Source organism: Patiria miniata, unplaced genomic scaffold (genome assembly GCF_015706575.1).
Source record: "Patiria miniata isolate m_02_andy unplaced genomic scaffold, ASM1570657v1 HiC_scaffold_22, whole genome shotgun sequence".
Lineage (NCBI taxonomy): Eukaryota > Metazoa > Echinodermata > Asteroidea > Valvatida > Asterinidae > Patiria > Patiria miniata.
The window spans coordinates 17425138-17569316 of NW_024037061.1; the positions used below are offsets into that span (position 1 = coordinate 17425138).

General features: G+C 41.0%; 6 protein-coding genes and 11 non-coding genes across 18 annotated transcripts; 2 read left to right on the plus strand and 15 right to left on the minus strand.

Moving 5' to 3' along the window:
* Positions 1-15381: 15381 nt before the first annotated feature.
* Positions 15382-20978, minus strand: LOC119730385 (putative GPI-anchored protein pfl2). The gene has a single exon (XM_038203251.1). It carries the CDS (start codon positions 20074-20076, stop codon positions 16168-16170), a length of 3909 nt encoding a protein of 1302 aa, XP_038059179.1. The 5' UTR covers positions 20077-20978; the 3' UTR covers positions 15382-16167.
* A 3181-nt stretch (positions 20979-24159) lies between these two features.
* LOC119730768 (tubulin delta chain-like) lies at positions 24160-28585 on the plus strand. The gene is made up of 3 exons (XM_038203795.1): positions 24160-24348; positions 25347-26371; positions 27032-28585. Exons 2-3 carry the CDS (start codon positions 25414-25416, stop codon positions 27430-27432), a joined length of 1359 nt encoding a protein of 452 aa, XP_038059723.1. The 5' UTR covers positions 24160-24348; positions 25347-25413; the 3' UTR covers positions 27433-28585.
* Positions 28586-33268: 4683 nt separating this feature from the next.
* On the minus strand, positions 33269-44977 carry LOC119730389 (A-kinase anchor protein 10, mitochondrial-like). Its single transcript, XM_038203260.1, has 12 exons — positions 44746-44977; positions 43574-43843; positions 42001-42570; positions 41152-41250; positions 40239-40323; positions 38605-38728; positions 36659-36795; positions 36225-36369; positions 35241-35509; positions 34547-34635; positions 34325-34371; positions 33269-34105 (listed from the first exon to the last, which is right to left on the minus strand). The coding sequence occupies exons 1-12, from the start codon at positions 44768-44770 to the stop codon at positions 33896-33898; spliced, it is 2070 nt and encodes a 689-aa protein (XP_038059188.1). The 5' UTR covers positions 44771-44977; the 3' UTR covers positions 33269-33895.
* A 233-nt stretch (positions 44978-45210) lies between these two features.
* Positions 45211-58248, plus strand: LOC119730391 (glycosyltransferase 1 domain-containing protein 1-like). Of its 2 annotated transcripts, none has more exons than XM_038203261.1 (11): positions 45211-45320; positions 47110-47271; positions 48095-48243; positions 48963-49068; positions 49702-49753; positions 50978-51014; positions 51246-51392; positions 52333-52426; positions 53312-53432; positions 54988-55086; positions 55837-58248. In XM_038203261.1, the coding sequence occupies exons 2-11, from the start codon at positions 47204-47206 to the stop codon at positions 55993-55995; spliced, it is 1032 nt and encodes a 343-aa protein (XP_038059189.1). In that variant the 5' UTR covers positions 45211-45320; positions 47110-47203; the 3' UTR covers positions 55996-58248. The 2 variants fall into 2 exon arrangements, with proteins under 2 accessions (XP_038059189.1, XP_038059190.1); XM_038203262.1 differs by having other exon boundaries at positions 45218-45320; positions 47113-47271.
* Positions 58249-62906: 4658 nt separating this feature from the next.
* Positions 62907-62979, minus strand: Trnar-acg. Its single transcript has one exon. It is a non-coding gene; the product is annotated as a tRNA-Arg (tRNA).
* Positions 62980-63014: 35 nt separating this feature from the next.
* LOC119730134 (neuronal acetylcholine receptor subunit alpha-3-like) lies at positions 63015-75981 on the minus strand. The gene is made up of 8 exons (XM_038202907.1): positions 75909-75981; positions 74270-74409; positions 71027-71071; positions 69999-70108; positions 68478-69367; positions 67861-68010; positions 65115-65260; positions 63015-64775 (listed from the first exon to the last, which is right to left on the minus strand). The coding sequence occupies exons 1-8, from the start codon at positions 75979-75981 to the stop codon at positions 64605-64607; spliced, it is 1725 nt and encodes a 574-aa protein (XP_038058835.1). The 3' UTR covers positions 63015-64604.
* Positions 63069-63141, minus strand: Trnar-acg. The gene has a single exon. It is a non-coding gene; the product is annotated as a tRNA-Arg (tRNA).
* Trnar-acg lies at positions 63233-63305 on the minus strand. Its single transcript has one exon. It is a non-coding gene; the product is annotated as a tRNA-Arg (tRNA).
* Positions 63395-63467, minus strand: Trnar-acg. Its single transcript has one exon. It is a non-coding gene; the product is annotated as a tRNA-Arg (tRNA).
* Trnar-acg lies at positions 63557-63629 on the minus strand. The gene has a single exon. It is a non-coding gene; the product is annotated as a tRNA-Arg (tRNA).
* Trnar-acg lies at positions 63721-63793 on the minus strand. Its single transcript has one exon. It is a non-coding gene; the product is annotated as a tRNA-Arg (tRNA).
* Positions 63886-63958, minus strand: Trnar-acg. The gene has a single exon. It is a non-coding gene; the product is annotated as a tRNA-Arg (tRNA).
* Positions 74700-74772, minus strand: Trnar-acg. Its single transcript has one exon. It is a non-coding gene; the product is annotated as a tRNA-Arg (tRNA).
* On the minus strand, positions 74861-74933 carry Trnar-acg. Its single transcript has one exon. It is a non-coding gene; the product is annotated as a tRNA-Arg (tRNA).
* Positions 75031-75103, minus strand: Trnar-acg. Its single transcript has one exon. It is a non-coding gene; the product is annotated as a tRNA-Arg (tRNA).
* Positions 75307-75379, minus strand: Trnar-acg. Its single transcript has one exon. It is a non-coding gene; the product is annotated as a tRNA-Arg (tRNA).
* Positions 75982-107873: 31892 nt separating the features above from the next.
* Positions 107874-114131, minus strand: LOC119730135 (neuronal acetylcholine receptor subunit alpha-4-like; the record flags this gene model as incomplete). The annotated part of the gene is made up of 6 exons (XM_038202908.1): positions 107874-110786; positions 111275-111411; positions 111545-112425; positions 113039-113148; positions 113347-113391; positions 113973-114131. Coding segments are annotated over 6 exons (1470 nt in total), but the record flags the coding sequence as incomplete, so codon positions are not given.
* Positions 114132-144179: the final 30048 nt, after the last annotated feature.

The following is a 144179-nucleotide window of genomic DNA, read 5'->3' on the forward strand; positions in this document are numbered from 1 at the left end:
ATTTTCTACATGACTGCTTTTGTGTTTTCTCTTTGATTGCACACATGTATGCTAGGAGGAGTGTGCCAACATAAATGAACATTTGTGTAAACATTGAGTTATTGAGACCTCAAACACATGGGCTGCCTTTATTAATGTTCAACCTAACTCCGTCCCAAACTGCACATCTGCGTGGTAAAAAAAAAAACATATCTGAAAATTGTCAGGACTTTCCTCAATTGTAATTTAACACTCTGAATAAGTCTGAACTATGCCAAGTTATCATTCCACACAGTCCGTGGTTAAAGTTACAGTTTGCAAGAAGTTAAAGTTGCATTCCCTATCCTCTTTTTTTCTATTAATATATCTTTAACTTGTAGTGTTTTATTCCAACACAATACTCCTTTTCCCTTTTTTGGACATCTGCATCACTCTGGAAAAAAGTTTTGTTGGGGGTGCAAACAGATCGACCTTGTGACCTAATGTGAGCAGACTGGCTGCCGGTCCGAACATTATCGATACTGATTGTGGGGTGGGAACCAGACTACCCCACGAGAACGGAATAATAGTCTGGCAGCCAATAATTGGAAATTGTAAAGTAACAGTTCAACAATAATACCTAAACATGGACGTGTTTTTCTGTCGATGTCTCATTCAAAACTGAATAACTTCTGTACTGCTAGAAAAAAAAGCCAATTAGAAAAGAATCTATTTTTTTGGCTGAAACTTGAAAATAGCATGGGGAATACATCTTTAAAGGGAATGTACAACATTTGTTTTTGCTTCAATTTTCAGAAATAAATGGATTTGGAGGATTAGTATGTTATAGCAAATATTGTTACACTGACTTGTTTCACGTTTTGGTTTCGTAGATGCTGGAAAAACCAAGAAAACCAATCATGTTCTCGTAGTCTGGTTCCCTGACCCCACTTAAAGGGAATATACAACATTTGCAAACATCGAAAAATAAAACTACCAAGTTTTTGCGAAATACCTTAATAGGACGTTGGTAAATGACAGTCTTAAGCATCCTGTAAAATTATGGCACCTGGTATACTGTCATTTTCAAGAAAAGTGGTATTTTTGTATCAATTTCCAACGCTGATCGGCCGATCAGCGTTGGAAACAACTGGCTTTTTTTCAAATACTGGCCCCAATTGACTATTGCACTTGTTTGCAATCGATTACAAACCTATGAACGGGTACGAGCCGGCAAGACTGGTTCCCTGACCTTACAATTCCCCAATGTATGTAAACTGCTCTGTTTCTTCTTATATGGAGTCAGGGAACCAGACTACAGGTAAATGATCGTTTTTCTTGGTTTTTATAGCATTTTCGAACCCAAAACCTCCAAAAAGTCAGTGTAACTATATTTGCTTTATATTTCCAATCCCCCAATTCCATCCATTTCTGAAAATTACAGCAAAAGCAAATGATGTATATTCCCTTTAAGATGAAATGGAGCAATTTACAGACTTTAGGGAAATGTAAGATCAGAGCATCACTCTAGCAGCCTTGTAGTCTTCAAAGCTGTGTAATCAATTGCAAAGAAAATGCAGACGAACTAAATATGAAAAAGTAGGAACACTTTTTGAAAAAAGCCAGTTTTCTCCAACGCTGGTCGGCCGAGCAGCGCTGGAAAAATACAGTTTTTCTTGAAAATGTCAGCACACCAGGAGCCACAACTTTACTGGATGCTTTAGACTGTCATTTCCTAACAATCCAGTAAGACATTTCATGATAATTTGATCATTTAGTTTTTTGATGTTTGCAAATGTTGTATCTTCCCTTTAATTGAAAGCTTGTGAATATATGATAATGGCATCCCAAATCCTGCTGGCAATAAAGCCAAGGGGCCATGCCATGCTCAGACCACAAGGAAGGGATAAGAATGGCAGTCAAGGGGGCAGACATGCCAACTGCATGACTCTGCCAACCCAGCGATTAACATAAACTGCATGATTGCACAATTGATCAGGCTGCTTGCAAAGTATGCATGGTTCTCTTGTAGTACAAATGTACACACGTACATTTATGTATACATATTGTACAACGACCATTGAGCAACAGAAGATTGGAAAAAAAGTACCCACAGGTACATGTACAGTGTATAAGACCATGGATGAAGGAAGACTACACCTTACAGTTACATCTGTATCAAACAATTTATAAGACTGGATGTCCTTGATTTGCTGAAAACACCCAAAGTGGTCAGCAGTCATTGCGCCCTCATTTCACAATGATCAGAAACATGAAAATGCTTCGGGTCATACTGGAAATCTGTGAATTTTATCAACTTAATAATGAACAAGGCAAAACACAAAACAAAATGCAGTGACGTGCAATTATCTAGCATAGCAAATGTCACACTGTCACATCATCATGACAAATTCAGTTCTAGAGACAGAAAAAAGAAAATTGTAAAGTTCTGCAATATGTACACCATTTTGCATTTTTCAGATTTTTCATAACCAACTTTTTGGTTTTACTTTATAAATATTCCACAATCACATTGCAATTGGTAAAGTTTGCATGGAAATGCTGTATAACGCTAGGTTTACATAAGGGCCAACTGGGCTCACAAAATAGGTTTTCATTCCATGTAGTGTAATCCTGTAGAAGTAACTGAGGAGGATTTAAATTCACATTTATTTACTAATTTAGGAAAGTAAATTTATGACCCCCTTAGCAGTTACACTGTAGTACATGTACCCGAAACTTATTCCATCATCTGCATACATTTGTATGTGTACCCGTATCATGTTACTTGGCATTTCAAACATCCCACTCATTATTGATAATTCCACAGACATTTTCCTTTTGGTAATAACATTAACTCCTGAAAAAACAAGGCAGGAAAAAATTCACAGCAACTGAAATATTTTGTGTGCATTTTGAAACACGCAGCGTCGTCGTCGGGGAGAGTTCGCCCGAGCCCCGGCCGGGGCTTGGCAGCCCGAGCCCTGGCTTCAAACTGACCCTGTGCAAACAGACTGTAGATTGTCTCCGCAGGTATTCGGTAGCTAATACAAGCAAGCCCCGCCGGCCACGCTTCCTCTCGCAAAACCAATATAATACACGCACACAAACGACCGGTCTTTGCTTGCTTAGGACTACAGGCACAGCTGTGCTGGGGAATATCGGTTTGTAAATGTTTTCACAGTGATGCTGGTTCTTTTTCTTCTTCTTCTTCTTTTTTTTTTTTTTAACTCTTGGCGAGTCGCAGTGAGCGAGTGATCCAAGTGATCTGACCGGCGGGGCTAGAGAGACGTCTGGGGAGTTTTGTTTGTCGACTGCTGGGTGAGGGGTGTTGAGGGGGGCTCAAGGGTGTTAATGAACCGTTTGGCAGGGGATGGTGGGATGGTGTTATAGAAATGTGAAAGGGACTTGTGATCTGTTGACAAGATGAAAACAATGTCTGGGTATGGTCTGGAGAGTAAAATGCCCCATTTTACTGCATCAACTCAACTTAGTTTCTGTTGAATTGTATTGCACACTTCAAAAATGTTTTGTTGCCTTTTTTCATGTTAAGAATTTTTATAAAATCTTAACTCGTTCAGTATCCATTAAAATAATTCGGCTCGCTTAGAGTATGTTACAATGTGTTCCAATGGAATTTCAAAGACAATCTTAAAATCACCAATGCTTATCTGAGTACACTTTAAAGTAAATTACATGCGTGAATTCAAACTTAATAGACATTCTTCTGCAAATCCTCTTACAGAAAATCAATAGATCAGACAATGCGCATGATTGAACATCATCACTCTCAACTTCCTGGCTGCTGTATCTTTAAGTACACATGAACTGAATACAGACCAACAACTCCCTATTCATGCTTTCTTGGTAATGGATGTTTACCCACAAAACCTGAAGTGGACTTAAGGAAAGTGGGCAGGCAAGTAAGACTAATGAATGGTATGTGTGATCACTTCGCTTCAATCATGGAGGAAGGAAAACTCCATGCTTCAATGAAATGAAAGTTTATAATTCTCTACATTAAACACCCAGTAAATAGTGTTCCTTTGAGTGTTTCATCACTTCTGAAAATGATGACAGACCGACGTTAGGCCCTACAGTTGCTGCACTTGCTTGCTAAACTTTCTATATGTGAGAGTTAAAATTACAATTTGGCTTTATGTTTGAAAAGGTTGACCAGCCTTGCATTAACAAGAAATGGTGTTGACACGCTTGTCAAGTAAGGCCAAATAAAAAAAAAAACACGTTTAGCGTCCCCGCCTGCTTCCTTTTTGGAGGCCGCCTACTTTTTTTTTTTTTTTTAAACCCCCCCAAAATGATAAATTTTAAACAGTGACATCATTTTGGCCTCTTTGTCTGTTGCATCTAGCCCATATAAAGCTGGTATGTCATTTCCTGAGTCCAAGTGGCGGCCAATTAAAAAAAAAAGATGTCGGCCATTCTGAAAAATAGCCCGGACGGTCGTTTAAAAAAAAAAAAAAAAGGGCCTCCTCCTTCCTTTTTTTCCAGAAGGCAAACATGTTTGTTTTTTTTATTTAGCCTACATGTACATGTAAGTTGACGAATATTTATCATTTCTGACCAATTAAAAAATTTACTAAATAAAACACAGCTCTTCCCCCCCCCCCCCCCCCCTTTACAGAAACAGACTTCTGGCAAACTTTGTCTAAACTTCTACAAGTTGAAGAATTTTGGTTTGTCATAATTTCTGTCAAATTCAAGGATTTACTAAATAATACTGATTTTTTGGGGTGTTTTTTGGGGGTGTTTTTTTTGACGAATGGACTTCTAGCAAACGTCTACAACTTTTAATATCATTCACAATTAACGTGAATATCAAAAGTCAGCTATCGCGGAAAATCTCGTAATCCAATAAAAAAAAAAAACCTGGGGGCGTTTATCTGGATTGTATCTCGTTACACATCCGTGCTAAACTGCAATAAATGTCATTCAACTCTTTAATTTTTTTCTCCCCCAACTTCATCACATCCTATTGATGAAACTAACAAATTACAGAGAGTGTCAAAAAAAAAAGGGTGAACGTCCTACCGTACGCTCTCAGCAGCTCCGCGTGTTCAACATTCATCTGTGTACCGATCCCGGTCTGGTGAGCCAGGCAGGAAATATTCCTGCATTAATTTGTATCCTGATTTCTCCCACTCAAGTGTTATTAGATGTGTAAATTATACAGATAAGTTCCTGTGCACTTTACATTTTACCGGCCTTGTCAGGGTCGGTGGTGTGAAATTTACACAGCGCTGTCACATTCGGGAGAGAGTGTGATGGACAATATCACATGAAGCCAGTGGATTACATTAAAGGCAAAGTTGGGGATCCAGGCATTTAACAAGTTTAAACTGATGACTTTTGGTGTATCTTTTGCTGTGTTGCTGTGTAAATTGGGTATTGAGTTTTATACAATGTGTACAAGAGGGTCTTACACTGTTACAAATTTGATACATCGTTAATGAAATGACATGCGGTGTTTGGGACTGGTGATGATGCTCTGTGAAGTGAGCTCAGGTGGAAATCGGAGATTTAAATTACTGTCTGGGTTTAACCATGTCTTCTTTTGTAATTTGTATGTGATTAATTTCTTTAAATTCAAATTGCCTTTGAAAATAAAAAACTAAAATTATACTTGGATCTATACTGTCATGTCAGCAGTATTAATTTAAGGTAACAGACACCATTTGCAAAAAAAGAGCTTTGGCAACAACAATACAGTAAAATCTGAAGCAGCCTAAGCAGGTTATTAGGCCTAATATCGTAGATATGTTTTTTTGAGAAAACTGCAAAAATGTTCCTTCATAGTATTTCTCGACACAAAGCATCCAGGTTTCTGTTGAGAGCGCGATGGATCGGTCCTCACCACTGCAAAGAAATGATGGTTATTCCTCTTTTCTCGAGAATGAAAGCAAGGTAGGCACAACAATTTCACATGATGCTTGATCCTATTAAATACTTACAATCTAGTAGGATATTTCATGATGTTTTGAGAGTTTCATATTTGAATGTTCTTAAATGGTGTCCATACATGTACATGTACGCACAGTCGTGTTTTACTATACGCCTGAGGACAACCTATTGTGTTTCCCTTTGTCCCTGTACTTTCCCATAGACTAAGCACGTAAACGTACGATCGAGGACAGTTTCGAACAAAAGCACCGTCGTTCGAGGACTGAAAGGATCTGTTGTTATCCTTTTGTAATACAAGACAGAAACACGCATACCGGTACTTGTTCGGTAGTTGTGGGGACTACACACGAGTGGTCCCATGGTAGTATGGGGACCGAAGATGCTGTGGGGACAGGAGAAAGTCTGCATAACTCGGTCCTAATGTGCCTAACAATACAAAACTTCCCCATAACACGATACAGCCCGCTCATCACATCGCAGGCTTATGCACATCATTTCCCATAGGCTTTGATTTTTTTTAAATCTCTGACATTCAATATATCACACAGCATTTCCGTTTTTTCCCTCCACTCTGCAATCCGATAAACCAATTAAAATTCGCAAAAATTACTGCCCTGCTCCGCATGAAGAGATCCTGATTTACAATCTCCTAACACCTGACATTTTCTCAGCCCCTTTTGGGGGAATAAAGGCTGGTTAATTCACCTGGAAACACTCCACCATGTAAAAGGATATTGAGGTAAAATTGGGCCCGCAGGGGACCAGACAATAAATTCGCTGATGAAACTGTATCTACTGCAGTGTCTATTTGCAATTCAAAGCGCAGCATCGCGAGCTTCCACAGGGTTTGGAAAAATGATTGTGCAAAGCAACATTTTGTATCTCAACTGATAGAGGCATTACAGGCTTTTTGGCTTTTTATTCTGATCAATCCGAAAAAATGCCCAGCACTTGTATTTTAAAGCTACAGTCCATCATTTGCAGCTATTCAAAATGTAACTGACGCAATAATTGTTAGAAAGCATGCTTGATTTAAACTTTAAAGGGACTAAACTCCCTGTGAAATTATTCTTTCTGCCAAGCTGTCAATGAAAGAATGCCATTTTAAATGATGCGTCTAAAGATAAATTTTGGTTACTAGTAGTTCGTTTTTAAATCAGAGAAGCGCGCGCAAGCATTGACACAATGTACGCGTGTGCAGTTGCTCATAATTCGTCCGTCCAGTGGCTGCAATCGGCTGAATAAGAACGTGTCCCGGACGCTGAATTTGGCAGCAGCAACTTTGATTTGAAATCAAGATCCTAGAATATTGTTCAGAATATAGAGCATTCACTGAATGTAGAGCATTCACTGAGCTAAACTTTATCAGGTTAGTTGTTCAGCACCCTTTTTTAGATTTTGGGCACTTTTGTTGCTTCAAACGAACATAATGCACAAATTACAAAAAGATGTACTCTACTTTTAAACAACTTTTTATGCACGGGTCAACTGGTTACATGGATTCACCTGCTTGGTTATCTTTAATGATAGCGCTACCATTTATAGAATACTGGTGCACAACTGCACCTCTCTTCAAATAAAAAAAAAGAAATCTTGAAGTGGAGAAAAAAAATCAATGTCAAAATATCTTCTGCTTTGATTTTCATCGACGATAATTCAATCAAAGCGGGTCTGTGAGGGAGATTAATATCATCCTGACTGTCCGGCAATTTCCTGTCACTTTCACAACCCACTCCCATCAAGCAAACCGGGGAGGGAGGGAGAGCGCAGAGAGACCAGGGGGTTAATTGGCCTAGATCTGGGGCCAGTATGCACGTCCTTGTCAACCCCCCAGCCTATCCAGGTGTGCTGGGCAGGTAACGCGATCGCCTACTTCAAGACAAACTCAAGCATCTGGAGCCATTACACCAGGGCCAAAACCCGGCTTTGGATTGCCGTAAAGTGATACCCCCCTCGCCTACTCAGCCTTCCCCCTTGCTGAAAATTCATGACTAAAGGATGTCAGAGCATTTAGGCCAACTAAAGCCCAAGTGTCCCCCGGACCATTGATCTGAGACCCACTTAGGGGGTTGGTGTGATGCCCATTTACAAGTCAAAGAATGCGCAGCGGTGGTATGGATGTCCTGGGTTACCATTTCTCCGGTTTGGTGAACTGGATGGTGGTGGTTGGGGGGGGGGGGGAGGGAGGAAGGGTGACAGGGGCAAGGCAGGGATAAATGTTATAACAGGTGATTAGTGACCTTTTTCGTTGGCTTGACAGGTTTACCTGTGCAGTGGATTGGCACAAGGAGGTCAACCGGTTGGGGTTCGACTGGCAATTTATGCAGCAGGTGCTGAGACTTGGGAGTCCACTCATCACAGTGGATTCCAAATCAACCCCCTTTTTTATGGAAATGACACAAATCCAGAACTGCCAAAGTCATAATTATCAGCCGGCCTATAAAACTCCCAGTAGGACCACACTACAGTGCTATCAACTTTTGCGAAACACAAAGATCTTTCTTTAGAAGATACAACTGGATCTTTTAAAAGGTTTGACTTTAAATTTTATTTGACATAATATTGTGCAGTAACTTTTTTTTAAAATCTGATCTATGACTCAAGGATTTACAACATAATAAAAACATGGCAGTCAGGTATCCCCATAATCCTGCAATTTATAATCGAAGCAGTGGAGGAACATTGTATTCTATGAAACATGCAATAAAAACATGATACAAAAGTCACGTGTCTCCCTGAGCATTCACATTAACAACAAAAACAGGGACATACTTTCATGCCCGCAGTGTGATATTTAAGGTATGTTCCCTTGCAACATAAGTACTAAAAATAGCTGGGCTTCCGGGTGACTGATTTAAGAGAATTTTGCTCACTAAATCTATTTATAATGATGCCATTTTTCAGAAGCTGTGTAAATCTTAAAAAAGACATTCATCATTCTTGCGGGTCTGAAATTGAAATTCCAGTGTTCCTCCAGCACAGCTATTTCAACTCCTGGTATGTACACACAATCAGTGCTGCTTCAAATTGTTTACAGTGCTTCTTTTATTTAAAGCAAAATTTTAAGCAACAAGCAATACCATTCTCTAGGAATTCCCAAGTCTGTGTCCACATCCGAGCAGTTTGCAGCCAGTGCGATAACGGAATATATCTGTTACATCAAAAGTGGCTTGCGCATGATGCTACACATCCTGTAGGGACTTGTGATTGTTAAATGCATTCTCTCAAGCTTAATCAAACTAAACATTTATAGATGAACAACCTTTTTCGAAGTCCAAAATTTGCAAGCCCTGGCCATGCTTTTTTTTTTTTTTTTACCTTTCTCTCTCAATAGCTATGCTAACTAGCAATTTGTCGATCGGCCGTTATCAAGTCTCCGAGCATTCTTCAACAGCGATTACAATCGAAAACTTGAAGCAAAACTGCGTAACGCGATACCCAGCAAATGTTCTTCGCCTCCGTCTCCGGGGACCCCCAGCAATTTGGGGCTGATTTGATTTCAAATGCAGGGGGATCAGCTAAAGATCATGCATCTTTTATTCTAGAGTGTGTGTGTCCCTTCCGGATAGAAAGTGAGAGTGTTGGCAGTCAGGGTTTGGACATGTTAGAGCGCGCAGTGCCCTGGGGCACGCTGCATCTCATGAGATTGTTGTGTAGTCCCCATCTTTCTTTCTTTCTTCGGCCACACGTGTATATTTTTGTGGGGTCTTTTTTTTTTTTATTGGCTCAACAGTGTAATAATCCTTTTTATAGCTCCATGAACCGACCTAGAAGGGCAAGACATCAAAAACTGGAATTGGTGCATTTTGTGTTTCAGACCGACCACTGAGATTTTTTCCACTCTGAGAAACTGTGGACTAAGACCTACATGTATGGATTATTTATTTAGAGTCTAATTTACATTGTACACATGTACGTGTTGTTTAAATCATGTAGCAATTTGTGTGAGTGTCAAATTAGTTAATAACTCACTTACCGGTATGAACTGAAATATTTTATTCATTTTACGTATAATTAACTGTATTTCCCTGTGCATGTTTGCAAGGAAACTTCGTGATGTAAATCCTAAAAAAGAATTCCCAATACGAAGTAGTAAATCGATGGACTATTCTTTTTTATATAATACCTGAATAGATCCTTGTCATTTGATTGATGGAATTTAGTCACATGACATTGAATTATTAGCCCCATTTCATTGACAAATATTCCATTGTATGTCTTACGACATGCATCCTACAATTTGGTTCCATTTATTTACCGTGCATTTTGGTTCCATTCGTTTCGCTCCATATCATGCGCGCCTCGCTATCGATCGCGAAGCATGAAGTCTATTGCCATGAGATTGCAGCGTTACACGTTGACTATGACCAACCCTACTGATACTGTGTCGATCGCAACCTTTGACATGAACCCTGACACTTAACGGTGGATTTATTATTTGTTGTGGATGGCAATGAAAGGAACTAAACTTGAAGGTAAGCCTAGGTATTTTTCCCATAAAATATCAAATGACAAGGAAATTTACATGTACTGTAGGTGAAATATATAAAATAAATATTGAATGTTTTTTAATTAGTGCAATGGAAGGAATATTTTATATACTCGGCTACGCCTCGTTGAATGGAACGGTCAATCGTTCACCTCACGAAAATATTCCTTCCAGTGCACTCATAAACATTCATTATTTGTATACCAAGCCCCATGTGAATTGATTGTGTCTACTTACTTTGTAGTATAATCTATCGAAGTGTACACAATGCAAAACTAGGATTTGATGCATACAAACCAGCATTTTGATGCATAATCAAAATCCTGGGTTAATGTACTTCTCAGTGTTTCTTATGGGGGGGGGGGGGGGAGGCTGGGTTTGCACAGGGAAAAGTGGACTAAACTGGGTCAGTTTGCCAAGTCCAAAATGCATCTCAACCTTGACTTTTATAACAGGATGCCCTCAAGGAGTGTGTGAACTTCTGACCTCCTTTTTTATATATATATTTTTTTTAGTTTTGACCATCGCGTCCTCGTTCGTGTTGCAGCATGTGTTGATCTCCTCGCAGCCGCAGCGTACAATCTTAGTTCCTCAAGGCTATGATTCAGCATCAGAATTTTTCTCCTGCGCACATTTGCTGCAGGCACTGAGCAAGGTCAAAGTTACGCCGAACCGAATTTTACTTTTTCTCCAGCATCAACAACCCCCCTTTTAAATCCCAAAACGAAAGACAAAATTATAATACTCTGAATGGCTATTTCCCGAACGCTTAGTACAGTAAGTTATAAATGCTTTCAGACAAATACAAATGAATTGTCAGGTAGGATTAGCATTGTTTTGATATGCCTTTACAATCTGTACTGTGCCATTGGGCAAAAGAGAACTTGCCATCGCTTCAAAATCTCTGAGCTTATGAACTTGTGACCCTACACTAAACACGTATCTGTATACAAAAAGCAGTAAGTTTCTAAGCCAATTTTGAAGTATCTACGTGCGCGCTGTTCCTTTGCCCCAAAAAACACTTGACATTTTTTTGCTATGTGGACCAGTGCTGAATAGCAAACTGGAAATGCAGTACCCTGACTGCGGCAGCCAACAATTTTTAAAAATGGGACAGAATTTACAGCATTCACCAGGGTCACAATACAGCAAATCACCCGTGTCTTAATATTCATTCCGGCTGAAATAATGAGAAAATGGCAACCCCATCCCCCCCCCCCCCCCCCCCCCCCCCCCGAAAAAAAAGGGCAGTGGGCTCAGCAAAAAATGGTCCTTGCACGCTGCGCATCCTGTTCGCGTTAAATGGGCAGTTGGGCATTACGAGAAAATTTCCCTGCTTCCAGTGAGTCAGTCGTTGCCTCGGGCAAGATTACACGACCTAATTTGTATTAACAGCGAACCCCCCTTCTCTTTTCTGCATACGTGCTGGACTAGAGACTGTGCAACAGTTCGGAAAGCTGTTAAAACATCGCCAACCAAGGCAGAAAAGGCCTGTATCGTCTTGTTCTTTCTTGACTCCAATTCGTGGTGCATTTTTATTTCTGCTCCATTGAAACGTATTGATTTTTTTTTTTTACATCAAGACAAACACAAGCTGCTCAATGATAATGAACTTCAAAAGTACATCAACACGAGGGCCTGTATTTCAAGTTATGTCAAAAAAATGTGAAAATTAACAACATTTATAAAAATTAACAACATTTATAAATTTATATAATTTATGAAGGGAAAAAAGGACCTGCACCAAATATGAATGTTTGAGCATTTCAATTTTGTTTTTAAGTGAACAAGAAAAGGTTTAGCAAAGTCACTGGATAGTCATGCAAAATAATATGCAATACAAATGAACATTGCTGTTCCCTGAATCAAAAAATGACATTCAACTGACGCAAGTTTTATTTTCTTTTTAAGAATTCGGTCTAAAATGTCCAACTGATGCAGGATTTTGCTCCTTAAATCCTTTTTTTAAGTATAACCTCTTATATACTCAAACATATTTCATAATTTTATGACTAAAAGGTGATGTACATAACATTATGTCTGTGTAAAACGGGAACATAAAGTCATAATTCTGGACCGTTTAGTACCTGCATCGTGTTTCAATTTGTGTGCAGTCAAATAACCTTGAACTGTAATGACACAAGAGTTCAGGTGGGACCATACCAGTGCACAGGTTACTCAATCAGAGTAAATCCCTTGATCAAAATGGAGAGAGAAAAAGACTACCAGACAAAATTCTAGCCAGGAGAGTTTGGCTGCTGGGAAACCCTCTGTAATCCCCAAGGTCAACAGAAATAATAAGCCCAAAAATCCCCAAAAGTCGTTATACATGGGGTTCACGACAAAGTGCCTGGGACAGGGGGCAGAGGGCGCAGAATTTCCAGGGGTGATTTATGGACGGCTGCAGGCATGATTTATGCTTTGTTTCTTGACAATTTCCAATTTGACTTTAACTAGTCTGCTGGGATTCGGCTGGGTGTACCAAAAGTGTAGGAACTACCAATCATTCGTAATCAAAGGCATTAATCTGGACTTAATTGCTTGTACAATTTACACTATACTGGGCTTAAAATTGAGCAGAATTCACATAACTAAACCTGTAAGAAATAAAGCGAAATGATACGTTTCACAAATCGAAATTACAGAGCAGACCAAACTAAGTCTACATGTACATGAATATCCTCATACGAAATGTGAATTTAACAAAACAATGGAACCCGAGAAATTAACAGGGTCGCTAGATTTCATTCTTTTTTCACCTTTCTTCCTTGCATCATAGGTAATATTTGGTAACCACAGAATGGAAAATACAATGTACATACATGTACATGTATGTACCGGTATGGCCAAGACAGCAATGCAAAACAAGATAATAACTATCACTATCAGCATTTTCAAAAATACCTTCTAAGTATTCAGTATCAACAGATGCTACTAAAAGCCAAAAGATATGCCTGTCTTTTCAAAACTGAGGATGTTTAAAGCTATAGTCCATCATTTGTAATTTGTGCATTTTGTTCGTTTGAAGCAACAAAAGGGTTCAAAATCTAATGAAGGATACTGAGCAACTAACCTGATGAAGTTTCAGCTCAGCTTCAGCTGTACATATCGAGAAAAACAGCATTCTAAGATCTCAATTTCAAATCAAAAGTTACTGAATCATGTTTTGAATTGTTTTGAATTGCAGCCATACGCAACGTAGCGCACTGATCCGACGAATTATAACAACCGCGCGCGCGTGTGCGTCGTTCCAATATTTGTGCGCGCTGCGCTGAATAACAAAACGAACTACTAATTTAAATTTTCCTACGGTGCTTCTTAAGAATCACCGTTGGAAATGCCTTCTTTCGTTGATTACTTCAAAATGACAGCTTCCCAGAAGGAATAATTTCACAGGGAGTTTAGTTCCCTTACTATCTTTCAACCAAGTTTGTTTTTCAACAATAATTACGCCAGTTACTTTTCGGATGGCTGCAAATGATGGACTATAGCTTTAAGTGCCATTTGGGGCAAAATCTTGGCAACCACCGTTGAAATTTATGTTGTCGATGGCCGTCTAGACACAAACCTACACCCATTGTTGACAAAATTTGATGAGGAAATCTGAAAATGTTGTTCAGTAATAGTATACACGTGCTTTCTCATTGCATTCATCATTGAAGCTTTTATGATAAAGGCGTTTGGTACAAGAAATTTTGAAATTTTTAATCTCCAGAATTTAGTCAATATTCTACAATATTGCAATATGTGGTCACTCACAAAACTGAACAAAAAGTTGGATGTACATGTATGTACAAGAGAAATATTGTTCTTCAATGGATTGCAGATAGTATCTAGAAATATTACACAAAATACTGTGGTTTGTTACTGATGGGGGTTTCCAAATAAGCATTCAATTCCCCAGTTATTGAAAATAAATAGCATTAGCCACAGCATGATGCCTCTATGCCCACAATAACCACAAAATACCGGTACATTCAAAATGCTGTTGGGGGACATGCATGCCACTTCCTGTTTGTACTTTTTAGCTTTGACAGTAAACAATGAAAGAGTTTATATTTTATTTAAGGGAAAAATTATTTGTTTATACATTTATACGATAAAAAAATAAACATTTTTTCTGGACCAAATCCATTCTTGTTACCGATTTAAATGTAAAAAATCCAAACAGTTTGGTAATATGATTACATATTTTACAAACAAGAACAAACTTAGCTCCATGCACATGAACCTTGAAATATTTTACAAATTTTCGTGTATACCATGGTATCACGACGATTCTTTCCCTATTTTTAAATGAAGAATTACATGTAAGGTTAAAGTAGATAATCTGCACTAATTGAATTTTCTCGAGCTTTAAAGTTTGATTTTAAGGCTCACGTCACTTAAACGATTAAATTGATCTCACCCAATGTAACACCATTAACAAAGATTCTGCAATCTTATCTTGTCGATCAGACAACACACATTTGGAAAGCTGTGTGTGCAGTATTCAGATTTTAGAGGGGTCGTGTAAACTTGCGCACACATTTTGCAACATGCATACCGGTAAAGAACATTGAAATCCCGATGCTGGCATATTTTAATGTAGTGGATAAAGCACAGTTCAAGAAATCAGTTTACTTCGAAAGGGCTCATGGTTGACGAAAAAATAAAAAGTGAAATACACTTCATGGTTCAATACACATACATTGTACATAATAAAATGCCATTTTTAAACCATTAATGCCGATTTTTTTTTTAATTGGATTAGGGATTTTTTGGGTCCTCGGGTCCGGCGGCGAGCAGGAGAAAAAATAACAAAAAATCTAAACATGCGCCCATAATGGTGCACCCAGTAATCCGACAAGGTATTCTGACACGAAAGTACTCAAACGAAATTTGCCATGAACTCAACGTTAAAAATAGTGGTGGGATTGAAATCTGGATTTTTTTGAAATTCGGTTCGAATGTCACTTTTCAGTTTCGATTTTGAAAAAAGGATATATTCAAAAGCAACCTTAAAAAAAATTAAGCCTTCCATTTTTGTGTGTGACACAGGCTAAAGAAAACAGCTGGAACATCCCCCAATTTGCTCCATGGTCTCTGATTATCAGAGTTCCCACCAATTTATTTGAACATTACAGTTCTGGAGTGTTTTTGTAAAGGCCCAGTGTTCATTGTATCACGGAGAAATAAAAACAATATTCCTCTTTGATTGAATCATGCAAACCATACCCAGTCATTGGGAGGGCATTGCATGCAGCACCTCACTTGTCACTTTTTGTTGGCATGCCTGTGAGCTGAATGGAAACTTCCAGTAAAATCGGATAACTGTTATTCGGTTTGAAAAAAATTAGGATAACCGGCTTTGAAATCCCTGATTTCTCCCACCACTAGTTAAAACTCAAGTAGAAAGTTTGCAGACATTGCGGTTCAAAAGTGAATAAAAAGCGTGTGAGTACTACTCGGAAGGCAACTTTTTTGGGGGGGGGTCATCAAAAGTGGAATTTTTGGCGTCGATTTAAAAAAAAATATCCATTTCTGATTTTTTTCGGCGGCGTATCTGTAATCCAAGTAAGTTAAAAAAAAAAATGGCCTAACTGAGTAATAATTATGGTTAATCCAAAAGATCAGGAAGAACATTCCATTTGATTATAAACTGGCCTGCATCATGGTGACATACAAAGTCCACAGAAACCACTTGTGTGCATTGTTGAATTTTAATGTCACTCACAATTTGTCAGGACCTCTGAAACTTCCGCTGTGATATAGTCTGTGGTTTTGTTCCTTGATTTTGGGCTGTTCTCACCACATCAATGTCATGATGCAAACCAGTCCCAGGGAAAGACAGTAGAACTGTCCTTACCTTTGGCGTTCTTCCTGGTGTTTTCCCAAGGCACCTCTGGTTCCTTTGGTTGTTCACTTGGCATGTACCATGTGGCATCCTCCTCTGCCATCAGTACATTCACATCCACTTCGCCCTGCACAGAGGACGGACCAGTTTTCTTTGTGGGAATGACCCCCGCTGTTTTCCTGGAAGCATTTTTCAAAGGCAAGGGGCGCGAGTCATTCAAATTGAACTGCTGCCTCTGCAGCTGAATTTGGGCCTGCAGAATTTTAAGTGGGTGTACTTCTTCGGGGGCACCTTTCTCGCTGCTAGGGTCCGTGGTATCGCTGGAGGTGGACACTGGGTTGGATATAAAGTCACCCGTGGAAGACACTGTGCTGTTGGAAGTTTTACTGGCTTTCATTGCTTGGCTTACAGCTAGTTTTGATTGCTCCATGTTCTCAACTTGGAAATTCTGGTTGGTCCGTGAGATAAGTCCGCCTTGAGATGAGTAAGACCCCGTAGATGCGGTCTCATTCATGGACTGCTGGGAGGTAAGGGAGGATGCTGGCGAGTGATGCGATTGGTTAATGCAAGTTAGCTGGCTGAAAGAGTCAACAGGCTCCTGATTAGTGGTGGACATTGTGGTGTCCGGGGAAAACACGCTGTCTAAAAAATCTTGTGTCACACTATCACTGTCCACAGAAGGGGGTTGGTGGTTGGACAGAAGACCAGGCATTGACTCTGAACTATTTATTTTCGAATCATTGGTCCTCCAGCAATTTGACAGCATGTTTGGTGTTTGTGTGGCTGAGCGGTTGGGGTTTTCCTCAACCAACGGCAACTGCCCATCACTTACAGGTGTCGATGCATTAAAATTTTCCAGGGATGGGGGCTGGTCAAAAGATTCAACACTCAGTGGGTTTTGAGACGACTTTTTTCGACCGCGCCTTTTCTTGGGGCCAATAGTACTGGCTGTGAGCATGTCATTGACTTCGTCTGACTTTTTGCGTTTGCCCTTTTTCCTTGGTTTCTCCTCTGGTCTTCTTGTGTTCATCTGCATGGGTACACTCTGCTCCAGGAAATCACTAAACTGAACCTGGTAGTCCGTAGGAATATTTGCTGTATTATAGGGTGGGGATCCAAATGAGTCGCCTATTGAGACCAATGGCGGGGATATATTCTGGCCGTTAGCAGTGGATGGTGAAAACATCTGCTCAGGCATTTGAGAAGCGTATGATGTTTGATTTGATGGGATAGGTGTATATTTCTGTCCCAAAATACTGCCGGTGTTATCCATAACTGCCTTCATTCCTACCGGGCTGTGTGACGTTGGAGTAAGTTTGGGAACAGAGCTATCCATGTCAGCGATCATGTTTCGACAGGCAGCAGACAAGGCAGCAATGCAGTTCTGCCCACCAAGTGAGGAGGAACTGTCACTGCTGTGGCTCAGGTATTCCATGTGAGATCCTTTCACTCCATCATCTTTTTTGTCCTTCAAGGACTGCGTCAATCGCTGAAGCTGCTGGACAGCATTCTGGGAATCTTTTCCTTTGTCCTGTGAGGTGACAGTGGTTGGGGTCGGAGTGCTTTGATTGGTAGGGGCAGATGTTCGAACTGGCTTGGTTGGGTTAGAATCTGGGGATGTTTGCGGTGCAACTCCGGCATTGGAACTGGGTGTGGATGGGGCGGACAAGGCAGCTGCACACGACTCAGTCACTGAGGATGGAGCACTGGTCATCTTAACACTTTGGTTCGTTGTTACGGATGATGCACTGGCTGATGGGGACTGGAAATTTTTCCCCATGCCCGTACTGTTGTCAGATGAGTTTGTCCCCTGATTGTTGAATAAACCACGAGCCATGTTCCCACCAGTAGCATTCGGGTATGGAGGATTTTTCACAGGCTGGGCCAGGCTACTGACAGTATCTGGAATTTGGGGCGCACCATCGATGGGGTTGATTCCTAAGGCAAAATCGTCAGCCATTGGGTCCCTTGAAAGGCGTGCTAGTTTCTCCAACTCTGCACTGAAGATCATATTTCGCCGTATGTCTGCTTCCGACTGAGTTGCATCAGTCGGCATTTGGTATGCTGGGGGACAGTTCTCATTAGCAATGGCATTGGGGCAGTTCATTGCATTATACCTCTGCTGGCCTTCAAGATATGTCTGATTGGTGTACGTTTCTTGGCAGCCAGCATTGGTCTGCATTGTGGTTGGACTGAATGCATCTGTTTTAGTTCTGTTGTTATAGTATGCAGTATTTGTGTTACCAAATGAATGACTGGCAACACCTTGCTGATGAGTTACTGAATCAAAGGACCTTTGGTTTGGGTTTTGCACAGGGAATGTCGAGGCTGCCATTCCTGCCTGCATGGACGAAGCACCGCTTACGAATCTTCCATCAAGTGATCGCAATCTTCCGTGCCTTGTAGTTGTAGTCCCAGCACTATACTGATTGTAATGTTGATACTGTCCATCCATGTTAGGTGTAACAACAGATTGGCCATTATTCACAGATGTGTCAGCAGTATTGTACCCCCTATATGGCATATGATGTGCGTTTTGAGACTGGTTGGGCATTGGTCCAAAGTGTCTTAACTTCTGTGACTGTGAGCTAGCACTCATGTTTGACTGACCCATGGCAGTTTGCTGTGAATTTGTGACATGTTTGTATCCTGGAGCTCGTGACTGACCCACCGCCATTTGATTGTACGCTGTACCATTTCCTCCTGCAAACGTTTTAGCGGCTTTGTTGTTGTAATTCATAGAAGTAGATGTGGGTGTGTACATATCCATACTGTTTACTGAGGGGTATTGATTTGCAGTCATTTCAGGGTTTGCAGATGGATATGGTGTCTGTCTTGAATTGTTATACTGCATTCCCTGCATGGTTGTTGAATTCTGATTCCTATGTGGAAACTGGGGGTACATGCTACTGCTGTCCACAGGCACAGAGTCCAATGAGCTCAGGGCCTTTGGGTTTGACATAGAAGAATGGGATGGGAACTTTGACTGTGCTGAATAACCCGAATCTGCCCAGCCATCATTACCTGTACCTGCTGTTGGATACGACGGTTTCTTGACGGCACTTGATGAGTAAGATTGCATGTAACTGCCTCCTTGAGTCCTTCTCATATGTCCAGCTGCCACACTGGATGCATTTGAGTCCAGTTCTGGAAAAGCTGTTTGATTGTACCCAGTCATACTCGAATAGGACTGGCTGGATGGAGGAAACTGGTTGTGTGCATTTTCATATGGTGCTCCAATGGGGTACGAGTTTGAACGTGTGTAGCTTGACACGTTGCTTTCTGCAGCAGGAACAGACATCCTCCTTGTCATGTTTTCTGATGCATAATCCGAGTTCGAAGAATGTTGCTGCAGAGTAGTGTTCATGCTGTTCATCCCTCGTGTCTGCCTGCTGTACATAGAACCTGACATGTACTGGTTGTTATAGGCATTCGATCTACTCACATGCCCATATCCAAATCCTTCAGAAGTTGTGTCACCTTGTCCATATTCGCCGTAAGGCATGTTTGCTGGATTTGTGGCCATAGTTCTGTTTGGCACGGGGTACATTTGTCCATCACTGCCGCCGGTGGAATGCAACCCACCCGACCCAAGGAGAGCATTGTCCAAGTCACTGCATTCAAATCCTTTCAAGCTGTCGGCGGTGTTACTGCCGGCACCGACACCGTACGAGTTGAACCCAGCGGCCGCGTCCATGCCTCCTCCCCCGTGATAAGCCTGTGCAGCCCGGGCCGGGTAGCCTCCGGCGCCCGCCACCGCCGACCGCACACCGTAGTCGACCCCGCCAGCTGTGACTGGGTTCCCGGTCATCACCGTGCTGCTGTTGTGCTGTTCGTGCGAAGCGGACGGCGGCAGGTGACCGGGTGAAAACATCACGCACACGGACCGACCGACCGTCACGAAGCGTGCTTCACCGGTGCTAAATGTCCATGGGCCATGCTTGTCAGAATTTCGAGCGCTTTATCTGCCGTAATAAAACTGCCATTAGGCACCCATAAGCATCCATAAAGCAATCACTATAATCTGAAGTCCACACTGAGGCCTGTGCTGCATGACAATAATCAGGTGATTAAAGTTGTTATCCAGAATTCAAGATGTTTTTTCGTGTGATCATGGTGACATACAATAATGTGATCGGAACGCGACTGTGAAACGTAAACTTATGTTGGACAATTTTCCACCATGAAAATGCTGGAATACTATGAACTGTCACACGGTTTTAACATTACTATTCACTGGTTTGCTTGCGTCGACGACAGTTTAACAACTTTTTAAAAGTTTCACGAGATCCTTCCCGTCTCTTTTTTTTCCCCCGAAAGGCTTTTAGGACGGGGCTTACACCGTGCTGTACCGGTAATCCAAGCTGTCATTTACGTTCACTAAACGGTACGATCAATGGTTGAGAGTCGGTGCATGCACACAATGAATGTCACGGAATGTCGATAGTCACTCGACCAGTTTGTGAGCGCTCACGCATCAACAAGTTTCATCTCAACGAGGCACGCTTCCCTTTACTTTCCACGGATTCCATACGAAAAAGATTGCTCAAAATGTCCTCCCTGATCAAAATTCACAAGTGTGTCGAAATACGAGTGAGTGCTTTCGCATGAAGATCTCACATTCCTTCAGTCAAATTCTGGTTTATTCCAAATGAAAAGTTCACACAACTTGCACACTATAGATTTGTACACTGAGTGCATGCTGTACGGTACGTACGCGTACGCACGTTCGTATGCAAAGTCGTCGTCTGCAAGTGGATCGCCCGTCCATTGTGTGTACAAAACGCCGTGCGCATGTATGAATTTTTAATGTAGAGTCGTCCATTCTCTGACGGGTAGAAATCAGCTTGTCATCACGGTCGCCTTTAAGGACTTTTTCAGTGGAAGGACATTTCCACAAGTCACCTATTCCAAATAGGCAAATTCCAACACGATTAATTCCCTTGAATAAATACCATAATTTATTGAATGCGCTTTTACGTAAAGTGGGCATGTTAGATATACAGTTATACCTCTTTACACAATAGAACAGTCCGAGACTGAAGAAATGGGCCTATAATAAAAGTTCAACTCAGAATTTGATACGCAATATTTGGACAGGTCGATAATGCCTAATTACACTTCAATGAACCCCTGTCCAAAGTGGGAGGGACTTTTTTTGGCTCCGGGCGTCAGACCTTTGGCATCCCGTGTGAAAATCTGGTGGCTGTCGGGGTCAACGCTTCCGCACGAGTTTCCCTGTTTTTCTGACATGATATATTTTAGAGGATTTCGGGGGGAAAAAGCCCTGCTTAATGATAAATCCAGTAATGTAATAAAAAATAATAATAATAATAATAATAAATAATATAAAAAGAGGGGAAAAAAGAGGAATTCCTTTTTATCGGGAAATCAGCCACAACTGAAACTGGACTGGATTTTCACCTCAGATCACGCTCAGATCATTTTCAAATGGGATGTCAACTGTGCATGTGTACTGTCCAACCATGGAGCTATAGCTCCATGGTCCAACAAATATTTTCGAGATCGATGTGTTTCAACAAAATCATTGTGTCGTGAAAATCGGCGATATTTTACAATATAACAAGATTGATAACTGATGATAGTCATCAAAACAAGAGCATCTACAAATGATCTTTACGGAACAATCTGAACTTCGTTAACTTTGAGGAATCTTAAAAATGTCGTTACCATTACCGAAAATGTAAACAGAGCTTGCCCGAAGAATTACCAGGAAAAGCCGGTGATCTATTCTACTGCCGTGTTGTGTACGTATTGTCATGGTGGAGCCTCCCCATAGACAAACTGTCTATCACTCCGCCCATCAATTAGCACCCCCATTGAGTACGACAATAACTTGCCAATCACTTGCCGCAGTGTTCGCCCTAATTGGGCGTGTCTTTACACAGCTCGGGGGATTGAAAGTGATCATCATTAGTTTGACTCGACAATGGGGGGCTATAAACAACCGATTATTTATCTGTATGGTGCCACGGTGATTGACGGCGGAGGAGTGTTATACACATGCAGCCCACCGTGTTCAACACACGGCAGAGAACTGTTTATGCATATGGCGCTGGAGCTCCATGTACGGTCGTTGCTAGGTGATCGTCGTCAGGTCACAACATCAAGCTTTTCAAACATGTTTACCAAAAAAATATGAAACATTTGTGCACCAATCGCAACACTGAATAATCCTATCGTTAAAGAGAACATCTTAAACTTGTGCTTCTTGGTACAAGTTCAATTATGGTAATCTGTTGTTAATTTTCCTCCGTGTTTGCTAAAGAATTCTTCCCGCGGATGAAATGTTTAGTCTCAAAATTTGTTTTGTGTGTAATGCAATTTCATAATAAATTGTAATTACACGTATTCCATGCATTTTTTAAAACTAATTTGTTTTCATGGGTTGCATTTTGTTGCAAACACCAGAGAAAATATGTTACAAAATAGATTTCACACATCGATTCACATTAATTCTAACGACGAGATTAAACTGTTAGTTTCCCCCGAGCTACTTTGCGATGTTTTTTTAAGGGTTGTATAGATCGACGCCCAAACAAGAAGCAGTAAAATAGTACCTTTTCTTCGTTAAAATATAACATACAAGAAGAGAACTTTATAATCAGTGCTTGTACAAAATATTCGCGGTTTTTAGTGGGTATGATGGACACAACAGGACACTCTGGTTTGACATAATTCAGTGGCGCGAAATCAGCGGATTTCATGCTAAATGTTTATTTCAACACAAAGTTATATCTGGCTTTTTTTTTAGTGGGGGGAAGCTTTCACAGCAAACGTATTTATGATATTGTATACAATAAGCACAGGCCTTCATATAATTAAATCTAATTAAATTTAATTACTCTTCATCGCCGACGGCTTTCAATGGATGATCAGTAATGAAGGCCTGCATGTGCATAGTACCAAACATAATAATGACTGGAAAGCCAATTTCATAAGCTACTTTTAGATGAAAAAATACTGAAGTTGCTCAATCCGTACAAAGCATATCACCATTTATTATTTAAACACGATGACCCTAAAACCTCTTTCGTCCAAAAATGCGATTTCAAGATTCGTCTTCAAACATCACCAGCGATAAAACCTCAGTTTGAAAGTTAACAATTTTTCAACAAAGTCCTTTTGAAGGCCCGTCTTTTAAAAAAAAGAAGTGGATATTATAAATCATATTGTTTGCCTAACCAGGGTTGTTCCTAACAGTCAGAATACAACTGCTTTTTTGGGACGAAACATGTTTTATTGTCATTGCGTTTAAATGGTGAAGTTTGACCGGATTGAGCAATTTCAGTAATTTGTTCATCTAAACGTAGCTTATGAAATTGGCTTTCCAGTCATTATTATGTTTGGTGCTAAAAAAAAAATTCTTCAAATATGATATTTTTTTTGGGGGGGGGGGGGGTTGGATTCCGCTTTTTGGACTCGCCCTGTCTATTTGGAAGTGGGTCACGGTCTGACGTACAGATCAGATGGGACATTCTCCTATTCGAAAAACACAGGAAAATAAACAAATTACTCCTCCAAAGTTCTTATACTTTGCTGAGAAAATAGAAGTCATCAACTGACCACATTAAATGAAGGGTGGATCATACCGTTACCGTGCAGTCAGTGTCCAAATTCTTAACTCGTAAAGTTGGCCGGGAAATGTAGCGTTTGGCGGTCCCTAGCTGAAAGCTTTGACACTTTGACATTTTATGTTAATTATTTTTTACTTCTAAATCTCAATTCCCTACATGAGAATTCCTTACTTGAGAATCTCAATTCCTTACAATGTTAAGCAAGCAGTAACAAATAATCCCCAGTTGTCATGCCACTGCAAGTCTTCTGTTTTCTAACAAGACGCGGTACGCCTGTAAGTTGGCCAATAACTTAGAAAAAAGGAAACACGTCGTCTGCAGAGGGCGCCATATGACAGATACATGAGATGTACGTACGTACGTACGTGAGGTTTATGCGGAATTGGAACAGATGGCAGCGGCGCGGGAAAGTTTAATCATTCAACCATTCCTTCTTATTCCTCCATGATTCAACGATGAATAATAGCGAAAACTGTGAAATCATGCTTGAATATGCTCAGTTTACTTATAAAAGTCCGCACGCAAAAAGGTGTTTCTCAATCTCAATGGTAATAATAGTCGGTGACTTGCCCAATTCCCGGACAAATTAGCCCCAGAAATGTGGCCAATTTACTGGACTACCTCCGTAAATAAAGGCCACACTTCCACCATGTACAAAAACATGTCGAACTTTGTCAATTTTTGATTTTCACATTTAGGCTTAGTTTGTAGTTTATTTTTGCTTTAGAAGCATACTCACCCTCTTTATAGGCTAATCAGAAATTGCTGCCTTTTTGATGTCTTTTTTTCGTGAAATTTCCAGATTCGTTTGCACACGTTTGCGTATCAAAATTTCAACATGAAATTTCGCAAAAATTAGACATCTGAAAAAGGCAGCACTTTCTAATTAGCCTATACAGAGGGTGAGTATGCTTCTAAAGCAAAAATAAACTACAAACTAAGCCTGAATGTGAAAATCAAAATTTGACAAAGTTCGACATGTTTTTGTACATGGTGGAAGTGTGGCCTTTATTGACGGTGGTAGTCCAGTAAATTGGCCACATTTCTGGGGTTATAAATACTATTACTAATAATAATACTAGTAATAGTAATACTAGTACTTGATTACTAGTATTAGTAATAATATAATTTACGTACATGTAAACATGACCTGCACTCCAGATCCAGCTATAGTTTATACTTAGATAAAGCATAGCGTGCACAGGTGCAGAAGGGTGTACAATCGATACTGTCTGTTTTGAAGCTGTTGCTTGGGTAATTCCTAACATCTTCCCTTTTTTTATCTGAGGGAATTTCATCATACAATCATGACAGTGTCAAACATTTTAATACAAAAATAGTGGTAATAGTACAACTACATCTATACTGTCACTGAGTCAGTTTCCGCGTGCAGTTTATTAAAAAAAAGAAGTGTTATGTTATTTTTGTTCATCCCGATGTACAGTGTAAGCAAATTAATATCAGATTGTGATGAGTTAGATTGGCTGCATTTCCTATTGATTTGCTTGGTGTTTGTTTTCTGGTAAACTTTTTGTTTTGTTTTCAGGTACTACTACTACTAGGGCCTATTTTAAATTATTGAGTTAAACCTGACTGACTGAGCTGACACAAGGATGTCTGTTGTTACAGTGCAGCTTGGTCAGTGTGGCAACCAAGTGGGCCATCAGTTCTTCCAAACTCTCATGTCGGATCTGACAAGCCAGGATGACAAGAAGCCTTGTCTTGGATACCACTCGGAGAGCCTTCGGCGCTTCTTTCATGACCCACAAGATGGAATCTTTCATAGAACGGAGGGGTCAAGAGCTAAGGTGCCTACTGCCAGAGCGGTTTTGGTGGACATGGAAGGGAAGGTTGTACAAAATGTCGCATCACAAGCAAAGAAGTCTGGATTGTGGCAGTATGACAAAAAGCAACTAGTTTCCAGGAAGCGGGGTGCAGGTAACAACTGGGCAGATGGGTTCCACGAACAGGGGCCCCGAGTTGAAGAGGAGGTTCTAGAACGAGTACAGAGGGAGGTTGAGACTTGTGATGCCTTTGCAGGGTTCCTGACCCTTATGAGTGTCGCAGGAGGTACGGGATCTGGCGTCGGTACTCGCATCACCCAGATGCTACAGGATAACTACCCCCATGCCTTCCTGTTCAATCATCTGATCTGGCCGCATGGCACTGGGGAAGTCATCCTGCAGAACTACAATGCCATCCTGTCGCTGGCGCATCTGTACCAGTCTGCCGATGCGATTCTGATCTCCCACAACGATGCCGTGCGGACAGTCTGCAGCCAGCTTGCTACCACGGCAAAGCAGAATGTCTCCTTCCAAGACATGAACAAGCTCATCGCGCACCAGATGAGCATCGCTCTCCAGCCAGCACATTTGGCATCATCGGGCAGGAGGCCCTCATCGTTTGGATTCATGATGGAGCACCTTGTTCCTCATCCAGAATACAAACTCTTGACACTGCGGAGTGTTCCGCAAGTCTCGGAGGCTGCCTTGGCCTTTAGCACCTTCAACTATCGCAGCCTTGTCAGTAGGCTGAGACAGATGCTGATAACTGGCACTGTCATAGAAGAAGGTAAATAATACTGAGACCGTGTCTGAAACTGAAAACCAGAGCCATGGCTATGTATATCATCAGCTTGTTTCCAAGCAGTTGTTATGGTGAAGACATGGACAAAAGCTCTTGCTTAACAACTACATGTATAGTTGGTCATGACAGAAATTTCCATTTCGCTCCATAGCGCCCTCGGCATCGGTAAACATTAACGTTACTTTCATTTCAAGCAAAGTTCTGAAATGCACCCTCTTGAATACAATTGTTCTTACCTGCTGGTAGCGCCCTTGCACAGCTGAGATTATGAAGTCATGTGTATTGTGAAACAAGATTTTTAACTAGAACGCCGATGCACATTAAAATGATGCGCTCTGCATTAACTTCTATTACACTGAATGGCAATTGCCAATGCATTTGGTTGAAGCTCATAAATCCTATAGTATCATGATTTTATTTTTCAGAACAGACCAATCTGGCACTGAATCAGTATACATTCATGGAGGTCCTCAGGTATGACACAATCAGTCATGTCATCTATTGCATACAACTGCTCCGTCAGAGATTTTCTTAAAGTAGCTGGCTCAAAGCTTCCGCCATTACTGGGGGCCTCTGTGAGTGTACAGTGATCATGCACCTGTATTGATCTAGACTCTGATCAACATTTTGAACCCCTCTCTGTAGGAATCAACTGGCACATGAAGTTACCATCTAAACCCTCGCCGTCAAGCCTACACAACAAGTCCTTGGCCGCCTTCCTGACTGTCCGAGGAAAGGAATCCGACAAGGTAGACCTTGCAGAGTTTGACAACAGTGCCCTCTATGCAGACTGGGTGCCCAACTCGGCAGCCTTCGCCGCCCAGTGGCACGAGAGACCGTTTAGCGGGCATGAGAAGACGGCAAGTCTTCTAAGCAACTGCCAGACCCCGGTCTGGATGCTGGACCAGGTGCTTGGCAAGGCGTGGGGCATGTTTGCCATGCGGGCCTACGTCCACTGGTACACGCGGTACGGCGTGACGGAGGAGGAGTTCATCGACTGCTTTGCGGGACTGGAGCAGGTGGTGCAGAACTACAAGCAGCTGTGATGTGTCAGTGGTCACACTTGGTTAAAACCACCATGTTTTGGAGGGCTTTCAGCTCTGAGGGGGCACAGCCCAACCACCTTTATATTGGACTCGCAAGGTCAAGCACACAGAGTTGTGGTCGAAGTGGTTGTGATTTATCACCAGTACATCTCAAGTCTGGTCACAAGTAAATCACAAATCAATTCGCAAGTCCAGTCACAAGAACCAGAGGACAAACAAAAAAATCCCCCAAAACAAAGAATTCCCCTGCCGTATTTCCTTTAAACATCTTGGGAGTTAACTTAGTTGGGACTGGATGACTTGTGATTGACTTGAATATGGGTAGAGGCACTTTTAATGCCTTGCATGCAGTGGACTAGTTACCCATCCCAACCCTGTTCATACTGTGAAGACATTAGATTATCTTGTCTCGTCTCAGTGTGAGGGACTGGTTCTTCCACACTTTCCTCCGAAGCCCACACCTCGAGTGGCCTTCGGCCTTGTGATGGGCGATTTGCAAAAAGACTTGCGATGACAACTAATCGATGAGAAGAACAATAATGCATAAAAATATCTTATAAATACAGATGCAAGTGCGGCAGTCTTTCCCTGCAAAAGTTGATCAATTTCAAAGTCACTATAAACTGGATGCTTTCCAGAGCTTTCTATAAAAACGATGAAATAATGAAATCACATGGATTTGTTTCTTTATAGTATATAAATTTTGTGTCCAAAATTAACATCACAACAATCATGAAATCCAAACTGAAAGCAATAGAATTCATATCAATATTAATTTTATTTGGTTTTCAGGGTAAACATTCAGTTGTTCATATATATATAATCATCTGCTCTATCTGGTACTGTACATGTACAAAAACCTATTCGGATGGGATTCTTTGTAATACCATACAGATTCTTTGCAATACCATACAAACCATACATTGAACTAAAAAAAAAGCATTTTACTTTTTACGGGTGGCAAAGCGGAAGTACAATTGCATATTAATGGTCACACGACTATTGAAAATTACAAGGTTCACAATGATGTACACGTATTAGCTTTAGTATTAAGTGACATAGATACTTCTCTGGAAACAAACAATTCAAGCCCCTTTTTGTACCAAAAGATTTGGAAATTTTAGGCAGTCGAAATGTTACAGACATAAAGAGATATTTCAAAGTACAAAGAATGGGTATTAAGATTGGGTTGAATTTTGAAAATCGTGTCTGTTGGTATAAATTCCAGCATTGTGAAAGGATAAATAATGTCCGGGACAGCGCCAGTGATCCATGATTTCTAATTAATGATTCAGATACATGATCCAAAACTCTAAATCTGTAATCTCCTTGACCCATTACTAGATGATGGATGTATAACATTTGAAAAGTACATCTTCAGGTTTATTCGCTGAGCTTCTTAGCCCTAACCCCTAGGCCCTTTTGGCTAGGAACCATCCTCAATCCTGCAAAATCCTCCATTTGCCACTATGCAAAAATCAGATTCAGCTTCAATCCTCCAAAATCATCCATTATTTCTTGAATTTATTCAGTGGAGGGGTGACCATTGCCTCAATCCTTCAAAATTCTCTAAGAATCACTGTTAATGGGTTGAGGCACTGCCGATGACATTCAGAAGCAGTGCGGATGATATTGAGCATAATGCAGGGCTCAATTATGCACGGCTGAACATAAACAATGCTGGGTACAGCCTATGAACTGAACACAATGCATACTCCAAAATCAAACGACACTTTTTGCCATTCCGCCTCAATCCTCTAAAATTCTCCAAAACCGCCTGGAGGGTTTTGGAGGATTGAGGAGGGTTAGGGTTTTTAAAGGTCTGTTAAGGACATCACTTAATACTGGAATTGCCCTATATACATGTAGTTACATGTACAAATGGGTTGAATTAAACAGGGGTGTGAGTGACCACTGATAAAAATAGCTGACAACAGGTGTAATAAAGCTGAACTTTGGAAATCTCCTATACTTTGTACACAGCAAGTGAGGGGAAAAAAGCTGAAATCCAAAACAAAAAGAAATAATAATCATTTGGGAGGCTAATCATCCTTACTCGCAGCTGGTATGCTGAATTGCGAAGGACGCGGCTGCAACGTGGTCGGGCCACTGGCACGTAAAGGCGCCTATGGCTGCCGGCCACATTGACCCATAATGACCACGGAGCACAGCCTGAGATCGAAAGTGTTTGATTTTTCCGGGGAGGAAAACCGGAGGGCCCGGAGAAAAAAACTTGTGGCACAGGAGAGAACCAACGCACAAATCGGCTTTAAAGCTGAGATTTCACACCCCTGATTAAAGCAGCGTCAGTATCAGTGCATGTACAATGGAAATCATAAAAAAATGTCAGTTAAAATGAAAAAAAAAAGATAAGTACAATAAGCAGAAAACAAAGTGCAATATGGTCCCCCACAGTTGGGTTTAAGACATGACATTTAGAATACAATTATTCAGTTTATTATTTTTCAGGGACTCGTGTTAATATTTTACTAATAAATTATCACTAAAATTTACGACATTCACGACACCTTGATGTATACAAATGACACACTATAAATACGTTTGCTCATAAAGTATTTTCCGTATTAATATTGTCCTGTGTCGAAATGTGCATGTCATTGACATGCAGATCAGCTGTGTATTGTATTAAAATTTACAATATCATTTTATGTCGAATTACTTTGGCAAGTGCATGTATCATTAAAAAAATCAATCAGTAAAATAAATAATACACTCAGCTGGAATGAATTAAAAATGAGTTTTGATAACAATGAATGGGTATTGTACTCGATGTCACAAATGAGGTTTTTTTATTCTTAGAATTTGCTGGTACCCTTCATAGAATTTTGAAACGTAGTCTACAGTTGAGATGTAACTTTTGTTAATCATCATAAAATTGCAGACCAGTAAATTGGTCCGAAATTGCCTACGCCGGCCAAATCACGATTTGCATGCCCTCAAAATCTTCAGTATTTGAGCATGCTGTGGGCCATGAACTTGAGGGCTTGTAAAGAAAATGGGTGGAAGCCATGCACAGGACTGTGAGCTTGTAGTTCTGTTCAATTTGGATGAAATTGGGGCCCTTAAAGCGCTCTATTTTGCAATGGAGTGTAGACATCGTTTTTCAAAATGGCGATGGGCTTCAGGACTATTTTCAGGGGTGATCATCTTCGGATGGAAATTTCTCCTAAAAGTCATCAGTTGACCCCCCCCAAAATTGAAAAGAAAATGAAAGATGATGATATAAGCTTTAATTTGATGTGTGACTCGAACACCTCGGAGAGTTGTGAGTATTTTCCCCAAATTTCTGAAGTGGGAGCATTTACCATTGGGGTCTATGGAAGTTTATTTACTGGTCTGCAACCATAAACGACAATGCTGATTTATTCACGTCTCGAATTCCTATTGACCTTATTCAAGAGGAAGCCATTTTTTTATCGTGTTCCCTGAATTTTATTTACGCATACGCGATTTTGTCACGCGATTTCACACATTTTTTTTCTATAGACGCATAAATCCATGAGCGCATTGACATGTACATGAAAATCGTGACCAAAAATTTTTTACCGAGGTGCAGAGATATTGTGAAGTGTACGACACATCGAATAAAGACTACAAAGACCTTGAAAGAACGGACAGCATATGGGAGGAAATTGCCACGTTTCAATATCCTTGAGCGCTAATTTCAATAATCGCGCAACATACCGCGTATTGGTTAACACACGCGCATGTGCGACATTGCCGCGCGACATAGTCATTGCGACAAAAAAAAAATCACGTATGTGTAAATAGGCCTTGTAAACTGTTGAATGGGATGGTGCCAGACTATTTATGCATTCCAAGCCTCACTTCAATTGTTAAAAAAGTGTGGCTCAAAACAGCGTGTTTATTAATCACAAATTTTAAATTATTCAGCAGAACAGACTGGTAACAATTTGAAATTAACTTTATTTCATTACTTGCATTTCTATTTGCAAGTTCCAAAATTGAAGATTTTACCTCGCTTTCAATTTAATATGGCCGACTCGTGAATAAAGCCTATTGACTAGTGTTGTAGTCAAGACGTAAGGAATCGTCACAAGTCCATCACAAGTCATCCGAGTAACTTATGACCTGACTTGTGATTGACTCATTTTGTACTTGTGATCAACTTACGATGGATACAACTACACCTGTGCATCCAACTGAACCAGACTTTATTATAACCAAAACCCATGGGCAGTTTACGTCAGCCAACAGCACGGCTATCTGCCCACACAACTGGCACTGGAAAATAGGTGGGCAGCACTAGTCACTGCCAATTTCTGGTTATTGATGCCTTACATAAACCAGGTCCAGTTATTTTCTTCAAACCGGATGGGAGAAGTCTTATTACTTTACATACTGCTCCCTCGGGTTCGCCACTCATGGTAGAAACATCTGCTAACTGGTTACAGGTGATATAACCCCTACCCCTTGCAGGACATGAGATATAGACTTTACATTGGGTTCACCAGTTTTCCGGGTTACTTTTTTTTTGGCAAAGACGGGAGACGGAGTTTCCTGTGTTTGTTCCTATTGCGCAAACATTTATCGGCGCGGGACGCCAGGTTGAAACCTGATGCTTTAAAGAGGTTGTGGAATGCTCGAAGACATTTCCGTAATTTTTCGGGTATATGTAGCCTAAGGTGTGATGAAATAAAAACGACTATTGTTTCTGTCATGAAATGAGTACAAAGGGTACTTTTGAGAGCTGTTTTTCAAGTCCTGTCATGCCTGTTTCGACCCGAACGTGCAATTTGTGTAAAAGTCGTCGTTGCGGGCAGCAAACAAAACACAGTAAATCGTGACGTAATAAACAGGACTCCCGATGCAGAGTAGCATAAACGAGTCCTGTTTATTACGTCACGATTTACTGTGTTTTGTTTGCTGCCCGCAACGTCGACTTTTACACAAATTGCACGTTCGGGTCGAAACAGGACCTGAAAAAAAGCTCTCAAAAGTAACCTTTGTACTCATTTCATGACAGAAACAATAGTCGTTTTTATTTCATCACACCTTAGGCTACATATACCCAAAAATTGACGGAAATGTCTTCGAGCATTCCACAACCTCTTTAATATGATGTATTATTAAAACTGGGGGAAATGCGATTTTTAGTTTAGAAACGGCAGAAACAGCAGAGGCATGGGTTGAATTTCCTGGCAGGCGATTTGCCAGGTCCCACGTGGTCGGGGCATAAAAACTAAAATGTTTTAATTGGTGCCACACGTTGGGTGAAAATATTTTCCCTGGGAAATATTTATATGAGTTGGGTCCACAGAAGTGATGGCGTGCTGGCTTGGCTTTTTGGAACGTGATATGGCATACCAGCTCCCACGGGGGGAACCAGCCACAGACGGGTGTGTTACACGATACCCACTGATGTATAACTGACTTGGTAAATATCAGTGCTACTAAAAATAGCCTGTTTATAGACGTCCTTATTTTTAGAAATCGATGATATTATCAAAGTCCGGCTCAGAATACCACAAATATTTTTTGTTCCAACATTAAATATTTTGAGTTTTCCATAAGAGATGCAGAAAAAATATCAACTTTTGAAAATAGAATTATGATCTGAGCTTTTTCGCAGTGAATCAAGAATGGTTAATGTTGCCGTTTGGTTTTCAAAGTGGCAGTATCAAATTAATTTTAAAAAGAAATTGCTGCGATGATCGGAGGTATTGTAAACATCCTTGTTTACATTGTTCGGAAAGCGATGAATGGATGCCTCGTGGCACATTTCAATGGCTTAGCATTTTCCCCTATTTTCCTTTTTTTCACGAGTGCCCTTTTTTGTGCCTTTTTTTTGTTGTTTAACGACCCGCGAACATCAGCAATTGTGTCGCAAAGAAGACTGCCACCTATTGTCTGATAGCGCCCATGATCGTCCACTTTGAACAGTGCCCTAATTGGAAGATGGTGTCCAGCCCCATAAGCAAAAAGCAAAGCGAAGTGCATGCCAATGTAAGATGCAGAATTTACTTTAATACAAAAGGGACGCAATAACATAAACCTCAAAGCCTGTGCATGGGCTAGCAAATCTACACCAAGGAATATGCTAAGGTTCTGTAAGCACAATGTTCATTATGCCTAGCCATGAAATAAGCCCCTGTTCCTAATCACAGTGACCAAGAATTGAGATTTGCTGAAGTTGAGAAAAGCTTGCATATAAAAAAAAAGCGGCGTTTGTAGTCTGCTGCGTGACTAACACTTTCTTTTGAAGTTGAGGAAATTTATGACAATGTCTGTGTATGGCGCAATTTGGACCGTAAAAAACAGACTCAGTGGCTGTATTGCACATGCCTATTAGGACAGTGACAGGTCACGTGTGAGGGTTAGAGTCCATATAAGGTGAGAGAGACCAGATTTCATATGACACCATCACATGGGCATTGCCTTGGTGATCCATTAAAAAAACCAGGTTGTCTTCACACTATTGTCATGACGAAGACGGCTGTTGGCTGACCTCATTAAACTTGACCCTCGGACTACCGTGGGGAATACTGTGACCGCTTGACGTGCCTCTGTTGTTGGCTGGGGGTGGGTGGGGCTTGGCTGCCGGGGAAGGGGGCGGAGTGGACGAACCCGTCTGCATGTTGACGTCGTTGATGATCATCTGGGCTATCTTCAGTGCCATCTCTTCTTTACTCTATTACGGATACAGAATATAGACAAATGTCATGCTTGTTTACAATTACATATTGTTGTCACTCAACTTTTCGTTGGACAACAAAAAGCTCCATTCTATACTGCATGTTAATCACTTGAAAGATGTGTGCTTCTATGTGCACGATAGAAAGCAAGCACACAACTCTGAAACATATTCTGCCAAGCTTCAGAGAGTAAGAATCTGAAGGAATATACATACCGCATCCTGGTCGCCTTTCACAAGTTTCTTGAAGGAGAACTTTGAACCTGTATAGAAAATATGTAACATGAAATTTGTGGTTTAACAAAACTGTAGTAACATCAGCTAAGACCGGGGTCAATGTGTATGTCGGCCTGCTGTGCCTACTCATTTTGAAACTGCTGAAGTATACAGGAATATCGAGGAGATTAATAATCAGTCCAAAAATGTACTGCAACTCACCTGAAGCCTTCTTGTTCATTGCCTCTGGGTCTGGCTCGTATTCGGCTACAAACTGGCCCAAGTGATTCACTTTGCCAAACGTCATTATTCTGGAACAAAAACAAAACAAACTTTTGCTTTAAATTAAAGGGAAGCATGGCCTAGTGGGTAGGGTTTGTGACTCGCGATTGGAGGGTCAGGGGTTTGTATCCAGCTGCTGGTCGTTTGCTGTGTCTTTGGTCGTTTGCTGTGTCCTTGGGCAAGGTTCTTGACCCTCACTTGCCTCTCTCAACCTGGGAATATATCGTTATTTCAGACAATAGCTAAGGAGGCATATGTGATGGATCGGTATCCCGACCGGACAGAATAAAAATACACTTTATTCTCAGTAACAGACCATTTTTTTCAGTTATTTTATGTTAATGGAGCCAGAGAAAAACACTGTTTTTACCAACTCCACAGACTTTTCCTATAAATGCATTACTTCAACAAGCAAACAATTTCATCAGAAATTTATCAATATCTTGGTTTTGATACTAGCCAATGCTCTAAACTTGTGTCCTCTAGCAATTTACTTCAACAACAATCCACTAAATATTAACTTGTAATGACTAAAGTAGAACTATTCAGACTGATATTTAGTAGACAAACTGGTGTAAAAATGACCTCCAGAGGCACCAGCCTAATAGCTTGGTTCCGGTCGGCATGGACTCACCCAGGGTCTGGTCTCTGCCACAGCAGATCCGGATTGAGGTCCAGACTCTCAATGTTCATCTCGCTCTCCTCAAACAGCTTCTTGACGTTGCCTTCGGCCAGGAGGGTGTTGCGTGACTTGGGCTTGTCGTCGGTCCCCGGTGCCCCGATGCCGGCAACCGATGATGGGTCTCCTGGGTACATGGCAGCATGCTCGCTCTTGATGGTGTTGATGAGTTCAGACAGGAACTTATAGTACAGCTCGCTTTGCAGGAAACCGGGAAAGTATACCTGGAGTAAGCAACAAAGTTTTAGTAGCGTTACATTAATCAAACCCACACTGTCCTGGGTCTACCTCTTGAGGATGTTTCTAACTTCTTCGCAGACTGTCTACTTGAGAATCTGTTGCTTTAACTCACTGCATATATGAAGCGCACAAGGTTAAAGAGGAAATGTAAGTAACAAAGGGTTCTTATCCAAGGAAATGACACACATGATCCCTGGCAACAGTTGAACCCAGTGTCTTTGAAGTCAACCATAAATTCATGGCTGTGCTCTGGACTGGAATTTGCCGAACAAAATTAGAAGCCATTTCTGCACTGGTGCCACCCTCACGCGCATGCATTCTTAAAGACGGGGCGCACATGCATCTTGGTAACCATCTTGGTCGAAGGGGTACAAAACGTTGTTTGCCTCACCAGTGACTGGGAGCATACAATCAGGGGGCCCAATTTCTTGGCTCTGCTTACCGTTAGCGACAAATGCCTGCTTACTGTATGTATGCTTATGGTAAGCGTTTTTCATGGGTTAGCAAGGAATTGTGGCTTCTGCACATGCGTACATCCCGTAACTAAGGATTCTGTGCTTACAGGGTTAGCACAGAATTTTTCTGCTAGCGCGGTTAGCTCAAATTGGTGATCGTAAGTACAGAATTCTGTGGTTACCAGAGCAATAAAATTGGGCCCTGGTTAGAATGAAGTGTTACACTAGGTATCCTTTCACTTACAGTTTCCAAGGTGGTGTAAGCCTGTCGCATGGGCGTCGTAAAGCAGTCAGGTAGGGGGCCACCTTCCCTGCATATGTTAGTCTCCACCTCCAGCCGCATACTGTCATCAAAGCCGATTGGACATGTGGCTTGCAGTGAGAAGTATCTGAGTAGATTTAAAAAAGAGAATAAAATAAATGTATATGCTTTGAAACTTTCGTCTGCAGCAAAAGGGCACAAGCAATAAACCTTTGACCCATCACAGAAAACGCCACATTGTAGCATCGGCTTCATTTTTACAATTGGCGTTTTACAGTATACAGTCATAGCCACAAACAATGCTGGCTCCGGCACTTGGCTATGGCCACGTGTGTGTGTTAACTGTCAGCCACAGCCATACAACTTAGGTGAAGCCTTCTTTTTAATACCAATAATTACTTCAATGTGACACTTACTTATCATATAGCACCATAGCATCACTCTGTGCTTCCCCACTGTCGTACTGGCCCTGCTCGGATAGCAGATGCTTCTGAAAGTTCTCGGCAGCCAACCAGAACTGTAGGAGATGCACGGCACCTTCCTGTTCCAGATACTAGGCAGGGGAAATCAAACGGGGTAGTCAAGACACTAGACTTTGAGTTTATGGATGTGTGATTTGCTTACGATGGATTGGGAACCCTTTCACATGTATCCAATAAAGTCTGAGTCAATGTCACAGAATAAGGAAGTTTGAACAACATGGACCAATCCGGTGCCTCTTCAATGCCCCACTACATGTTCTAGCCCCATGCGTCATAGGCACATGCACGCATATCGGACCTTTGTGCACACATGATGGATATTAATCATGGCAATGATTAATAATAATAACCGTACTAGCCCAGGTGGACTCCCTTTCCTCCCTACGTAACGGAGGGAGTCCAGGGTATAAAGTGCTCAAAACCGGGCGAAAATATTTATGACCAGTATTTTCAATATTTTTACCTTGTTGGAGAAGCTAATTATTACGTCGTAGTATTCTATGTAGCCTTATCTATTGGGCCGCTGGGTTCAGAAATTCCATATGCGATGCTGACCGACCTTAATCTGGAAAATAAACTCGAAAGCAACGTTAAACTTGTACGTGTTAGTAGACTCTTTTCATCAGTTTCTCACTGCCGAGTCTATTCTAGTCGTACATGATGTACATCTGTGCAGCGTGTAGTCTGGTTCCCTAGACCGGACAATTATTCTCGACCCTCATATCACGTCTGGTCCGGGGGCCAGACTATGCAGCATAAATATGCAGTGCGCACGCGCGATTTGCTTAGTAACCACCCTCACTTACTTGAAGGCGCGGTCGCTAATCCAATGACCGAGCGTGTTTTCGCGCCAGTTACCAGAAACACGTTTCGGCCTTGGTCATTGGTTGAGCGTTTTCGTGACATCGGTTGGCTGGAGTGACGTCACGGTTCCAACCAAAGCTAAACAAATGAGGGCGCTAGCGTGCGTGCGCGCTTTCGTACGCACATACATTGTACATGACGTACGACTCTAGGAATAAACTTAGGAAAAGAGACTACAAACACGTACAAGTTTAACGTTGCTTTAGAGTTTATTTTCCTGATTAATGTCGGTCAACATCACATATGGAATTCCTGAACCCAGCGGCCCAATAGGTAAGGACACATAGAGAATGTAGGCGTGAAATAAACTTCTGCAACGAGGTAAAACGTAACAAAAATCTGGTCCAAATTGTGAGTGGTCTTATGTAGAGAATTCTCGTCCTGGACGTTAATCGTAATGCAATGAAGACTTCGTCCAACCTGGGCTATAACCGTACATGTATTTATATAGCGCCTTTTCCAAAGGATACAAAGCGCTGGGGGAGAATGCAACCAAAGACAGGTAAATGAAGTATATGGACATATGAGACCCATTATGTAGCACCTTTTTGCTAGGTGCTGCGGCGCATATTGCAGCCACTGTCAGAAACACCGGGGCAAATCCCTTCTCTTAGCAACGAGTGTTACTGAGTTCTTTAACATGCATTACACAACACACGGGACCTACGGCTTTACGTCCCATCCAAAGGACGAAGCAATAATGGTAAAGTGCCTTGCTTAGAGCACAAGCACCATGTTCCCACGGTCAGGATTCGAACCCATGTACCACGGCACACGAGTCGAACACTGTAACATTTGGACCACAGCGCCCCATGATTGGTCAAATGCAAGTCCCAACAAGCAGACTATTTAATTTATGACAGGCACATTCAATTTAGGCTGGTGCAAATCCTAGTTTGAATTACCAAATACTAAATTACTCTGAAATGCACAGCACTAAAGTTAGGTAAATCAAAGAACACACTACCAATGGAATGCACGAGCCCATTTCACCAACAGACTTTGGTTTCACCTACCTCCATGAAGTAGAATGTTGCAGTGTCGTTATATAGAATATCAGCAAGGTAAGCCTTGCCTGTGGTTAGTACATCAATCTGGTATTTACAATGGAACTCACTCCTCAGGAATGGCTGGAAAAAGCTATCAAAAATGAAAAGGAATCAAGAAATTGTTGTTTTATACTGTGCACCAAAAAAGGGCAGAAAAAAAACAGAGCTCAATTTCCTGGCGAAATGGATTCTGTGTAAGAACTGTCAGGGTTCCCACTGAAATCTTAAAATAAAATTCCATCACTTTTCCAAGACTTTTCTTGGACAAAATTAAGGCTTTCCATTAGGGGTGTGTATCGCAACCGGGTACCCGAGTACTTGACCGCTGATGTCAGTAACCAGTTCCAGATTATGGGATCGGGTAACCCGTAACCAACTTTACAAATTACTCTGCAACTTCTAAGACAGTGTACAAGAAATATTTGAATGCCATTTGCGGAGAATTTTCAAAATGAAAACCAGGCTACATGGAAACCAATACAGATTGCACGTATTTGTGCATTTTAAGGCTCGACAAATGACGCTACCGACAGTTGCAGTTTACACTGCAAAGCTACAAAGCTCTTCAGACAACTTCTGGGATTTGAATTGTGGGGTTGGGTATCCGTGTTTTACTTCAATGGTGGTATATCCGGTTCCCGTAATACCCGTAAATGTATACCACTACTTGCCACGACAATTTCTGCGCTGTTTTGGCATCTTAGGAGCCTACTTACAATACACTGGCCAGTCAAGGCATAGGACGCCACTCCCTTTCAGCCTTCCAGTTTGACATAAGAAAACTGACCATCAAAAAAGCATCACAGTGGTACACTGAACTTGCAGCAAGTATAGAGCACACATGTATATAGAGGTAGTACTTAGGGGTGTGCATTTACGGGTAGTACAGGAACCGGGTACCCGATTAAAAAAAAACACGAGTACACGGGTACCCGTTAAAGGAGCCAACCCCAACATTCACATCTCGGAAGTTGTTGTTCAGATTTTTCATAAAGGTCCGCACGACAATACTGCCTTATCGGTGCATAGCCCTAGTAGTACTGGAATGCAAACTGGAAGACTGCCATGCAGCTACATATTACACATCATCACGTATGGGTTGTGTGGGATTCCACAACTTTTCATGACTTTTTTCTTGGAATATCAACTTTCAATGACTCCTTGTAAAATAACAAAATTCCAGGACTTCCAAGTTCATACAGTACATTCTACAGTTCCTGCATGGAGCCGACAGACTTGCCTACAAGGAAGCAAAGCAAAGTCTGTCATGAGCCAATGTGGCCCATCAGGCGGGTGCTTATCTCCGGTTTCAGTAGCATGAAACAACTGAGAATATTTCTACTCTTGCTGATTGGGATGCTAGTCCATCGCAGGTTACCTCTAGCTAATGCCGGTACCCATATGTATACTCCTGGGTGGAAAGAGGCAAGCGGGAGTAAAGTGGCTTGCCCAAGGACACAACGTATGACCAGCAGTTGGATTCGAACCCCTGACCCTCTGATCACGAGTCACGAGCCCTAACCACTAGACCACACTCCCCACTGACTTGTCTACAGTTCCCACCCCCCCCCCAAAAAAAACCCCTTGTTGTTTCCACTTACTGTGTCTCCATGACATCAAACACAAAATTCTGTGTTGTCTTGAAGCAGTCTGGGTTCAGCCAGCCTTCTTGTGGACACATTTTTGCTGAAATGCAACAAAGAAATTGATATCAGTTTCTTTCTAAACCCTCCTGCAAGTAACTCATTTGATAGCACATCTGCAGCCGATTTCACGAAACCTTACGCACTGGCGCAAATCCGCTTGCGCCACATTTATTGCGTAAGCTGCGCAACATTTCACGCTGCGCAACATATGACTTATGACACATTTCACAAAAGTCTGATAGTGTGTAGGTCCACGACTTGTGCAATAAATTATGTCGTAACTTGCACAATCATTTTAGGTGGCGTTAGTTGTGGCGTAGTGACTGAAATTTACCTATTTTGCCAGCAAATTGAGATCGTTGTGGAACATGTTGTTGCACAACTTATTAAGGTTAATACAAGACACTCACAGCTGCTTGTTTAAGTAAATGAATTTCTATTTTACTGGTGACAGAATCATTAAAGTTGCCACACGATTCCAAAGAGAGTCGGACCAAATAATTTTCAAAACGGCGGGCTGAGGAGATCCAACGACTGTTTGGTGAACGAACAAATTCATACACAAACAGCCGTCGTAAATGCTGTTATTATCCTCGTCCAAGATGTTTAAATTATTTAAAATGTTGCGCAGCTACGCCAAGTTTCGTGAAATCGAACGTAAGTCTATTGCGCAGCTGCGCAACAAATTTGTTGCGTAAGTCTTACGCAAGGTGCAAGCTACGCACTGTTTCGTGAAATCGGCTGCTGGTCAACTAAAACGAATTAGTCTTGGCAAATCAATTAACACTATCTACCAGACATTCAAGAAACTATTGGCTAATCATTCTTCTTTTATCAATGTAAAATGAATGAAGGTCTGTATCTTTACCTATGACATCCAGTCTAATTTCATCGGTGATTCCAACAGGCAGAGGGGCATTCTTGCATAAATATCTAGTGAAGATGTTGGATGCATCTCTCTCTACAGCTGCAAAGGGAAAAAGGGCGATGAATACCGATAACAAACTGAGGATTTTTAAATTGACAGTGTATTTCTACAGTTTTGTTTCTTTTGTATCAGTCCCGTAACACCACAAAAGTTTCTATTCTTGACTGTGTTTCTGTCATCAAATATTTGTGTAAGCCCTTTGATTTTTCAAAAACGATGAATCTAGCTTGATTTTATTTTTTGTCTTTTTAAGATTTAGCAATTCTTAACTTAGGGTTTCTTACACATGAAGTGGAAATTTGCACTACGGAACGTCACTAAAGTGATATTTACAGGTGACATCACGTGACTATCAGTAAAAAAACATAGCACTTTCCATAGTATCAACAATCTCAAAGCGCTTTATAATTATTCCCTGTTTATCAGGCCAAAAGACCACGCGGCAGCCGATATCAGTGCACATTCGGTCCTCTACCCTCACAGGTACCCATTTATACTCTTAAGTGGAGAGAGGCAAAGTGTGGTAAAGTGTCTTGCCCAAAGTGTCTTGCCCAAGGGCACAAAAACACCATGTTCCTGGCAGGGTTCGAACCCGTACTATCGTACATGAGTCAAACACCCTAACCACTTGACCATGGCATTCTATCAGTCTTATGAAGAAGGGCTGGTTCTGAAAGAAAGTTTTTTTTTAATATATCAGAAAATTACTTTCTCCATCCTCAGTAGAAAGGTTTTTATATTTCTTCAATCTCCATTTTTTTTTTTAAAGAGAAATCATTTTATCCATACCTGTTCTCGGATCAACACCTTTCCATGAGTTGGTTCTTCGGTGGCCGAGTTCTGCTGGAGTAGTCTCAGGTTTCACTCTCTCAATGCCAGCATGTGAGTCCGATTTGGCTCTTGAGTGCATTTTAACGTTCGCATCGCTCATCTGAGCGTTCGCTTCCTTACTGTCAGTTCGCTCATTGTTGTTCTTGCCCAAGTCGGCCACCACACCATCCTGGTTTACGATTGGTTGGCTCGACTGGGGCATGCTGGGATTGGAGTCATTGCCGAAATAGCCGTCGACCGGAGGCGGGAGGTTGCCATCGGCAGGAGTTGTCGTCCTGGAGCCGGCTCGCGGTCTATGCTCGGTGATGCTCTTACTGGCGTTGGTCAGGGACTCGGAGCGGAGCCGGGACCAGGAAGCGGCAGAGAAGCTGTCGGTAGCTAGCCAGAACTGGACCAGGTGGGCAGCCCTCTGGGCCTGCATGAACTGGATGAAGTAGGGCAGGGCCCCGTTGTCGTGCAGGACCTCTGGGAGGGTCCGACACAGCCGGGATTTGGTCTCAATCTCTGTGCTGACAACTTGCTTGGCGCCTGAAAAACAAACATCAAATCAAATTTAACAACATAAATTAATCCGTTCTCTATTCAGTCGAGTTGATGACTTAGTGCCTACCCATGAAAATTAAGGAGTGAAGGGTCTTAACCTATTTCATTCCTGTCACGATTCCTGTGATATCAGGATTCCTTAAAGAAAGTGTATGACCAAAAGTATCTCTGTGATGTCCATATTCATCAATTTTTTTTTTAGATCTAGTTAAGACTAAGTTTGACCACTTTTGCACAAGCTGTCAGCCACACCCAGCAGTTAGGGCATGTGAATTGAAGTACAACAAGTTGTGACCATCGAAAGCAAGACTGGACTGGAGCATTACACAACTCTCACTACTCAATGTGCTTACTGCAGAAAGTGTCACAATGACTATTAGGGTAGTGTCTGAAACTGGCTTCCAGAGCTATGGTTACGTTCATTGCCAGCTTGCTCCCACACAATTGTAATGGCGGATAATAACAATAGACCTAAGACGTAATGACGTCACGTTTTTGTTTACATGTGCGCTTTCCTATGAGAGCCAGGTGGGCATGTCCCACTTGGCTCTCATAGAAAAGCGCACATGTAAACAAAGCGTGGCTTCACTACGTCTCAGGACTATTAATAATTGTGCTTATATAGTGCTTTCCATCAAATCAACAATCTCAAAGCACTTTACAGCTATTACCCCGTTATCAGGCCATGGTACCTCACGACAGCCGATATCAGCGCTCAATCAGTCCTCGAACCTCACATGTACTCACTTATACTCCTAGGTGGAGAGAGGCAATTGTAGTCAAGTGTCTTGCCCAAGGGCACAAATACCATTTTTCTGGCAGGGTTCGAACCCACGCACCTTCGTACATGAGTCAAACACCTAACCACTGGACCATGGCAATCTGTCTAGATGACCTAGACAATAGCCCTAGACAGCGAGATTCAGACAAACCCTCAGACTGACTGGACAGTTTGTGGCAGAGCAGCTACTAGAGGGTTTAAACTGACCTGTTCCCAGGTCGCCACATGTGTTGTCCTCATCACTGAACTCTCGTTTCAGATTAGCCCCCTTCTCCAGGCTCCCCGTCTTCTGCTTCTCGGACGGTTCACTCCTGAGCTGAGCTAGAGCGCCCCCATTGGGCAGGCTAGTGCCAGTCTCCACTGGTTTTCTTTGGGTTGGGTATGGCGGCGGCTTCGCAGAGGCTGACGGGATACCAGCGGGAGAATTTGAGGAGCTCCGCTGGACCTGTGGTGCTGTGACTGTTGATGGCCTTTTGTCTGTGCACCGAATACAAGAGTAGTTTACAAATCACTCCTGGCATTATGCGAGCCCCATAAAATGTGTTAAATTGCCTGAAAAGTTAAATTTGAAATCTGTAGTGTTTTTCCACTTGATATTCACTAATTATGTAAGCAACTTACCAGGTTAAAGATCAGGTATACTCAAATTTGCTATTTCTAGATGACTAGAATTAAACACACGTCTTTTGTTCACATTTAAACCAAAGATGTGTGTTTTTGCAGTAGCATCTTACGTTGTTTTTAATATGAGCAATTTACTTTAGACAATTCCACACAATCTGTTGCTATTTTCATGTCATCAACACTTTTCATTTCCACTGACTTGACAATGACCCAACTTAAACTTGAATTTCTGGGCTTGGTCACCAGCGTAGCACACTGTATTAAACATTGCCATATTCTGGAAAATGACAATCACTTGGTTCAAAATTAGGATATCAGGCCGAAATAGAATAGCCTACCTTTTTCCCGGTCAACAATGTTTCCTGTGAAATATGTTTTTGCTGTTGCATGTTTGCTTTTTCATTTTTTGGAAAAAAATGTTGCAACGTGACACCACTTCCGTGGTTGTGTACAAAGTCTATCATGTCTACTATGGGAGAGTCAAGAAAATTTTCTATTTCCTAACAAAATTTGAAATTTTTCTCAGTCCCAGATTCATGTCTTATCGTCATTTTTGCAATGACTGACCTTCATTGAGATGATATATGAAGAAAAAACTTTAAAAAGAGGCGTCAGGTGCAACATTTTTTCCATTTTTTTAAGGCATGTAACTGTAAGGAGAAAATCATAAAATACAAACAACAAAATTACACTGTTGTCACAGACCATGCACAGACGAATGAATATTGAATAAATAAACAAATAACATCACTCACCAGACTTCTTTTTGAACAGAGGCATACTTCAAGATGTTCTTGGCATTGCCACCCTCCACTCACGGCTGATAAATTTGCTCATTTGTCAGTTTTACGGTACGATGGTTTTACATAAAAACACGAAAAACACACACACACACCTCCTCCATCCGACAGCTCAATGTTGAATGATGGGATATGTGGCTTTCGCCGGTTCTGCACTACGGTGCCCCCTATCAGACATTCAACATTCACACACCCACACAATCGGCTGGCCAATCCCGAGTGCCTCTCGACCCTTTTAAAATTTTGATAAATGTTTGTTGTGGATCTGCCCTTGGTGCCCTCATAATATGCTGGTTCCTCTCCCCAAAAAACCTGCCAGTGCTAAAAAAGTAAAAGTTACTGGCTTGCTTTCACTTGTATTTTGTGTCGAAAACGGGCCACCATATACTTTTAGACAGCGCCCTCTTGAGATAATTGGGACTTTATGCTGGCCAGGGTCAACAATGTTTATCCCAATAATTTGTACGGAAACGCCGACATAAAGAAAGGAGGATCCAGTCCCGTGATTGCGTAGTCGTATGGCTAAAAAGGTTTGTCTTTATAACTTACCATTCATTTATAAAAATGTAGCTTGGCCTTCTATTTATTTATTGTTGCTGATTGGGGCGAATCTGGGACGGGTAGGCCGTAGGCTTTCTATGTTAAAAACTTATAGGAGGAGGGGGGGGGGGGCGGGGCTGGGGAGAGGTGTTGTATAGTCGTGTTCCCTAACGTGGCGCACTTCGAAGCTTACCCAAATTTCCTCGTGTAGTGTTGCCAAACCTCTTTGTGGACAAACCTCAAATTCATGTAGTGAAATACTGGTACTTTTACCTTATTAATGTTTGCTGTTTAACCTCTGTGAACAATTTCGGTTTCATAAAATTTAAGCCGAAATTAAAAAACGGTGGCGTCCGGAAATTGGGCACAATTTGGCGGAGTGTTCCCTAACGTGGCGCACTTAAATAAATCTCGGAAAATTCCAAATTAACATTTAAGAATTTCTGTAAACTCGATAAATTCTGATAAATCATTATTATCTCTACCTACATACCCAGCCAGATGTTTGTCAAAAAATTATTTTCTTATTTTTCGGGGCATTTTCAAAGGGTTCACTTTGCACTTGAAAATAAAATCGGAAAATCACGCCAAAATAATTTTTTCTTTTAACTTTGTAGCGGGTAAATAAACTCGCGATTTATGAACGGGAGTGTTTATAACTTGATGAAATTTCACTTTCTGTGAAATTTCAGTTAAAACTTTTGCTCTAGCTAGGCGCTACAGGCGAAAAATCGAAGTGCGCCACGTTAGGGGCCGCGCCACGTTAGGGTACATCAACAATACATTAATAACTCATCACAACAAGGGAAAGATTTATGGGAAAGGTCCCAAGGTTCCCATATCTGGCCATCACTTGTCACCCTGTGCACAAACCCTATGGGACTGGTCTAAATTCTAAGTGTTTTCTCAGCTCAGTAAAGATTCAAAATTTGTCCTTGCTTATTTTGACTTTTATCACTTTCTGATGGCTGATAATATATACTGTCGTTTAAGGGAAAAATTACTGATGGCCAGATATGTAAATCTTTCCGATTTCCGTACTACATGTAGGCCACCACCTTTTTCAAACGCCAAAAAGTTGTATCCTTTATGGTTGTTTACTCCACTTTCCCTTCTCTACTCTCATCCTCTCCTTTATTCCTATTAATTATTAATCAGTCATGTCTGTCACTTACTTCATCGAGAATTGAACTTCTGACTCTTGTTTGAAACACAACACTTTTACGGCAGTTGTGTACCTACGGGTGCGGTACCTTTAAGGGAACAAAATCCACTTTTAAATTATTTGACCAACTAAACTAGTTGGCGACATTAAGAACATAAAGGTATATAAAGGGCAGGATTTCGAATTTGGGGGAAATTTGGGGGTAAAGTGACGATGACAACGACAAAACGCAACACGAAAATAAAGAAGGTGATCACTGCACGATGTACCATTTGTACCATGAGCATGCAAGTCACGCTGCACGGCACCAACCGGCCCGTAAACTGCGTAGGAAAATCGTAATTTTTACCCCAAGAAACTGTTCATTCATTGGGCTGGTCACGTGGGAAGATCAGTTCAACAGCAAAATGACAATTTCTTTTGCTAAGTTAATAAAACACCCCCACCATACCAACATCCCTACCCTACTCCATGTCTACCCTGCTGCTCAACCCAATTTCTCTCTACCCCATCCCCACCCCACCGCACCTTCATCATACACTCTTCCAAATCTCAAGCACCCCGTCTTTTGTAAGATTAATTAAACTGAATAAGCCTTCTCCTTTTTCTTTCAGCAGAGGTCTGGTGGTGGGAAATGTAAGTGTTCCTCTGTAAGATTGAAGAAATGTAGCTGAACATAAAGTACGACAGTAAATCCCCAGCTTGTCTATGAAGGTCATTGTGCTGTCTGCTCTCAAGACAAGTACTGGAAACTGCAGCTCAGCTCAGCGAATCAGGTAAGTGGGTCTCTGGTTGGAAAGTTTGGGTAAATAGCAGGTGTCATCAAGTCAATCACACATCGTTCACAAGTCAGTCACAAGTTGAATCATAAGTCACGACAGACGAATGCCTTTGTCAGAGTTCATCTGAACATCTTAATTGTCACTTGACTTAATACTGGATGATTTGTGATTGACTTGTTATGATGACTTGTGATGACTTTTGATGACTTTGGTTGGCTTGTGATGACGTGCGATGACTTGTGACGACTTGCAATGACTTGATGACTTGAGAGGACTTGCGAAGACTTGCGAGGACTTGTGATGACTTGCAATGACTTGTGAAGACTTGCGATGACTTGTGATGGCTTGAGGACTTGTGAGGACTTGTGAGGACTTGTGATGACTTGTGAGGACTTGTGAAGACTTGTGACGATTTGCAATGACTTGATGACTTGTGAGGACTTGTGATGACTTGCAATGACTTGTGAAGACTTGTGATGACTTGCGATGACTTGTGATGACTTGCGATGACATATGATGACTTGCAATGAATTGCAATGAATTGAGAAGATTTGCAAAGACTTGCGATGACTTGCATTGACTTTTGAAGATTTGCGATGACTTGTGATGACTTGTGATAACATCAGATGACTTTTGTTGACTTGTGATGACATGCAATAACTTGCAATGACTTGCGTTGACTTGTGGTGACCTCCGAAGACTTGTAATAACTTGATTTATGCAAAATCTGATATTAACTGTATTATTTGTCCATATTTAATTGATCATGCAGAAATTCAGCAGGAATGTAAATTCAGTTTCATTGTTTTGTTCACAGCAACTATTTACTAGAAGAGGGTATCGAGAGCCAATTAACAGACCAGGATGCGTTCATCAGCCCCTTGGAATTCAACCGGCATGTAGTCCAGACTGCGGCTGATTGCGTGCTGGCCATTCATGCATATCGCAGTGGCAAACTTCTGTTAGGTAAGTAGTTAGGCCACAAAAAAAAAGTCTCCGGTTTCTGGTATGGAGCTTGCCCAAAAAGTGGTAAGGCGACGAGGCTTTTTTTTTTTTTTTTACTTTTTTCTTCTTTAAATGTCGGCTGATGACTGCAAATGGTGCCCGACTAAATTTAGTGCAAAATATATGGGAGTCCAGAGAGGCCACATCAAGCTTATACTCGATCATAACCCCATCTAAAAACACGTTAAAATTGTGCAACAGCAGGATTCCAGTCAAACCAGTGAGTTTGGCAGTTTTTAGACATCATCTTACATTGAATTTTTTTTTTTTTATTTTGCCGACGCGCATGGCTACGGCGACGCGCGCATACCAGAAACCGGAGACTTTGTTTTTTGGGCCTTAGGCTTGTAGTTGTACACCTTCCCATGATCTCTGCAGGATATTTGGAAGCAGAGATGTAGTCGAGTCCGTCACAAGTCCCTGCAAGTCTATCACAAGTCACCCAGTCCAAATTCATATCACAAGCTATTCAAATGAGCTTTAGACAAAGGCATTCCTTTGTTCCACTGTTACTTGTGAGTTGTGACTGTTGCTGTTACGGTTTCTTGGGGGGAGGGGGGTGTCTTCCTTTCTGATTTGCTTCTAGCTTACTTACCAAGCGAATAAACTATGCCTCTGAAACAAAAAGGTTTAAAATGAGATCACACTTTTCATTAACTATGTTTTATGTTTGGTTTCAGAATGTCCCGTGCCTTACTCTATAGTGTTCGGTGGCACCGATGTCAACGAGCACCACAAGATTCATGACAAATTGGTTACCATGACAATGGCAGTCTCAAAGGCCAGGTAAAGCGAGAGACTTTGGACTTGAGTTGCTTTGAGGGGAGGGCAGAGTAAATATCGTAGTGGGTCTACACATGAGATATATAGAGGGCGCTATGTGGCCTATCCATATGGAGGCTTTGGCCCTGATGATAAGGCCAAATAAAAAAAAATAAAGCAGTCTCTTGTCCCCGCCCGCTTCCTTTTTTTTTTATCCCCGCCTCCTTTTTAACTTTTTTAATTCATACATTTAAACATATTTTCTGTTTATTTGTTTCTAACAAAAAATTGCAGCTATGTAGAAATGGAGACGACCCCTGTGGACACAATTTTATATCAGCCAAAGAGTCGAGAAAATGGAAGAATAAATCTGGAATATTGGACAATCCACCATCTTGAGGGGGAAAAAAAACCACCTCCTTTATTTTTCCAAAAAGCCCGGACGAGAAACTGTTTTGGTTTTTTTTACTCAGCCTAATACGACACTGATGTTAAGTGGTAGCATTTCAAAGTCTACCCTCTGTACAAATGGGTGTTGAAAACCAATATCCACTTGATCGTTTTCAAAACACTGTCATGTTGTTATGTTGTTCGTGTGAGAAAACGGCGTGGATAACCCAGGTACTGACATTTATTTATAAAACTTTTCATTGACAGATTTCTAGTGAGCTTTAGTAAGCCCATGCATGACCAGGCCCTTGCATTATGGGTAAGTTGTAAGGGTTTCTGGAAAGAAAAAAGGGAAAAGCAATTTAAGTCTTTAAGGCATACATTTGTAGTTTAAGGATTTGAAGACAAACTCTCTGTCTCACGTAATTTGTTTTGGTCCAGATTTTTATTTATGTCATCTTTCCTCCATTTACAGTCTAATAAGGTAATCTTGGGCTTTAAGTTCAAGGTACACTGCCTTGGTCAAGGCTTTTGTCGATAGTGTCCGTGATGGTATCTGGCCGCTAACATAAACATGAGCCGCGCACTACACACTGTACGAAGCGCGAACAGTGACTTCGCGCATCTACAGCATGCAATCAGCTGGAGAAGAACAAATGATTTGGGACAACGGATCATGTTGGCCTATTTTTTTCTTTATTTTGTTGCCAAATTTATATCAAGTTACATTTAGTTTGCGGATTCCAAACATGTTTGGGAATGTAGCCAGTAGCCAAACTTTCCAGCTCTTTACCCATATAAACATATGAGTGTCCATGACCAAGTACTGCATAATAATCTTATCTGTAATCGTATATGAGATTGTCGCTGGAAATCCAGAGAAAGAAAACGAAGCCAATGCTATCCGTTGTCCCAAGGTGTTTGTTCTTTACCAACTGATTTGCATATTGCAGCCGCATGAGGTCGCTGTTCGTGCTTCCCACATATTGCATGCCATGCATAGCGGGTGGCTTAGTGTACATTGTATATGTAAGAGGCCAGATACCTTCATGGACGTAATCGACGAATACCAGGTTGACTCTTGGTGACTTAACACAATTCAAAGTCAGTAGTTACACCAGTCCATGATAGACTGTAAAGCTAACAAAATACAGTAAACTCCAGCTAAACCGGCACTCTCGGGACCCGAGAATTTGTGACGACTTACGCGAATGCCAATATCTGCTGTAAGGCGTCATTTTGCCGACTTACATGAATGGCCTTTTGCACACATGATTCATTGCACTGATTGGCTTCGATTTGCCCTGGATTATCTCCTTAATGCTTGAGTTGAAACAACGGCTTGAGCGAAATGGCGACTTATAAAAGCTGACTTATAAATAAAAAATTCAATGGAAATGCATTACGGACAATCGGGACTTTAGTCAGACGGTCGACTTGAGCGATTTGACGAGTTGTACAATGTTGGTTTAGCCGGAGTAATATCAACTATGTTTATGATTGATATTTAATTTCAGTTAAATTTTTTTTTTGTAATTTGCAGCCTGATATTGGTGACAAACTCTACACCCTGCCACAAGGTAAGGCTCTGGCTAAAATGAATAAAGTATCAATTACATTTTTTTCAATGCAACATAATGAAGCAGATCTAGTAATTTTTTATAAATTTATAAAAGACAACAAATCATGGTAAGATAATTTTCATTACTTGCTTGGATGGACTTAAAGGCACACCTTCTGTTCACTAGTACAGATATTTTGCCACATCTTTTTCATCCTCCATATCATTTAATCCCATGTCACAATTACAGGAGTTGTAACCTCTCCCTCCAGCCGTTTTGATTTTCACCAGCACCTTCATGTAGCCTGCGGCATTCCTAAGCACAGCAGTGTATTCCTCCTAGTGGCTGGTCTGAGACCAGTCAAGGATCCGTTGTATCTAGTCAACAAATTCTCAGGTATTTCACAAGACTTAAGGATTTTCCTGATTTTCCAGAGTTTAGCCAGGTCTGGACAAAATGTGATTCACATTTTTACACTTGTAAAGCAACAAGTACCAAGTGGTACAACCCACGGCATGGGGGTAGCAACGAGGCTGGGTAACGTGTGAAGACGGCTTTACGGCACTGTCCATGCACCAGGGCAGTGCCGGTACCTCAAGAGTACAGAAAACAAAAAGGAACGGGGCGTGATCTAATAATATGCAAACAGTATGCAAATTAGACGCATGCGCAACAGCGTTTGCAAAACCGGTCTTCGAATGCAAAGCTGTAGTACTTGCAAAGCTGTAATACTCGAGTTGTATGAATACAAATTATGGCCGAGTAAAGTGTCCACTAGCCAACCAACCAACCAACCAACCCACCAACACACCCACCAACGAACCCACCAATGAACCAACATAAGCAGCTCAAGCCCACGGCATGTTTCACACCGCCGTGGCAAAAAGGTAAATAGCATGGTAATTTTTTAATCTAAAAGTTGGAGAAAGAAATTGACTGGAGCCGATTTAGCGGGGTTTGAACCTGCGACCTCCGGATTGCCTGTCCGGTGTTCTACCAACTGAGCTTTCCAGCCCTATGTTGGCGTTCCTTATTTTTGTCAGTGTCTTTGTTCAAGGGGTGCTGGTCAATCTATTAAGCCAGGGATGATATTTTTTTTTTACCTAAAATTACTTTTTCTTTGTAATGGACAAATTCCATGAAGCAGCTATGTGCAGAAATTTGATAACAAAAAAAAAACGGTTATCGGACTAAAGTTCACACCATTATTGCTTGTGACTTTTTCTTAGCTGATTGTTCCTTTTCGTGATAATAAACCTAGCAATAATTATTTTCTTCTTAGCATCTACAGAAAATTGGGCCAAGAATTAAACGAGATTTTTTTCATTTCACTCAGAGTGGCACATGGAGCATGGGAACGTTTATTTGGTGATAATCGGCCCAGAGCTGGATCAACAATTGTCAGAAAAGGTCAAAGCAATTGTCAAAAGGTAACCTTTTATTGAATCTTGATTTTGATATTCAAGTTTATATAATAATAATAATAATAATAATAATAATACCAAGCTTTTGTACGGCGTTCTACAACGATCACAGCGCCTCACAACAAACAGCTTAAACAGTTACTGAAAATTACAAAGAAATCATATACACAAAAAAAAAAACTATTATGCATTGGGAAATAAGTGTGTTTTGAGTAGGCGCTTGAAGATCGCTGTAGACGCAGCTTCCCTGATGTCAACCGGTAGTTGATTCCACAATTTAGGGGCAACAACAGAGAATGAATTTTCACCCGCCTTCTTGTTGGAACGAGGAACAACCAGACGATGTTTCAGGACTCGCCTAAATAGTTGGCGATGATAAAAGCAGGAAAAGTCACTTAATGTGTTTGGACTCGCATAAATAGTTCGCTTAGACACCATGTTGAATATCAGCAGGGTTATTTTGTAGAAAGAGCGCAGGGTTTTGTTTTATGAGGGAAATTATGGGGTAAAACTTCCACAGGCAGAGAATTGTCTGACCTGCTGTGACTCGCACGTCTCTAACCGCTAAAATGGGTAAGAAAGTTGCATTTTCTTCTAAAGTACTTATCAAATATATAGGACTAAAGAGTTAATCTAGATTAAGAAAAACAAAACTTATTGAGGCTGCAAAATTGATCATTCTTTAATTTACTGAGCAGATGTTTCTGTCGTCACTGTGTCTTAAGCTTCATGGAGCAACTCCTTCTTATTGTCAGTGGACAAGTTTTTATGAAAACTGCCCTTCCCCGTCTGCCTGGCACTACCCTGCCGTAACATTGAAATTCCTGACCATGAAAAGTACATCATCATTACGCTTGAGTGATAGAAACTCCCCCATGTTTTTATTGTCAGGTTGCCAGGGGTTGAGGTCTTAGACCCTCTGTCACAGAGTGACTGCCATAGAGCTATGCAGGAGTGCACCGCTGTGGTCAACTCGTCACTGAGTGAAGGCATGCCAGCGGCCATCTTAGAGGTAACCCCAGCGAACCCCTTACACACTTTTCATCATGCATTGCACCATATGCCACCCCTACACACTTCTGTCTATCAAAAGAAGGGTCTCTGGCTTGGATTCTTATTATAGGTCTCTCTCAAAGACGGCCATCTCTGTAGGAGAACTGCAACTGCGTATTTTACGCAATCAAGCACGCATTGCGCAGTGTCGAAAATGTTCCAAACATGCACACTTGTTGCTCGAAATGTGTTACAAATATGACACAGTCGATGCGTGTTATGCAAGTTGATGCTGAAAATGACGATGCACATGGCTGGTCTGTAGGAAATGACGTCATTATTTTGAGAGAGACCTATTGGCATGCAGGCCCCACAGAACTAGTGTACATACCTTCTCAACACACTTTCCATACCATATCAACACACTCTCCATAAATTCTTATCCCACAGTACATTGGCCCATAATTTGTTTTGAGTTGTGACCTTGACTTCGTTATTAATTCAGAACTCCACAGAACAAGGGCAGTGGTAGGTTAAGAGTTAAGGCAGTTTTATTTGTGCACTGTATCGGCAAGTCTTGGTTTTAAACTTGGTTCCTGCACATAATCTTTGCTTTATCCCTGTACCTCGGAATCAAGCTTTACTAATAGTCGCATGTTCAGGTCGTGTTCAATTTGGGTCTTCATGGCTGTGGGTTTTTTATTGCCATATATTTTTGCGAAGATTGTAGCCATAGCTGTACACACCAAACCCATTTTTTTAAAAAACAGCTGCACAAGTCAAGTCTGGATTAAATTTGGTTAAACCCTAACTCAGGTTCACTCAAGCTCTCGTGCATTTAATAGTAGAATGCAAGACGACCGAGTACGCATGTGAAGTTTGGAAACCCAACATAATTACAAATGTACTGACATAAACCACCTTGAGCAGATCCAAAAGAATGCTGCCAGATTTGTCTTTTCCGACTACCGAACAACAACTTGTATCTCACTGCTCATAGAACAACTAAACTGGGATCTACTTTACACCCGACCCCTGATTCAACAATGCACTCTGTACTATAAAATCCACTACAACCTAGACACTATTACATTCCCACAGTGCTTCCTGAATGCTACACATATTTCACAACGTATCGATCATCCACTCAAATGCACCTCTCTAATCATACCAACTATCAATGCATACAAATACGCCTTTTTCCCAAGGACTATGCCAGTTTGGAACAGGCTTCCACCATCTGCCGTCCTACACATATCCCCATCCGTACAGGCCTTCCAAACACCAGCCATCCCTGCCATCAGAGCAATGCAGCCTCTGTATGGCAATATTGTCCTGTAAATGCTTTCTTTCTCTTTCACCTGTAAAAAGTGCACCTTTTTTTTCCTTTTCGTGTTGTTTTCACTTTTGGCACCTTATCCGTCTGGCTGTTGACGTCACCCCTGCACAACATCCCAGTTAGCCCAAATTGGGTTGCGATGGGATGATTTTACCAAGTACCAAGTACCAAACCATTTCTCTTACACTCATTGTGAAGCTACATTTTGACTGTAAATGTTACTGTTATACTGCAGGCCATGGATCTATGTGTACCAGTCATAGCACGTAACATACCGGGTAACCGTACACTCATCACGCACAGACAAACAGGACTGCTATATGATACACCAGAGGTATGTGTGAAATGTGTGTATGTTTGAAGAGAAAAGCTTGAGATTAGGTATGAGATATTTTGATTCCATACCATATTTTTCAGGCGTGCAACTTCTCCTCAGTTCCGCTGATTTCCTCATTTTTTACTTCTCATGAATGCCATTACAAATTGAAAAACACTGTACAAAGTTAATTGTGTGGTTTGGAATTTCCTTGTTTTTTTCTGAATTCTCAGTTGCAATAGAGGTAGTTTTAGGGTCCAGGCCTTGACTCTTCCTTCCTTAAACCTGTGCACTCTGTGCACAGGTGCCCCCTGTATGGTATGAAAGGGAGAGTTATGGGAGATCACTGGGAGAGACATTCCATCGCATTGCTGACGACGCCTGACGCTCATGTGATGAAGACGCTATTGTTTTGTGCGCAATCAGAATAAAATTAGTCGTGCATACTTCCTGCTATACGTGCGTGAATTAGTATTTGCACTTGGTGTCTCTCTTCCACTGAGCTCTTGAAAGTGTTTGAAAAGCGCCCTCTGTTCTTCACGCACAGAGCCCATTACAGTGAAATCTTGATAAGTCTGATAACTCAAAACAACTGTTAAGTCAAACAAAGATTCCATGGCCTTCAGTAGTATAACAATGATATACAATCCTGCTTAACTCAAACCTCTGCTTAAGTCAAATTTTGAACCTGTTCCCTTGAGGTTTGACTTATCAAGATTTTTGTATATAAAAAAAGGATGGACATCAAAGCTTGACCGTTATTTTCAGGAGTTCATCAATTTGGCTGAGGACCTTCTGACATCGCCTGGCCAGCATGCAGCAATCACCAGGCAGGCCAAGGAGTTTGTTGATGCCCACCACTCGCCTCAGAGCGAGAGAACCACGTACGTCAGTCTCGTCAAGAGGATGGCATCGGAGCCAGGATAACCTGGCAGAGCTGTTAGATTCACTGATGACCAATTTGCTATTCCAGAGACTAAAAGACCATATTGTCATCAAGTCATTTTGAAATGTTTCCCAAATATACTGAAATGGGAGTTGTATACCAAGCACTGAGCTAGGCTGTGCTGATTGAGTACTTTAGACCTAACAAAATGGACCCCACATTTTGTAGAATGACCCACATGCAAGAAATATACAAATATTAACAAAACGGTGAAGGCTCTTTTAACAAGTTCTAACAACTTTTCATCAGACATCCTTGTTCAGATACTCAGATTTCTCCCCGTAATTGGAAAACCGTGTCAATGTCTCAGATGTAATTTGAACTGTGTCAGCCTGGATTCAGTGAAATCTCGATAAGTCAAACTCAGATAACTCAAAACAACTGTTAAGCCGAACAAAGTATCCATTCCCTTCAGTTGTATGGCAAATTTGCTTAACTCAAAACTCTGCTCAAGTCAAATTTTGAACCTGTTCCCTTGAGATTTCACTGTATTTGTCAAACTCAGTAAAGGAATGACTTGGTTGCAATTCTGTGAGAAAAAAACTACTTGTGCATTTAGTCTTGAGGCCCGAGCTGAAAAATTTCAAAAATTATTTTTTTCTCTAACATTTGAAGCTTTGGGCTTTTTCCATATAAATATGTTTTCTCATGCTCTTTTCAAAGAAGAAAGCAGCTCATATCAGCTTAGGCCAAGTAAAAAAAACCCCAAAAAACAAACCAGTATCACGTCCCCGCCCGCTTCCTTTCTCCCGCCCGCCTCATTTCCATTTAAAAAAAAATGTTATTGTCACATTTGCAATATATTTGGCACATTTATTGTCTCTGTATTTGTTTTCAGCAAAATTGTAGCTGTGTAGATAGGGTTACAGCTCCTTTGGACGCAATTTTGTATCAGAAAAAAGATTTGAGACAATGGAAGAAAACATTAGCCATCTTGGAAAATCCGCCATCTTGAAAAAAACCCCAAAAACGCCCGCCTCCATTTTCCAAAAAGTCCAGATGAGAATGATAATGAAGATTTATAAAGCATACTTATCCACCTTTTAACAGGCTCAAGGTGCTATAAACACAATTAATCCATTACTCTCTTTTGAATGAGAGATTGAACAAAAAACTCTGCCCACGTACATATTAAAATATAATATTATAAATATTATAACATCTACAAAATGTACTTACAAGTTTTGAAATTTATTTGCAGTTGACAACAATTCAGGCGTATCTTTTATGCATTACGGGTGCTGAAGCAACGCAAAATAAAACCTTTATTTTTTTTCAGAGCATTGAAATAGAAAGGGAAAAAGGAACATTTTCCCTTTAAGTAAAACATACAAATGGAGATTTCGAATATGAAAATGATCAAACATGTTGAAGAGCAACAACTTTAATGTGGCAGTTAAGCCATTAAATACAAATACCAGTTTTTTATGCAATATAAAGATGTCACTAAGTACATTGTAAATATAGCTTATGATTAGTTATGTCATTTTGAGTTATGTCATTTTGTCCGTTGCCAAACCACCTATGCTGCATGTTAGTCACACTAATGGAGATCAGTTAGCCTACCTAAGACGTCTTCTTCACATCTATTTAAACAGCATTACCCAGAAATTGAAATTCAGTACACATTTATGAAATATTTGAGAACATTCAGTAAAACAACAATGATGTCATTGAGGTGGAAGCAATAATTGTTTATTTGTTAGCAGTCCATTTTGATGTAGAATACTGAGAAACTATTTTAAAGTACTGGAACATTTGCGCAATAAATGTCCTTTAAAAAATGAATGTATATTCTTAATTGGTGGCCAAAGATTCTGTGACTGGGAGCAATTAACATCATTCTCGTGTGATTTTTGTTGAGTTTTTTTTCTAACAATTACTTATCTGGAAAGTATCTGAAATTTCATGTATGATTTTCTGTTTATTTGTTTGAAAATGTTTAGTACTTATTGGCATTTCAAATTCAAATGCTTGATTTTCTGTGAATTGTAGTAACATATCTATCTTTTTAAAACAAATTTCCACTGTACATTTCTTTAAAATTACTTGCTTTCAAATTAATATATTTGTAAAGTTCATTTTTAAATTTGTTTCTTGCAGACTAATGCATGTATTTACTCCATGTCATCGCATTATTACTGATGAGGTTGTTTAAAATTACAAGTACTCGACATCTACTTAAAGTGCCTTAATAGGTAGATTTCTATCAAATTAAACAAAGAACTGTAAAACAATAATTGTGTTTATTTATTGTATTGTTTATAATAATTATCCACGGGGCTAACCAATTTGATAATGCTAAAAGAGGAACTTCAAATTGGCAGAGGGCCTTAGTGCTGTCTTTTGCTGAGGGGATTAAAAAAAATAAAGGTCCTAAATTGGCCTTATGCACGATTTGGCCATATTGAATTGAAAGTGAGGTAAAATCTTAATTTTTGGAACTTGCGAAGAGAAATGAAAGCAACTAAACTACTAATTAATTCCAGTCTGCTTCAATGGATACTTTAATATTTGTAATTAAACATCCGCCAATGTTTATAGCCAGATTTATGAAATGAAAGTAAATAAATAAGGCTGCGAAGTTATGCCTGCATAAACAGTCTGGCGCCGTCCCACTCATCATTTAACAATTAGGCCTAATGAAATACATTCAGGGAACTCGACAAAAATGGCCAACTCGTGATGAGGCCCAATTATTCAATATCATAGTACTGGGAGCCTCTATTTCAATGCTTATTTGGGATTCGTCTATGGGCTCCGTGCGCCAAGAGAGGGCGCCTTCCTTGTGTGTGACGCATGTACACCATATACAGGGGATGGTACGGCTGCGCGTCGCAGCAAGATGGCGTCGGTCGGTCACCCCCAACTGTACTTTCTTTGCCGGTAAGGGGGTACTTGTGAACGGAGCGGATACCGAGCTTTTCTAAAGGGTAAAGGTTAGCATTATCAGATACAGAAAATAAAGCCCAACTTCTCTTTTGCCATGAAATAAATGACAACCTTTTTTAATCTAATTGTAAAGGATTGTGGATCTTCGATTGAAAATCACTGTATTCACCCTCCTATGCAAACGTACATTCTCTGTCAAGTTGTCCTTAAGTCAAGATCAGTCAATCCTACATAGAGCAGGAATGACTGGCTGTGACTAGGTCACATTGTCACTTGATACAGCTATGTTTTGACTGTACGTGATTGATAAAACCAGCCTGTTTTTGTCCGTTGACTGAATATGACTAGTCACGGTGCTTGCTCGAAATATGATCTGACTGTTGGTGACTAGCCGGTGAAAAAGGCATGTGAGGGGACGAGGATTGATTGTTTGACTGTGATTGTTCAAACAGCAGGAGGGTCAGTGCAAACGGACACATATTACTGTTTTTTTCCCATTTCAGTTGTTTTATTGCAGTACCGAGAAATCATTTTGATCTTCGACCGTATCAATTAATTAATGTTCCTGTGCTATGTAAGTATATGCTTATATGCCTTACAGTTTATGGACTTATGAAAAGGAAAGTAGCGAATGGCCACTTGCATGGGGCTGCTAAGCACAGATTAAGGAAGCGCAGATGCCGAAATTATTTGCTCAGTAAAAACTAGTTACCATGCAAAAATGTTTATATCGCCTGTGACTCAGTGGTTCTCGGGTTGTGCTAAATATGCAAAAGTCGAATTTCAAATTGGCACTGAAATTGAGGGCCCCAATGCTCTCCTTTGTTGAGAGATTGTTTGGAGATTAAAAAGAAACGTCCTTAATACAATGGCTTAGCACTGAGAGCTTTGGTTCAATTCTAATTTGAATCCTTTGAACATCTTTGTTGCCAACGAGAGAGGGCGCTCAAGGCCACAAACCATCATCAACAGCCTCGTTCCCCATGGGTACGATCGTGCCGCGCCATGTTGGTTGCCAACATGCCTTGCGCAGTGGCGTCGCCAAGGGGGGGCCAGGGGGGGGGGGGGGCACGTGCCCCCCCTGGAAAACCTAGTGCCCCCCCGAGTGCCCCCCATCAAATGCTGGTCCCCCCGCCCCCCCTATCCTCTGCAAAATTCTGCGCGTTGTTAAAATCATTACCTCAAAAATAGCAATTTCTGGAGATATCTTCAGATCGAATTTAGCATCAAATGTGGCACCATTTTGCATCTAGCCCATCCTCCGTATGCGAAAATTTTCCAAAGGGGAGGGGGGTCCTTAGACCCCTCCCCCAGGACAGCGATCCGTATCCACCTAAGTGCCCCCCCCCCCATCAAATGCTGGTGCCCCCCTATCCTCTGCAAAATTCTGCGCGTTGTTAAAATCATTACCTCAAAAATAGCAATTTCTGGAGATATTTTCAGATCGAATTTAGCATCAAATGTGGCACCATTTTGCATCTAGCCCATCCTCCGTATGCGAAAATTTTCCAAAGGGGAGGGGGGCACCCCCTCCCCTTAGACCCCTCCCCCAGGACGGCGATCCGTATCCACCTAAGTGCCCCCCCCCCATCAAATGCTGGTGCCCCCCCCGCCCCCCCCCCCCTGTGTGCCCCCCCCTGTGCCCCCCAGACTGAAAAGTCTGGTGACGCCACTGGCCTTGCGCGTTCTTAACCCCTGGAATTGTGTAATTTATATAGTTGGCACATTAAAATCAGGACTGCAGTCGATGTGTTTAACGCGCGGCGTAGCGCGTTAAAAAATGTGTGTGACTGTCATTGATCTCCGTGTATATGGAGATCAATGGTGACTGTAGAATCAATCCTTTTCAAACATAAGATTTCGGCGTCGCGGTATAGAGCCAGGATTCACATTAAATATAAGTGCCTCTGTCGTCCTTTTACAACACAAGATACATTTTTTGGGGGGCAAACAACGAGGCTTCCATCGTACAGTACGGAAGCTTAAAGTGACCATCCGAGTTTCCATAGTACAGGCATAGCGCAGTCTTGAAAAATAATGTTCGTACGTGACGTACAGGAGATACCAGTTCGTAAAGTGACTGCCTCATCAGTGTGCCTCCTTCACAGACTGCCTTTTGCTGAATTCATCTTTCTTTTCTTGCGATCCCCTTACTTAAGTTGCAATCCCACTAGTCGGAATAAACCAAGCCACAGCTGAGATGCGTGTAATACAGTTATATTTTTTGACATGTGTATAAAAATGAAAGTAAAGCACGACATTTATAGACATGGAAGTTTGCAAGAAATAAGGGAAAATAACATGCACTACATGACGGGGAGCAAAGCGCCCCTCGGAATTTTACAAACACGGCAACAAAGTTGAACAAATTGTAGGCCTAAGTCTGAAAAAAATATAAATAAACGAAAAATAAGAAATGTCCCCTTCAGTAAAATTTTACATTGTGTCATATGAACTATTTACAAATGCATAACACGACAATATTGCTTTAATATTGCTGCTAAATCACTGGATAATAATAGGTCATTTGAAGGCAGAGTGGACCATTTTGCAGCTATCAAAAAAGTAAAAAGCCTACTTGGTTGAAAGATGCGTCAAGTGACATATTTTTGGAAATTTCCGCTTGTAGTTGGTTTTTAATTGGGCGAATCCGTGAATGGGTGCAAGCGTTGACACGACGCACACGCGTGCGCGGCTGCTATTATTCGTCGTTTAATTCAGTGCGTGACATCACGCAGCTACAATCGGCAGGAAATCATGTTCCAGATGCTGATTTCGAAATAGTTTCACGATAGGACGCAATTTAAAAAATGACATGGCAACTTTGGAACTGAAATCGACATCCAGAATATTGTGTTTTCTCAAAAAAATGCACTCACAGAGCTAGAGCCAAACCTTCATCGGGTTAGTTGTTATAAGCGTCCGTCTTTAGATTGTTATCACTTTTGTTACTTTAAAACGAAATATGCACAAAGTGACAAATGGTTCTTGGTCCATTCTACCTTTAAATTTGCCATGAAGAACAGTCAAAGTGAAAATGCAAATCAAAATTGCTCTTGTTGCAGAAAAGCAGCATCATTGTTATCTCATTGCCCAACTTCAGGCATGGAACCCCCACATTCATTTTACCCCCACATTGAATTTATAAAACAATTGTCGAAATATACTCTTTAAAAAAATGGAGGATGAAAGAACGCGATTTTTTATTTTCGAAAGATTACAGTACTACAATTGTGCAAATGGTTGCTTACTCATGAAAATCACACAGGTGATTTTACAAAATGTATATATAACAAAGCATTCTTACGTTCAAAGCATGTTTTATGGTCAACGTGTTTTACCGCAAAGTTAGGTTCCACATTAACACTGCCGTGACCTCATCTTATACATAAACTTGAAAGTTGCCATTGAATATACCCGTTTTGTGTGTTTTAATGACTTTATACATTTCTTTGTATAGACGGTATCATTAAACGGGTGTTACAAAACAACTCTTACTATTACTCAATATACCCAAAGCATTGTTTGTGGATATAAAACTTCATTATGTGGCCTGGCAGATCAATACTACTGCGCCTCGGCAGAAATGTATAGCTGCGCGAATCTGCTAGCGACAAAACAATGACGTGCATTTCATGAACGAGTTCAGAAATCCGTTCAGTAAGTTCCGCACGGTAAGTTCTTTAAGTCTATTTAAAGGTATCGTTCATTGGCATGTCATTCCTCTGTTATAAAATAGCGCACTCAACTGGTTGCGATGTCTAGATCGACAGCCAAGTAGAAATTAGCTTCTATTTTAGAAAATTATGTCAATTTTTTCCGATATGGCGATGCCCATAATCATTTAGTTGAATGATCTCTGTTGAGGCAGACCCCGCCAGGATATGAACACAGAATCCCACGAGGCCGCCCACATACGATTTGTACAAATGAACCATATGTTACATTGATGAAATAATGAATACACCTTAAATTGGTTCAAAACGTTAATCTGCAAAAACGACCCCGCCAGGATTCGAACCTGGAATCCCCTGATTCGTAGTCAGATGCCTTATCCGTTTGGCCACGGGGCCACCCACATACATTTGTACCAATGTATCGTGTGAAATTGATGAAATGATGAATCCATCTTAAATTGGTTCAAAACGTTAATCTGCAAAAACGACCCCGCCAGGATTCGAACCTGGAATCCCCTGATTCGTAGTCAGATGCCTTATCCGTTTGGCCACGGGGCCACCCACATACATTTGTACCAATGTATCGTGTGAAATTGATGAAATGATGCATTTAAATCGGTTCAAAAATCAAAACGTTAATCTACAAAAACGACCCCGCCAGGATTCGAACCTGGAATCCCCTGATTCGTAGTCAGATGCCTTATCCGTTTGGCCACGGGGCCACCCACATACATTTGTACCAACGTACCGTGAGAAATTGATGAAATAATGAATCCATCTTAAATTGGTTCAAAACGTTAATCTGCAAAAGCGACCCCGCCAGGATTCGAACCTGGAATCCCCTGATTCGTAGTCAGATGCCTTATCCGTTTGGCCACGGGGCCACCCACATACATTTGTACCAACGTACCGTGAGAAATGGATGAAATAATGAATCCATCTTAAATTGGTTCAAAACGTTAATCTGCAAAAACGACCCCGCCAGGATTCGAACCTGGAATCCCCTGATTCGTAGTCAGATGCCTTATCCGTTTGGCCACGGGGCCACCCACATACATTTGTACCAATGTATCGTGTGAAATTGATGAAATGATGCATTTAAATCGGTTCAAAAATCAAAACGTTAATCTACAAAAACGACCCCGCCAGGATTCGAACCTGGAATCCCCTGATTCGTAGTCAGATGCCTTATCCGTTTGGCCACGGGGCCACCCACATACATTTTGTACAAACGTACCATCTGAAATTGATGAAAATTAATGAATCCATCTTAAATTGGTTCAAAACGTTAATCTGCAAAAGCGACCCCGCCAGGATTCGAACCTGGAATCCCCTGATTCGTAGTCAGATGCCTTATCCGTTTGGCCACGGGGCCACGGTACATGTAAGACATATACGTCCCCTGAATGCACATTTACATTTCTTGTAAATGATAATCACGCTCGTATAACGCATGACGGCTTTGCAGGCTAGGTGCCTTTTCTCTCTGAATAAGCTGTACTATCCGCACGCCTGGGAACTTGATAAAATGACCACCAAAGAGGAGAAATATGACACCAATGAGAAAGTTCAAGTGCGAATTAGGTTCACACTACCACTACCTTTCTTGAATTTACAATGATCGGGCAACTCTGGTCTATCGCTGATTCTCAATTATCTAGTTTCGTAAAAGAGTGTAGAGAGAACCACTGATATGAAGGTTAACACAGTGCAGAATGGCAACAACCGGCAAGAGCACTGAAAAGTGCAAATGTAGGCTACAATGTGCAAGTTGGCCATTCGACAACAATGGATCGTTCGAGTAGACCGTCATTGCACGTGTGTATTAGAAAGAGATCGATAAATGGTTACACTACCGGCACATTTTGTATTGTTCCCGCTCGAACTCGTTCAATTATGACCGTAGTAGGCTGGTGCCTTTAAATTTGCTGTCACAATTACATTGACTTCTCATCACGAGGAGCCCAGTCTAGACGTCCATTAGGAATCTGACAAAAGTATCAAAAAAATGTTTGTATCTTTCAGTCCACCGTGTGAGCGACATCGTCACCAGTAAAGACCCGCGCGAAGAACTCCTTGGCCAGGGGCGCCTCGAGCATGATTGTGATGGTTCCTACAAAGACACCACAGAGGAACACGATGAGAAAGATGCGGTCTACTACCATGGCAACGTACTTCCAGTCCTCCTTGGCCTGTGTGGGGAAAGAAGGTGAGGATAAAAATGACGTATGCGGAATATAATGGTGACTGCTTGGAATTTCAGCAAGATACATTATACCTTCATGTTACAAAGACTTGAAATTGCTTGCCTGCCTCTCAGATCGCACCACAGAGCATCTAGAATCCAAATTTTTGGTGCCGTGTGACATTCAGACTCTATATGAAAAGACTCATAAACCGTATTGCGAATGTTGCGGTAACCAAAGAACGAGATTTTATGCAGACACAACGCACGAGACGCTTTAGAGTAAAAAGTAAATGGGAACGAATTCCACAGGAGTCCAAAATTCTTAATACACCGTTCTCCTTACCCGGACCATGTCGTCCTCGTTGCGATATCGTGACGTCATGTACATGATCTCCTCCACGGCCCGGTGCACATTCATAGCCTCGCACGGCTCGGGGTCGTGGTTGGTGGACGGTAGATATCGGCTGGAACGGCGAGTCTCCTGACCCGCTGAAAAATACGGGAGAATTTTTTTTTTTTTTAAATTCTGTGATGTTCTACAAGCTTTTGCTTTAACCTGAACATTATGCTCACTTTTTGTCTTTGGTCGTTAACCCCCTTTCCGCATGATACTCCGCATAATGATTATATACTTACATTTGCAGTATTTTTTGTTGCCGTTTTAAAGATTGTGTATGAATTTGTGGTACAAAATCTGATATTGAATTGAAGTTGAATAGGACTTTTTCAGTGGCAACTTTAAGCAGATCAAAAATCTGCATGTGAAGTAAAGTTTTCAACGATAGTCATACAAGTTATAAAGTACATTAAATGAAGTATATCGATTTTTCGTCATCCTCTCAACGCATGCTCAAGTTTGTCCAATAGAGACAGAGATATCCACTTCGGGTTTCAATCTCGACGACACTGTTTGTTAGAATGCACTTTATCAAAGTCCAAGATAGTCTGCTCGGCAATGTCCTGATTAATGATGTATGTTATAACACAGTCCCACTAATAAATGAGATAGGAAACTACACAAATCTGAAGACTTCGATGTTGCAACTTCAGTTTTCGGCATTAATCTGCGACCGGTGTTATTTTACAAAACACATCCATGCTATCATCCGTTTTCCTACCCTACCCTACAAACATTCGCCATCGGCAAGCACAAAATACGCAGCTTAACCCAAATAGACCAAAAAAAGTAATACCTTCTTTTGCCAAAGGGAAATAGATTTTAGAACTGACAATTACTTGTCTTCCGATTAGGACCTCCTATTTATTCCTGACACAGACAATCTGGTGAATTGCACAAGACGAAATTATTACTGCATCTTTGCCAACGGCTGTATTGTGGTTCTGTCCCCAGCCATTACATTCGACACACTTTTTTAATACGACTTTCCCAAACTGACAGATTTGTGTTTTGTCTCGCCTTAGGGACCTTTCTGTATACTCGGATCAAAATTGGACAGTCCTGACATAGGCCTACTTTTAATAATTGTCTACTATCAACGACTTGTCTAGTCGGTCTACAATTACCTTCGTTTCAAATTGAAATAAAGAACCCAGATCGTTTCAGCTATGACCAAATAACTTCTGTTTTTTAAAGACGATCACAGCATTTTGACCGAAATGTTAGATCACCATCTGATTTTTTTTAAATTAAAATATCGAGTAGGCCCGTAGAATATAATTGTTATATTTTTTCTCTGTAGTGTTTAGAAAAACTGTTTTTATTCAACCAAGGGCTATTATTCAATATTAACAATTTTACAAGGAAAACAATAGATCTAAAAACGGAGTAAATTATGACCTGAAAAACGTAAACAAAGTTCTACAGATCCTTAAAAAAGTAAATAATTATAAGATCAATAAATGAAAGAATCCAATGAATGACTAGAAATATATCAAATAACCGTAGAAGTATTTACAAGGTATATACAATAAGTAAAGTCACCCTCTTAACTCTTTACTATACTTTCGCTAAAATGTCCTTTTTGCAAGAAAACTCTAAGATATCACGTATATCAGCCAAAGTTTTCCCATTGTAGCTTTCTTATCTTGCAAGCGAGACAAATTCTAGATGGGGCACGATCGCATACGTGAAGTAATCACAAAATCTAGCGACCTACATCTCTGGGTTTGTTGCTTTCAAATCTTGACAGATCCGGATCTGGAAAGCGGGGATGTCTTTATCGAGGCTGTTCATCTCTAGAAAAAAAATGTCCTGAAAGCACCGCCAGCAAAATTAATTTACTGTCCCAGTATCATGTTTGTCTCGTCTTTTTTGTCAGTCAGGTAATGTAAGTGCTCAATGTATTATGTAGACCCTTAACATCATTCGTCGTCGATCAGCAGATTGTATTACGTCGTGATGACTGATATATGTACAGTATTACTCATGAAATGAAAATTAGAGACTGGCTTCTAGTCTCTCCAGCATGTCTATAGAAAAAGTCAACGAAGGGTGAACGAGTGGCGGTCCGCCAACGAGTGAACGAGTGAGGGATGTTTTTCCCTTGTATCAAACTAGCGTTATGTTATTCAAAGCAGTTTAGCATAAAATAAACCACAAAGGGGATGTTTTAGATCTACTAAATACGGGAGGCGCACACTAGGCTATCTCTTTACTAACAGTATGCCGTGATCGGTAGAGCGGAAAGCGTGGTTCGTGAAACCAGTATCACAAGTGACATCAGGTTCTACACTGTTCATTGTTTTCCTTTAAAATGTGAGGGGAAACCAGCTTTCATTTTCTATGGGGCGCCCGCAGGCCGTAAATTGAAAAAGGTTACAAAACCAGAGAATTATAGACGGTGTATTCACTTGGACATTTTCGTGGTTAGAGGCATTTTGAAACCGATACTAGGTATGAAAGAGAACATAATTACATAGTTTAAAAGGTAGGACAGTTGTTTTAGTTTTTTTTTTCAATCTCGTTTTAGTGGAGCTATATTCAAGTTATGAGGGTTAAATTAATTTGAACCACAGATCAATGAGATTCAGGCCTACTACTGCCACTGCAAAAACTCATCACTTCTTAATCCAAGGAAAAATTGTATGTACATGTACTTGGATCTTTAGTGCGTTTGATAACTCAGTACCTGGACTTGTCCTACGAAGCCCATTGGAACTGGAAGGAACGTCTCCCTTGTTGGCGGCCAATGAGGCGGTGGCGGCCCAGTAGGTAGGCGGCATGGTCACGGTTACGGACGGGTGTCTGCTACCTCGGGCGTCGCCATTGGCGTTTACCTCTGCGTGTGTAACGGAAATAAATATCTCTTTTGGGTAAAAGAAATGTCAGGGACAACCCTACCAGGACAATTCGATTGGTGACCAGGGTACCTCCGGTAATGCAAAAGCATTTAGAATTTAAATATAGTCGTGGAAAGTCACGAAAGTCACCCTTATCATTATAGGGAATATGAAAACTATTGAATATTATATAAGTTTCCATGATTTATGAAAGGTTTCCCCATTAATAATCTACCTTTTACGATTGTCTTATACTGTCTTCTAGATAATCAGAAAGTCACGAAAGCGTGTACGATTGAATTGGTCATTTACATTATATGCTCTTATAAAAACTTGAATCACAATGCATCTGGTCGTGAAAGTTATGGGAAATCAATCTCGAAATCTGTCACCGTACTAGTGTGTTTCATTTGTTTCATTTGTTTTCACCTTGTTTATTTTATGCGAAGAATTCACTTGATTTTACCTGTGAAGACTTCACCCTCTGAGTCTGTCTCCTGCCCATTCAGCTCATGGTCTACCTCACTGCGCAAGCGCACCGTGTAATTATTGCCTTTGCTCTCCATTACCAGTTTCTTGGAGTCCACATATTTGGTGGTGACGGCGTCCCTAGTCAGCGCCACGCCCACGTTCCGGTACTTGAGATTGTACCGATCGGGCCTCTTCAAGGCTATGTACTTTGGGAGGAAGTTTATGAACACCGTCCGTACCCAGTTCGGCATCTTGTGGGTGTGGGGCGAGCGGTAGCGAATGTTCAACACAAAGACGGTTAAGATAATGGAAGAGGACACAACGACCATGGTGAACAGAAGGTACTTGACGATCAAAGGAAAGTTGTTCCCCGTGGGTGGTATCCGTTGCGTCACCAGTAAGAGGAACCAAGCCATGGAGAGAAGCACCGAAGTACACAGGGACATCTTCTCGCTGATGTCCGGAGGCAGGTAGAAGACTAAGACGGTGTTAAAGGAGATGAGGCCGCAGGGCAACAATAAATAGGCGAAGTAATACAGCGGCATCCGGCGCAGGAGGAAATTGCAGGTGACATCCACGTAGGCCTCCTGGCAGCACAGGTAGCTGATGACGTGCCTCTTGCACGGGGACTGGACGATGGCCCACTCCCCGTTCTCCCAGTAGTCTTTCTTCTCGGCGCTGGGCCTGGTCGGGATCAGGTCGATCTTGTAAAAGTCGTAGGTCCAGCTGCCAAACTTCATGGTGCAGTTCTGCTCGTCGAAGGGGAAGTAGCGGGCGTCGATCTTGCAGGAGCTCTTGTAGACGGCCGGCGGGGACCAGTTGACGGTGCCGTTGCAGTCAACGCTGGCCCAGGCTCCCGTCTGCATGTCGAAGGAACCATTAGCACTAGTAGGGATAGATAAAAAGAACAACGTGAGGCTATGGTAGAATATAAGTTCTTGACTTTAATCATATTTATACATTTGTATCTCGAATAACAAAATGGAAATAATTCAAGACTATATGCCTATTTCGAGAGTAATTATTGGTGGCGAACAGGAAGTTCTTAGGCAACATTTTCATTGACAATAACGCAAATTAAGTTAATTAGTTTGAAGAAAAGGTGCCCTTGCTGGAAAATTGATCATACTGATAAAAAAGTGATGGTTTAAAATTTTTTTTAAATAGACCATGGAAAATTCAGTAATTTTTCAACGTCACACCACCGAAATAATGTCACAGACGAAGATAAACATGAAAGTTGTTGCTATAAATGACTTGCACACCGGGCACACCTACGGGTTTTATTTATTTTATGTCCGATTAAATTGCAACCTCATTCCCATGGGTACGATCTTGTGGCGCCATTTGCCTTCATCATGCCTTGTGCGATCTTAGCGCACGCAGCCCTTGGAGTCGAGGCTGGTTAAATTGATAGTTGTGGCTATAGCGCCCTCAAGAGGCAGAAATCGATACCCAAAGGACGAGCTGGTTTCCTCGTCGGCCCCATTACATTATCATGTAAGCGATACCTTACTTGTTATAGATGAGTATATCGGGAATCCAGATGGCATCGCTGGGCACTTTGATCCGCTGAATGCCGTCGAAGTCAGCGGGTTGCCACTTGAGATTGTAGTCATTCCACACCTGTGGTATACGAGAAAATACGATGGTGCCATCTTGATTATCCATTTGACATGTACAAATAGCATGAAGCGCACAAAACGGACGTTGAGTGATGACCTGCATTAGGCCTAAACGTGCAAGCGATTCGTATTTAGCAGACTAACATAGGGAGCGTCGGGTAGTCTGCCTTCTACATCTAAACGGCTGTCAGTCTTTCTTTGAGTTTTGCATGTTCCAAGTCTTTAGGGAGTTCCTTTACCCTTGCTATACGATTCTACCGGGAGTAGCTAACCTGAAACGAGACCAGGGTCGCACGTTTTCTTTGATAATCAGGACAAGTATCAAGCTATATGCATCACTTCGTGACATTTTGGCTTTTACAGTAACCTGTTTTCCGTAGTAGGTATTTTCTTCTCTACATGCTCTGAAAATATTGTGTGCTTATAGACCTTTCTTTGCCCCACCAATGGTTGGCACTTTTGGCCATCCACGGGTTGGCAAACTATGGAAGTCAACGTCGCAAAATGCAAATAGTTATTAATGTGTCCATGCATTATCACGGGATTGTTGAATATACAATCTAACCAGCAAACGCTTCCAAGACTTAATTTTCAAAATGCGTTATTTCTGGCATAATCTGTTGCCAACCACGACTTAAATGTATGAACGCTCTTGTGGCATTCCATACACAATAACTCTCATGCAAGTGTTTAAAAACATAAGCAACATGGCGGCGGTGGTTTAATGTGATCGTGCATGAAAATCGTATCTCGCCTAAAGTTTGAAAAATCAGACGTGTAAAAGTGCCTTAATTTGAAATGATGCCGGTGTACTAAGGGGTCAATGAAAGTCACCATGACTCTTGCAAATTCAGGGTTTTGATTTACTATTCTGAAACATGAGACAATTAAAATTTTTTAGTAATGATAAGAATCATACCTGTTGGACCCACACCTTTGACGTTAGTACTTGGTTTCGTTCATCCTGTGGGGGAAAATGCATCTTTGATTCAACTACAGTTTGTCGAGAAAATGAGAAGATCGAAAACTTATCTTTAAAAGTAAAAGCTTGAGTCAGTCAACTAACAGTTAATATACAAGAAAAGTAAAAGTTTTTCTCATAAAGTTTGATTTGATCATTTCGTTCATTTTCAACCTGAGAAACAGTTGAGATGTGATGTGTGCAGTGGAAATAAAGATGCTTTCAGGGGGAAAAAAAGGGAATTGTATGGAATACATGTATACCAAAAAATTAAATATATCGACGATTTGAAAATGGGTGAATAAATTCATTGTCGGGTAAAAGACACAATGATGGTCTTATACTGGTCTTATTCCAACCTAAGATATTTGCAACCCAATAAAAAATACCAGAAACAAGCAGGCTCTAGAACTCCAATCGTGACGTGGTTTTACCTTTTGTTTTCGTTGGAAACAACATTTTGTTTAGTCACGAGAACAGGTTCCCCCGGTTGGACTGCCTAGTTTTCCTTACGCTCGATACCGATTCCGAACATTCCGAACGACATTCGGTACCAATTCCTAACGCATTCCTAACAGCGCGTTAGGAATTGGTTTGGAAGGAATTGGTAGGAATTGGTTAGGAATTGGTTAGGAATTGGTTAGGAATTGGTTAGGAATTGGTTAGGAATTGGTTAGGAATTGGTTTGGAATTGGTTAGGAATTGGTAGGAATTGGTTAGGAATTGGTTAGGAATCACCAGTGGGTGTTAGGAATGTGATATCGGATTTCGGCAAACGTGACCTTTAACCCGAGTAAAAGATGGCGGCCTCCATGAGTCCGGCATAGCTCCATGATTCAGGTGAGAACGTATTTTTCTATCGTCAATTAATGTTCACACTTCCAAAATACATTAGGATTCATTTTTATCCGGTGGGTTATTGTTGGATGTAATTTTGGTTTACTATATGCAGAGATGTTGAGACTAGGATAAGAAAGAGCGATGTGTTTGTAGGGAAAGGAGAGTATCATACTATGCTGCGGTATAAATCAGTGCACATAACGCAATAAAGGCGAGCGCGTAGAAATAGTACCGCGTAGCTTCAGGGGGACTGACGATATCGGAAACATGAATCGCTGTTGTTTTTATGGAATGGACATGAACTTTACTGCTCTCTTTTTGGTGCTCCTGCCGTTTGTACTTGTAAGTTGTAGGCCTACGTTGTAGGCCTACATGCTTTTTTATTGTCAGCAGTCGCATGGTACTTTTTGGGGAAAGACTGTTGCAACCTGACGCCACTTTTTTCTTCATACATTTTCTCAATGAAGGTCATTCATTGCAAAAATGATGATAAGGCATCTGACTACGAATCAGGGGATTCCAGATTCGAATCCTGTATGGCGGGGTCGAATTAGAGTAAAATGTTCTCCAAATTTTAGATGGAAACATTTATACCAATTACATACGGAAGATTTTTTAGTTTTTCATCGGCAGCCCCTTGGCCCTACAGATAAGGCGGAGTCGAGAATTTTGTGGTTGACATATATTTAACTTTATACACACAATACACTTGAAAGCATTTAAGTCCTAAGCCGAATGGATAAGGCCTTTGACCATGTGTCCAAAACAGTTGTTCGTTTTTCCTTCTTTTTGACACGTCCAATTTTTTTGGACAAACACCCATTACCCTTGAACTGTGCGGTGCGTGATTCCGTGCCCATCCAGGGTGTCATACCAAACGCTGTACCTGTATTGATTTTGATAACAGTCCCGTCTGGGCCACAGTGACAAAAGTCAAGTTGTATCAACACATCCGCTTCCGTGTTTATTAAACATTCGCACCGAATTAATTAAGCACCGCAGAGGCGCGACATTAATATCTTTTTTAATGTTTAACCAGCGGTCGCATAGTTATTTGTGTTCCGTCAGGGTTGCGCCAAACGACGGCAGGTGATTTCAGCGGCGATGCACACCGGGTGAAGTGTGTAAATCACCGAGGGTCACGCCTCGATGCGGCCCGGTAATATATCATCCGTGTTTCCTGGGGTGAGAACCCTTCCGTGTCGGTCATGGTCACGGAGATGATGCGCAAGATATTAGTCTAAAGGCCCCATGGGAAACCAAAATGTATTTGGGATTGGTAAATTTGTGGCTTCGCTGTCTTAGTACCTGAACATCCGGATAGGAGCTAATCTTGGAAGATAATGAGAAAGCCTACAGATGGTATTCATGGACCCCCAAAAACTCCAAGGCAATTTAACTTACTGTTTTATTGTTTTGACGCCTACGTTGCGTTAGATTTTGCTTTGAAATAACAAAAAAATATACTATGCTCGGTGTGCGGAAACTTTCATCTGTCAATATGAATTCGAACAAGGTAAGGATAAAAGAAAAACGTGCTTAGGGCTTGATTACATTTTAAGGCCTACATAATGATTCACACGAATAACAGCAGGTTTCAGGGTGCTAAATTTATGATAATTCAGTGAAATACTGCCAACGTTACCAGTTAATGTAAAATGCCCGTTTGTATAGTCAATCGTCCAGAGTTGTAACGAGTCACTGATTTTTGTGACTCGAGTCGAGTCGAGTTATTTCGAAGAAGTGACTCGAGTCGAGTCGAGTCATTCGGTCAAGAAGGTCGAGTCGAGTCGAGTCGAGTCAAATATATAGCTCGAGTCAATGCGAGTCACGAATATTTGAACACTATATACCAAAACTTATAAAAGGAGGGCATACATTTAGCCGGTGTTTGAATCCAAGAGCTTTATAAGAAATCGCCCAAAGCCAATGATGAAACAACGAATTAGAAAATGTATTTAAGGTCCGGTTCCTGGATAGTATTTTGTGCGTTCTAGAGCCATGAGGTGGAAGTCAGTGACACCTTGTATGTTTGTACATGACAAGCGGCTACTGTTCCGTACTGTATTCGCAAAGGGATGTGAACATATATTTTTTGCACCGTAGGTCATTGCAAATACATTTCGCAAAGTTTTGCTTTTATTTTTGGACTCGAGTCTTGTTAGCCTTCGCTCGAGTCGAGTCGAGTCTTCTGATGAGAGACTCATTGAGTCATTCCCTCGCAGTGACTCGAGTCGAGTCGAGTCATTTACCCTTAGGGACTCAAGTCGAGTCGAGTCACCAAAAATTGTGACTCGAGTCGGGTGATTGACTCGAGTCATTACAACTCTGCAATCGTCAAAGACCTATGATATCACTTACCACATCGACTATCTGTGAGATAGCCAAGCTGAAGTTGATATATAACTTGTCCAGGGCTCCCTTGACTGGTAAGGCCAATTTGCTGTAATCCTCGAATAGATACTTCTGTAGTCGTTCCTCCCCCTCCGATGCTCCAACTCCTGCATCAGAAAAACAAGAACCAGAAAAAAACCCGATGATTAAAGCTACAATTAATGAATTGGTTCATAAGTGCTCGATGTTGTTTGTCCGCTTCCACTAGAAATATCAGTATTTCTCCAAAAAAACAATTATACAGGGATTGAAAGATTGGCCAATACATTTTCTGAAGAGTGATGTAACCAAAATATTCGTCATTCACACACCCCTTTTTAAGTATTACTTTCAAGTGGTCGAGGTGCTCGGTTCGCCTTGAGGACCCTGAAAACAAAAGGACGTCGAAAACAAAATCCGACCCCGCCAGGATTCGAACCTGGAATCCCCTGATTCGTAGTCAGATGCCTTATCCGTTTGGCCACGGGGCCTTCCACATACGTTGGTACAATGTATCGTTTGAAATTGATGAAGTAATGGATCTATCTAAAATTAGTGCAAAGGCATTAATCTGCAAAACGACCCCGCCAGGATTCGAACCTGGAATCCCCTGATTCGTAGTCAGATGCCTTATCCATTTGGCCACGGGGCCACCCTGACCCACGTTTATCTGTGCAAATTTATAGTGTGAAATAAATGAAATAATACATCGATTTTGAAATAAGTTCCAAAACATCCATCTGCAAAAGCGACCCCGCCAGGATTCGAACCTGGAATCCCCTGATTCGTAGTCAGATGCCTTATCCATTTGGCCACGGGGCCACCCTGACCCACGTTTATCTGTGCAAATTTATAGTGTGAAATAAATGAAATAATACATCGATTTGAAATAAGTTCCAAAACATTCATCTGCAAAAGCGACCCCGCCAGGATTCGAACCTGGATACGTTGGTACAATGTATCGTTTGAAATTGATGAAGTAATGCATCTATCTAAAATTAGTGCCAAGGCATTAATCTGCAAAACGACCCCGCCAGGATTCGAACCTGGAATCCCCTGATTCGTAGTCAGATGCCTTATCCATTTGGCCACGGGGCCACCTACGTATGTCGGTACAAACGTTCTGTGTGAAATCGATGAAATAACGCATCTGTATATAAATAGGGTAAAAACATTATCTACAAAACGACCCTGTCGGGATTCGAACCTGGAACCCGCTGATCCATATAGTCAATATCCGTTGAGCCACGAGGCCTGAGACGTCAGTTATTAAGTCAATTGCTTCATATACATGGCAATTTTTTTTTTTTTTTAAATTTAACGTATGTAATGCAGGTGGTGAGCCAGACAAAATTCATTTTAACTCTTCTGTAGGTCATTATTTGCATAGGTGTGGATGTCGCCCTCTACAACCCATATAATAAGAGGATGTGGTTTATTTCCCACGCAGGATCAGCTTCCCCCGAATTAAGGGAGCAATGGCCGTATACTCCTTTAACTTTCAATCAGACGGCGTCCCATTTCCGTATTGACCTCTGCCAGAAGGGGTCTTCTTCCACAATTCGTCAATTTTAGGAGGCAACCTCACCGGGGTCCGGTTACAATTTCCCCCGTTCACTGCTCTTACTCCTTTCGCACTTGGGGCGCAATCCTTTTTTCGTCCCTTCCTCATCCCGATCTTTGGCTGTATCGTCTTTCATTTAGACGCACGCTATACGAAATTCCAGCCGTATTTATTGACATTCCTTGCCTTGTGTCTCGCTTTGGCACTGTTTGGTTTTGGCCCGGAATTTGCCGGTATTTTGTTAAGAACAATGACTTTGTTATGCACTTCTGTATTCATTTCGATCGATTTTATTTATCATGTCGACCATGAAATTGGCGTTTTCTTAACAACTAAACCCCGCTGTTCTGTTTGAACGAAAATGAAAAGACGATTGCAGCTGCAAGGCACAAATAAATACATAATCGTAAGCTCTAAGAAACAGTACCTTTTAGTGAACGGTAACCCCCCCCCCAAATATGCGTGTATGCTGTTAGTGCATACACTTTTCAACTTCACAGTACAGTAGAAAAATAACACACAGTTACAAAAGCATCATTTACACACATTATATTCTGTTCAGCCCGTTGAGTTGAGCGAATGGTAATAACGCAGTATCGATGCATTAAATTGGCCACCAGGGGTACTCGTGTTTTCTTTGCTAGGCTTGTAAGGACTTGGTATGTTTGCCTAAGGCCCACATTAAGACTTCAAACTGTCCATCAGGTGTTTTTTGAGAGCACATTTCCCGTTTCCAAAATTTGAAAGAAAAGGGTAATTAAATGCCGGAAAACATCTCTCGAGTTGACAGGTAGAAGGAGTTATTAGAAGAGGAGAAATCCTGAAAGTTCCGCACTAACAACATGCATTGCGTCTTGTTTAATTAAAACATCTGCGTGATACACGTCTGCATGTGGCTGACGAGGGCCAAGAATATCTAAGATTATGCACAAGATAATTGATGAGTAATTAAAGGCATATAGGATCGTTTGCGTTTCGTGCAATTTGTTTGTTTCCTATGATAAAACCACTCAAAATCCAACGAGGAATGTTTAAATCCTAACCTGTTGAAGTTTCAATTCAGTGGATTTTGCATTTTTTCTCGAGAAAACAGAGAAAAAACAAATGCACAACCTTTTGATCACGAAACACGATGTCGTCTACAGCACTTCTATTTTAAAGAAAATCAGCCATCATCTACATTTCTTGATTTCTTTTAAATTACAGCAAGCCAGATGGAATAATTTGGTAGGTTACTCTTGGATAAATGCACATGATCCTACACAGCTACAGGGTGAGTAAAAAAAAAAAACGAAACCCAAATGTCGGGACCTTTGTTTTAGTGAAGTTTTGCATGTAGCACTTTCAAAATCTAGGATACAAAAGCCCACTTCATAAGCTTTCATTTAATACAAGAATCATTTAAATCACTCATGTACTTTTCAAGTTACGAAATTTGAAACGCAACCACCGTTTTAAAGTTTTGTCCACGGATCAAACGAAGGTAAGTGTTCTTTCAACAAAACCAAAACAAATCACAGGATGTTTGTGAATTGTTTTCGTTTTGCTGAAAGAACGCACACTTGTTTGTGATCCGTGGACAGAACTTTAAAACGGCGGTTGTGTTTCAAATTCCGTAACTTAAAAAGTACATGTCTTGAGTGATTTTAATGATTTTTGTACTAAAAGAAAGCGTATGAATTGGGCTTTTATATCCTATATTTTGAAAGTGCTACATGCAGAACTTCACTAAAACAATAGTCCCGACATTTGGGTTTCGCTTTTTCTTGGCTCACCCTGTATGCCTTAAAACGACAGCCTCATACGCTAGGTTGAGTTGGGGAATTCGGTGGGTTGTTTTTTTTTTTGGGGGGGGGGGGGGTTGTTACCAAACGAATCCCCGTTCGCCGATGAGTCCCTATTTTTCATTCACGTCATGCGTGCCCGCGTATACGACCGCTGACGGCATATATTATATCCCATATGCCTTGAAAACGTCCTGCTAATTTGGTACGATAAATGCATGCTGCGTACGTTTATGACGTTGCATACATACTGCTACAATTTCATAAAGCGAAGATAACATTCATGAAAGGTTCCACTTCGGGGGTTGACGACTCCCTTTCCCAATTTCAGGTCGGTGAACGGGCCCGGACGCACGTGCAGTTGGAACTGTTATCAAAACAGCCCGACTCATGAGAGATTACAGTTCATAGTGTCACCGCGAACCGTCTTCCGTCGAGTAAAATTTCCCTCAGATTGTCATTTCACGTTATAGCCAGCAATCGTTCAAATATAGATCCATGACGGTAATGGTTGTGGTCAGCTGATTGATCCATTCATCACATACTCATTTCTCATGCAGTTCATCATACACATACTGCAGCATGGATGATGACAGCTGTGATGACAGGAGTCATATAAGTTCAAACCAATCCCTTGAAATGAGGGTAGTAATGAAATATTATTTTCGGTCCAGGAAAAGGCTATTCGTTAAATGGAAACAGACTGAGAGAATGATTGAAAAGCAGCTATACTAGCAGGGCCAATGCATACAATGAAAATGAACTCCGTGCATAGCACCTTTGGGTCTCTTTCACTTTCCTTTTTCCAATCTCTGAATTACCATTTTAAAGGGTGTTTGGGGGCTTTTATGTTTTTGTGCTACATGCGATTTCCCTCATAACAAAAAAAGCAAAATAATACTGCAGTTCTAACGTCAGTGCTTTCATTTTATTACTTCTCTTGTTGTGTTTATTTGTGGATTTGGGGTCATGACCATCGATCAATGAGTAGCCTAGGCTTAAACTGTGTTGCACTAAATGATACAAAGTGTAACACTGACATCACAGTGACATTGCAATAGCAGCGCCATTGGTTGTAAAAGCAGGGGCATTGGGGAAAAATAATAAAGGAAAAAAAATCAGTTTGTTATTATTCAGAAAACGTGCACAGTATTCAAGTTAATTTCATATTAAAAGTACAGTTAATTACAGTTAATTACATCCGCAAGTAGGCAAATGATGTACGCAAAATATGTTCTGAAATCAGCAAAAACTAAAAAAAGACACAACTGATCATTCGAAGCAAGCCACCGAGCTGAATATTGAAAGCATTAACAAACCTTTAAGCAATTAAGTTGACATATAGAGTCAGCGAAAAATGTCCACAGATTGAAATTCGCAACATTACTTAAAAGATCATTCATAAGACAAAATGATTTACCAAACAGTCGTATGATATACGTGTATAGGGAAGCGTCTTTTAGGAGGCACCGTATATTGCATTGGAGCACTGCCCAACTTTGTATAGGGAATGTGTTACAACTTTACAAAACGCTACCGGTGTACGTGTACGCGCGAAATCTTCCTTTTCAGTCTGCACACCAAAGTGAGTATCGTATAGAACGATTTGCGCTCTAAAATTAACCTTTTTACTTAGGAAGACCAGACTTTGTAATTGCTGTACATTCTCATTTCATGGTGTCACTATCCCTGCCACTACTGGTCGAAGTTTTAGTTTATAGTATGTCTCTAAAAAGGAGTGATTTTGAGGTGAATTTGTATCATCTTAATCCGAAAAGTTCCACGTGCAAATCTCATGTAGGTTGTTGTTTAGGCCTACAACTGTTTCATGTTGGGTTTATGTGGCGACTGCTGTATGTTTTACACTTGCGTCTCGATCTTTGCCTCCAATACTGTACTTTTATCAGGTGTAATCTGGAAGGCGGAGTCCACACAGTCGTACACTGACCTGACGTAACGGGAACTTTATAACTATTGGACAACTTACGACTTTATAAGAACTTAAATCATAGCAGTTGGAATTAGACTTTAGGAACTTTACTTTATCCACTTAGAACTTGACAATATGGAATTACATGTAAAATTAAGAATTGGGAGTTTGAGTGTAATTTGACTGGAAATTAGTTTTGTGAGCTTAAATTGAGATTAATGTCAAAAACCAGAAATTTTGTTAAGTCTTTGTGAAAGAACAAGTTTTGGAACAAGTACACTTTGACTCCTGTTTTCATTCTGTTTGTCTTTGTTGCCTTGGAGTCCTTAAATCTAATTTGAGGGGCCCTCCTTAATGGCGTACCGCTACAAAGTGGCGTTGTAGACAGGATATTTACCTACTAAAGCATTTTTTCTGCCATGTCTACTCGTAACGCTTCACATGTATAAAGCTTCACCTGCATAAAATGCACATAAATAATACAAATAGAATAGTGCATATTGCCTTTCCCAACAAGAGCAACGCTTTGCGCTTTTTTTCCCCACCGAAAATCGATTCATGTCCTTTAGCTCAGCCGCGCAGGCAATACCCGGGCAAGTATTAATTTACATCATACACACGGTATTAAACTGAAGTGTATGCTTTGGCAATCGATTAGTATTTTTATTTCCCGCGGTATATTTTCCCGCGCTTTTCCCCCGACGGGAAAGGAAAAAAAAGGCCAGTCGTGGCACGCCAACTCGCACACGCTTTTACACACACGCATCGTTTGTCGAACGATATTCCCATTGCTGGTAACGAGCCTGAGGCTTGTTTAGGCGCGCACTGCCCGTAATCAGAAATGACACTCCAGAAATTATCCCGCCATTAATTTGATTATGTAATAAACGGCCGCGGCGCGTCAGGTGCGGCCTTTCAGCAAGAATCAATCAGAGGCTAGCTGGTGAGGCGCAGCTGCCAAACAAAACCAATTACCGTGAAAGGAATAAAAGTTTTGATGCGATTTGGTAATTAACCTCACAATGAGAATCGGTTGTTCTTTTATTTCCGTAGGTTGTCATCAGACGTAAATCGGATTTTGTTATTTTAGTTTGACCTCTAAAATGTTACAATTTACAAGTAGTTTTGTCGTGGGATTAACCTTGCTATTGTATTTTATATCAAACAATGCGCACTGGCAGTAGGTATGTGTACGTGTACGAGCATTACATTCACTGTGTGGACTTCCTAAGAAAAGATGTCCACTTCCGAAGAAAAGATGTCCACATAACCCTGTCTGGAAAACAGATTAAGAGACATTTTTGGGTTAGATTTATCTGTGGCAAAATGAATAGAAACACTAAAGGGAATCATAGAAAAAAAAATGGGTTGAAAGAGTTTTCACAGTGTGAGTAAAATGAGATTTTTTTCACAGGTTTTTCTTATAAGTACACGGAAACAAAAGAAAGTCCACACTATTTTATGTAACGTAAACATTGGTGCGTGAATGTGTCTCTGCGTGGTCTTACATGACATGATTGGCGCGCCATAACATTGAATACATTATTGGCATATTATCATAATTGCTATTACAATTTCAAGGCTTAAAGGGAAGAAATATCCTGGTATATATTAACGAATGAAGCCCATTCACGTCACTACAGTTGAGGACTGACATAAGCTGAATAAATTGTGCCGACCGATACTTCACCAAGTCTGGAAATTGTTATCAATCATCAAGACAGGTGCTTTGTTTGTGATTAATTAAGATCAGAGCTGTTCCAAGAGTGATTTTGCTACTTCTGCCCAACGTATATCAAAAGTTGCACCCAGTGTTATTGGCTTTTATATGGTTGACAGTTTGTTGGCAAGAGATTTAGACCACGTGACCTGATAAAGTGATGGCCTTATCACATCGGACACCGGGTGCAGACCAGATTCCTAGCCTTCTACACCAGCTGTCGCAGCACGTTCAATATTTGCTAAACATGTGGCGTGCATGTCCAGACGCCGTAACATATGTGCTGCCCGTTAATTACGCTTGGTTTTTAGGCTGTTGATGACACTACTATGTGTGTCACGATGTATGAAATGCGACATTGGAAGAGGCATTCTCTCGACAGGTGGTGTCTCTAATAAATCCTTGGGCGGCTGTTTGAAGTCGGCGTCGCCTTGCGGTGACAGTGGGATCATTAATGGGCCAATGTCTCTCTTAAGTTTGGAACTCGTAAACAACAGGCTCTCTTAATATTTTGATTTTGTAAAAAAAGTCTGTTGCAACGATTTGGCGGGAATCGGTGGCGGAATTAAGCGATTACAAAAGTATGTACACGGCTACTTAAACTAATGGGTAGTCAACTAAAACCTTTGCACAACAGGCCGACTTCAACTTGTATACAGGAATCTCATAGATTCAGTGATACAATCCACAGAGAATGTGCAATTGTGCATTGTTAAAGTTTAAGCCGAATAGCCAATCAAATTTTGAAAAACATGTCATTTTGGTGTCACGGATTTGAATGTCACAGTAGTATTTGTTTTTTTGTAAAGTAATTTGTAAGATTATTTTTCAGTAAAATATTTTCTACAAATCCCCTTTTCCTTATGGTTTTGTATAGTTCACGTGTTGAACATTTTGTTAACAAAGCAAATTATTACCGATAGTGCATTGTTTTGTCTTTGAAATTTTTAATACAATCTGCCAGGTTTCAAAATATAATTCTTATTTTCCTAAAGATGTCATAACGCAACATTGGTTTTATTGGATGAAAGGTACCATGGGTAGGCTTTATATTATGAGTGAGCTTTGGGATGGCAATTCGATCACCTTTTTATTAACTTTTTTCCTGTGCTTTATCAGCAAAATATTAACATTGTAAACAAGGGCAAGAATTACACTTAATTGTAGTTATTAGAAACGATTATACAGTAGTACAGTAAGAACAAAATGTTATAACAACACACCAGATTGTTCAAGTAAAAAAAAAGAGACACGGAAGGGGGAAACAAAAGCTTAAGGTGGTCATCACAAGGGATAAGTGTACATTAAAACTGATACCTTGTATTTCCATTTCTTGAAATAAAGAGTAATACATGTATATTGAGTGTTCTTTGCAATCCTATATTCAATATCATGTTGATCTTTCAAGAATGATTTCAAACCAATAAAGGAAGGACTTTTGGCTTGAAATTTACTTCTATAAATATAATACTTATTGTACAGAGAAAAATATAGGCCAGGAATTTGTTGTTGGGGACACCAATAAGTTTGCCAATTTGGAAGTTCACTTTGACTTTTGAATTCATGAAACCATGGAAGTCTCGATCAACTTTATTCACTCGCACGTGGAAATATCTCAATGGCTCTTTAAGTTCAACCCGATTGTCTCAGCTCCACCACAAAAAAAATGTGTCATCCTGATTACGATGTTTGATGACATCACAGTGTTATCACATCAATATAATAAAACAACGCAATAATATAGAGCCAATCTGCAGCATCATCATTGACAGAAAATTTGCTGCCTTGCAGGGGAGACTACATCGCAGCAAGCATGCAGCTGTCGTCCGACTGGGCCTGAGGCTAATTAATAACAAGATTTCATTATAAATATTGTATGACTGGCGAGGGGACTCATTGCGGTATGTAACGTCACGCGCCAGAACACCAGCTCAATTTGATTTCTGACGGGAAACAGTCGGTGTCTTCAGCACATCCTTTTAAAGGCGGGTCGCTCATTCATTTCAAATAAAGCGCATGTATTGAAGCTGATTAAGAAACAATTTTACGGTCTGTACGTCATCTTTCAAATTGACATGCTCAACTCTCACTGGCTTTAAAAAAAAATAAGGCATATAATGAAATGCAATCTGAAAAGGCTCGTCTAACGAGAGCAAAAAACACGGAGACTTCTGACTGTTTATCTGAAATTTGATTTTTGGTATGAAAGAAAGATTTTTTTTCTGGGTCGGGAGATTTCTGATTAAATCTACAGCTAGAAATCCATTCACATCGCAATGCTTTAATTGGCTATGAATAAGAAATGCTTGCTGAAAGGAATTCTAAATAATGAATGAAACAGGTCGTGCGTAAATTCACACAAAAAACCCTGCTAGTATCGCACCAAGTTGGCTGGAGGTCATTGCTACGGACAAGTGATAGAAAAAAGAAAACGACGTGAGTGTGTATGGGTTCAATACACGATTGGTTATTGATCAGAGGAGACCTTGAATAGTCAGAACCTCTCATCCATTGCTTCCTGATTCGTGCGCTCGTCATTCAACGTTAGTCACTCTTGATTTTTTTTCTCTTTCTTACCAAGGTCGACAACGGATAATTTTCCCCCATGCACCGCTGAGTTGTGATGCGATGGGTCTAAAATAATTGGAGAGATGAGATCTTGCTAGATTTTGACCTCTTCTGTTGCTATGCAGAAGTGAACATCGTACACTCTCACGCTATGGGAGGACGTCTTGTGAGGATTTATTTAATAAATGGTGTATGCTTGCCGGCAATCGCCGGTCTTCTTGAAGTGTTTCACGAGGGGAAATTTGTGATGCCCAACAGTGGGCGCGTCTAAATGTTATTGTGTACAGATGTTTTAAAAGTCATAGATGTGTTAAGATTTGTATTTTACTTTTAATTCTAATTCTATAACGATCTTTCTGACTATTACCATTTCGTAGGAAGCGCGTTTTAATTTCCCAAACGGCGCAATGGGACGACAGCGTCCCTTCGAACAAGATACCCTACCGCCAACACAATACCAGCGCATCAGAGCACACATATCGTAAACTAATTCCAGATTTTTGCCCTTTAAATCTCTCCCTATAATCCACTTCTTTACGATGTCCTGCAACCCTCCTCCAAGTACCCTTTCCCCTCACTTCCCGAACCACAAGGCATGGGGCTTACATTAGCGCTGGTACCGCAGATGGTCTTCAGTCGATACCGCGAACCGCCCCGCGGGCTTGCCCTTCACCGTCCCAGGGTCGGCCCGTTGTCAATATTGCCGTAATTTGTAACATCTCAAACCCTCCATGTAAATCGCAACCCGGCCCCGCAAATATTACTTAAATAAGAGTTTAATACAAGAATGTCGTTGCCACGCACATATCCAAGTGGATTGTGTCACGAATGAAAATCAAGATGCCTTGGCTAGCTTCGAAAGCAAGGAGACGACAAAAACGAATCGCACATCAATCTTTTTTTTATTAGCTGAGGTGAATATCAGTCGTTGGTGATTTTTTTCTTCATATTTTAGACCGTTGAGTGGTTGTTAGGTGTTTTGTTTTTTCAAAATGCATTCAATAAGCTGTAGGCAAGCCAAAATCCTTTTATTTATTTCAGTATTTTTATAGTGTGTGAAATCTCTCAGAGATCTTTGAGTGCATGCATGATCACCAATGAAAAATATATCCTTGTAACTTAAATGCACTGATTGCTATGTGACACATACAGGGTGTCCCAAAAAAATGCTCCACTCTCTTTTTTTCCCGAAAATCAAGAAAACCAGAATGCATAAATTTTCTTATCATGCATGGTAAGAATGCTATGTGTCTTGGTTGTTATCTACCAAAAAATCAGATCATACTATCAATCCACTGGGGACAGAAATGCTTAAATATGAACTCGCCTCCATTTGCCAACTGCGCTGGGGACTCAAATCACCAATTTTAAAATGTCGATTTTTGTCAAGTGTGCTTTTCAAAAGTTCTACTTGGTATCTATTATGAAAGACCAGTCATCAGTTGTTGTCAACCAAACAAGAGAAAACCAACCAACCATGACATTGTTCATTTATTGGACTTTGACTAAAAATACCTATTTGTAAATCAACCACGGTAATAATTGTTCACCTGTGGCTACAATTCAGTGTGGGGTTCCCTCAAATCAGGTGACAAAAGGTTCTGGTCTGAAAAGAACCAGTCAAACAAATCGGCACTGCCCACACATAGGTAAACAATTGATACGTGTATTTGATTTACAAATAGGTATTTTTAGTCTAAGTCCAATAAATGGACAATGCCATGGTTGGTTGGTTTTCTCTTGTTTGCTTGACAACAACTGATGACTGGTCTTCCATAATAGAAACCAAGTAGAACTTTTGAAAAGCACACTTGACAAAAATCGACATTTTAAAATTGGTGATTTGAGTCCCCAGCGCAGTTGGCAAATGTAGGCGAGTTCATATTTAAGCATTTCTGTCCCTAGTGGATTGACAGTATGATCTGATTTTTTGGTAGATAACAACCAAGACACATAGCATTCTTACCATGCATGATAAGAAAATTTATGCCTTCTGGTTTTCTTGAATTTTGGGAAAAAAGAGAGTGGAGCATTTTTTTTGGGACACCCTGTAGTCACAGACATGCATTGGATTGTTGCTGAGACGACCAGAATAATTTGAAAACGTCCATTTCTTTTAAACCCAAGATGAGGAATAATATATTACCCAATGCATTTATGAATGCCCAATGCATGCCTTATATTGCAGTTACAACTTTTATTAGATGGTTTTGAAACCAATCCAGAATGTTCATGATCGCCAGCAGGGGAGGCATTCATTCTTACTGTGATCATTGCCGTTGGGTTTCCTTTCATATGCATGCGGATGTCTGAATTTCACTGTAAATATTTCCCCACTTAAGTCGTTCGTTCCTATATAAGACAGGGGCCTCCGTTATCCGCTGAAGAATGTTTATTTCGCGCCAAAAGCTATAATCTTGAGCGGATTCCTTATATTCGCTCGTACAGATCTATATCTGCATAGACCGTGCACAATTTAAGACAGACGGTTACCCTACCCCAGCGTCACTATACACACTCTGGACTATTGATAACTAACATCCCCCAGATATCTGAAACGAATTTCTGAGATTCAGGGAACACAATGACCAACACAGAATAGAGGGAGTCCCCTTTATCGCATATCTTGCTTCAAATGTGTCTCGTGCTTGGCTACCTTCATCCCAAATAACTCCAAAACCAAACTGTTGACAAATTCTTTCAAAAATAAAGATGCTCATTTTATGATTTATTTTCTCTTTTGTTTAGCATCCTTTCTTCAGTCTTATAATATATGGCCCGAGGGAATTAGGGACTCGGGAAGAACAAGCTCCTCCAAATCGGTAAGTACAACGACAGTATAGTAGAGTTTGGGGTTATATGAGGTAACCGTACAGCGCACGGTTCGCCTTGGCCAGTAATTCTAGCCCACTGCCGTCATCCGACACTGTAATAATATCGTTGTCTAAATTGGGCAGAGCCGGCAGAAGACGAATCTAATTAAAGTACGCTGGTAGAACGAAGTCGACCAGGAGGACAAAAAGAGACAGAGACAGGATAAGACTATGCTGCGTGATGTAGATTTGACAAATGAGTTTCGCATTGTCGCCATCTTAGAGCCGCTTAGCCCGATAAAAATGTGTCTCAAATACTGAAATTCCTCCGTAGTTTGACCCAACAGCATGACGTGCTAAACATCTTGAAAAAGTTTGTTTCCTCCAGTTGAAATATAGACTGTTTTTCCACTTGATATCCACTGCTCAGCTAAAAGCTAAATTCCCTACCTGCAGCATGTAGATGTTCAGTTATCCTGTAATCAAGGCTTCCATGGTGAATATAAAGTGGAAAACAGTCTACATTCAAACTCAGGGGACACAATTTGGCACGCATATCGCAATTGTTCGAAGTAATTAGTCCAGTATTGAGACACATTTATGGGGCTACGACTTGCGGTGTTTTTGTTCCGAAGAGATGGGCATGAGCAGACTGTTTGTGTGTATACGTTGTTATATACTAATATAAAACGACGTGGAAATCTCGAAGAATGGCTGCCTGGTCCAAAAAGGTATATTGATTGATGGGTGCGACATCCGGGAACGTCATGATCTCCTGCTGTCTAGTTCCCATTCTAGTTTTCTTTAAAATGCATGGTGTTTGAATATGGACATAGAGATCCGAATGGTAACAGATAGTAACCCACGAAATGAAATGTCTGCATGTGCTAGTAATTTTGTGTAACTAAGTCTTATGGCATGCATTATGCTTCCGTAGCTAGACAAACAAATATGTACAGAGCTCGAACTTGATATGAGCAATAAAGTAGGTTAAGTGACTCCGATCACATGTTTTTATTACTATACATTCCAAGACGTCAGTAAGTTCTATTTTACATTGCTGGTGGTAAAAACCCAGCTAAGTAGCCATTCAAATGTGGGTTGAATGATCAACTAGAATTAACGTAGGCCTACAATCAAGTTGCCTTGCTAAATGAGGTAACCCAGATACCACTATCAGATACTTCCGAAGTTACTTACTATGAGCAGTTTGCTTTTCTGAAAGTTACAGAGGTTTCTATTTTGGGCTTTCCAAAGTAAGTTAAGCCATATATCAACTTCCCTGCTTAATTACACATCCACGTGAAAGAAATTTCAACACTAACATTAACATGTTCTTCCATAGCTGAACACCAGCTGTAGCAATGTTATCAGTCTGCGTTTTACATGACGACGATTTTAACCTTTCTAACCCAACATGATACATGGCGGCAATTCCAGTTGATCGTTTCATGACGACTGCAGCAAAGTTTAATTTATAGCCGAGACACAGTTCTTCAGTGCACGTCTGTACGCCAGCTCCGGTCATTCATCACGGCCAGATATGACGCACTGCGATTTAGATATGAAACAATATGACAGATACCGAGCGCGCGTGTTTCTGTATATTAAGAATGTCACACTACACCCGTGTTTTGATACAAACATTCAACAAACACGCAGTAGTGGTGAGTGTTTGTGATGGCTTGAACAAAATATAGTACTTGAAATGATTAACTGATACTGCCCTTTAAGCAAAGGTCACAGTTGCAGATACTTTGGGGATGCTAGGCCTGGAGATAATTTCATGGACGGTAACCGAATTTTTGGGACCTGGATTGAAAAATGATCTTCAACAGACAAAACAGAATGTCAACATTGCCAAGTATTAAGTGATCGAATGCTGACATGCAGACTGCAGACTGACTGACCTGAAGATCAACTGATTTACTGGTGTACTACTGACCGACCATCAGACAAATCGACCAGTAATACCGCCGCCTAACCAGCAACCTACCATCCAAGGAAACAGACTGATCACAAACTGGGTTACATTAACCACCCAGCTGACAGAAACCGTGACCAACTACCAGTCGGTTGACCCAACCGACCGAGCAACTAACCAGGTGATTGTCAAGCGGACAAGAAGATTCAATCAATCAATCAATCTTACTTGATTTACCACATAACAATACAAAACAATATGCCAAGAAAATCATAAGATCGTAATAATGTGGATGGGGGTCTCTAAAAAGGAAAGCTTGTCGAGTGGTGATCTCACTTAATTAGTAATTAATTAATTAATTAGTTCATTTAAGTTGATTATACTGTCCGACAGACTGACTAATAATTTCCCTATACTCAATCAACTTTCAAAACTGACCAAACAATTTGGCCAACTTAACAACTGACCGGTTTACCGACCGAACAAAAACAAACCAACCAACTAACGAATCAACCGACAAACCAACTACCAAGCGGTCAACCAATCAACCAATTGGCCATTACCAAAACCATCTCATGCACCCAACCACCCAATTAACTGACCAACCGACGCACCAACTCAACCAGCGATCAAACAACAACCCATATTGCAACTGATCTACCGACCGACAAAAAATGACTAAGTAGAATTACTAACCGTCTGCTTACTATATCAAAGCAGCCAGTTTCTCAATCGACAGCCATCGTCGAATTTACCAAAACCTATGCGTTACTTGAATGACCTGCTTTTAGAGGTCATGACCTGCTTTTGGAGGTCATGCTTTGATAACGAATACCCTCCTGCATTGTTCGCTGGTCTTGGCGTCCATCTTGTCCCTACCCTCGCATTCCTGACCGTCATCTTTAATTAGTCCCCATCTTGAAAACCTGACGCAAATCGTAAACCTCTAATTTCTTCTCACTTCAATGACCTCGGTACTATAGCCATACTATTTTTTTCTTTATATTTATGACAGTGTCATTGAACGGGCAGGGAGCACCTGGAGCTATCTATTATTCCCATTGGTGTCATGTTTACCGTTATGGCAGTACTTGGGTACTTGGAAAAAAAAGTGAAACTTTATCTGAGATTAATTATTACCAACATTCTTGGGTATCCGGTTGTATTGAGAGCTCCAAACTAAACAGACGGCCGATATTTCGTTTTGCTATAGTAAAAATACATGAGTTTGGTACCTTTCTTCTATGCCTGAGACGGCCCGTGTTGATGGCATTGGCCGGTCACGGGCTGTTTCCGAATTGTCTAGCTGTGACCTTTTTGGACAAGCTATGTACCAGTTTCGTGATGTCTTACTTTGTCGATGTCTGTTTTATTAAATTCGTCCGTCCTTTCATATGCTTACACTGTTTGCGTGCTTCTTGTTATTATTTGCGGTTTGATATCTCTTTCTGCTCTTTCGGTATACAACCGAAATTGAAATGATGAAAGCAGATGAAAGCGGACGTGAAATCATGTCAATCAGAAAACCACAGTACAATATTCTGATTTTTTTTTTTTTTTTTTTAGATACATACCCTCCTTTGTTTATTCCGCACCGCCACCCAACAAACCACCACTTCATTAAAGCATCACTTTTTTTTCAAATTGAAAGGACGACAAAATCTAAGATGAGTGGACGAACTCTACGATTTAATAATGCCAATTGCAATGCATGGTGTACTTCCATAAACAATTCCTGGTCTAGACTGTGGTAATTGTCGCATAGTATGGTACCCTCATACATGATCATCTATGTTTCTATTTGACTGTTAAGAGAGTAGATATGGATGCTAATCCATGGTTTGATTGTCGATTTTTTCGTCTTCTAGCGGAGTCAACAGACTTTGAGTATCGGGGGGAGAGTTCGCAGGAAACTGTCACGATCTCCTGGCTAGACCGGGCAAACACAGGAAGGCCCTGGCACCCGCAGTGCCGCCAAGCCGAGTCATTTACCATAAACCCCGCTCTCAGAAAAACTAATATTCCTCCCTAAATATGAACCATTTATTACACCTCCCAGCCGAATAAGCCCTCCTTTCTCATAATATATTTGGGTTTGCTTTGCAATTATGTCGAGAGGGTATAACCGCCCGCGCTTTTGCTCTCCGACGTGGAGTTGGAGTTGCCGCTTCTGTGCCCAATTTACCACGCGTTCAGCCGCCCACAACCCTTTACCCCGAAGCCACGCCGTTAGCCGTCACGAACGTTGCGTGTCTAAATGCCCGTAATTCTTCCCACTTGGTTCGTTATAGGTATCGCATAACCCTCTCCATAAGTGTTTTCAACACGTGCTGAATATAGATTTCCGTCAGAACGACAGCAGTTTGGAAGATCTGCATCCATTTCAGACTACGGGTTGAGTAAACGCCGTAATTAATACCTGAGATAAAATTTCAGTGGTGGCATGCAAAAAGAGTGAAACTAATTAATGGAAGTCGTGTGTTAACACCATGCTAGAAAGTGTGAATATCATTTTGGATGATCAGTTCTTGAACTACCGACCTTATTTTTTTCCCTAACCGAACTTGATAGGCCTGCGTGATTGGCCTGCGAAAAGTGGGCTCCAAAACTTCACAGCATTCCGTATTACATGACTGTCTAATTCCTGATATGGAGCATTGTTGTTACCGCTTCCAAACGGAATACCCGGTTTGGAAACAACTTATTATATTTGCCAAACTTAAAAAAGAAAACTCAACTACGGATATGTGCCTTTAACAACAATGCTTAACAATGGATCTTTATCGAAGTCTCAGATTTTTCAGATAACTTTAATTTCTTTTATTTTCCAGGTATTTCTGGTTATGGACACAAGAATTGCTGAAAGGCACTAAAGGTACCGTGACTCTAGTCAGAAGAAACCGACGGGTTCTGCCGGTGAATATTAAGCTATACCAGTAACAGAAGCAATCCCACACAAAGTCTTAATCTGATTCCAACATTTGCAAAGACTTTAAAGGTAAGTCTACATAGTACATACCATGACTCGAACTGACTGTTGAATAATGTTAAGTTTTCATTTTGATTTTCTCATATTCATACAGCGCTTAATTACGGAACTACACCCGATTCTCGCTTTCAGGCATTCTTTAATTAAATACAGTTTGTGTTCAATGCAACTATACGGCAAGTAATTGTATAGTTGCCACGATGTTTTGGCAAGAACTGTAGTGTCTCATAGGAATGATGTGACCACGTGCGTGAATTCGCTCACAGGTTCTCGAAAAAATATAAGTCAGGGATCCACTGACAGTAGAGACAATAATGTAAGTTACGTGGTTTTTCTTTAAGATCGAAACCCATCCTTGTATAAGTTGCATGCTCCTCAGTCGTACACAGCCGATTCATCTGCGATATCGCTCTCTAGGCTACATATTTACAGTTAGTGATGAGTGTCGAGCAGACCTATGGTGATGACTGATGCCCTAACCCGATAAATCGCGTGCAAATCCTCGGTAGGACCCATTGCATTGAACCTGTACCACTCAGCGGTAAATGGGCCGTGAACGCCTCTGAAAGCTTCAATAAGCACCCTGGATTTATCGGTTTCTGTGATGGTCGAGTGGTAATAATTACAGAGGCCGTAAGATGTCGGCGCATGCTCTGCCTGTGTAACCATTGCCTCTGCCTGCACTTTGGTACGCAAGGGATGATCCAGATCCAAATTTTCAAGGGGGGGGGGGCAAGAGAGCTCCCGTATTTTTTTTGAAAAAAGGGGAAGGGGATTAAGTATATAGTGCCGTGCGCTATTTCCACATTGTGATAAACGGTTGTGGTGGTGGGGTGGGGTGGCCCCCGTGGGCCCCCAGGATCCACCAGTGTACGCAGTTTTTTTTGTACTGGCGTTGAACCGAATAAGCCTGTCAATATTTTCTACCTATCTCTCATACATGTGCTGCACACGATGCACATAACATTACGTCGACAGAGGGCGACGCCAAGTGTTATACGTTGACCAATGGAGCATAGTGTGCGTCATGCACGAAAGTAAAAGGTTTATCGTTCCAATGTAGAACATAGGTTAGGTATATCTCTTTGTTTGTGTTAAAGGGGACGGAGATTGGAGAAGTATAACAGGGTATATATTAGATATATCGTGGAAGGCAGTTTTGGAACGTTTTCAACATTTGTATCTTCTCTATTCTTTATACTTCTAGTGCAGTGTTTTTCTTGATATATGCAATTGCTATGACTTTTTTTTTTTAAATGTACAATTAAGTTTCGGAGACCACGGGTCGAAAAAGATAAGTCCATACACTGTTTTTAATCACTCTGGCTAAAACGAAAGTTCAAGTCATCCGTTTTCTCTTTTCAACTTCGCATTGATTAGAAATATCAAGCAACGATTTGGTAACTCATTCTTGACAGCGTAAAAGACACAGCGAGGTGGAGTCAACCTCACACTTGGTGCAAACCAGTCAAGTGACGTAGGTTGACTTTTTTTTGTCATGGAATATATCAGTATCATCTTCACTGAATTATTTCCTCTAGCTCCGAACGAAACCTGTCCCTCTGCCCATGTCTCTATACTGCACGCAATCATCATTGGCTTACGTTACTCATTTCAATTTGCGCAGCGTGTACAGAAGGTGGCCGATGCATGAGCAGGATCACCTGTTGGAGACATGGCGGGAAGGAAGGAACTCGTCTAAAATACCCAACTGAATGGTATACGACCGGTGTCACGTCATATTACAACTCGACCAACACTGGAAAAAAAAGGGCGAGAAATGAATCAGGTTTGATTTCCCGCGCGTAAAGTGTTTTAAAAACGTCCTGATGATAATGGCCCGCGCGGCTTTTGAAAGATTCATGGCGGAAACCGGAGACGTTTGTGACCGGGTTTGCGCTCTGCACACACCGCCTGTCCCGCGGTGAAGACTTCGTCGAGTGGCACATTACCGGGAGGAAGGCAGGGATACGAGTGTGTCAGCGTTTTAGCCGATCCATACCGCATCGATCTGCCTGCAGCGGACGAAGGAGCCAGGTGAAAGCCCGATAGTACGGTATCCCTCCGCCAGAGTCCCGGTGCGTCGATCGTGTCTCCTCAAATGCCGAATTAAACTAATTCCCGTCAGACGGAAGGTCGTCTAATTGTACCCAGCCGGGACTACAATGCAACGGTAACCTGATTAGTTGCTTCTTCAACAGGGCCTGCAGCTGGCTGATTAAGGATTAATTAGATGGTTTCCATTTGCGTTGATCAAAGGGCGCCCGTGTTTGCATATATATTATTAGGGTCCTATCTACATTAGAAAGCAAAATGCAAATCAGCATTTGACATGCAGAAGATTAGATCGCCAGGACTTAAGTACTCGTGTTTTTTTCTGAATTCAATCGCCAGAGTCGTAAATGTAATTCGCGGTTGTAAACTGCTCAAATTGGATTCCCTTAGGACCGACATATGAATCTCAAACGCTGACTCATACCAAGCCGGTTCTTCTCACAACATCAAATAACCCTGCAGATTCTCAGCAAATCCAATAAAATGCAGATACAATCTTAATGTCTCTCTACAGCATTTACGTATGAAAAAAGATGGCATGCTTTGGTTATCCTCAGTTATCGATACAAGGGATAAGAACTTTGATGGCAGTGGGAAGTGCTGGTGGGTGCAGTGTGTAGAATGAAATGCATTCAGATACATCCATCGGCCATTCAACCAAACTTCTTATTTTTTTGGGATCATATTAACGCAGACGAATGCATGCTCAAGTACCACTCCGTGGAACATATGTAAAAAGGCGCGAAAACCGGGGCATTTCAACAGGATTTGCCCTCAGCGCAATAACACTCGGCCCATGTTCTACTTCAACTTTGGCAATTATGCGACATTTTCTTGAATTTCAATTTGGAGCATTGGCAGTCGGCGAATGAAGACGGTACGCGCCCCGATCAATAGGCAATAGACGAGAGCCGAAATGAGCTTCAGATGGTAATTAAACTGATCCTCGCTATATATCTAGGTTATTAACCCCGGTTGGTTACTTATGACCTGGTTATTCAAGGAAATAAACTAACTAAATTCAACATGAATAACACGAAACGGTAATGCGCCCTCTTGTGAAAGCAACGGCCTCACGGCAGCCATTTTGGGGACAAACTTTAAAAGTGTGCCCTCCGTGGCACATTCGGACCTGTTTTTGAAAATGTGGCCTTCCTTTGACGGCGATGGTGATTCACATTTTTAAAGCAAAAGCTGAAATGTTATCGAGGCAGGTGATGATTTTAATTAAATACTTTATTAATTTGTTATATTACAGCATGAAATTGAAATTCTACTGTGGCCTTCGTGTAATATTACTTTTTTTCCCCACAGAATTAACCCAACCTAAAGTCTTCATTGTCAGCAAAAAAAATACATTTTTTATATTTTTATATCACATAGTGCGTCGTTTAATTTCATTTGATCGATCCATTATCTTACATAAAATGACGACAAAGACAATTTTTCATCTTGAAACAAAATTTGAAATCAGTGCTGCATCAATCTCAAAGCGAACTGGAGACGCGCTTCAATTTAAGAGACTAGTTTGAGAAAAGATTTCAACATGTATAGCAATGCTATGAAGACCTTTTGGACTTCAGCACTTTTCATGACCGCAGTAACCTCCACCAAGAGAAGGATCCTCACATTGAAAATCAAATTTGATGTGAGCCCGCCTCCTCGAAATCGAAACCCTCCGATGTGCATTTTATACTCGCTCTGCGGTTTTCCCTGTCAAACACAGACGCCGCGTGAGCAGTTTATCACGCCGAGAAATGGCATTGTATACTCGGGATGCTAGATTATTCTTTCTTCTTTTAAACACGGACTGCAAGCATCAATCCTTCCTGCTGAAGGTTTAATGGTTGAAGGGGAAGAACTCGGAGATATCTTGAAGGCGTGACAGGTGAAAGGGCTGACTGTGGCTTGCTGGGTTTCATGGACCATTCCGAATGTTTTATGTTCGATTCTCTTTTATCCAAACACGATCGTTAAGCCTAAGGCACGTGCAATGGTAAAAACTGTGCCCTCCCGAGGACCCTCGCATTTATTTCGGTGGTGAATGGATCCGGGGGACCGCCCGCACTCAAGTATTGTCGCGTGACTCGCGAGATTCTTTGCCCGCGTTTGTTGGTTTGTTTCTTGCTTGTTGGGTTGTTTGGTATAATTCTACGCGTTTTTGTGTTTAATTTGACAGTTCTATTACAATTCAAATGAGCGATTCAAAACGAACATGGTTTTATCTACTTCATGTTTATCCCTCTCTCTTTATTTTACTCAGGCAGAATGTAGCACCATAGAGCAGGCCATAGTAGGATTGCTCAATTGCATATTGATATTTGAAAAAAAAGTATTTCACTTGGGCGTACATTCTTTTAAAATTTGTTATATTCGGGAAAAAAATAATCACTTTAAGGTAATTTGTTTTGCCAAAAGGGTGTCCGGATGTCTTGAGTTAAGAATATTTCATGTTCTTTTCGTTTTCAATCCTAAAATACAATCTAAAACAGATGAAAAACACCTAATCTGAAATTCGAACCGCATGAGATATGACTGATCGATATAACGGAATTCGGTGCACGTATGACATATGAATTCGATTTGTCTAGGTATGAAATCCATACTTTTCTTTTTTTCCCGGAGAATTTCACCCTCACTTCCCAATCGTGTGTCACGGTTCTCGGTGTGCTTTGTCATGAGCAGGTAGGGTTTTCCATTGAATTTAGTGATTTCAAGCTTCAACAAAACTATAAGCCTAAACAACATCAAGAGGATTATAAATTTAGAGCACGGTTTGTAAAAAAAAATATGCTTCAATTATAGCAAGTTGGTTCCTTTCAAGATTTTTGTTTTTCTCTCGGTGATTTTACCTAATCGCGGTAGGACTGTAAGGTGCCTTAAGTCATATGAGATTATATTTATCTATTACTATTGACCTATTACTATATGCTTCATAGTCTAAGTTTCCGTTTTAACGCGTGCTACCGAAAGTAATGAATATTCATTATTAACTTGTAACATGGAGATTCTAATTGATTTGCAAGGTCCGAATACCGCTTCGCGAAATAGTCAGTGGCCGTGGTCTTAGCCGTCATTATTCACACAGATAACCTCGTGCTGGAGACCGGAACCAGATTTTCTTTTTAAAGCCTGCGAGATCATCGGCTTCTTGGTAAAACCGACACTTACACTGAATTGGTTATCTGAAATATATTCCAGTGAAACCCTAAGTGATTATTAGACCCTTTGTTTCGTTAGCTTGACTATGAGGTAGAACTACGATACTGTTTAGATTGGACAAGTTTATTTTTGTTTTAATAAATAACAATAATCAATCAGACAGAGTATATCATAAACATCCTAATGAAAAAAAAATTGAATGAGTGATGAAGATGCGGTACTAGCACTTCAGCACTTGAGCGACCTAAACGAGAAAGACGGATGACTGGATGGTGCCAGACAGTCTGATGTATCGCCAACATCTTGATTCCGACTTACTAATGTTGCTAGAAGAGCTCACTCAATAAAGCGGACATACTTCCCACTCGACTCTAGCAGTAAAGATGAGGACAGCTGCATTTTGTAAAACCGAGAAACTTTACCACTTGTTTCACTAGTCACTACACTATACCCATTGCAGTTATATTGCGTTTTGTAACAGTATCCGTACATTTAACCAGACCGCCCGAGTTAAAATTGCTAGGGCTTCATTTAAAGGCTTTTTACATGCAGACAATTTAATTACAAATGCTCAGGCCTTTTTCTGTTTGATGACATTTGTGTTGTTCACAATGCTTGCAAATGGATTGGGGGCTGTCAATGTGCTTATGAAAATTTGCCTAACGGGACACGGCCCTAAGATTTAATTTAGTCAGATTAAACAGAAATAGTTTAACTCAATTGCGTCCAGCTGGCTGATTATATAGCTATAATAGCTAGCTGGCTACATTGTAACGTACGCCTATGGGCTTATGCAGGGGCCTTGTTTGGTCGGCGCAAACAGAAATCGAACGAACTCAATTTATATTCATATTTAATATATTTAATATGAAAACACACTGATTTATTAAGCTTCAGCATCAGCAACTTTTGTCGATGCTCACTTTTGTCTGCCTCCTGGCTAGACGACTAACAACAGAGTCAACAACTTTATTACAATTTTACCCACCCTGGCGTCTGGCAAAACCCTATCCGCGTAACAGAACAAAAGAAACCCACTTAAGCAGTCTATTTATAGAGCCTATATTTCTGGAGCTTTTTTCCGGAGCTGTTCACAGTCAACAAGCGGCTGCTCCGGCGGTGATCCAGCGTCCCCCACAAAAATTACGCTTAAGTCAAATTTGAGAACCTTTTTTAAAAAAGAAAATACAACGTCACGACCCTCTATGAGTTTCTACTTCCACCTCCATATGCATCAAAGACCCTGGTTTCCGCTGTGAACAAACGGTAGAGACCTAATATCAAACATGTTAAGCCCTCGATCTGCAACACTCTTAAACGGATCGGCTAAGCATTGATTGAAACAATTGGTATAGTATGTGTCCAACCAGCCGGTTAGTTAGACAAACATCAACCACTTAATTTTTTAACCAGTTTATGGTTATCACACACGCAATCGGTTATATTAGTGTGTAATACTAACATCTAGGTTATGTCCTAGTAATCAGACGACGGCTGGAAACCATTTGGTTGTTCTTTTTTGACATTCATCCCTGTCAATCACGACTCTCCACCCCCCCCCCCCTCCCAAGCATTGCTTCCGGGCAACTATATAGCAACTCGCCTGACCACGTACAGCACGCTCCCTTCCCGTGCGCTCCGGATTTCAATCACCAGATTGTTTGGTATAGCAACAGTAATACCATTATACCACGAACGGGAATTCAATCTAACTACAGCAAAGCGTTGAAAATATGCCTCGGAATGTATTTCTTGATGACTGTATACTTTCTGCATAATGAAGCCTTGCCCTCAGCACTGAGTAATACAGCAACGGCCCTCAAAGACTAAAAATGTAATTTAGAAAGTACTGCATGCATTGGTACGGTTTATGTTTTAACAATTTCGGGTCTGTCTGCAATGGTGCATTAGTTTGGTCACAGAAGACTGTTTCCATTTATCAATATCAAACCCATTCAAGGTGTTACGCCTCCCTAAACAAGATTATCGTCCTAACCCCAATAAATCTTCACAAATCTAGTCTCAGAAATTTTTTTTGCAGTGCCGCCCAGTCATAATCGTGACACATCGCCCATGGCGATACAACATGACAAATTGAAAGTCCTACAAAAGAGCAAACCAAATCCAAAGCCCCAAAACGAACACCATTATAATGCATCATCATCCTCTATTCCGTGGAAGATGCATCATACCTGTAATCAGGCCCGAAGAGATTTTTTAATAGCTTAGGCTATGTCTGATTAATGCGACTCACGCCCTGCTCATTAATCGGGTTGTCTGCATCACAAGCCCCGATTGCACCAATTACTACACCCCTCTTGTCGGATGTGATGAGAAGAATCTACACTTAAGACATGTCGGAAACACCGCTAAGAGGTGACTCGTCTACATCCTCATTGCCACATACGCTTCAAGGCAGTAAAAAAAATCTTAATAAAGCCAGACCCTGGCTGTAGTGCTGTCTCTGGTCCCCCCCCCAGCTTGGGGTCGAGGAAGCCTTGTATCTCGGCACGCAATCGGCGCGCGTAGCCCTAATTACAACGGGTTAGGCCTATACCAAAGTGGCACTCGGCCGTGCCGTAGAATTCCAATGGACGATTTCGAAAGCGATTGCTTTTCATCCATAATAGATGAATTGAGTAGATGGACGCACTTAATTGCTTCGTAGTATTCAGATGATTGTCATTTCCCCCAAAATATGCCAGTAAGCTCTTGCCTTAAATATGGCCTGCACTGGTGCTTTGTGAAATCAAAGCGTGCTAATGGTTTTGTTAAATTATTTCGCCATATTGGTTAAATACCTAATGATCATGTGTAGCCCTGCCTCGCAGAAACTAAATAAAAACGACAATTGACTGTACTATATCTTACTTCTTGGAAAACAATCTTTGATTATACAAGTTGGTGGTTTATGGATTTCTTTGACCTATGTGAAATGCGAAATTATAAATATGATAATGCTGCGGTTTTTCCTAGGTTTCTGTATTCTTAATGTCACTTTGACCTAAGAATGAGTCTGAAAAAAATGAGATGTATGATTCAATGAGCTGTAATGTTGAAGTCTTGAGTACCAGTGAAATATCCGCATAACGTTAACGCACATGCAGGCGTGATACCAGCATATTAAAGACTGGTTGCCCAACGCACAGTGACAAATAAATACAACATCCGAGTACCAGTGATAGCGTTTAGGCCTACATGCTTTGAGAAGGCGAATGTGCTATTTTAGATACCAAACCAACTCAGCCCTTAGCAGAATTACCTTCATAATAAACGCAACCTGCGGCCGTGTGCGAGCTACATACACTAAATTACAAAATTGAAACAATGTTTGATTTTCCCCTGAGTTGTTGTTCCTCCCTGTCTCTCATTCGGTATACGCCTGTAGGTTATGGCCTATTTCTCAACAGTTTATCAGCACACTTAAAAGTTCTGATCCGTTTCTGTCATGCTTTCCTCCTCGTTGGCTCTAGCAATGCCTGTCACCCTGCAGTCTTCTCCCCCTTTTGGCAACTCTTCTAATCCCGTGAATTTGGTGTCTCTTCTCTTGGTGCCTGTCATCCAAGTGATTACCGCCAATCATTCCTCGCCACAGCCCACTGATCCTCGCCAAAGAAAATGGTCAGTGCAGTGGTGCCAGTGAAACAGCGGGGTCGATGTTGTAATTGTCGCGGTATAATAAGCCCCCAGTCTGTCGTTATGGTCAGTCTCATCGACTGTGTAAACAACATTCTAAATCTGATTGTCTGTTTGATCAAAAATCACAATGTTCAAGTCCATTTTATTTAAAGACAAACGTGGGTCTAAGTTACGGCCTGGTTGATATTTCGTAATACTGAATATCGATATTCTAATTGGCAGTCATTTTCAACTGCTAAACAGTCTTTGGCAGCCTAGTGTGAAAACACATGATTTTCAAATTCGGAAAAGGTACGTTCAAAACGATACCAAATTCCTGCTTGCTAATTAAATACCGTCTAGTATCTATACCGAACAAATAGGTTAAACACAGACTGCAGTTTTTGTAGGTATTACCACCCACTCTTTCTCTCCGCCTCTCTGGAATCAAATTTCCGTTTTCCTTTTCATGCCGCAGATCGTTTGGGTTCAAAGAACTGTTCAGATTGCATCGAGCGCATCGTTCAAGCGGAGACGCAGCACAGGTAAGGCCTCTGGCTATTCTTGTACAATCTTTGATGTGTGTGTCATGTGTATTAAACTAGATCTTTAGTGACCAGCTCTAAGCCATTTATGCTTACATTAATTATCTGGGCATGTTCTGCTTCATGGCCCGGATCGACCGTGCATTTTCTCTCGTATGTCCTCTTAAGTCGTACGCCTAGTATACACATACGGTATTCTTTCCTTTGCTTCCAACAACTTTGAACAAGCTCGTGCTTTTGAAACCGGTGTAGTGTAAAATTTGGACTGAGTGAAATACGGACTCGTTGGTTGTATTGCGCATGCCTAAGCGAAAATAAAAAGGACAGTGACAGGCTACGTGAGGGTTGAAGTCCATATTAAGTAAAAGACAAGATTTCGCGTGGGTGCGAATTTAATATCACACCGGTATAGGCCTACATGGCACCAAACAGCGAGGTGGGCTGAAAACCTCCTTTTTAGGAGTGCTGAAGAGGGACACTGGATGCGAATTGGCCTTCCGCATGGAAGGTCATGCCGATTGGCAAAGCCGTTGGCAAGCCCGCCATGTGGTCGCCTAGGTAGTAGTAATCGTAGTAGTAGCATCCTACTACACCGAACCAAGAGAACCAGAATGTAAATGTAACTCAAGTTGTAACCCGGTCCAATATAAGACGGACGCAAGGCAGACCGCGTTGTCCTGACTTGCCGTGATTCACGGCAGCAAAGTGTAATATACAAAACTAAACCTGGTTTACCTCTTTTCTATTCGAGCTTTCTATTCGAGGCACTCGTCCCTGAACCATACCTGACAGGTACGATTACAAGAAAATAATTGCCCGCGTGTCGACGAGTGGCCATTTTGGAATTTCCGAGTGAACATGATTCCCGCTTTCGATTTTTGCGCGACCTTCTTTTCTGTGGCCCGACTGACCTCACTCGCCTTGTTGATTTAGGTAGACACAGGTACACAAGTTGAAGTTACTTGGTACAGAACACCGAATAAATTATAATATTTGTGGAATTTGTCGGCGAGCTTCTTCTTAACTGTTTAAGGAAATTTATTGAGACAAATCACATGTTCTAGATTTTGGCGTCAAACGTTAATGTAAATAAATGTTCTTAAATTTATCGAGTTTAAACAAAGTGGGTTTTTTCAACGAGCTGGTTGTTTCAAATGTTATTCTGAGGCGATGAATCTAGTCGGAAGACAAGTTTTAATAGCCGCTCCTGTAATTTGGATTTTCTAAAGGAAACATTATTTCATCATCAAATTTACATTTTTTGAAGGGGGTGGGGTGGTTGGGGTGGAGTTGAAAAAATGAATTTCGAACTTACCTTCATTATGCTGCATCGCAATAAAAAGTATAATAGCTATCCGCTTCACAAGAACGGCCATATCTGTCAACGTAACTGGTCCACGCACGCACGTGCGTTCAAATCTTGTACACGTTGATACAATACCAAGAATACCGGCGTCGGGTTCTGGTGTGGCGATGAAACATCCGTACGCGGCACACAGACCGCCTTATGAATTAATTCCCTGACAGCTGCCGTCCTGCGGTTTATCGTTCGTGAAAAGAGCAAAATGTGGGTTTATTGCCACGAGTTGTCATGTTCATAAAATCGTACACCTAGACATGACTTCAATAGATTAAAATTTGGACAATATCTCTCAGTTTGGCATTTCATTACACACACACGGTGTCCTGCTGTCGCCTCGTGCTGCTATCTTCATGGTATGATAGCACCGCCTTTTATTTTTTTGTCCTACCACCGATCGATGCGGGTTGTTACATCGCGGGTTTCTTAATGAGCAGTGCGCGCTCTTAACCCAGATGTGTAAGAGACTGCGAGTAGTGTTGCCGACCGGATGGAGGCCGGACGTTGGGATGCAATATGCGGTATAGCTTGCCTGTCCGTAAACGTTAGTTCCTCAGTGTTGGTGCAGTGATGCACTCTCATGTTCTCGCGCGTGTGATGCCTTCATTGGTGTTGTGCCACTGTGTCACTGGCCGTTAGTTGTGTTAGCGCACGCCGCGGGAATGGAGCGCACGATATTGCAGCATCACCTCACACCTATACCGTAGACATCGTATAGAGCGCGGAGCTGCTGATGAAGTTGCAGCGGTGTTACCTACGGCAATGGTAGGGACAATCCGTGACCCTGACTCGGCCGGGGGTAGCCTGCGGGCTCAAGCCTGTCCAAAACAATTGATCGGACTCGATAGAGTCGGACCATTTGAACCAAAGACCGGGGGGGGGGAACTCCGGGTCATCTCCTCTATTCGGTCCTTGAAATATTAATTTGAGTGAGATGCTCGCCAGATACCATCACAAACCAGGTCATTGATTTGTTCTTTAATATAATATGATCTAATATAGTCCGCCAAATGCATTTGGATTTAACTTGATTTATGTTGACAATTCGACGAAATTTCCTCAAGCAAGCGGTTTGACTGCAACGCTAGATTCGGGTTTTAAGATGTTAAACAGTCCGCCTTCGATATGAACGCAGCAGACGCATCCCACTCAGATTTTGTTATTGGTCATAGATTCAATCAGAATCTATAGAAACTAATATCACATCAGACGTAGCTGAGTGTCGGGTGTACATTGACCCAGGTCAAGTTCAAACCCGAACGCCTAACGTTTGGATCGAAACACGTGATCTTTATAATTATATATACTACTGCGGGGACATTTTCTCACCGTAAAAAAATGATGAAGGTTTCATCAAAGACCCTTCATCTCGTATGTATTTTATGACTGGGGTTTGTAACGATAAGCAAAATAGTGCTACAATGGACCTTTACACGAGGAAGCCATTTTTTGGTCGTGCTCCCTGAATGTATTTTATTAATTGTAAACTGTTGAATGGGATGGTGCCAGACTATTTATGCGTTCCAAGCCTCACTTTCATTTTTTTGTTTCCAACGTGGCTTAAAACATTATGGTTTGCTTAATCAAAAATTTTAAATTATTCACCCGAGCAGGCTGGTATTAATTTGTAATTAACTTTATTTTATTGCTTTCATTTCTACTCGCAAGTTCCAAAAATGAGGATTTTACCTCGCTTTCAATTTAATATGGCCGACTCATGAATAAGGCCTATGGGCTAACCTTTCGAACGTATTTAGCCTCCCATCGACAAGCGCGTTTTCAATCCAATTTCGTCCTTGGCGTAAATCAGATTCAGATACGAAAGGGACTGCGCGTGCACATGCGGAAAGGCGGCTTTTTGATACCTCACATTATCTGTATTTACGCTAGCGCATGCTGTTGGACTTGATAAGTATATTCTGTCAAATTAAGGTTTGCGCGCTTTCCGCTGTGCTTTCTACTGACATTTTTCATGACATATAGGGCCTATGGACAGCGGATCCACTTGCAGAAAACAAACTTTTGATCATGCAGCCCTGAGAAAATTGGTCCATAACTTCAGACGCGTATTCCAGGTTTTTATTTGCCCTTTGCAAAGTGAAATGTTCGTCCCGTGTAAATGAAACCAATTCTCACCATCCCGATTTCGCTTCTGTCAGCGTTCTGAAAAATCTTCATCTCGTTGGAATCTGCCATTCTGCACCCCCGGCCCCACTGTTACGCCACTGCTAATAACTTGCGTAAACTTGACCTGATAACTTTGTACAACTTGACCTCGATGACCTCGTCTTGGAATTTGTTTTCAAGACTGTTGACATATCGCCCCATAGCACGAGTCCATCAAGTTTTCCTGACCGACCCTCGGCAGGTTTTCCCCGGATTACCCGGACGGATCGGCGGCGCTTTCAACTCGTAAACGCGCCCCTCGGGACGCGGACCGGCGGATTACCGCTGTCGCCCATCCGGCATTCGACGGATCAATTTTTTTTGTTTCACCGTCAAGGTTCTTTGCTGTCGATGCTCCGTCATCCCAGACTCACTGATGTGCAACATGATCTGATTATATACTTACAGATGGTGCACACAAAAATGATAGTTCATGTATGAAGCCACACGTTATGGCACAAGTTATGCGTGGCACAAGTTATGCGTGCATGTTATCACGCATGGTACCCTAGCCCTTACACGTAAAGTGCGTTTGTTCGCCTCGCATACCTCACAACCGTGCACCGTTTATTTCCCGAACACGCCAAGCGAGATATTTCTCACGTAGAAGCAACACCACGCGTATGACTGTTATTACCATTATGTCAACAACGAGCTGCGAAAGATTTCCCGGACGGAGCCCATATTTTAATTAAACTCGAAAGGAAGCGGATGGAGCTGCCTTGTTTCAGTTTATTTTGCCCAAAATGTGCAGGAAAAAAAACTATTTTTAGTCCAACAACAGTTCTATTTCAGGACAAAAACACTCCATTATTGTGTTCATTTCGTTATGAGCATTGAATTTGCATTGGCATAAAACCAAAAAGATCTCTTTGGGACTGTCTTAGAAATAACAACGGAGACTAAAAGACAATCAAGAATTCCGTGAATGATTATTTTGCACGGGCAAATTAAAGATAGATCTTTGCTCTGTCATTCTTGGCGTTGCGAAGGATGCACTCCTGTAAATATTTCGAGGAGAAATGGCGAGTTGTTCGAACCAGGAAGATTCGATCAGATCAGATGATGGCGAAACGAACGTCAAAATGAGGCCTTTGTCTAATCAGCATTTAGTCTAATCCCTGAGCATGCTCTGAGTACCCCTCAGTCCATTGGGTGATTTGCATCTTCCAACTCGCTTAGTTCCTTCCCGTGCGCTTCAGCGTATACAGCACAGCATAGTAAGTGCACTGAAATGCAAACCAAACGAGGGCAACGACTTCATTGTCGGCAATATCCGATATTCTTGCTGGAAGCACACTGATACTTGATAGAAACCACGACCACCCTGCCGTAGGGGAGAGCCCGACCCGCTTTGGTTAAAGGACAAACGAGTAAGAAGGTAAAGCAGGGTTATAAAACCGAGGATCGAGGAAATTAGCACCACGCCCCGGGCTTAATTATTACCAATAACCGGACGAATTAGGCATTTAATTCTGCGTCATGAGAATCCAGCCTCATCGTCTCGTTTCCTTCGAGATGGAAACCAGAAAGGGAGATGTGGTGAGAGTAATTAGAAGCATTTAGAAAACAAATGTAATTGACGTCAAGCTTGTCGTCATCATGTCGTCAGGGCCTTGCGGTGATTTTTTTTAAACGTCTACAGGACTGCTTCATGAAGAATCCATAATATATCAGCTCGGGAAAAGTTTTTAATAAGACGGTTGATGGCGGTAGAACTCTAGGCGTTTGCACACTTAGTTTTAACGTTCTGAGGGATGCTCACTTGAAAGGGGCATGGTCGAATACGCACTGCACTTATTGCATTTGAAATCAAGTCTTCACTAGTCAATCACAAGCTCTCCGCTCTCAGCTCAATTGGCAAAGTGGACCGTGCCATTCTTTTGTCGAGGTTCATCCTGTTTGTGGCATGGCTTGTGGTTGACTGTGTTACAGGCCCGTTAATTTGCCCAATGAAATGATATTATAAGATGGTCGTACCATGTTCTATACAAAATGTTTACCAGTCACCTGTTGGTGGCGCTGTTGTAAAAAAAAACCTCTAGTGATCAACATAGTCTGGTTCCCTGACCTGACAATTCCCCGGTGCCCTAACGACTATAATTTGTAGGTCAGCTAGCCGCCACGGCTAAAAGTAAACATGATGACCATTTCTCAAAGCTCGGCTTCGTTTCCGGTCTGGCTTTATTATTAAAAGCATTTGGGGTTCCGATTAAATTAAAAAACAAAATCATTTGCTTTATATATTGTATAGTTTGATATTTCTGTAAGACAGTATTTACTTGTGTTGAACTGGAATCTTCAATGTTAGGGACCCAAATAGCCGGCGAAGCCGAAGTGGAGGCGACGCCGAGTTTTGGAATACCTTATAGGTAACCTTCGTCAGATTCAACATAGTACATGACGCAGCAAACCTTGCCCCTCGTACGTCGAGTGCAAACTTGATGCACAAAGTCGTCATTGGATTGCTAGGTGTTTTTTTTTAATGTAAGCAATGAATATATGAACTTTTAACAAATAGGTTTGTCTCATAGGCATTGCAGGTAGATACAACCTATTTTATAGCCGGAAATACCCGGGCGCTATCCGAGAGTGTTGACGAAATGCATTCCGTAAACTTCGGACATTTTCGGAAACTGGAGGGAATTTCACCCGTTTTGGTCACGTGATATTGGTGGCTGCCTGACCTAAGATTAGTAAAACAAGTCAGAATCTTTTGGTCTTGGAACCATGTTCGTAATCGATATAAGCTAGTGTGCGTTAACGTTTTTGAGATTATGTCGGACACAATAGGAGGGCGTCATTTGAAATGCGTAATGTTGGATTGAATTCAAGAGTTTACCCACTCTAAATAGCGCCTAGATCCTATTGTGTCTACTATAATCTTAATGAATGCAAATTGCAAGGAAATAAGAAATATGCATGTACATACAGTGCTTGTTCCTCCATCAACATAGCTGGGTGGTGGCTATGTAACGCTGTGCGTATGTAGGGTTGTCTGCTGCCACCAAGCAGCGCCTAAAGTATAGTCACCAGATAACATTTCGTTAAAACTGTACGAATAATTGAGCCAAAGCAACAAGGTGTTCGAGTGAGCAGCTGGAAAAGAGTAATACCACTCACAAAGTTCGCTCCAGTTCCGTTCCCGCAACGTTACAAACGTTCGCAATTTTTGTTAATGGTTTAGGCCTACAAACGTTTCAAAACGTTGGCAAAATGTTTGCATTGTTTACGGAAGTGGTCAGCATCCCAGGTGTAATGCGAAAAAAAACACCCCACCTGTGGCAAATTCTGTTCATGAATGGAACATGTACGGCTCCTTCAATACATTAAGCGGAAAATATATAAATTTGTATGTAAAACTGAATAAATCAAACACAAATCACAATGTGGATTAACTTTTGAAAGAATTAGTGCGGAATGCACGTTTATTAAATGAAAAGTCCAAGGTACAATGACGCATCTTTTCTATATGCATGTAGAGAGTTTAAAACTATATTTTCTACAATTAACAGCCTTGTCCACGCTACTCAAGCACTCAGTGCCGTGGTTGTTGACATTAACATACCAATTTTTTTATAATTTGAAATACTGTTCATAACATCAAGGATGTTATAGGTGAAGAATTCTTCAAAACGGAGATAATATTGTGTGAACAATTCAGTACAGTTTGTAGTTAAAAACTCCGTTGTAGTGAAAAGTGATTAACCGCAGGCTGAAAATCTGCACAGTGAGGAATTGTGATTGTGATTGACGATATATCTGATAGTTTTCATTATTACCAACTGTTTTACCGAGTAAAGTGATTAATTCATGAAATTGCATTTCTGTAAATGTGGCTTGGTGGCGTAATCATCCAACTGAGACTCGTCAAGGGTAGGGGCAAAAATGTGTTTCAATTACATGTATCTGGAAATTTTGCCAGACATGCCATACAAATGTTCAGTCTTAACACATCTACTTTCTTCATAACTCTATAGTTCCTTCACCAGTCGATTCAGCCAAGCCCAATTGTTTGGAGGCGCTAGTGTTTCGCTTTGGAAATTCGCTTAACAAACATCCCCTATAACGAACCAGTTACAAGCATTTATTACAATAATAAGACAGTATAGTATACAACTCTATGAAATTAGGTCATCTAATAGACCATAACCCGATATCTGCCGAGCAGTCTAGTACTGAAACTAACTAGCAGTAAACATCTTGAAGCTGAGAGCAAGTTTGTGCGAGGACTATGGTTAACCATAGTTCGATTAACTTCACTCGAACGCAGGGTGGTTGGACTACTCTAGTCGATTTGGAACCGGACCACTGGTCACGCTTACGTCGCTGGTTACCAACAGCCGCGCGTATCATAATTCACAGCAGGGAGCCAGATCAAGAAGTTTTGTGATGACGTTTTTACCTGTGCAGGCGTAAGACCCCCAGTCGACTAATGGTCTTCGCCCCAACTTGTACATAACTTATCTGCTTTCTGAGTAATGCTTATCTAGACGGAAGAGTTTTAAACCGCCAAAAGCTATGTCTACTCGACTATGTCTATACAGCTCTATTTCTATTGCTTCAGTTCACTCCATATCCGCCTGTACAAGGCCACTTCTATATAATCGTAAGTAATCGTCTTTGAGACCAACCTGACAACCTGTGCAGTACTGTTCAGCGGACTGTGTGTGTAATTCAACCATCAAATATACATAGAAATCTGTATCAACATTTGAATTATACATTATTTTGCAATTGTTAAAGTTTAAAAAGATAATACTCATGAAATGCTGTTTAGTATGAAATCTATCTACTCACTCGGAGTATTCTATTTCTGAAAAGCTATCCAGCGGATGGAAGTTCAGGATTCAAGATGTTCAGATTGACCAAAATTTTCTACTATCGTTATCTATAAAATGTATGAATATAGACATTTTTTGGGTACTTTTTGCTTATTTTGAGTTGAAGATATTATCCTGTCCTTTTTTCTCGCCTTGCTATAAGACCGCCTGTAAAACTACGTCAAATTCACACAGCAAAGAGTATTTTATTAAATGTACTATCTAATGCTCTACTAGTGAACGATATTGAATTGATTGAGTAGGACCTGTAGCCCGAATGCCCAGCAGATGAAACTGTTCAATTATTAAATGATATACGCTTTATGTACAAGCCTGAGACGAAACAAAAAGGGAGATCGAGGTATCTGATGCGCTTGTCCACGACGCCTACAAAATGGTATGAAAAAAAAATCAATTTCTGTTTGGCGATTACATCTTGGTATGAATAATGACATGGGCGTACTCAATAGGCCAGCTTAAGACCTCGTGTTACCAATTCTGTATATTTGGGAAGGAAGTCGTTCTGGCCTATTTCAACTGGTAGACATTTTGGCTTGAAATTCAAATGCACGTTACAAACGGAACAACAGCTTTCGTCTGATACACGAACCCCGCGCCGACGGAGCAAGTGACATTCCCTTCACGGGCAAGTATGAGAGGATCAATTTCAGCTGAGTTTATAGCCCAACACTGGATAAAGAAAACTTCGTAATTTTATGGTAAATTCACTGTTAAACGGGTTGCCAACAAACGTAAAATTATGGTCAGTTACGGGTTTCCTACAATGACGGTGACCGTAATTTGCCGTACTGTATTGGAAAGTGGGGTCGCGTCGGGGCTAGTTGCAGGGTGGCGGGGGGTACGGTAGAGGGGGATGGGTACCAGTTAGAGAAGTTCGGAGTGGGGCATGCAGACATGTTGCAATATCAAAGTATTTACGGCTCTGACAGCACAATGATCAGCTTTGTATTACGCTCGTACCGAACCTTGCATGCATGCACGTGTATATCGGCCTATACGAATCACAGCTTTACAAGAGGTGGTTGTGAAGGTTGAAAAAAGTGAGGTCTTGTGAAGGGTTATGCCTATACAAACGCATTGTGAATCCCAGCATGCGTCAGGACACCAACGTTTACGGGAAATTCACGTAGCACGTTCGTTCTTGGGACGGTTCGAGCAATAACGGTATAATAAGCCATAAAAGTCAGGAAATGGACAGTGTTTTTACGGGTTTTGTTTACAGTGAATCAGATATCATTTTTCTCTCAAAGGCCACAATTACCGCTCACAACCATTGCACGACTTTTAAAGGTGATTTCATTCTCCAGCAAGGTCTACTTGTTCCCTCACGCACCAAAGAAGAACTCCTTTGCGTGGGGCGACTCGAAGATGATGCCGACATTACCCGCGAAGACGGCGCATAGGTAGCCGATCAGGAAGATGCGATCCACCACCATAGCGATGTACTTCCAGTCTTCCTTCTCCTGGGGAAGAAAGAAGACACGACTCTGGATTATTGACATGTAAAAGTGTCCCGTTTAATCTTCATACGTAAATAGCGGATGTTTTTAAGCCGACACACTGTACATTTTAATGTGATGTTTTTCTTCAGAAACCTTTTATGACAGAAGAAAAATCATTATGCGACACTAGTACCTTTAAAGCAATTTGAAATTTGACGGTATTATTACTAACGATAGTACACGCTGCCTTTACATTCGTAACATGGACGTTTGATTTGTTTACATTGAAAATAAAGTGTTTGACTGTAAAAAAGGCATGGTGTAATTTGCTTTATTATCAATCTCTGTGTTTACGCTGCACGGGTACGAAGTGTTTGGTATTAGCCGGTACGTTGGCGGTCACTCGGTTTTGAACTGATAATAGAAATGTGGTGGTTACTTTTTTTTCTGTACACATTTTTTATGTTTCCCCCATTGCATTTTGGATTCTGTTTTGTTGTTTTCAGTACCCTTTTGTCGTCTTCATCATTGGCGCACTGTGACGTCAGGTACATGATTTCCTCTATAGCATTATTGATGACCATTGCTTCCGGACATTCGTTATCTACATGACCTGTGGGTAAGTATCTCACAGGTTGCATTCCACCTGAAACAAAAAAGTAATTATTAGGATCATTGCAATTCAGTACGACTAGTAATATACATGTATAGTGGTGTTGAACAGGACTCTCGATCGAGCATTGTTTTCGGTCGGGTATCATTCCAAATTAGGCAATCACCTTGATGCAAATCATTATCAGACTCGGTCTCAGTCTCGTTCTCAAGTTCATTGCGCATTCGCACTGTGTAGTTATTGCCTTTGTTCTCCATGACGATCTTCTTGGTGTCCAGGTAGCTGGATGTCAGCGCGTCGCGCGTGATGCTGACGCCCACGGTACGGTACCGCAGCGAGTACCGCTCCGGACGCTTCATGCCCAGGAACTTGGGCAGGGTGTCAATCATGAGCCAGCGCACCCACTTGGGCATGGTGTGGGTCTCCGGCGACCGGAACCGGATGTTCAGAATGAAGACAGTGAAGACGATGGAGGAGGACACCACGACCATCGTGAAGAGCAAGTACTTGACGATGAGAGGAAAGTCAGTGGCGTTGGCCGGGATCTGCTGGGTCACCAAGAGAAGGAACACGGCCATGGACAGCAGCACCGATGTACAAAGCGCCATCTTCTCGCTGATGTCCGGAGGCAGGTAGAAGACTAAGACGGTATTGAAGGAGATGAGTCCGCAGGGCATCAACAGGTAGGCGAAGTAATACAGTGGCTTACGGCGCAGGATGAAATGGCAGGTGACATCGATATAGGTGGAATCACAGCACAGGTACTTCTTGACGTTGCGAAAGCACGGGGAATCCTTCATCACCCACTCCCCGTTCTCCCAGTAGTCTTTCCGGCCGGCCTCTTGTTTCAGCGGCACCAAGTCCAGCACGTCCCCGTCGTAGGTCCAGGAGCCGAACTTCATGGTGCAGTTCTGCTCGTCGAAGGGGTAGTAGCGGACGTTGATGCGGCAGGAGCTCCGGTAGACGATGGGAGGGAACCAGGTCACTGTGCCGTTGAAGCCGATGTTCGCCCACGTCTTGGAGTTGATTCCGAAAGGTCCGTCGGCACTGATGTGAAAGTAAAATATAAAGAAGTTATATAAAAAAGCCAGTCATTATTGATACATGTTACCAGCCAGAGTGAGTCAGTTCAGTGAACCATATAGGCAACCTAGGGTCCCATCGCTCTATGAATGAACCATTCTACCAGTCATCAGCCAATAAAACTGAGGAGCCTGCCAGCTGGTTTTTTTTTAACCGGCCGATGGTGGGAGCTGAGCCTATAGAGGAGTTGGCCAGTTAGTCAAACGTTACTAATCAATCGACCAGCCAACCAACCAGCAAACAGACCAGTCACTAAAATCTAATCAGCCAACCTGATCTAATCAGTCAACCAGTCAGTCAAACAACCAGGCACTGGAGTCAGTCAGCCTGTTGGTCAATATCAACCAGCCAACAAGTCAAGCCAGTTAACCAAACCTGTCATGAGCCCACGAGCTAACCAGTCATCCAACCAGCAACTGTTAATCCATCAGTCACTCAGCCATCCTTTTAGCTTGCAGGGTGGCAGCCAGCTAGCCAGCCTGCTAGCCTGCAACCAACGGACCACTCAATCAATCAAGCCAGCCAGAGAGCCTGTCCGTCACCCAGAAAAAGACCAATACAGTTTACTGTCACTCACTTGTTATAGATGAGGATGTCTGGAATCCATATCTTCCACGTTGGAACCTTGATATTCTTTATCCCGGCAAAGTCATCCGGGTTCCACCACAGCTTGGGATCTCTCCAAACCTTTCAAATACCAAAACAAATAAAGACTAATGATGAGTTCACAAAAATGTAAAAATTCTAAGACATGTAAAAATAAACCATTTTCAAGAAAATATCAAACAGTGAACCGTTTTATATTATCTCTTTCTCAGACATTTTGTAATTATTGCCAAGCCCAGCCACACTTTATGGTCAGTAGTGTCGACGAAACTCACGTACCTGTTTCATCCATACTTTCGACGTGAAGACCTGGTTTTTCTCATCCTGTATGCAAAAAAAATATGTTTTTGTTAAAACATATTACTGAGTCTGAACACTAGCATTACTTAGTCTTGGAATATTTTATTCATTGATTACATGTTCATTTTAATTGAATACATGCAAATGTCAAATTGGTTTCCGAATGGTATGCATTTCAGAATGAATGCAATGCCTTAAACACGATTGTACATACATAATGCCAGTCATCTCTGTCTGTTTTTGTTTACATGTATTTGAGTAAGTCGCAAATTTTGGTCAACGAGTATTTGCTTCAATTTGCTGAACTTTTCTAGGTTTTTGTTTTCAAAGGTTGTCTGCTTTGAGTCAGTGCTTGGACTGGCGAAAATATTAATTGTTTGGGGAAACAATGTCTCTTAAAATTGTACAGATAATTTCACGAGAGGGAAAAATAATCGGCCAGCATCATTCATTATGACGTGTGTACCGTAAGCACGACGTCTGGGAACCAGACATGATTGACGATGGCCAATTAAATGAGGCCACGCGCTTTATTCAGCGCTAGTCCTATCCATTGGCCAGCGTGACATTGTGGACGGGGCGTCATTACTTTGTATTAAACTCACCACATCAACTATCTGGGTCACCGCCAAATCGAAGTACACAGTCAGGATATCGAGTGCGTTGACCACCGGTAGAGGGCGTGTGTTGTAGCTGCTGTTGAGGAACAGATGGTCGTGGAGGCGACCTTCAGCGTCCGATGCTGAACACCCTGTGGAATGAAATTAGGCGCCAAAAATAAAAGAAATCGATAATCACTCTCAAAACAAGCATTGCGCTGTGGTGTTTTATACAGGCCAAATTATTGCTGTTCACATAATAGCATTGTTCAACAGCAGGTCTATCGCATTGAAAGCAAGGATGTTCAATTAAGGTTTAATGGTTAAGGCAGACATTAAAATGTTAAAAGAAACGGCTTTATTGTTGTTTAAACTGCCAGTCTTATATTGTACAGAGTCTTGACTGTTACTGAATAATGCCTGAAACAAAACGTACTGTGAGACTGGAACAATTAGTCTACCACCAATACAGAATCACACAACGCAAGGGGGCATCAGGTGTGCTTAAAAACACGCACACCCCAAAACCGTACAATTTGCACCTTTTGCGCGCGCAATCTCATTGCTTGAATATTACATATCATTGCATATATCAAATATTGAACGCAATTTTTATTTTAAACTATTGAACATTTTAAACAATGTTTTTTAAACTATGTTACATTCTGTGTATTTAACTGGTGTCTTTTGAGTTGTATTGACCAATCAGAGCACGCTATATATCACTGCCACTCACTGATTGGTCTTTGCACGCGAACGCAAGTACTCAATACAGAGTGTGCCAAAAAAATGCAACACTCAGAAAACAAATGATTAAAACAGTTTAATGTTTTTTTTAAGGAAATTATGCATTTACATTTAAGCCTGACTATTTCTCAATCCACTCCTTTTTGCCCCATTCCATTTGGGTCCCTAGATCCAGAAATACAATCAATTAAGTGAAAGGATGTAAAATATATACTTGGGCCACTCTCACCTGGACATGCTGAATCTGGGTTAAGCATTATTTTAATACATGCATTGAATAGGCGCGCACTGAAGTTGGTGACTTCACAGGTGAAAGTGGCCCAAATAATATGTACACCCTTTCACTTAATTGATTGGATTTCGGAATCTAGGGACCCAAATGGAATGGGGTAAAAAGGAGTGGATTAAAAAATAGTTAGGTTTTAATGTAATATATAATTTCATTAAAGAATAAATCACTAAACAGTTTTCATTATTTGTTTTCTGAATGCAGCACTTTTTGGGCACACTCTAGTATTTCTACCTGGGATGCAGTGTCTTAATTACTTAGTTTCGTTTTAATCCAGGGAGTAAGTACGAAAGCCCATTAGCGCCACTGCAAGTATATATGTTACAGATTATGTAATTCGTTATTACGGATTATTAATTCGTTATTACGGATTACTTAATTCGTTATTACGGATTATTAATTCGTTATTACGGATTATTAATTCGTTATTACGGATTACTAATTCGTTATTACGGATTACTAATTCGTTATTACGGATTACTAATTCGTTATTACGGATTATTTAATTCGTTATTACGGATTACTTAATTCGTTATTACGGATTATTAATTCGTTATTACGGATTATTAATTCGTTATTACGGATTACTAATTCGTTATTACGGATTACTAATTCGTTATTACGGATTATTAATTCGTTATTACGGATTATTAATTCGTTATTACGAATTAAGTCTGATGTTCTCACACGTAGAGAGCACGTGACCAGGGGCCTATGTATAGCGCCGCTAGGCGGCGCTATCTTTGCATACAACGTTTGCTTTACACCGGTACCACTCCTGTGCCATACTTGTCGAGTAATGACTCAGAACGTATGAGTAATTCGTAATAACGAATTAATAATCCGTAATAACGAATTAAATAGTCCGTAATAACGAATTAATAATCCGTAATAACGAATTAAATAATCCGTTATAACGAATTAGTAATCCGTAATAACGAATTAAATAATCCGTAATAACGAATTAATAATCCGTAATAACGAATTAGTAATCCGTAATAACGAATTAAATAATCCGTTATAACGAATTAATAATCCGTAATAACGAATTAATTAATCCGTAATAACGAATTAATAATCCGTAATAACGAGTTAATAATCCGTAATAACGAATTAATAATCCGTAATAACGAATTAATAATCCGTAATAACGAATTAAATAATCCGTTATAACGAATTAGTAATCCGTAATAACGAATTAAATAATCCGTAATAACGAATTAATAATCCGTTATAACGAATTAGTAATCCGTAATAACGAATTAATAATCCGTAATAACGAATTAAATAATCCGCAACATATATACTTGCAGTGGCGCTAATGGGCTTTCGTAAGTAAGCGATCTTGCGCGATGCTTAATGACACTTTGTAGCATTCGATATGATACCTTACATAATTGACGACAAGAGATGGGAATGACATCACGATAGTATACGAGAGCAGGGGGCGTCTTAGTGGGGATTGTGTTTGCAGCTGCGCCGTCTTTGGGACGGATCACCAGGCAGGCTTACCGCTGGATCAATGCTCAGATTCCTCAAATCTCGCCTTGATATTTATCACTCATACTCCACTGAATTTTTGTGAATAATTTACTGCCGTCGGAAGCATTGATGGTTCATTTTGATCCCTTTCATGTTATCAGATATATGGGAGGTTTTCTTTCACTTTTTTTACAGTTTAAGTTTCGGGATTAAGCATCAGAAAAAAAGTCAAACACCAAAAAATGCGCATGCAATCCACATGGATCAGTGTTTTGTACAGTATAGGTTCGGTTCAAATCGAACTAGATATCGCCTCGAACTTCTCCGATTCCCGCTATGTCACTCTCGATATCTATCGCGAGTTAACGGCCATCATCAGTCATCGACCGTACTGCCGGACCGGGTCCGACCGAGAGAGACGCGCTAATCAACGGCGGAGATGAACCGCCAAACACGCTCACTCCACACCCGTCCGGGCTGCGCGCTGGTCGGAAGCCAATTAAACATGGATGATGGAACGATATGGGGGATAAAGTTTTAATTGGTTGTTTGTATTACGAACCGTTGAACGAACATGTCATCACTTGAGACGGAATCTGTACACTCCTTCTGCGACTGCATGTTCCGTAATTATAGCGGAGACAAATTGGCTAATGTTGCTGGCTGTGTCGAGGGAACTGGGTTTAAGGGGTAAATTGTTCGATGATTGGCAGTTTTGATTCAGACCTTTCGATGATGTATATATGTAACTAATAACATGAGGTCCTTTAAACATGTCAAGTACATTTTGAACCTGTTAAGCATAAAAATATTACTTGGGCTAATGTAATATAAGTGCTTAGAACGGTTATTACTAAGCAATGAAAATATGTGCTCAGCAAAACAGGCAACCAGCCAAAATGCCACAGGATGCTTATCACTCAGTAACTGGTTCCCGGCTGATTTCTGCTTTTGCATCTAAGTTTGCTATGTGTTTTCAGCTAGCTGCTTGAAATTGGGCCAAGAGCATATTTTGCGCGCTAAGCTTGGAGGTACTTGTCCTGGTGTGTTAATCCTGGCTTGGTTCATATGTGAACTTTTCAGTGATATTTTAACCTCATTGACGATCCATCGCATGATGACCAGTTATTCAACCTCAAATGTGAAAGAATGTAGTATCCTGACGACACTTCTTTGGTTGTGTACATACAAAGTCTATGGAGAGTTTGAGTGCATTTTCAAAAAGTATTTTCTAACAAAACTTGGAAATTGGGAAATGGTTCTCAGTCCCAGATTCATGTCTTATTAGCAATGAATGACCTTCACTGACTGAGATAATATATGATGAAAAAAGTGGCATGCAACATCTTTTCCCTCAAATGCACTCAAGTTACCAGTTACATCTCCATATACTATTGTACTATTTCGAGTAAACTGTTAAGATAAGTAAACATTGTAATAGGCTCTATTCCTGAACGATTGGGGTGCTGTAATGTCCCATTTGGGGGTATATTAAACAAACTTTTTTTCAATCTTGAATTTTTAGATTCAAGTGAAGCTACTGCACTGCTTCAATAAACGGGATTTTTCAAACTCGAAACCCAGAAAATGGCGGAGGTAGAACGCCCTCATTCGTTAAGACCTTTCTATTGTTTGTAAATATCGAGCGCCATTTTGTATGTGCTGCCGCAAGCGCATGTAATTGAAGCCGTGGTTGGCAACATACTCTTCCAAAAAAGTCCTCATAACACCCTCATTACATACAAAAAAAAGCATGTTTCGAAATTATTTTGTAGCGTCTGTTGATAGTTTTGTATTTTCAACAGTCAAATAATGTTTTGGTAATCATTTATAACTTTTCTTCATTTTTGCAGTGTTGGACCTTCCATGGTTTGGCAACCAATGGTTGGCAAAATGTGCCAACCACGCGTTGGCGATAGACAGGTATATTAAAATTCAGTAATCACCAGCACTCAGTGGATGCGGTTTTTTTTTTAATGTAGGTACCTCGCGTTATAAATCAATTCTAATGTGCGAAAAAATATGGCGGGGCAAATAAGTATGCCTCTGTTGGATCCCATAATGTCATCTTCATCTTCATCGTCATTCAGCAAAATATCCTTTCTGGATACACCACGCTTTATTTTATGTCCTTATATGGTACTGGCTTATAGCCAAAATGTAACATCCCACAAATTAATACAGGAAACAGTAATACTTGCTAAAGATTTATGGATTCAATATTCGGCTTCCCACACCTTTTTCAATAAATATTCGTCGCATTTATTTATATCCGATGCATACACAGAATGAATCAAGAGCTCCAAAGTGACCAAAATATGCATTGATTTAAACCATTTCAATGTAAACGAAACTTTATGGATGTCGAACAGATGTAAACTATTTTTATTTTTGATGGATTCTTCTAGCCTGCAGTGCGCAATGAATCACACTCATTTTGCTCCAAACAAATTTTAAACAGCGCAACAATTCCCGCTGATGCCCGCTCCTGGGACTCTGGAGCCTTTTTCTTCTCGAAAACATTCCTGCCATTTCTATGTGCAATTGCTGTCAGTCGGCGCGGGCGAACTCACATTTGATGAATGGCGCAGATAGTTATGGAAATTTGAGAAATGCAGCAAATGGGTATTGCAGAGTACCCAGTGAAGTCAACGACACAATACAACTGATGGAATGGGTGCACTATCAACTATTGCACATGTGTTTTACTGGTTATGCCTGGTCTCTTAATGAATATGACCACTTCTTATATTTCAAACCGACATTCGGGATTCTCTACTAACTAAAACAATTGGTTGTACCAATAACCCCCATCCACCGCTTTCAAACATCTGTAACACTAGTCGAATGGGTTGTGGGTGACATACACTTAACTGATTCAAAAGAACAGTTGGCGCCGCGTGAATGACCTTTATGTATAATTATCTCACGCGATAAATTCCCGTCCTCTGATTGGTGGGTTGTTGATCACGTGTCATTGGATTATTCGTCCCAACCAACAGCCCAGCTGCACCGAAGTTCCATGCCACGGTAAATAGAAGTTCATTACACGGTCACACTGTTGTATTAGTGGCTCTGACCAATCAGATGACGAGGATTTATTCAGGTGTTGTATAAAACCAAATATGTTTCACATTCATGCAATGGAAAGATTAATTTCATGTGGTGACAGGTGGAATGGAACATTCCATCTGTCACCTCATAAAATTATTCTTACCATTGCACTCATAAACATTCATTTTTTGGATACAAGCGCGCTCTTTCAGCTCCTGGTGTGACCATGTTTCCTGTGACGTCATACCAACGCCCAAGCGACAGGCAATCCAACCATTTATGCATTATTTGCATGTTATTTTGCCAACATTAAACAGTTTACGTCACCACTTTTACACCAATCACATTTCAAGAGCTGCACATGCAGTGCAGAAGAAAGATGGCATCACGTGACCGCAACATCCAATTTGTATAGCCTACAAGACTAGTGTAACATATTCCATGTTAAAGCTATTGAGTTATATTGAGGATACTTTTGACCATTTTACCAAGTCTGCAACAGCCACCCAACAATCAAATACACAGAAGAAAATCTCTCAAAATAATGAAAATCTTCCGTTCACTATCAATATTTACATACACGCCTGACAGCGGTCCAAAATATGAATAACCAGTTTATTTAAATCCATAAACAAGCACTTCATGATGGGGTCAAGCACCTCTTGGCAAGCGGTGGAGTTCTCTTCGTCCAGTGGGCTGCATCCGGTCGTAGTGATGCCGGAGGACTTCCGGAAATCACTGGGGATGTCTTGAGGAACGTTGGGGAGGAAATAATGAGATGCACGTAGTTTTAGAGAAGATGAGTACCCAGATTTTATTTTATCTGTCGAGGCCAGAACCGGGCTACTAATTTCCCTTAGCAACCGCAGTCACTTATCAAAATACGCATTCGTGAAACATACCATGTGATTCAAATAAGGCATCACGTGATCTATTAGATGACCTTTACAAAGTTTTGATGTAGATGATGATCGAGGTGTCTTTCGTGAACTTTTGAGAAGTGCTTTCTTTGATATAGGAATTTCGAATGCCAGTGTCCTCCCTTCCTCCCTTGTTTAATCAAGTCCTCTTTTTCAGTAATACAAACTGCACCTTCTGTCGATCCGATCCGAGGATTTTATAAAGGAAAGTAAAGACCGAGAACTACTCCAACTGGTGCATGCGAATTTGTTGGTCAGTGACCGTAGGCCTACTTGGTTGGGAAAAAAAGGTAATTGAAGCCGGGCTTGCTTCAACCTGGGAGAAACTCAAACACATCACAGAGGGAAGTCCAATTTTATGTGCACGTATATTATACATGTCTTCCTGACATACAAGACATTGTCAATACATGGCTACGCTGTCGAATGCTGCTGGTGCCCCAGGGCTGAGGTTGTACGCATCCGAAGTTGAAGAGTTCAGATCACTCGTGCACTTTGAGTACTCTGTGAAATATTCAAGATGGCGCCCGCTGTGTACCAGTTAAATGCCCATAGGTCATGCGGCTCGTATTTGCTCATAATTATTTTGGGTACCAACTCAATGTCAAATTGAAAAACCCATCTGTCAATTGAGACGGACCTTTTCCAAAATCTTAATGAAAGCTTATCAGTACACAATCAGGCTTGAAACTCTCTAGGTATGATGCCCAAGATGAAATCTCAAATTAAATTTGTTTTAAGTACATGTATAGGCAATTATTCGTCGTGCCATTAGAAGAGTCTTGCAAAGATAATATTATTGTCAATGAGCATGATGTTGTAAATAAGAGGAATGAAACAGCCCAGCATTGGTAAATTAAGTCAACTTTTGGGACTTGCTTCAACCATCTTCCATTATTGATGACTGGGTGTATGTATGTATTACCAGACTGAAACCTCTTGTGTAGCAAAAAGTGCTAAAAGCAAAGAAAAGAATCAACTAAGGCAATGTCACTAGCTCTTTAGTTAAAACCTTCAAAATTTCCATGAGACACGTAAGTTCCTCAGCATTTTAACATCCTGTGTTCAAGTCTCAATTCACATCTAAGATAAGACCTTTCTCCAAATTTTGCGCAGAGAGTGATGCAAAGACTACGTGATTTGTTGGCATGACTACAGCGACTGCATGGCAAAACAAACTTAATGTTTCTTTTTTTAGACGTTGGGCTTTTGCAGCATTAGCCTATAGGATGGGAGTAGTTTCAAGCACCAGTCTATTACCTGGTATTGCATGATCCTCACTAGACTTTTGGGACTCCAGACACTGTGTACTGAGAGTCCCAGTTTTCGGACAAATATTGAACTTGTATTGATCCATAGTTCTTTGATTGAACTTGATGGTAAACACCGTGCCATATTAAGACAGAAATCTGACACCCAGGCTAGTGAATTGTTTTGTCGGTGATCGCTGAAACCAGGTGCGAAGCGGCACGGACCCACGGGACTCTGCGTGAGTCTCTCCCGTCCGCGGCACGGGGCGGCACGCGCTGACGCGTGCGTGTTCGGACAAAAACAGATTGCTGTTTTCCCCCGTTGTTATCATTAAATGCCACTTACGTGGTTGTAGCTGCTAAGCGGCGACTAGGAATTGTATAAATTGGCTCCCAGGTCGCTGAAAGCAGAGGTACTATTTGAGCTCGCGCTGGATGCCATTTTGTGCCTTCATTACATATCTAGTTCCCATAGAATTTACTTATTGTGAGGTTAAAAGCTATCGGGGAAAGGGTCAGAAAAAAAATATAGGTGGTAAAGGAGGCTAAATCGGATCCTTTCACCAAAATTACATTCGATGCGTGAATCTTGTGGGACCTTTGCCCCACTGGATTGCAAGAGGCTGCCCTGACCTCCGCTGGTATCCACCACCCTATCCAAGCATAGATTTTGGCTTACCAGTGACCAGGGTCAGTGCACTTGCGCGTGCGCAAGACATGTGCACGCATAATGTGCGTGTATTGATAATGGTACAACATTTTGTACAAGAAATTAGCGGACACCAGTGGCCATGAATATAGGTAGTTGGCACTAGCGAAACTCAGGCAAATTCAGCCTCTTTAATGGTTCTTGCATTTTAGCTTAGTTAAGTCTATAGTGGGCATATAACATGAAGATTATTTCCGCAAGTAAAGCCTCGCTTTGGATTTTAGTATCGTTGTTGAGCTGGGAAAGGCAATCTGTGTTTTGATTTTTGGCTTTGAAAGTAACCCCACCCCGGACCCTCGGGGCTACTTCCAAACCGAACCATCATAGTTGCCTTCATTGTAAGCTGGAAAACACATATAAATCACATCACGCAATGGACACAAGACATTGAGTTTCTCGTTAAAGAGACAATACTCAAGAAACAACGGGACAACATTTTCGATGTATGACCAGATCTATAAATTGTATGCTGCAGACCATAGATCATAGAAAGAAGGAAAAGTGGAAGACTGCACCTGCCAGTCATGTTATCTGTTTTGCATGCGTGTAATTTGACAGTGTGTAGTTGAGACTTTAGTCTGGCTTCAGAGACATTATCTCAGATATGAGATAATACACAGATGTCATGAACGAACTTCCAAACAATCACACTCTTCAATCACGAGAGTGCTTCATGGCGGGCCATTATATCACGCCCTGAAGCTATACAGACCCATCAAAATGCCCCAAAGGCGTCAAACATATACGTGAACAAGCCTCATGTGTAATAATATTTATGTAACCTTCACTAATTATGTTTTTACTGATCGATTAGATCAGCTGACTTGTTATACTCATCTCATAGCAATTTACAATTCATATTTTTTTTCTCAACTAACCGGAGCATCATTTAACATACAATTATTACCTTAACAAGGTGCACACGACTTGAACACATCCAAAGTGTTGTATTTTACAGCTTGAAACAACATCGTTGTTCAATAATTTGTCAGGATATAGTGTTTCCAATTTCGGCCCTGCAGTATGATCATTCAACCATGCATGTTTTGATGTGACTACGGTTTGTGTGCTATATTGGAAAATGTCGTGAATCCATTAGTTCGACAAATTTTCAAAACGTCATACAAAGCTCACAAAAGTATCCAAATGTCTTTTTGGATTTTATCACAAAATGTCCTTATCTGCCAAATGATTCTTTAAACTCGGTGTTTAAAGAACAACAACACACCTATTGGCTTCATCTTGGATGCATAAGACAGAGATGCCACTACTTCAACTTTTTTTTCTCACAAAACTGAAGACGGGTTAGCGGGCAATATAGTAAATATAATAAATGTAACTTTCATCTTATCCTGAGATGAATAATTAATGTAAGATCCAACATGGCCGTATGTTTTTGGCCGAAATGCAATATGAAAGCGAGGTAAGCACCGCAATAATAGCAAAATAGTCTGGCACCTTGGTGCATTTGTGCACGCATGCTCATTGGTCTTTGAATATCTGGAGTCTGGCAACAAGATATCAAAATGACCACTTCCATAAATAACGCCAATACACACATTCATGGATTATCTTCTCCGAGTCCATAATGTTGTGTGTCATCACCATTGCGCGCCGCCAGGTCCAGAAGAGTAGACACATCCCGGGTGATTAGCTAGGAGAGACATGTATATCGTGTTACGCTAGCCCCGTGGACTGGGTAACGAAAGACCCAATCAACCTACGGCAACGAAAAATGAGGCTGGACCATCGAAGAGGAAAAAAAAGATGAAGTCGAGTCAAAACAAAACGCGCCACGCGCAAAGTTAACCAATCAAGTGTGAAACACCTGAGCTGAAGAGGCAGAAATAATTGGCCGTATTATTTGGCTTCTATCTTAGATTAATTTTCCTCAGAGTTCTGCTTCTCAGTTAAGTCTTTTTGCTTACAAGACTTTTTTTTATTATCAAGTGTTAAAGATGTGTGACTGACAATCGGGAATGTTTTGAGTCAAAATAAGAACTCCGCTATGGTTTATGTACATTCGACTAATATAGATTGTCGTAGTAACTGCCGAATAGACACGGGATATAAGAGGAGAGTCAGAAAGCTCCTATAAGAATGCACACAAATCGCGACGTCACTAATGTCTCAGGTCTCTCTATACTGGTTCGTAACTTCTAATAAGAAATATTTTGCACAATAGCGTATTGGAACCAGTCAATGCGAGAAGCCTATATTTCATAGTTATAGAATGTTACGGACAGGATCTAAGGTGGTTTGGCAAGCCATTATTTTCTGCTACTCGGCTCAACGAAATCGGGTCACGGCCTTACTAGTATACAAACAGAGATCGAGGAAGCGTCTTGGTGTAGGGCGACACGTAGGCCTTAGCTTTAGTAACAGTTAAAGACATCAAAAAGCTACAAAACTCATTTTAAATATCATAGACAAAATGGGGAGCCGACAAAGTGGGGAGAGCGCCGGAACAGCAATCTGGAGGTTGCAGGTTCAAACCCCGCTCCAGTCAATTTGTTCAACTTTAAAACTATTTTAGTAATTAAAATTTATCTTCGTTTTCCAGTCAAGGAAGTTAGCAAACAATACCAATGAGGGATAGAGACACAAGTTGTAGTCGGTAAAAAATATTCCGAAAATGAGGCCCGACTTTAAAAACATCCAGTCAAGTTTCCTACATCTGAATCTCCGGGGATAAATATGACTGCGTGTTAATGGCTGTCTTTGATGTTTATTAATGTCGCTTGCTCAGCAAAAGTGCCGCTGGGACCCGATCTCAAGCGGCTGATCTCGATAGATTAAGAAATTCTTCACATATTCAGGCTGATGCAGCGGTGCCCACACAGTGTTACATACGGTACTGCACTGGCTGTCAAATCGTAAGGATTTCTGGAGTGCAGGTTTTGAAATCGAATGTTTTCAAAATTGAAACTGAAATCGAACGGTGCCAGAAGGTTTTATTTGAAGGAACCAAGATGTTCAAGAATAATTAAAAAAAAAACACTCTGGGTGTCCTAGCTATCATTGTCTAAATTCCGTCTACAGATCAAAACATGTTTTTTTTTCAATAAACAGAACTCTCAAATATTACCCAAGTTGCACGAAACTTTTCAATTTTTTTTTATACAGACTCGCCCAATTTCACGGAATTTTCTTTCAGTCTTAACCAGTTAGAGAACTTTCAAACACTAGACCAAATAACACGTGGTGAACACTGTAAATGTCCGTCAGTCCATTTTGTTTTTTGGAACCGCGCCCGAAGACTTGATTGTTTTTGAAGGCGCCTTCTGCAATCGCCAAATATTAAAACAATTTCTGTACAAATATAGAAATGACCAGTGGCGGATCAAGCACTTTCAAAATATGTGTGTGTTAACATGTGTACACATTCAAATCGTGGACCTTGAATAATAGAGGACAATAGGGTCCACGATTGACCGGAGGTCAAAAAGTATAAACAAAAGAGGGACAATAGGGAGTCCACGATAATTGATGAATTGAGGACGGGAACCAAATCGAGGACTCCTCGGTTGGAAAACGTGTGCAAAACCAATGAGAGCTGTTGCAAAAAAGTAGAGTATAAACAAAGGAAAAGTGAAGAGGAACATTTACACCATAAACAAGGGTATACAAGCATTCTATTCACTGTGTGGACTTCCGAACAAAAGATGCCCACATAAACCAGGTTGCAGCGACGTTGTGTGGACTTGCCCACGTCCACACAAGGTTTCCACTGCTCTAGAAAACAGATTTAGAGGTATTTTGGGGTTAGGTTTATTCGTGGCAAAATAAAGAGAAAAACCAAAGGGAATCATAGAAAAAACTTTGGGTTGAAAGAGTTTTCACAGTGTGAGTAACATAAGTGTTTTCACAGGTTTTTCTTAACTGCACGAAAACAAAGGAATGTCCACACTAGGTATGTAACGTAAAGATGTATGTGTGTACGTGTAGTGGGGGCCTTGGGTGTTTATGTTCAAGATATTTAGGTGTGGGTGTTTTGGATGAAACTCTATAGGAAGTTATTGTTTTCCATTAGGTAAATAATTAACATTGGGCAGTTGGGGATCATGGGGGGGGGGGGTTCTCCCTTGATATCAGCACCATTATAGCACAATTACAGACATTCTATGTTAGCTATGCGACGAATTAGCAATTAAACACTTTTCTAAACACGTTTTTGCCACCAGTTTGTAAACATGTTTAAATACTAAATATGTTTAGAGTATTGATGGATAGTGTTTAGCAATTGAACATTAATGTTTAGGAATTGGACACATAATGTTTAGCTTCTAAACATGACATTTTACAATGTGATAGCAAGATTGTGTTTAATAGCTAATCACAGTGTACTCGTGTAACATCATGGACAGCTGTAGGCCTATGTTTAACGATATGTCTTCGCTAACTGTAACAAGAGCCCTGACATTGGTCACACGGTGCGATCATTTTCATGTTCTGTAAGCAAATCTGACCCAGTTATTTCGCAAACACAGTGCGCATGACCAACATTCCAAAATTGCGCACTTTCAGCTCATAACACAATCATCACGCATTAGCCATTGCAAAGAAAATCATGACATCCGTGAATAGTGATATACACTTACGCCTTTAACGATTATGGTAAATGTTCGGAATATTCTCACTAGGCACATCTACATCTTGCCCTAAATCAAGTTGGCCCAGATCTTTCCTCGTTATGCAGCTCTGTGGTGCATTAACGATGCCAAATTTATAGCCCCAAAGAGGCAGTTTTTCCTTAGCCGCTTTTTTCCGCACGGAAATAATGAATTAGATGGATATGTTGATATTAACAACTAGGCCGCCGACATGGCGCAACCTTAAGCACAACCCTCGCAATAAACCCGCGAATATTTGAAGGGGTGTTCATTAAAGGTATATGATAATTTGTTCTTTGTGTATCGTTTTTTCTTTCGTTTGAAGCAACACAATTATTGCTCAAAATATTCAGTAAAATGCATGACTAACCTGCTTGTGCTTCCAATTAAAGATATTGTTTCATAGTTTTAATTGCACCCTCGTATAAACTCCCTACATTAGCTCTCTGCATGATTCTTATCTATCCAGCTGGTTTGTGTGTGTGTGTGTGTGACGTTGAGGTCCAGTAGATAGCTAAACCTCACAGTATACAGGGTGCATGAGTAAAAAAGAAAAGAAAAAAGGAAACCCAAATAGCAGGACTATTTTTGTAATGAAGTAGCACTTTCAAAATTTAGGACATAAAAGCACTATTAATTAGCTCTCTTTTAGTACAAGAATCATTCAAATCACTCATGTACTTTTCAAGTTACGGAGTTTAAAACACAAACACTGTTTTAAAGTTCTGTCCACGGATCACAAAAAAGTAAGTGTTCTTTCAGCAAAACGAAAACAATTCTTGTACATTCCTATGTGAATTGTTTTCGTTTTGCTGAAAGGATATTTACCTTTTTTTGTGGTCCGTGGACAGAACTATAAAACGGTGGCTGTTTTAAAATCCCGTAACTTGAAAAGTACATGAGTGATTTGAATTATTCTTGTACTAAAAAAAAGCTTATTAATTGGGGTTTTATATCCTAGATTTTGAAAGTGCTACATGCAGAACTTCATTTAAAAATGGTCCTGCCATTTGGGTTTCCTTTTTTTTTTTTACTGACCCTGTATAATGATATGAAGGCAAATTTCAAACAAGTGTCCGCGGGTACACTTTTAAAAACCGCTTTCAACTGCTTTCTTCCATTTCAGGCACAATAATCTCAAAAGGTATTTGGTACCAGTCCCTTCGTCATTGTGAGCAACAACGGTAACTGTTTTCTCTGAACATTTCTGTAACAAAAACAAAAACCACATGGATTACACACGCACAAAGTGCTTGCTGCTTTGATTCCCATAGGGCCGATATTAAAATCGATAAATCAATAAATATGCATATTTCAATCCTATCAGCAACAGGTGTTCATTCGAACTGCTGAAATTGATCGATAAAAAGCTTTTTTTTTCCCGGGCATAAAAAATGGGTCGATCACTGAGTACCTAGGTTTAAATTGGGTCCATTTTCAGATGTGTCAAATATGTATACACAGATTCCATCGTGTGAGTACTGCACACTCACGGGACACCGCTGTTTTTTGGCTGTAGCATTGTGGATCATTGTAGGCACGTAGGAATATTTGAAATTACCTGGAAACGAACCTATACAGGGTGTCCCCCAAAAAATGCTCCACTCTCCTTTTTTTTTTTACAAATTCAAGCAAACCTGAATGCATAAATACCTATTTGTAAATCAACCACACGTAACAATTGTGAACAATCAGCCATAGGTGAACAATTGTTACGTGTGGTTGATTTACAAATAGGTATTTTTAGTCAAAGTCCAATAAATGGACAATGCCATGGTTGGTTGGTTTTCTCTTGTATGCTTGATAACGACTGATGACTGGTCTTTCATAATAGATACCAAGTAGAACTTTTGAAAAGCACAATTGACAAAAATCGACATTTTAAAATTAGTGATTTGAGTCCCCAGCGCAGTTGGCAAATGGAGGCGAGTTCATATTTAAGCATTTCTGTCCCTAGTGGATTGATAGTATGATCCATTTTTTTGGTAGATAACAACCAAGACACATAGCATTCTTACCATGCATAATACGAAACCTTATACATTCATGTTTGCTTGAATTTGTAAAAAAAAAAGGAGAGTGGAGCATTTTTTTTTGGGACACCCTGTAGATTGAATGAGAAAACTGTGCTCAAAGTGGAGATGGGAGTGGTACCAAATACCCTTGATGATTATTCCACCTGAAACTCGTTGGGAAAAAAACACCAATCATTGAGTGTGGTTTTACAAAAATGTGCCCGGCTTTAGTACAAAATGTCCCGCCACTGATTTAGTGATTGAAAAATGTGATTCAAAATACGAAAAGGCAACTTTTGATGGGAAGCGCTTGAAACCTACGAAACCAAAAGACCTGGCATATAAGTTTCCTTTGTTTTTCTCTCTCAAAATGTATGGTATTCCCTGAGCTGAAACTTCAACAGGTTTGTTGCTATGCGTCCCGCTAAGGATTTTGAGCAATTTTGTAGCTTTAAATGAAAAAAAAATGCATTAAGTGCAAATGATTCCATGTACCTTTCAAAATAACCGATTCGTGAGTGAAAGGACAAATATTGCGGTCTTCTTTCACATGAAACGTATGCACTAAAATTCAACACTTATGCCACTTTTGCATACCTTATAACTGATAAGGTTGTGAACACAATAAATTGAACATTTTCCATAATCAGTATTGACTCCGTTCTGTACGATAACAGACTTTAATAATACTTAATCAAAGCACTGAACAAAGCCTCCCAATTAATCTGAATTAGGAATGAATTGCAACGCTCATTAACTGCGTTCTCGGATTCATTTGTAAAATTTAATTATCCTGAAGCTGTGTCAATGCAGCCTTTTTTTCTTGCCCATGCACAATAGCATCTTGTGGCCTTTTGACGCATTTGGCCTCCGTAAAGATTTGCAATTTCCTGTTTGAATGGGATTTTAAGAGGGCAAGCCGACAGCGTTGGCAATTTCCCAGTAGGCTTTGTGCGGCGCTGGCATAGCCCTGTACGTACGAGAACAGACGCAAACGTAGCATCAAGGAACATTGTTCACATTAATATCTGCGAATAAGCACACATAGGCGCTGTATGTTTGGCATTTATTTGTCTCGGTGTTTTGGGCATGACAGGTACTCGTATTAAAATGTAACTTGTAGCTAGAATTTCTTAACCTTGTCGCTGTTTCATCAATAATTGTTTTCTGCCCTTTCTGTGACGAGAAACAAATTCACATTGACTTCTACTCAAAGAAAAGTCGTACACCTGCCTTGAAATGACAGGGTGAATGTTGTTAAGACGTTCCGCACGATTTACCTTTATTCAGCAGTTGAGTAAATTAACATACATTTTCAGTGGATAACGCAGTCAAGATGGGCATTCGTTGAAGCTATGTGCGACTGCAGTTTGAGAATATTTAATCTCTAAATCGAAAGGCCCTAAATCGATATTTCTTCCCCACGGTGACATCAAGAAATTAATGTGAAGTGCAGCTCATACATCTTTTAATCATTTTAAGAGGTTCACGGTATAATATTTGTAATCACTGAGGTAAAAGCACGGTCATTTTAGGAGAAGTGATAGGATGGTGTATATGTGTTTAGTCTCATGACATCATTCGTTGAGATTAATTGAAGAGAAACACGACACGTTGATTGTCACAGCAGGCCCACCATATAGACTTGCATGTGACCTTTTCGGCTAACCAGTCAAACATCTTTGTTCAGAAGTAAAAAATTTGTTTGGAAGAAGTACACCTATGCAAACGTTTAAAGTGCAGAGTGGTGATCGACTTAAATTTCTAAGTCATCTCAAAGTCATTATTTTTTTTCGAGGCAAGACACTGGCGCAATTCACCTCAGTCCTATTAAAAGTTGTTGTCCAACTCCGCTTAACGAGAAGTTTCAGTATACAGACGTACTTCGTTGTGCCAATAACCATATGGCTGGATATTTCGAAAAACTAAACTTTGAAACAGGCATGAGGAATAAGTCAATGATTCCGGTAATTTCGAGTCATTGAATGTTTAAATCTCTAGAAGTAACTATTCATACTCCTACATCAAAACCTATTACGATTTTAAGTTGAAAACCTTAAAATACTGTTTAACTTGTATGACTGAAATATTACTTGCATTTCATGAAACTGTTTAATAACAACTGTAATTCGTTGACCGTTATGCAATTTTCTTGGTAGCTAAAGGTATTGCATTCTATTTCACGTAAAATCGAAAGAAATAACAGTCACACAACTTTAATCAAATCTGGATGAAGTATCATAACATTTTCGAGTAAACGAATAAACCTGATCATTTTTGTTTGGCAGGGGTGCAAAACAAACTTCATTCGGCGCCGAACGTTATAAATATTTACGCACCTTCAAGGGTCGCAGGATGTTCGCCCTGCCTGTTCCATTCCACACTCTGTATAATAAACTTGTCGTCTCGGGGCATGTAGTTCGAGCTAACATGAGCGCTTTTAAGCCGATTAGCTGTCAGACTACATGATCAAATTAGTCTACTTGATTAAGCAATAAATTGCCCCAAAACCGAATTGCAATATTATACCCGTAGAATGTGCGCGCGTCGAACTCGAGTCCAGCCGATACGCGTATAAACAGGAATCGGCTTGACAGTTGTGAATTATGGAAGCGTGAAGTCCTTTTGGCATGGCAAGCATTACAACGTCTTACATGAACTGCATATATTTGGTATAAAAAAACTTTGAATTTGGTATGAGAATGTTTATCTTTTACACAAATGTAGAATAATAAGTTGTACGGAGCTATTAGACAACAAGGCTAGTCTACCACGCGTTTTAATCGATTATAAACACACGATCAGACACTGTATCATTTCAATTCGTATTACTGATATTAAGAGGTTTCGTTACCAAAGTGTTTTTAAGCAGACGGCTCTTATCAATTAACAGTTTGAAACCATCATTCGGTTTTTTTTTTAGCAGAGGTGATTGAATCTTTATCAGGTAACGCCCATTAGCGATTTTTGGAGGGTTGTACGGGGCTGTTATTATGTCGCATACAGAAGTTGTATTGTTGGTTTACAATAATCAGGAGGTGAGTAGAAAAAATCTCCTTAAATAAAATTCAGCTGCTTGAATAGTTACTTAAAGTGATATCACAACCTATAATGCTTTAGATATGAAGAAAGCACATTCAGCCTATGTGCATGTGAATGTTGCTCATATTGTTTTGCTCTCCACATCATCTTGACTTGCACCCTGACCGATTACGAGAATTCCTTGCAATTATGTCAAGTATCTGTCAGACGACCGCGTGGTATTTTTGTTGCTCGTCTTACACTTCACCTTCGCGTTGGCCTGGTCTCTGGCACACAGCACAACAGTTGCTGGAGCTGTACGCACGTATGCTCGTGAAATAAGCCATACACACCGTCCGTTGGCTGCTCTCCAAATTTGAAACGACGGAAATACCACCATAAATCAAAAATGATGTAAAAGGACAGGAAGTGGTACAAAAAGCCGATCATTTTTTTAGTATTATATAGAATATACATTCATATTAATGAGATATAGAATTTCATTGGTGCAAAAAAACCCAGCCCGTGTGCAAAATTGTGTCTGAGACGGGCTTCCAGAGCTACGGTTGCGTCTTTATATTGTCAGCACGTGCCCACGAAGTTGTTAATAGACCTTATGCGTAGCGGCCATCTTAGAGGGCATCTTTTGTCATTTTAATTAAGTGACAACGAATGCACAAACGGCTCACTTATGCATTTCTGAGCAAAACCAATGCATTGCCCTCTAAAATGGCTGCTACGCACAAGTTATATCGTCGAAGACCTAACGTATAGCTCTTAAAAGAGATACGAGTAATGAACGGTGTTTTTAAACAGGACTCCCGATGCAGCGTTTTAACGAGTCCTGTTTATTACGTCACGATTTACTGTGTTTTGTTTGCTGCCCCCAACGACGACTTTTACACAAATTGCACGTTAGGGTCGAAACAGGACCTGAAAAACAGCTCTCAAAAGCACCTTTTGTACTCATTTCATGACAGACATAATAGTCGTTTTTATTTCATCACACCTTAGGATACATATACCCGAAAAATGACGGAAATGTCTTCGAGCATTCCACAACCTCTTTAATAAATAACTTCTGAACGAGGCTAACAGGTAACGCGCATGCTCAATTCAATCTGTAACCCGATACGCACTATGCACTTTGGGTCTTCGGTCACTGCAGAGATTGCTGAATTTCAGGCTCGTTTTCTATTTTACCGTCCCCGCCCGAAATCATTTCCCGTCATTGATCAACCTGGCTACATTTCGGCAAATGTAGCCAGTATTGATTAATGTCTTCTTCCCGTGTTTGCCGAACTCTCTGAACAGGTTATTGTATCTGCATCAGGCCGGGGCTTGCCCATTTTCCATCCCCTTGTTACTCTGTGACTCTGCGTGTTTGCACAGGTGCCGGCCTAAGTACGTCGCCCGTACCTAGACCCTGCTTACTTTTCGATCTGTTTTAGCAGGCTAAATGCGCTTGTATCGTGAATTGGAGCAAAAACCCATCACCGGCATAGCCTGGGTCTGCTAATACAACTTGCATGTATATAGTTCAAGTCACACAAGTCGCTGTTCGTGTGAACAGACGCCTTTAGCGTGAGGCTGCTTGTTATGGCAGAGTAAAAAAGTGTGACCATTATATATCTTGGCTGCATGTGTAAATCTAGGCTGCTGAATCATATATTCACCCTTCTTGCTGTACGTACATGCCTCAAATACGAATGACAACTTCAGTGCTATGAAACTTTGATTATGTTCCAACGAAATGAACCATTTGTGTGGTTTATTTTGCAAAGCGTGCAAAATGGTATTGATTTTATGCGCAATGCAGCAATGTCCCTTGGCGAGCAATTGCCCCCCCCCCCCAACGGCAAAAGCCATACATGTGTATTTTTGAATTTTTAAGGTAGTGGCCCCCCTAGTTGCTACTTTGCCCCCCCCCCCCCCCGACGCCCAGGGCTGGCGACGGGCCTGGTTGAAGTCCACGCATGTGGGTTGAAGAAACAGAAAGCAAGAGTGCGTCTTGGTAACTCGTTTTTCTCTTGGCACAGTGTAGTGGCACGCGTGGTGTGTTAAATATTGCTCAAATGCCAAAGGTGTTCATGTACATGTACATTCGCCGCTCTAACCCTAATTTACAGTCTGTTGTAGGCCTACGATCGAGTCATTTCTATTACGCACGCAATCAAGCAAAATGGTAGACATGCACAAAATGGAATCGGATACTTGTGTGTGCCTCAAATAATCTGTCTTGCGTCCGTAATAAACTGAAGTTTAAATATTTGCATTGAGAAGCTTGTATACTTTGGCAATCACAGACACGCCAGATACCGGTAGGTATTTGCCGTATATAAATACCAAATACAAATAGTGTATATTTCGCATTGGGATCTCCGACCACGTTCTTTTGTTTAATCTCCTTTTTTAGATCTGAGTCGACATTCGAAGATCAGTGGTGACGTCGCGTGAGTTTTAATACTTCGTACGGGTCCTTCTGAGACGGTTGGACGTTTTTTTTGTGTCTGGCAGGAATCGCCCTTGGCCATCACGGTACATGATGACATTGCATCTCGGCACAACCGTGTATTTTCCAGCTACCATATATAATTAACCAGATCCCACTGATCAAATATCAGTATACGATCACGAAGTTTGGGGTTTAATTAATTTTGGAATATCGGGCAGCCGAGCGTTTTGAAGCACATGGCGCGGGCGGTGACCGATGGAAAAGTGAAATATAGAAATCATTAATTTTTTTTCTCACAAGTTATGACTGCTGCATGGTGTATGTAATGAGTGATGGATTATTTAAAAATAGAAATTCAATGCAAACTCATAACATAAAATATGCTTATTCCTTTCATATCATATTTGCGAAGGGAAGAAATACAACTAGTCATCAATTAAACAGAGAACTATAGATCTAGACCATCCATGCTTGAAGACAAGGGGTACGACGTGGGTTTCGAAATTGCAGGCCTATGGCGTACGTAATGTAGTCTTGAGTCCCACTTCAAATCAGAACTAGAATTCATATTACCAACAACCCATCAAATACAATAATTCTACGATACATTCACGTTGATTGAAATGCCTGGTCAACTTGAACAAACCTCATAGATGAGGTTTCACTTTCTAACAGGCAAACATACAAGAACCAATAGATAGATCAACGGATCTGTAAAAACCCAGACAGACCGACTAACGAACACAACACACCCGCTCTAATAAAGAAAAATAAGGTAAAGGTATCAGGCTCAGTGTATAGGACATAATCATGACACTTCATTCACGCCGGAGATCGCGAGCCACCAGACCAGATCTAATGTCTTGATGAAGTTATGAAGCCCCGGGGGCCCTAGAAGAAATTCTCGAGGAGAGGAGACATGTAACACGCTGCTTAAAGGCCCGGGAAAGATGGAGAATAAAGAAATGATGCGTGATGCTACGGGTTTGGTCTGAACACGACCGTGGTATAACACCTAACACGTCTACCGTGTAACGCAGTGTTGCATCCGACTTGATATACCTGCAAGCCAGCCAGCGAGTTGATTCAATATTAGCCGAGAAACTTGATCGAAGTTGTATATATCCACGGGCAATATGCATGCCTTTCTCGTTTGTCGATACACATGTACACCATGAAATGAAAATAGAGCACAGAGATGAAACGTTGATGTAGGTTACTGGTGGTGTGATCACAGGCGCTCACACGCGTTTGTTTACGTTGGTCTGGCTGGCCTTATTCATTTTGATTTCTCGTTACATATTCAAATTGATGCTTGTTTGGTGCAATCTCATACCAAAGTTACTAATGACAAAATACGCCCCCATTGTTTCATTTCCAAAAAAAGAAAATGACGAATCTCGGGTTTAAGCAAGCCAAGCGATAAACGTGAAACGTAACCGCTTTACACCCAGCACGGAAGCGAACGCTAACGCTAATTTGTGACGTCACGACAAGTTTTCGTGCTGTGAATTCGCAAAAAGTTCAATACATTTTAACTCCAGCGAGTTTTGTAAGCGAATGTTTCATGACGGTCAATTTTGCTTCATTTTCGCGTAAAAGGATGAACTCACAACCTTAATAAGGCCGCAAAAATGCCGATATCTTTACTGAAGCATTCTTCCAGTATAAAATGCATGGAACTCGAGTATATTTTTTTCTTCACATAGGTCTGCGTCTTATTTTTCCAATTAGCGTAGCAACGCAAAGCCCGAAGTACATGTTCTGCCGGCATTATTTTAAGCCGTCCGGGCATGTGCCGTTTGTGAATCGTTCGCATTGCGCCAAATTACGCCAAAATTGAGTTCTCCGATTCCCGTAAAATTGAATTGACACCTGAAATTCCTCACCGGATGCTATCCCTCTATATGGCGTGTCAGAAAAGGTTACCGGCTTCGGATTTTGCCACTGGCGTGCTATAGTCAATAGCCGTAGCCGTATAGACATCAATCACCATATCGAGTACGGCCTAGAGTGTTTTGAGGTTGTCCACCTCAAAATGGCAGAGTGCGAATGAGGACCCAATTTCGGATGGATGCATTAATGCGCTATTTGAAATGGGCGCAAGCTCACAGATTCACGCTCTTAAGATTCATTTCAACATAATTATGAGGTCAATCTTTTCCATTAAGGCCAATAAAGGCTATGAAGTGACCTGCACTGTAAAAAGACCTGGCCAAGTTTGACCGGGAAACCGGATTCTAATCAGCCTGATAGTTTTCAGGGTCAACATGACACTTCTCTGAGTCATTTTCTGGTCACGGTGACCCGAAAACCTTGGTAAGGTTAACAGATTCACGCTTTCTCCGCCCTACCTTTTGGCCCTATCCCCGTCATCCTCCCCTTGACCTTTTTCACCCATGTGCATTTTTGGTGTGTTTTTGCCTTATGCCTGTGTGTATGTGTTTGTGTTATATGTCGTGAAGGGTTGGAGTGACACACCCTTTTGGCGACGGTGTTATAATACACTTTTAGTCCTCTCCTAGGCAACCCTTCACTGTCCTTTTTCTGTCCTGTTTGTTTGCTTGTTGTTGTCTTTTTTATCTGTTTTTCTCTGCATCTTGTAGTTTTTTCGTCATTGTTTTTTATCTGATGGCATTAACCTTTGTATTTTTATGTGTAAAATGTGCCTAAATAAAATATTATTAAAGTATATATCATTATTATTAAAAAAAATATTTTGACCCCCGTGACCTTTTAGACTGATGGCATATACCCTCAAACTGCCAGGCATAACAATAGAAAAATCAAGTCAGATTTTACTCTATTTCAAAATGGTAAAATTAACACTTAGCTATAAGTATCTCTTTTTGCTCTTTAAGATACATCAAAGAAACGTTTTGGGAAAAAAATATGCAAGTTGCATCCTTTTAACCGCCTATCACAGACGGAACCTCTGGAATAGAATTTAAGCAAAGTGCGCGTTCGAGTGGCAGGTGAGACGTGCTCTTTAGTGCCTAGGTGATTGCTTGAGCATGTTCTAGTGGCACTCAGGCCGGGCCTTTTAGTCCAGGGAGACCTGTGGGTCCTGCTCCCGTGTCAATGTCCGACAGAGTTCTCCGTATATCGCTAAACTGCGATGTCCGATGCACTTTTTTTTATAGGGAAGCCAAAGCTTTCAAATTGCGGGTTGTATCGGTCTACGTATATGTCCTGAAAACTTAGTCTACTCTCCGTCCAGGGAATTTTAGTGGCATTTGCAAAACTGTTTTCAGGCAGAGCAGTGCGCAATAGCCAACTTCCTGCCGTCTGGTTCCAAGACTTGTTGTGCGGAAGCTACAATCCCGGCCAAAATGGTTGGGAGACGTGACAACAAGCATACTCTGCTCCGGTCCCCCACTCCCCCGCTCCCCCGGTCAATGTTGTTATCTCCAGCCTGGACCACAGACCGCGCAATGAGAGACAACATTGACCAGGGGCCTGGGGAGGGTGGCCCAGCGAAATTTGGCCGGGATTGTAGCTACATATCCTTAGCTTTCTCGCAAGGGAGTTGAACCCACAACCTCCTCCTTTCTAGTGCAGACCTCCGCTATAACGCTGGACCACCGAATACTCTCTAAACAACAATACAATACATATGAACCAGGTTTCACAAAATTAAATGATGCCTGATGACGTCACACTATATAGTGGTCCTTGGACAGTTTTTTTCGGCGAGAGCTACAATCCCGGCCAAAATGGTTGGCCGGGATTGTAGCACAACAACCAATTTCGACTGGTGTCTTCTTGGTAACAGCATTATTGCTGACATTGATGAAGTTGGTGGCCAAATTGTTAAAGTAAAAAAATCCTGCAATGTCCCATGGACGCACTCGAGTAGGCTTCCGCGCATGAAGCAGATGTGTTTGGGCAAGGGAATGGTCCACGTGTCTTTATTTGTAGCTTCTGTTACCAAAAACACCAGCGGACATATTGGATATCACATACTGTCCGTATCAACAAACATAACTATCGCAAGAATACCCCTCTCTATCGATCGTAACCTTGTCGATTCAACCGACCGTATAACCATAATTCAATCACTGTTTTTTTTTCTCCTGCTCAAAATACTTTTACCTGTCTGTATACTGGAGGCCTCATTGATTCCGCGTTATTGAGTTATGTGGGACGATGCCGTCGTAAAAAAACGGTGTAACGGCGTAATGTGTAATGTGTGTCTCGGTCCGGAGCAAGAAAAAGAACGCGGTGCATCCGCAACACGTACTAATCCATGCAGCTCGCAACGCACGGGTGTCTCATTTCCGTCATGCAAGATGCATGCTTTTAGCGCGGACGGAGGTTCTCAGAGATAAGGTGTAAGGGGTGTAAAGATGGAGTTTCAGTTCGCCATTAAAGTGACGAGTTGTCATATACGGAGAAGTTTCCTGCAAGCTATCGCTCGCTCCCACCGTCCTAAAGAAAGCTGATGACACCACTGTTTCACAAAAATGTTTGAAAGAAACGCATGCGTCGCAAAGCATTGTGGGTACTCTCTAAATTCTAAAGAGTGAAGATTCACTCCCATTCTATAGTAAAGATTCACTCCCACACTCGGAAACTAGGGACTAGACGTTTTAGATCGAGGTTTCGCTGGCGAACTTCGACCGAAGTGGTTCATGTCAATCGAAAATGAGAGTGATTTTCACTCTAAAACGCCTAGTCCCTAATTTCACTCCTTAGAATTTAGAGAGTAGGTCAATTACTACAAACAATGTACATGTATTACGTGCGCATGGGTTGTGCTCGCACGGAAGTGTTGACCTCGGATCACTGGCGATGTACAAAAGGGTATATCCAATGAGAACTCAAAGAATTAGATGTCACCATGCAGCGCCCAGTTGGAATGGGCGATGGATGGGTTTGCACCATGGCGAACGTTCAGTCTGTGATGGGATTGCAGAGCCTGTGTTCTAAGGCTAAACACGTTGTCATTAATTGCTTCTCCCACAGCCCAGGAGTGAATGGGTACCAATTTTAGCTGAGGTGGTTATTGCGTTTAAATGGGCCATTTACGCAAGACGATGGCAACATTGAGCTTAAGGTAATGTTGTATATAGGCCGGAGAAGCAGGGGTAATAGTAATGTAGCGCTGTGATGGCCCATGTGGATGCATAGTGGATTGACCTATGTGCGCAATTATTGTATACAATATAACTCATTGGTTAAATACCGATGTCAGTGGTACGCATTGTGCTTCGTAAAATAATACAATATGCAATTATTCATGCATACGATTTGATTGATGCAATTCGATGCCTTCTAAAACAGAACTCACCCCAAGCATCTCCTATAAGTTATCAATGTCACGTGAACGAATAAAAACCTACAGCTACCTCTCCTTTCTCTCCATGTACTTTGCATTTAAGAACTGTACTTTCCCCCAAAGTAATATTAAAGGCCACATGGCGGGGGGGGGGGGGGGGAGGAACGGCCTGACGCAATACAACGCAGCAGGCACCCACCATATAATCACAACAAGGCTTAAAAAAATTAGGACAACTCCGAAACTAGCTCCCGGCAAAACCGGAACAGCGTAGCGCGAGGGGGAAAGACAGCCTGCCCGCCCCGGGACAACGTAACACGTCAAGTGGAATGCTCCAGATGAATTGGCTCTGTAGTACGACAAAAACCACCGAGGGAATCGTGAACATCAAGCGAGGAGTTTAGCGCACGATTCCTCCGAATCCCAGCGGAGAACCCCCGGGGGTTTCTCGCAGTCCTGTACCCCACCAACACACATACCGATGCTCGGAGAAATCAACCGCGGCCAATAACGTAGACCCGGCGACCTTTTCTTTTCTTATGCACTCACGGAACCGATAGGACAAAAAACATAATAATGAAGATTTAATGAAACGATGGCCCGTAATTGGCATGGAACGATCTGAATAATTAATGCACCTAATCGCGTTCGGTCGACCGTTCCGTGTTCTGATTTCGGGGATGACGAACACAGTGCGGACCCGAAACAGGAAAAGTAATTAATCAAGCATTGTCTTGCGGCGGATACGAGTTCAAATTAACAGAGCGACAATTACCGAGCAGGAAGAAAACTGAACAATTCTCGCCTGGTTGCTGATGTCAGTCAATAATGTCACCGACTTATTAAAAGTGCAACAGAATTAAGGCCATGTAAAGGCCATTCGTGTGACCGTAAACTTAATTAATATTATTGTCTGCCCTTTACCAGGTATATTGCGTTTACATGTAAGGTAAGGTACACAGACGCTTTTCTTGATGTATGTACAACGCATTCTTTTGGTTAGAGTTGTTTGAATGATCTATGTGCTGGTATTATGTTAACCAAACAACGACATTTGAGGTGTTTTATGTTTGATTTAAAAAAAAATGAATCAATATATTATATGGAAACAGTGCAAGGTTGAAAATTGTAAACGTGTTGAAAACAAGGTGGAGCTAAGAGACGCACCTCCTCTAGTCTGGTTCCCTGACCAGAAGATTCAGACGTCTCTCAATAGATCATAGGGCAGGTAACCGTCACATTCAAAAGTAGAACATGACGCAGCAAAGATCAGTGCAGTCTTCGTAAGAGTGCACAATATCAACACTAGACATTAGAGACAGATATTGGCTATCATACACCTAACGTTGACATTCGTAAATGCTATAGTCTTAAATTTTTAGAGTTGATATTAACAAATAAGCTTGATGACAGACATTTTGTTGGTAAAACATAATAATTTTACAACCGGAAATACCCGAGATTCCCGAACATGTCCGAGTGTCAACGGAAACGTTTTCGGAAAACTTCGGACATTTTCGTGGCGCCTACCTGACCTACATTTTGTCCGAATAGTCAAAATATTTTGGACTGGGAACCAGACTAACTGCTCTTAAAATGTCTTATGCATTACTTCACGTGACATTCACAGCAATGCGAATTTATTCGGGTAATATTGTGGCGGCGAACGCCATAATAAATCGATTTATTGATGTTCGCCTCGCTTTCACTTTCGTGTGAGGAAAGTACCTGTCCTTACGAACGGGAAATTGTCGATACATGCGTCTGGTATGTCTCAAAGACGATGCCACAAACGTGCTCACGTCAGCGGCAGTTAGCCCGCCATACGGAGGTGGAGTTCATTGCGTGTGTCACAGTGGGATCGCATCAGTAACTGAAGAGAAACTTTCAAGGAAAATTAATCTTGCTCCTTCCACCCTAGAAAATTGTTCCGTTTAAAGGTTTTGGGTATTGAGTTCCTCGTTTATTTGTGGCATATTATTTAATGATTGGTACCGAGGTAGCCATTGCCGTTGCATCCACGAGGACGTTAGAATCATTTGTCAAATTTCCAATCCCCCATTTCCAGCCACTCTTCATAGCCCTTTATTCAATGACACAAACTCAACAGCCGCAGAGATCACGGCAGTCGAAGAAGCTCACGAAACCCCAATCCAGCTTTTCCCTCCCCATTTCCGGGGAATACCTAATGAATCACAAATAAGTATATGGAAATGTTGCTCTCAATCCTTCGCTCCCACATTGAACAAAAAAGTGATTACATTTCTCCAGGGCCCCTCTTTCTCTTCGTGTGTGCTCAGCTCTCCAAGTGTCCTCTATAGTGTTCCTCTGGCTAAATTTGTCTAAGGTCGCATATACGTATATACGCCCCGATTTTTGTCTTGGTTTCTGGTGCCTACTGCTTGTGTTATTAGATCTGGTTTATGGACACACGGGCCAGCAGCGTGTGGTTGTGTGTACCCTGTGGTTTGTTTAATTACGCAGCACGCCCGAAAGCCACAAAGCGCGCGAAAATGTCGAGCTAATATCAGAAAAAAAGCTCATTTTCTTCAACTGCTCTTACAGTTTCTGAAGACATGGACAAAAGCAACCGGTACAGATCATCAGTCGAGCTGAACAAAAAGGTATCACGATCGTATATGGCACAATTTGAAAGGGGACACCAACTGCAACCATTATGGTATGCATTATAATTAATCACTTAGCTGGTCACCATGTACACTGTTACATGATTGTTCAATGATATTTGGCTGGCTCCCTGTACCTCCTGGCAGAGGTATATTGTCAATTAAAATTGGGCCCTTTCAGACTTTTGAGGTGATCTACCGTCTCATATTTTGGTTTATTATCACATTTCCTCATTTCCTCTGTCATTAAAGATTCAAATCGGATCGTTTAGCTCAACTGGGGATGACGGAATTTTAATCAGACTTTATTGTGTTGTACTGCTGAGGTATATGCCTACTGGCTTGAATAAAAAAAAACCTTTGAAGAGATTATTTCTAATTAATGTCCCAAGTTCATTGGCACTTTGCTTTGTTGAGTTCTGTTTCAGGTTTAAGAACAGAGTTTTGAGAACAGAATTACTGCCGAGGTTTACTGGTTTAAAGAAAAGAACTTGAACCACGAAAAAACAGATTTCTCACGACACTTGCTTTGGTAGTTTTATGGATATGTTTATGGACGGTTGTGTTTCATTCATACTCGACTCATTTTGGATTAGGCCTATACATCGGCGGTGCAACTCTCCGTTTTGACAGGAGCCTTCCGTTGACAAGGCAGGTGCGCTTTTATCGGGGAGCCCCGGGGTTCCGTTTTGACATGATTGTAGCATGTTGGAACGGTTGACGATGAGCAATGTGTATACGCATAGAAGGCTGCCCCTAATGGAAGGGGGCAGATGAAAAACATCATTGGGGACAAGCGGTGTCTATAGTGAAAAGACCGCGGTTCAATATGCTGTCTCGAGGCTGTGGCTCTGTTTTTTTACATTGATGGGTTTGAGTAAATATCTGTAATAAGCCGTAGACATATCAAATACAATTATGTATAGACACATCAAATACAGTGTGGCTTAAGCTTTCATTGGTGTGCATTATAGAAACTAGTCGAAGCCTTACACCTGACGACACAGTTGTAAAGGTGATGTTTACCAGTGAAAAGTTTGCCTGTAAGAACACCAATTTAATACCAAATTGTTGTTTATAGGCCTTTGTAGAATCCAACAAGTCAATCACAGCATGTGCAATTATCCGAAAAAGTTAAACGGGTTGATGATGTAAACATGGGCGTCGCCAGGATTTGTTCTAGAGGGGGGCAAAAAATGCTTGTATTTCTCAACACATTCTCAATTTATCAGTTTTAGAGGGGGGCAGGGACATTTTGCCCCTCCCCCAACTCATTAAATTTACACCACTTTGTCTTCGCGCCTCTTTTTTTTCTTTTTTTTTCTTCCATTATTTTTTTTTCTTTTCGGGGGGGGGGGGGGCAAGTGCCCCCCTTGCCCCCCCCCCCCGCCCTCGCGACGCCCATGGATGTAAAAGCTTACCTAGTGCAAAAAGGTATTATTATTATTGTACTCCGTGAGACATTATGCCCTCTGGGTCATCTGTTACTCGTGATGGAGTGGTTTTTTTCTGAGCCGTAAGATTGTTGACATGGTCATACAGAATACTGTACCAAATTTAGCTAACTGAACAACTTAAATTAAAACACAAAAAGGATAAGAAATTGATCACGATGCAAAACCATCTGAAATAAGAAAGGGATTTTTTTACAATTTTTTTTTATTAGAACACATTTACGGCTCCCGGATTCTCTTTCGAGGCCAAATTTTGTTTAACAGCTTTCTCCTGTTGAAACCATTCACAAAGGGTA

What these genes read in the sequence shown, in the direction of transcription:
- LOC119730385 (XM_038203251.1), bottom strand. Translation starts at nt 20,076, where the DNA reads ATGTTTTCACCCGGTCACCTGCCGCCGTCCGCTTCGCACGAACAGCAC.
- LOC119730768 (XM_038203795.1), top strand. Translation starts at nt 25,414, where the DNA reads ATGTCTGTTGTTACAGTGCAGCTTGGTCAGTGTGGCAACCAAGTGGGC. An exon ending in TGGCACTGTCATAGAAGAAG is followed by an intron (nt 26,372 to 27,031) that starts GTAAATAATACT and finishes CCCTCTCTGTAG; the next exon opens with GAATCAACTGGCACATGAAG.
- LOC119730389 (XM_038203260.1), bottom strand. Translation starts at nt 44,770, where the DNA reads ATGCCTCTGTTCAAAAAGAAGTCTG. An exon ending in ATGTGGCGACCTGGGAACAG is followed by an intron (nt 42,571 to 43,573) that starts GTCAGTTTAAAC and finishes TTTGTTTTTCAG; the next exon opens with GCGCCAAGCAAGTTGTCAGC. An exon ending in AATTAGACTGGATGTCATAG is followed by an intron (nt 40,324 to 41,151) that starts GTAAAGATACAG and finishes GTTGCATTTCAG; the next exon opens with CAAAAATGTGTCCACAAGAA.
- LOC119730391 (XM_038203261.1), top strand. Translation starts at nt 47,204, where the DNA reads ATGAAGGTCATTGTGCTGTCTGCTCTCAAGACAAGTACTGGAAACTGC. An exon ending in ATGGCAGTCTCAAAGGCCAG is followed by an intron (nt 49,069 to 49,701) that starts GTAAAGCGAGAG and finishes TTTCATTGACAG; the next exon opens with ATTTCTAGTGAGCTTTAGTA. An exon ending in ACTCTACACCCTGCCACAAG is followed by an intron (nt 51,015 to 51,245) that starts GTAAGGCTCTGG and finishes TCACAATTACAG; the next exon opens with GAGTTGTAACCTCTCCCTCC.
- LOC119730134 (XM_038202907.1), bottom strand. Translation starts at nt 75,981, where the DNA reads ATGAAAGACGATACAGCCAAAGATCGGGATGAGGAAGGGACGAAAAAA. An exon ending in CAAAGGTGTGGGTCCAACAG is followed by an intron (nt 70,109 to 71,026) that starts GTATGATTCTTA and finishes CGTATACCACAG; the next exon opens with GTGTGGAATGACTACAATCT. An exon ending in ACGAGGACGACATGGTCCGG is followed by an intron (nt 64,776 to 65,114) that starts GTAAGGAGAACG and finishes TTCCCCACACAG; the next exon opens with GCCAAGGAGGACTGGAAGTA.